General features: G+C 39.5%; 1 protein-coding gene and 2 long non-coding RNA genes across 3 annotated transcripts; all 3 read right to left on the bottom strand.

The window, feature by feature from the left end:
- Positions 1-30,100: 30,100 nt before the first annotated feature.
- Positions 30,101-32,357, bottom strand: DMAC1 (distal membrane arm assembly component 1). The gene is given in 3 exon segments (XM_078152502.1): positions 30,101-30,436; positions 31,926-32,090; positions 32,093-32,357. Coding segments are annotated over 3 exon segments (309 nt in total). The 5' UTR covers positions 32,160-32,357; the 3' UTR covers positions 30,101-30,359.
- LOC144456800 (uncharacterized) lies at positions 31,071-31,880 on the bottom strand. The gene is made up of 2 exons (XR_013485898.1): positions 31,243-31,880; positions 31,071-31,156 (listed from the first exon to the last, which is right to left on the bottom strand). It is a non-coding gene; the product is annotated as an uncharacterized LOC144456800 (long non-coding RNA).
- Positions 32,358-67,231: 34,874 nt separating the features above from the next.
- LOC144456638 (uncharacterized) lies at positions 67,232-115,858 on the bottom strand. Its single transcript, XR_013485650.1, has 3 exons — positions 115,765-115,858; positions 83,133-83,213; positions 67,232-67,673 (listed from the first exon to the last, which is right to left on the bottom strand). It is a non-coding gene; the product is annotated as an uncharacterized LOC144456638 (long non-coding RNA).
- Positions 115,859-144,179: the final 28,321 nt, after the last annotated feature.

The raw sequence follows: 144,179 nt of genomic DNA, 5'->3' as shown, positions 1-144,179 counted from the left end.
TCTTAGGCCTCTGGCTGGGGCTCTGAATGCAATTACCGGGGGAAAAAACCCCAAATATCAAAATAAACATTTGCTGTCTAGCACTTGGCCAAAATGGACTCCTATTACAATCCATAATTAAATCTGAGGGTAAGAATGATTGTCCTCTACATTATTCATGGGTAAACTGAGATAGGAAAGGGATAACATATCCTTCCCCAGATCACATGAAGAATGAGCTTACAAAATTTCAAAATGATCCTGAGACTTTAATCTCTTCTACAAAATAATAATGATAGTTAACATTTATATAGCATTTTAAGATTGCAAAATACTTTATGTTTGTATCACATTAATCTACCCAACAACCCTGGGAGGTAGGTGCTATTATTATTCACAATTTTCAGATGAGGAAACTGAGGTTTAGAGAGGTTAAATCACTTGCCTGCAACTAGTAAGTGTCCAAGGCAAGATCTGAACTCAGGTCTTCCTGACTTCAAGTCCAGTACTTTATGTACTTACTGCCTCCTAAGCAATCCTCTTGTTCTTTCCTGGATGAAGATGGACAGCATGTTGCTGGCCTCTATCTTGTGTAAAATAACTCTCTTTCTAACTGGAGAGTAGGTTTCAGATTTTTCCTTAATTTCTTTTGTAGACAAAATAATAATCCAAATTCTTTTAATCTTTCCCTAGGGTGCAGATTTTCTGAGCCCTTAATTACATTGTGGCTCTCCCCTTGAATTCTTTCAAGTTCTTCCATGACCTTCTTAACACTGGAGCGCTCAGAGGAGAAAGAAAATGCTACTTCCAAAATATTCGTTCTCTCCCTACCCATGTGTCTGCTTACATTCTCAAAGCACAGCTAGCCCCAGTTCTTTAGAAGGCACTTTTAAGGCATCTGAACTCTGCCTGAGCTTGCCACTATGAGCAGTAGTGCCCTTGCCCCTTCCTCCTGTTTGCCCTCCGTCATGCTGGGTGAATTCTGATCTCAGCCTTCTGTTTCATGAAGCTCACACAGCTCTGTACTCAGCCAGCAGGATTCTGCTTTCAACGCACTGCAGATAAGCATGATGCAGGCATAATCTTATTAGAGAGAGAGGGAAAAAATGATGAGTTATTACGGCAGAGTTGACTGCAGTTCCTTGGAAATGCAGGTGCATGGAACGAGTAAGATTTGAAAGCTGCATGCCCACACACTCACAAACACACTCTGTTTGCAGCATAAAATGGTGGTGGTGGGGGGTTCTTTTTCTGTAGGATCCATTGGGGTGTGGACAATGACATCTAGAAGAGTGAGAATAGCTAAAAGACATGAGCTGGCTAAATGAGGGATGGATAGCTTCCATACAAACTACTGGTCTTGTGAAGACAAAGGCTTTAGAAAGGAGAGAAGAAAACAGAATATTCAGTAAAGGACTATAACATGAAAGGTGCGGGCCAGCACAGGGTAAAGGACACCAGGCAAGGTAATGGCATGAACTAGATATGCATTTGTTGTTCAGTTGTTTCAGTTGTGTCTGACTCTTTGTGACCCCTTATGGGGTTTTCTTGGCAAAGATGCTGAAGTGGTTTGCCATTTCCTTCTCCAAGATATGCATAGCAGTAGATTTTTTTCTTTCTCACAGTTTCTCTTATCTTTTCTCTCTTTTTCTTCTCTTGGAATATAATAGCTCTACAGAGTTCTTCCCACCATTTCCACTTCAGATTTACATTCATTTCTATATTTATTTCTTTCATCTCAAAGCATTATGAAGACGCTAGAAGATTTCAATGATTTTTGTGTTAGGTTGGACTTAACCCAAAAGGACACTGAGCATTTGCTTAGATGTTTTATTCTTTTCTTTTCTTTCTTTCTTTCTTTCTTTCTTTCTTTCTTTCTTTCTTTCTTTCTTTCTTTCTTTCTTTCTTTCTTTCTTTCTTTCTTTCTTTCTTTCTTTCTTTCTTTCTTTCTTCCTTCCTTCCTTCCTTCCTTCCTTCCTTCCTTCCTTCCTTCCTTCCTTCCTCCCTCCCTTCCTTTCTTAGGGTTAGGAAGGCAACTTTTATTGACCAGTTTCTTTTTTTTCTTTTTTAAGAAGAACCTTTACATATAACAAGATTAAAAAACAAAAACAAAAACTAGTTGACAACCCATTCCTTATGGGGCATTGGAAAGAAAGAATTAGGAAAGGCATCATAAAATAAATATAGCAAATGCTCATTAAATATGCACTTTTATGCTGTAGTAATAGGTCATGGTTATTACGGAAGTAATCTGCAAATGGAATTTTCAAACAAATTTGTTATATCTTAGGGTCATTGAATGTCAAAGCCTCAGAGGTCATCTAGTCCAATCCCATTATTTTACAAGTAAAGAAAATGACGCCCAAAGAAAGAAAGTGACTCCTCAAGGTCACAGTGTTATTTTGTGATAGAATGCCTTGCTATTCAGATCTCCTGACACCAGGTCACTGGTCACCACTCTTCCCATTCCAGCATTTAGGACTTCTGTTTTATACAACTTTAAGTAACATAGTTTGATTTTGTGTCTTGTAGTAAACCCATTCTATGACATCCATAGATGAAAAAGCAAATTTTCCTCTGGTTAGTGAACTGAAGTCCTTATTAGCTGTAAGAAGAAAATTCAGCACTCATTATCAGAAAGATATGCCACATAGGGTAGAGATTCTTAACCTGTGATCCATGGAGAGATTTTAGGGGGTCCAAGAACTTGGATGGAAGAAAAAAATTCCATCTTTATTTGCATTACCTTCTAACTAAAATTTAACATTTTTTTCAATTACTAATGTAAACAACAACCCCAGAAGTATTAAGCTTCACCAGGCCACCAAAGGGGTCCACAACACAAGGTTAAGAACCCCTGGCACAGAATTTCTATATGGGACAACCTAAGTGATTAAATTTGCCCTTCAATCCTACTGTAATGCTCCATGGTGACATAATGGTGACCCTGGATTCATGAAAGCTGGGGCAGCAAAGCACAAATTCTTAGAGATTCCAAAAAAAGTTTTGAGTGTGGGCCTAGCAATGAGCATTGCATCTGGAATCTAAGGAACATCCTAACCAAATTCAGAAAAACTCATATGACTAGAAAGATGGCCAGCAGATGATTTTTTCATTCACACAAACCCATGAAGAATATCTACTAAAGTAGAGGAAATATAATCTATGTTATAGTAGAGGGACAAACCCTTCCACATATTTAAGTAGAAGGAAGAAACTAATGCACTGGAGAGCCATTTTTGGAATTTGTCTTGCATAATATAAGAGAGGCAGCCTCAGAGTCTGGAAGACCTGGGTTCAAGTCTTACCTTTGACACATACTGACTATCTCACTCTGGGCAAGTCATTTAACTCTCAGTGAATGCTGGAAAAGAAAAGACTATAAATCACAGAACAATGGTAGGTCTTTATTGAAGAAGAAGAAAGGAAGGAAGGAAGGAAGGAAGGAAGGAAGAAGGAAGGAAGGAAGGAAGGAAGGAAGGAAGGAAGGAAGGAAGGAAGGAAGGAAGGAAGGAAGGAAAACCATTTAAGGGGCACCTGCTATACGCCAGGCATTGTGCTAGACACTTTACAAATATTATCTCATTTGATCCTCACAAAACACCTGGGAAGCAGGTTTTATCACTATCTTCATTTTATAGTTGAGGAAACTAAGGTAGACATGTTAATTGAATTGCCCAGAAACAGACAGCCAGTCCACGTGAAAGGAAATACTTGAACCCAGGTTTTATTGACTCCAAGCCCAGTGATCTATCCACTATGCCATCTAGTTGCTAATGAAACGACAGTATAGAATCCCCTAACCCCCATTAAATAAATTGTGCATATCTACTTTGGGCAACTATAGGATACTCTATAGATATAATTACAGGGTATAGTTAACCATAGGGTATAGGATAGCTATAGGATATAAAACTGTTTCTGATAATTTGAGTTGTGGATAGGACCTTTCGTTCCTAGGATTTGGAGACATTTGATAGATTGACAAATCTACATAGCTCAGGTCACATTATAAATTATTTCCCCTGTCACATATTATGGTTAAGCTAAACTGCCCATTTCTCTGGGCCCTCACACAAAGTACTCTATGTCCCATTTCTGTCTCTTTGTACATGCCTGGAATGTACTCCTTCTCTATGCTATGTAAATACCTCACTTCCTTCAAGAAACACCTATAGCATCACTTTATACATAAAGCTTTATCTGACCCCCCAACTGCTAGTGCCCTCCTTCCTCCGTCCCCCATCTTGTATTTAACTATTTTGTATATATTTTGTGCATATATGTTCTATATATTCTCCCGTAAGAAGAGCCAGAACAATTGGAGCTCCATCCTCAGTGAATACACAGCATGCCCTGCCTGCTACCAGCCCATGTGGAAGAGGGTGGGGGGCCTTATTCTGAAAAGAAATCATATCATGTAATGGAAGGGCCTTGTTCTCTGATTTGGAGCCTGCACAGAACATTCATTTTCTATCAGATCCCTTTTCAGATCATTCCAACCTCACAAAGTTGTAGCTATTTCTAATATGTCTTCACCTAAGGCAGGAAAAAATAGATTCAATTGAAAGAAGAAACAGGAGGACCATGTACTTATAGGTGTGCATGGGGAGATGAAGACCCAAGGCATTTCTCCCTACTGGGTTTACCAGGTAGTAAATGTCATGTCTAGGGTACAAACTCAGATCTCCTGGCTCTAATCTAGTATTTTTTACACTATACCCACTATACCATACTGCCAATATTTGTTTCTTGAGGCTACATTTGGATTTTGAAAAATACTCACATTTTGTGATGTTGGTTTTTTCCCCCAATTTCCCTCCTAAAGCCTCCTCATAGTAAAAAACCTTTTGCCACTGTTTTGGAAGATTAACATGCATACCAGAGTAAAGTCCTGGAGGGCAGGGGGATGGTTGGTGGGTTTTTTTGTTGTTGTGTTGTTGTTTTGTTTTTTGTCTGAATCTCCAAGTCTTTACCTAATGCTTTGCAAATAGGAGTTACTCCTAACTGATTATTGAACTGTATTGGGTTAATTATAATGAGATGACTGAAATTCAAAAGAGACTTTTAGGTTAACTGTCTTTTGGGTTTGCAAACTTTTTGAATTCTGCAAAACTGGAGCTCTCATACCTTTCACAAATAGCTTGTGCCTAAGTTAGTGACAATAACGTGCAGCAACCCTCAATTCAAGTGCAAACCACCAGAGAAAGATCTCTAACACAATTCTAGAGGGAGGGAGTGGAAAACAACAAAATCTCTTTCCCATCTCTCAACAGAACAACTATGAGCACTCATTAAAGTTAATTAGAACAAACTGTCAGAAACAAAACTTGAGAAAATTCCTGGGTGTTTCCTCTTAAATTCACTTTCCTTGAAGTCTCCATGTGCTTCTCTAATAGGTTTTTATTTCTAGGGCTTTTGCTCACAGCAGCAGATGTGGAAGCCAAAATGAAATCAGAAGGACTTCAGTATTCTGGAGTAAATTGCTCTCCACTGCATTAGTGATAGGGAACAGATTGTAGCTGAGATAAGAGCAGTGTAAATAATTTTAAGTGTGCAATAGCACACAGCATCGATTTAAATGACCTGGTAACTCGGCATCATCCCAGACAATTATTCCCTAAGCAGGATTTATGTCATGTGTTGTCAAAAAGCAGCCAAAACCTTGGATACAGCTATATGTTTGGAAGCTATCTCTTCTGAATTGAAAAACACCATCAGATTGCTCTGTTATATAAAGCAGAAATACTAATTTCAGTTAAAAAAAATTGCTAACCCTTAAGGGTCTTGGGCAATAATTCACTTTTTTTTTTCAGGCATTTAGATCTTTAAGATTGCATATGCTGGCTTATTTGAAAGGTACCTAAAAAAATATGATATATAATCAACAAAGCAAAGTTACCTGAAATTTATTTCTAAATTCTTCCTTTCAGTAGAGTGAATATGTATGGATGTGTGTATATATTTGTGTGTGTCTATATATGTATATATGTATATATATATATGTATGTATGTATGTATGTATGTACACCCCCCCCATATCTCTGTGTAACTCCCCCAAAGTCCTCTGCCTGGACTTCTTCAGGTCATGCAGGTAACCTTGGCTATTAAGAGGCTATATCAGTGAAGTACAGATTGTGGGAAGTTGTACCATTCTGGAAAGGCTTTGAATATGGCCTCAAGAGTATCTCTTTTCCAAGGACCAGCCTTGCTAAATACGTAGGAATACAGCAGCAGGCAATACAACTTTTCTGACTATGATAATCCATGAAACAGGGAAAACCACAAAATCACCCTCTATCCCATAGAGCACATTTTTATCTCTGTACTAATAATGGCAGAATGGGAGAAAAAAATGAGTAGACAGTACTAAAGATCACCCAATAATTTGACCATCAAGAAGCTTTAATTTGACTGTTGATCTCTAAATGTGAGATTCTTATTCTCTGACCAATGAGTGGACCTATTGCAAGACGTGATGTGATGGTTCATTTGAATCTGACACCTTCCCTATAAACAGAACAAGAATAAAGGTAGAAATTGCAGTTAGCTGGAAGGATTGGTCATACACACTCCTTGGAGAGGGAAAGAGAGAAGTTATCAGAGTGAAGGGGTACAGGCTCTGGAAACCCCCTCCTTGAACTCTCCTTGAATTTTCCCACTTGATAAGTAAGTCTCTAGCATTCGCCTGAGGCATCATCCCATTAATCCCCTCAACTGGTCTTTCATTGTGGGTGCCCACCTAGCCCTTCATTGTCTGTTACCTTCCCACCCTTGATACCATAGACCCAATTCACCCTTGTCTAGCAGTATAGGTCCCTGTCTGTTGTTACCCAGGTCCTTCTCTGTTACCTCACAGTCACCCCAGCTTACTGGCCACTCCCATCCAGATCCTCCCTAGAGCTCTCCTCACAGTTACCCCAAACTACTTGGCCACTCCTAGATCCCTCCCACATTCTTTCTGTATATAAGGTCCATCTTGTCTCCATTAAGGTGTTCAGATTCGATCTAGCCCGATTGTCAATACGAGCATCACAAATGTTAAGGTTCTTTAAGAGTCTGGCCAATAAACCTTTTAATGAACCTTGTCTTTGGCTGAAAGAAAGCTTGGGTTGAATTCATTCAGGCAAGACTCATGTGTCACTATTTCAGGGTCCCAGCACCCCTAAACCTCTAAACCTCAACAAGAGTGGTGTTTTTGGCACCCAAAAGATACAAGAAACTGGACATAAAATTCAATAACTGAGTACCATAGTACTAATAAAAAGAGGAAGATGGAGAGAAATATAAGGGAAATATGATTCAGAAGAAACAAATGAGAGAGCTCAAAGATATAGATTATTCAGAAGTCTCATACTTCCATATCAATTCAACTCAATATATATTTATTAAGCACCTGATATGTCCTAGGCACTGTGCTAAGCACTGGAGAATTAAATTAGAAAAAAGAGCCAGTTAGCGCCCTCAAGGAGCAGACAAAGGGGAAGACAATACACAAAAGGAATGTGAAGAGTGGGGGTGGGGAGGTGGGCACCAGGTATGGTGTTAAAAGAAGATGACAGGCACCAGGTATGATGGTATTGGGAGATATGGTATGCACCAGGAGTATGGTCTTCTGTGGAATAGAAGCAAAGGAAAGCTGCTGAGGCAAAATGGAGTTAGCTGCAATGTTATGAGCCCTTGATAATGGAAGGCTTTGGGAACAGTTTAATGCTCTACCCTCCAATCAGAGGGGAGAGGCACCTGAGGGGGAGTTGAGAAGGTGTTGACTATCCAAACTTGAGTATGCACCCTGATGAGATTTCATGGAGTCCACTTATCTTGGGGAAGGGGAGGGACTGAGGATGTTCTGGGTGGTTGCTGATGGAGAACACAGAGTTTCCTGGAAGGTTGTATGCCCTCACAAAACTTTCTTCAAAATCAAAACTGGTAGGTGCTGAACATGGCAAACACCAAAAACATCACAAAGAATAAAACTGACTATATTTAACAAACAGGAAAAGACTTATTATGGACTTTGGAGTTATCCCTGCCAGTAAAGGCAGCTAGGTAGCATCGTGGTAGGGCTCCAGGTTTGGAATTAGAAAGTTTAGTCCTGGTCACAGGACTGCTAACTGTGTGACCCTACACAAGTTACTTAATCCTGTTTGCCTTAGTTTCCTCATCTGTAGAATGAGCTGGAGAAGGAAATGGCAAACCACTCCAGTATTTTTACTAAGAAAACCTCAAATAGGGTTATGAAGAGTCAGACATGACTGAAAACAGTTGAACAATAACAACTTCTCTGTTGGTGGACAGTCAGACCTTTGATTTCTGAGATCAATGATCAGAATTTATATTAAGAAAGACAAATAGTAATGAAAAATATGGCATACAATTAAGAAGATTTAACCATGAATTTTTAAAATTTTCAATAGATTTTAAAAATGTATTTTAAAATAGTTTTTTTATTTACAATGCCTACATTTCTTCTTTGGTCCTTTATCCTTCCCCCTCCCAGAAAGCCATCCTTTCTAACAAAAAAAAATTAAGAGATAGAAGAGGGGAAAAAAATCAGCAAACTAATCAACGCATATTAAAAAAAACCACTGCTGTTATATTCAGTGCTCTATCCATGAACCCTCTCCCCCACCTCTGCAAAGGAACATTAACCCTGGGTTAATTAAGTTATAGAAAATTAGAAATTAGAAATGGACAACAAGATGACATCAACACTAATTATGATAATTTTATACAGAAATTAAACCAATGTAAGTTAATTGCTATGACAAAGGAACCAAAGGAGCCCAGAAAGTACCTTAGTCGGAAATTATTTGACAAGAGAGAGACAGAGAGGCAGAGACAGAGACCCAGAGAAAGAGAGAGAAGACTAGAGTACAAACTCATCTGTAAAGTCTTATGAAAAAGGATGATGGATGATTATGAGCACTGTCATCTCATAAAGAAGAGAGAAGCAGTAGAGGGTAAAAACAAGTCTAAAGAAAGCCTGGCAAGATATCCGACTAAGCAAAGTCATATCAAGGGTATTCAAGAATGAAAATGGAAAGGGGACTGCAAGTAGAAGAAAAATGGAAAATGTTTGCAAAAAATATTATAAGGAACTCTTCTCCCTCAAGAATAATGGAAACACCACCCCTGGACCCTGACATCATAGTCCCAGAGTTGCTTACAGGGAAAGAGAACAGAAATGGGAAAAGCAGCTGGACTGAATAAAGTATACATTACAGTAGGAGGAAATTTGTGCTGGAGACAGCATGATTTTGAGGGTGTTGAGGGACTGACTTACAAGGTATCTAAAGGAGAGGGAAGATATCAAAAGCATTGGAAAATCTCAAATCTTTTTGATTCCCAAAAAAGTGACCAAAAATATACCAACAACTACTGACCTATATGGTTAATCTATACAAATTATGGTGGTCATCTATGCATAAATTGAGGGTATCCTTGAGGAGAACTTTATTAAGGAGCCAGGAAGCTTTTGCAAATGATATTCAATAATGGACCCCTTCTTGACTATTTCACAATTTAACTTAAATAGGTAGAAAATATAAACTCCCATTGCACATACTACTTGTTGGTTATGAAAAAGCATTGGACTCAGTAGAACAATGCCCTATCTTAAAAGCTCTTTTACATTAAAGGGTCCCTATCCACAGATCAATATCGTCCAAGATTCCTTGGAAGACATAATAACACAGAAATAACACTGTTCAATGACCCTCTAATAATAAACATCAGGCAAGAGATAATCTTTTTTTTTTTTAAAGGAAGATATCTGCTTGCCAAAAGTATTCACTGTGATGGAGGAAATCCAGCCCAAAGTCCAGGTTAAGGAGGGATTCCCTGTGGATGCTCCTGTTTGCAAGTAACATTGTTTTGACATTACAAATACTTCTGGAAAAGATCTGTGATCACTCAAAGGAGTATGGTCCGTCCGCCCACACAAAAAAGAACAAATGGATGAAGAATGTCCGTTGCCTAGGTTTCAACATGCATCTGAATGGACACAATATGGAGCCTATCCAATAGTATATCTATCTATCTATCTATCTATCTATCTATCTATCTATCTATCTATCTATCTATCTGGGACAGACATTATAGATGTACAATGAGTTGGCTCCAGATTTTATAAGATGGAAGAGAGTAGGTTAGGTTGCTTTTGGTAAATTGCAAAACACTTTTACCAATGCTGAGCTTCTGATAACAGTAAAGGCTCTTCTTTTCAAAAGAAACATTTTATTGGCATTGATGTATAGCAGTGAGACTTCATGCTTTTTGAGGAACCAAGGATGATCATCACACAGAAGGCAATGGAGCCCCCCCGGCTCATGTGTGTCATCTTGAACTCTTCACTATCTCTCCCCCTTTTCCCTCCTTCACATCCAATCTGTTGCCAAGGCCTGTTAATATCCTCTTTCAGCCTTTCTCAAATATGCCTCCTTCTCTCTGATACTGTCACTGGTGCAAGCCCTCATCCCCTTACACCTAGACTATTACAAGAGCCTGGTGGTGTGTCTGTCTGCCTCAAGTCTCTCCCCTCTGCAATCCATCCTTCATTCAGCCACCATAGTCATATTCCTAAAGCCTAAAGTGCAAGTCTGACCCTCTCACCCTTTACTCCATCAATTCCAGTGGCTCCCTATTGCCTCTGAAATCAAATACAAAATGCTCTCTTTGGCATGCAAAGCCCTTCATAACCCAGCCTCTTCCTATCTTTCCTGTCTTCTTACACCTTACTCTCTACTATATACTGTTTGATCCAGTAATACTGGCCTCCTGGCTATTCTGTGAATAAGACCCTCCATCTCTTGGTTCCAGATATTTGCTCTGGCCGTGTCTGGAATGCTCTCCCTCTTCAACTCTATCTACTGGCTTCTTTTAAGTTCCAACTAAAATTTCATCTTTTACAGGAAGTCTTTCTTACCCCCTCTACATTCTAATACCTTCCCTGGGTTAATTTCTTCCTATTTCTCCTGTATATAACTTGTTTATCCACATTTGTTTGCATGTTGTCCTCCATTAAATTGTGAGTCCTCAAGGGCAGGAACTGTCTTTTGCCTCTTTTTGTATCCCAGCCCTTAGCACAGTGCCTGGAACATAGCAGGTGCTTAATAAATGCTTTATTGACCGACTGACTGAAAAGGCATATGGTGGCTGTGGGTAGGCTGCAATATAAAACAAATGAGGAATTCTAAAGAACAGGAATAAAAGATGATACTGGAGAATCATGTGACAGAAAGATAAGATGGGCTGGTTACGTGGGAGGGTAAAGGATGACAGGGTATTCTACTTAAAATTCTGGGAGAAAGCACAGAGGACTTTTGTTGGAGTACATGGATGGGAGTCATACAGAATAGACAGGATGGGTATCACTGGAAGAAACTCTCAAATTGATGAGATCACAGATCTATTTGGGTACTTGAAGAAAGACACATGAATGCGTGTATATATGCATATATGACATATATATCCTCATGTAAGATATTGATAAATCCACATGGGTTACCTAAATGTATAGATAGATATGACTCATATGGGGACACATATAGGTATCTCTGGAATCTTGCCACCCTGCTCCAAGAGAGGATGTAATTTCTGCCCTGAAGGGAACAGGAAAAAGGGATGTTGTTAGGCACTTACTCCTTCCTTCACCTATCTCCAAGAGACATATCAATTATCTCTCTGCACCCTCAATTATTGATACTCTAGGGGTACAAATCTGGTGCAGAAGGAAATCTGCTTCCCTGGCTACTCTTTAGGGGGAGGGTAGCCCTTAGCATACATTCACCAGCTTAATGCCTTCCACCAAATGTTGGTTGCACAAAAGACCATCACAAATAGTGCCTAGGGAATAAATCCATTTATTTAAGTAAATATCAAACAGAAATTAAAGTTAGACAGATTACACCAAAGAATATGCAAATATGTATGAGTTCCTTTTCTAGAAGCAAGACACGATTTCAGATCCCCCTAAGACAGGATCCAGTCTCACCCAAGGAGGTCCATTCTAGCAGTCTCTATGGAGGGAAGCTAGAAATCAGGGACATACTGAAAAGCTGTCTCATCTCATGTGCTTGCAGATTTTCTTTCTATATGGGTGTCTCCTGAACAGTCACTGGAGCCACATGTCTCTGTATCCTAGAAGCTCTGGACCCTATTCCATTAATCCCATAAGCATGAAGCATTCTCTCCAACAATCTAGAGTTACATCTCCTTCCACACACATAGCCATATGCAAAGCACTCTAGTTGAAAGTGCAGTGACATACATTTACTTCAAGTATCTATGATTTTATTAGTGTGGGTACTCCCTCCAGTGACACAGATCAAAACCCCTTCATGACAAAGTAAACATTTTCACAAATTGCAATGGCTGAAAAAATGATCCCCCTGGTGATGAGCTTCCCCAGACTTAGTTAACATGTTCTCAGGCAGCAGATATATGACCATCCTTGAAACCCTTCCCACTGCCAAAGCTTGTGATCGGCTGGTAGAGAAGCACCTTCAGAAGACCATGGTCATGTCTCTTTGTGGTGATGAGACATTGGAATAGTACTAAGGCACTGTCACTATGATGGGGAGAACACCGGAGTCAAGGTCTGAGTTCAAATCCTACCTCTGAAACTATTTGTCTGACCTTAGGCAAGTCACTTAACTTCCCTGGTTCTCAACTTCCTTATTTGCAAAATAAGGGGACTGGACTAACTGATCTCTGAGGTCCCTTCTAGGTTTAAATCCATGCTCCAGTGAAATTTGTTTGTTTGTTAAGTTGGCTCATTCATAGGCATGGGGAATTCTCAGTGAGGAAACCCACTTTATTGGTGTAGATCAGCAACTGTTCTGCCGCTCACAGTCTTACAGCAGGAGTTCTTAACTTTTTTTGTGTGTCATGGACCCCTTTGGCAAAGCCTATAGACCTCTTCTCATTTTTTTATGCATAAAATAAAATACATGGGATTACAAAAGAAGCCAATTATATTGAAATATAGGCATCAAAATATTTTTTAAAAAATTAGTTTATGAACCCCAGGCTGAGAAACCATGACTTAAAGGAACAGGACTATGGGAGATATCGTGAAATTCTTGATACTTAAATTAATCTGTGAGTTTATTAATTTGGGAATTCCTTCCAATGATGCAGATCACCATCCATCCATCCATGCCTTTCTACCTTATGAGACTCTCATCCATGTTCTCCCAAAAGTTTGCCACAGAGGACTCACATATATACACATGTATATATGCATACATAGTTACATGTGCACATTTGTATGTATGTACTTATAAGTACATTTATAACCACAATCCTGTATATATATGTTTGTATAATACATACACATAATGCATCTTGTATACACACATACATTCAATTGTTCTTTTCTTAATGGACTGCATTAGAAATTAGAACATTTTAGTTTTGTTGTTGCTTTTTCCTCCCCTTTTTTCCAGTAAAGTAGCCAGGCTCAGATTCACATAAAGAACCACATGTTAATGTCATAGCCTCAGACTGTCTGGGTAAATGCCAACTAGCACATCAGAGTTAGTAATGAAGCCTCCGTTGACAACTCAGTCAGCCTTTTGACTTCACATTTTATGGCTCCCCACTCAGGTTGACATTATATTTCAGAACTCTCACTGGAGAGCTGGATGCAACGGCTTACACATTCTAATAATCAGGTGCTTAGAAGAGTTGGTTGATGGGTCTATTTTTTTTTTCCTCTGAGGTTGTGGCATGCAGCTCATGTGTGTTCTGGGATTATGGGTCTGGAGAGGACTACGTACAAGTGACTCTGCAGATGTTGCTGAGTGTGCGTCCTCTCCTCAAGAAGGGGACAGAGGGCAGGTATGGAGGTGGCTGCACTAAGAGCTTGTGGCCACTTGCCAGGCAGTAGGTAGAAGCAGACATAGCTGGTTCAGGGGAAAGTAATGATATTCACAGGAAAAGACAAAGGCAAGGCTGACATCCAGGAAGAGTCAGGTATACTGGAAAAGTCACAATGCCAATGGGAGCAGATCAGTGAGTGGTGAGACTGCATGAAATGCCTGTTGATTGATTTGTGATTGATCAGCCTAGGTATTGCATGCTTTAAAGACTGACGGCAGGCCAGGAGAGTTAATACTTAAGAATTTCTGTCCATGGACAAAGTTCATGGAATCTTTATTCTTTTCATTCTTATTGGATCCCAAAATTGAGCTTTGGGAGTAGGAGTAACAGGTCTCCCTACTAATCATTCCCCTAAAGTTTCCGAGAAATCAGCATACTGGTGAAGCATCACCAACATCAATCAGAGATGGGACTGTTTCTGTATATAAAGGAGAAGCTAGGAAGGCATTTTGCTACTTCCATCCTATGAACCAGGCCTCCATGTTCTGCTTTATAGAGGCTGGTGTAACACGCACAGGACTTGAAATCTCTACCATCCTAGGAACCATCCTCTTTCACAAAGGAAAGCACTTAGGAAACTAGGAGCCATGATTTTAGTCTTACCACCCATCATTATTGTTTACTTCAAATACCTTGCAATAGATTCTGTTAGGGATGCATAAGTTTTATGTGTGGGACCTTTCATTTCTCTGAATCATGGCTGCTGGTTTTACCACAGAATCAATGTAGGGAGCATTTGGTGCTTAATGTTAGGGAAAGCAGACAGGAAAATCTTATCACCTCTTCTGCCTTCAACAAGTTCAGTTCATATGAACCTCCAAATAAATCACCTGGGTATGACTTTTAATAGGATTTTCAGAGAAAAAGGACGTTAGGTAGCAATGAGTTTGATCATATCATCTTCCTGATGAGGAAGTTAAGGCACAGAAGTGAAATGAGTTGTGCAAAGGTAGTAGTAGCAGTCTCAGGATTTGAATACAAGTCTTCTGGCTACAAATTCACTGTTCTCTTCACTATTTCATACTCATCTCTACAGTGACTCAGTTATAAGTACAAAAGGAAAGACAAAATATACTTGCAATAAAATTTGAGCATCCCCAAAATCTGTAACACATTACAACTCTTCACGTCAGGAATTTTCAAAATTTGCCCAAATAGACTCACAGAGAGATTATTATTTAACCTATCTTATTGTCTTCTATACTGTTTTCCTAAAAATTTTGCCCAACATAGTTCTAAAGCATTGAAAGGTAGTGAATCAGATAAAAGAAGTTAAAGATGTTTTTTTGGGAACAAAGAGGCAGACAACAGCAGATGATTGGTTATTATTTCAATTAACTAAAATATGCATTGATGGGTTTCTGTTCAAAACAAAATGACTCTTGAATGGAAGATGAAAAACTCAACTAATATAAGGGGAAAACCTGATTATGAAGGCAAATCTTGTAACGATTTGTGAAGATCAGCAGACTTTGATGAATTATAAAGAAATGTTGCTCTGGTAAAAATGATGCTCCTCCTAGAGTCCAATTTTGGGGGATCGTAACTGGAAGGCTTTAGGAGACCTTAATCCTGCAAGAGTATTCAGATAAAGACATGTCAACTCTAACCTGGCCCACAAATGCATATAGATTGGTAGATTAAAACTTCATTGTGGTGCACCTGGAACATTGGGGTATGTTTGCAGAGTTCAGGACGATGTTTTATTTACCCACATTGTTAAGGGAAGGAGTAGATAGGGTTTCCAAGTGGAGTGTGGTATCCTATTTTAAGATGGAGGTCAAAGAGAAAGCTAAAAGAGGTTAATGGGTCATCGGCTTAGAACTGCAAAGAACCTGAAAGAGCATCTAATCTAAAGCCTTCATTTTGCAAATGTGGCCCAGAGAAAGGGAGTGATGTGTTCATAATCTAAAAACTAGTAACCATCAGAATCAGGATTAATATCCCAAGCTCTTGGCTCCACATCTGGTACTCATTTCCACTACACTCTGTTGATGGGACTGAATTTAATTTAACTCAATGAAACAAACATTTACTTAGGGCCCAGCATGGGCAAGGCATTGTGCTCTCTGTGGGAAGATCTAGGGCAGTATTGAGCTCTGGTTTTGGCCTTCTGCAGACAAAGGAGAATTTTGAATCTAAATGTCTAAACTGAATTTCTTTGGACCCTTAAGGTTTTGTCTGGCCTATAGAACAAAAGCAGGCTTTGGGAATAAGTTGTCTGGGAAGAACCTGCAGGTGAAGAACTCCCAATAACTGTTTATTAAATTTGGATCTATTCGTCCTATTCTTTCACTGTTATGATTAAAGAACTGTATGTCATGTTCTAGCCATGCTTTTCTGGGTAAACTCCACTAAAACATAACAGCAATAGGAAGAAGAATAGAGGTTTTCCATTGGGTGAGGGCATGGAGCCAGGAGTCTGATTGGATAAAAATACACACCTGAAATTCGGTCTGAGTAAACAGGCATTGACAAATGAAAAAGGGGAGGAGGTAATGGAGAGAGGTAGCTACCTCTCTGAGAGCCACAGAGAGCTTGATATTATATCCTGTGTTCTCTGGTCTTGAGTGGAGAGTATAACCCCTAAGATGACAATGTGGTTGACAGTATCGTGTCCTTATTAATGAATAGCTTTAGATAACTAGCCACCATCATCAAGTGGTTAATGCATATTAAAGAATCACAGAAACCAGGAAGTGGAAACTGATTTCTACCTGACCAAGAATCCCCTCTATTACATGTGCGAATGTATGTGTATGGACATCCTGTCTTCTCATGCAGACCTCCAGTTAAAAGCAGTCCTTGCCTTCCTGAGGTGGCCCATTCCACTTTCAGATAGTTCCAATTATTAGGAAGTTTTTCTTAAATCAAACATAAATCCATCTCTGTAATTTCCCCTTATCATTCCTAGTTCTGTTCTTCAGCATCAAAAAGAACAATTCTAATCATTCTTCCACATGCTAGCCAGTCCAGCAAATAATTGAAGACAACCATCACATCTTCTCTAGGGTAAACATCCCTAGCCTCCTGCAATTCATTTTCATGTGACATGAAATTCCGGCCTCTCATCAACATAAATACCTTCTTCTGTACATGCTTCCATTCATCAATTTTCCCCCCTAAAGTGTGGCACTCAGAACTCCAGGACTGAACACAGTTCTCTCAGTGTGGTCTGGTTGGGGCACATTAAAGTGCTAATGGTCAGAAGGGCTCAGAGTTCTGGACACTGGACCTCTCCTAATGCAGCCTGAGATCTTATTTATTTTATTGGCTGGCATATCACACTGTTGACTCATGGTGAGCTTGCTCTCCACCCCAAACTCCAGATCTTTCTCACTTGACCAACTGGTATGAGACCCCATCACCCATCTCGTCCTTCCAGAAATGATTTAAATCCAAATACAGGCCATTATACTTGACCCTTTTACATTTTATCTCATTAGTTTTCCCATCATTTCAGCCTGTTAAAAACTTTTTTTGAATCTTGTCTCTGTCCCCTAACGTATTAGCTTCCCCTTCCAGGTTCTAGTCATCTTCCAGTTTGATCAATATGCCATCTTACCCAAGGAAATGGGAGCAAGGCCTCTTCTTTTCCTAATCAGGTAAAACACATTTGAATCATAGCCAAGATAACAATCTATCATATTTACATAAATCTTGAATCAGGGTTAACCTGAGGTCCACAAACTTATTTCCTTTAAAAAATTTTTTTTATAACTGTTTCAATATAATTGGTTTCCTTTGTAATCCTATATATTTTATTTTATTCATTTAAAAACATTATTCTGAAAAGGGATCTGTAAGTTTCACCAACCTGCCAAAGAAGTTCATGACACCGAACCCCGACTTCAGATGCTAAAAACTGACATTTTAACAGCACTTTTAGCAAAGAACTTTACATCCATGATCTCATTTGAGCCTTACAACCAATTGTCTAGCCTGGGAACTAAAGGCATTATCACTATCATTTTTACACATGAATCATCTAAGGCCCAGAGAGTTAAGTGACTTTCATAATGTCACTCAGGTTGTAAGTGGAAAAGCTGGGATTGGAACAGAGCTTCTCTATCTCCAAATAGAGCATTCTTTACAGCATGTGTTAGACATGCAGGTAAGTAAAAAACACATACAAAGTAATTGAAAGGTATTTCCAGTCTGAGGGAGAGTCCCTAGCATTGGGGAACAGGGTGGGGATGGGGGGGTAGGGGATGCAGTGTCTTGAATCAGAAAAGACCTTTAGTGGGAAGCTAAAGAAAGCTATTTGTTTAAGGGGCCTAGAGTCATATAGTCAGAAAGTATTAGAGGAACACTGGAACCCAGGTCTCCCTCATGACATGTCTATGAGGTTTCACTGCTTTTCTCTTTGACCTTGTGAGGTTCTATTGCCCCATTTTATAATGCTCTTACAACTCTCCCAGTTTGTTTGTTTTTAGATCAAAAAAACTGAGGATGAAAGACAGTGATTTGTCCAGGGTATCAGAACCAGTAATTGGTAGATTTGGGACTCGAACTCAGGTCTTCTGATCTGATATCCAGGCTCTCTCTTTCAATTAATGATCATGACAGGATTTCTAACAGAGTTATAGTTGGAAGAGACCTCAAAGTCCACTTGTTAATCCCTTCATTTACAGAGGAGAAGACAAAAGCTCATCAAAATTAAATGACCTGCCAAAGGTCACACAAGTAGTAAGTTGTAGGAGGGAGAATTCAATCCTGGGTCCTCTAATATCTAATCTATAGTTCTCTCCACTGCCCCATCCTGCCTCTAAAATAAGCACTCTAGGGGCAGCTAGGTGGTGCAGTGGATAGAGCACTGCTCTGGAGTCAGGAGGACCTGAGTTCAAATCCAGCTTCAGGTACGTACCAGCTGTGTGATTCTGGGCAAGTCACTTAACCCCAACTGCCTGGAAAAAAATAAAATAAAATAAGCATTGTAAACAGCAAATGGCTGTCACTTGTCCTTCTACTCACTCCTCCATCTATATATTTAAACCCACTGAAAACAAAACATACTGACAGCTGGCACTTTAGAAATGCCAGTTCTAGTGCCCCCACAGCAGAAAACTTTTTCCTCCGGGGATATTTTGCTTTTCTTTTTTCCTTCTTGGTTTCTGTTTACTCGTTAGTTACATTTCCCACTAAGTGAACCATTTAAAAGTGAAACACTTGCCCTGAACTGAGCTGAACAGCAAACAAAAACATGCCTGGGGCAACACACAGGTTTTTAATTTTTCTAACTGCATCTCTCCCTGCTGCCTCGCCAGTGATGGAGGATGCAACAAAATCCCCACCAGTAAACGACCACACAACACTCCTGCAGTGAATTTCCAAACCCTTGAGTTCTAAAGCAGTTGGTAATGGCGGCGATGTTCCTCTTCTGTTACGGTGATACTTTAGTCTCCATTGTCGTTCTTAGTTGATGACTCTCTATCATCCATCCCACAATGCAAATCATAATGTATTCACATATGCTCTTCATGTGCATGCCCTTGATCAGGTCCTCCCATAATTTCACCACCAGAAGTCCACCCTACATGTTGGAAGCTTTCTTTGGGTTCTTTTAGTATCACAAAGATATCAAAGGAGCACATGACCTGTTCTTTGCTCATCCTGGACTCTTGCCATATGACTAGCTCATCTTCCTTTCATTCATACATTTCTTTGATGTCATCTTTTGCTCTACTTTGACTTTATAATTGCTTATTTATAATGTTTCAGCCTGCTGATGCCCACCATGAGCCTCTATCTGTTGATATTTGAGTGGTTTTTAACATTTTAATCGTTCCATCACATTTCTGTAGTGTCTTAGGAATTATTTATGAAGCATTTTCTTTGCAACAATTCTGTGAGGTAGATATCGTAAGTACTATCATCATTTACTAAAGAAAAACCTGAAATGTAGAGAGGTGTATTGACTTCTCTAGCTAGGATTCAACCCCAGATCTAGGCCATGCTGCCTTTCCAGCACAGCTGGTATACACTCAAGAAAGAGATAGCTTACAGTTTAGGAAGGGGACCAATACTGCCTCCCCTTCAGACAACTTCAATTTTCTTAGATTGCATGCCCCTTCCGATTTCTCTTAAGCTCTGCACAATATCCCTTCTCAATTCCCAGCCACAAGAGAATACTGCTAAAAGACTAAAGGAGCCAGTCATTTCCAGAAATGGTCTTTTCTCTTCTGATCTCTTCTTCCTGCACCTTGATAGCTTTCCAGCAATGAAAATGGAAATGTGCTCATGACAGCCAAAGTCACAGATAGAGGATCACATTTTCACTTATCTCCCAAGGTGTGTGATTTGGCGGGTGCTGTGAACATGTGCCAAATACTTCTAGCAGCCCACTTCACCGCTAACAGGTGTTGCCAGGCTAGTGAGGCTGTAAAGTGGGCCTTTTCCCCCCAAGTCTGCCTGTCTTTCACTTGTCACAGTTTTGACAGTCTTTTCACAGTTCTCAGTCACACAGTTTTAAACATTACTGCACAGCACAACGTTAAAACAACTCTAAGTGAAGGAACTCTGAGAATTCTCTTTTTAACATTTCTGTTTGATAACAATAACATATATGTTTGTATGCCTTCAACTGGCAATGTGTCTGTTTGACTTACGGTTTTGGTATTCACTAGACTATAAACTCTTTAGAGCAAGAACTGTGTTATACTCAATTTTTTTTTTCCTGATAGCACTAGACCAGAGTAGATGCTCACTAAATATTTGTTGAATCGAATTGAAGTCCATGTAGAAATTTGTCTTGGTTTCATTCTGTTAATAGTCTGGGCCTTGATCTTTGCAGGAGGCCTGCTGTAATTGCTAGGCCTTGATAAAACATCTTAGTACTGCATATCTCAGCTACCTGTAAATATTAATTCCTCTGCAGAAATAGAGGCCAGTTTCCTTTTAGCTATTAAAGCCTTCCGATAATTACACTACCAAGGTCCTGGGTTTCAGCCAATACAAAACTCCCTGTCATTATCTTAGCGATCTATTCTCTATAGTAAGACTGTTGCTCTGATGAACCACACTTTTTTTTTAACCACATATATGGTATCAGCACTTGCATATGTGGACACCATATGTTCCAAAGATATTCCAGATTTTCCTACTTATGGGAGATTTTGTCATTTTAATTCTCACACTTTGCCCATTGATCCCCAACATACACACATGTGTGCACACACATACACTCATACCTTTGAGGTTTGTTGTTCTAGATATAGCTTATTTAAAACAAAATGTTGAGTTTAATTCAGATGAATAAACCAGTGATGTGCCAGATGAAATGGAAGAAAGGTTCTTCCCATTAGTGTTCTCTGGAAATTGGAAGGTGGAGCTTACACACACACACACACACACACACACACACCCTCTACCTTTCCATTAACTTCCCATTTTTCTTTTGAATGCCTCAGTAGTAGCGCAGGCCGACTGAGATAGGATAATCGTATTTCATCCTTCAAGGCATGGTCTGATCTCTACAGCGGTCAGGAAGGAGCCCCTCCCTCCATGAACAGGATTGGTTGGGTGGCCAGGTGTACTAACTGGGGGGCAAAGGTTACTGAAACCCTGTGAAGCATCAGGCATTGGCAGCTGCTCTGTGCTGGGGAGTGAACTTGATGGAGCAGTGGTCTGATCTTGGGTGGCAGCTCCAAGCTATGATTGCAGATAATGCTATTTTAAAAGTTTTTTCCCCTTACAGTTCTACATTGCCACCTCCATCATTTTGAAGCAAAGTGAGCAAAACCTCCCATTTTATCAAACATTGTGGATAATGGCTTTTCTGTATAGATCTCGGTGCAGCTTGAAACAGTTTTATAAATAAGTAGCTCAAATGCGCTAGCTCACTTTTTCAACATAGAGGAACATTATTAGTAAAATCAGTGGAATCAGGATTTCTTTGTAACCAGACTTTAAAACTTATGACAGATGCTAGGCGGGTAGACAAATTGCTATTTTCTAGGGTGCCTTAAGGATTTTGCATCCTTTAAGCCCCACTCAGGGTGATAAATTATATGACTCTACTTAAAAGAGGAAACTGAGAGGTAAATGTTACAGGCAAGAACATGGGGCCAGTTCAAGGGCAAAGTGCAGACTGGAGCTCAAATTTCCTTACTCTGAGCCTGAAAGTTGTAGAACTACATTGCTATGATAATTACTGTCAGTATTAATTCCCATTTATGATTTTAGCCATAGGACATTCAGGCAGGGAGGCAGAAAATTAGAGAAAACCTCTTTTAAAAATGCTTTGATAATTAGTCAAATCAGAAACTTATCAAACGCACCAGAGGTAGGGCGGGTGAAATGATATAGTAACTGTAAAGGTTAATATCAATCTTTATTGGGACAGGCTGGCTGCTGCTGCCCCAGTCACGTCCTCTTCTTCTGTCTGACATCTCTTCTGTTTTCTCGAATATGTAGGGGAAACTCCCACGCAAGCAGCTTCCATCTCCCAAACCACTTTTCATATTGGTGCCTGCCTATCTACCTGGGATGAAGTCAGGATGAAGACAGGAGCACATTCATCAAACTATTGGGATGTATGAAAAGTCGGAGAGATGTAGTTTCTGGGTAATTAATATCAATTTATTAATTATAGCTAGCAAATAATAAAATGATGGTCATTGGCTTTCTCTTGTAAACCAAAGACAAACTTTGGGGGCCCACTGAGAGTTTAAATATCCCTGGAAGAGTAGAAGTTCCTGACAGGCAGAAATCAACTCTAATTGGTTAATAATGAGACCACTCAAGCCACTTATATCCCAGTTGGGTAGGTCTCACCCAAGACTGAGGAGAATGTTAACCCAATCTCATTATCAGCCCTGTGCTTTAGAGGCCAATTTGACCTAGTAGAGAATGAGGAAACAGAAAAAGGAAAAGTCCTGGATTTTCTGATATTAATTGGCTATTAATATAAGAGAAAAACAATAATTTCCCTTACTATCCAGAGCTTGGTGCAAATCTGTGGTTACTCTGGGCTCAGTTTCCTCATCTCTGTGCCCTGAGGCACTGGACTGAGTTTTCTATACCCAGTCCAACCCAGACTTACCAGGCTGCTCCCCATGACATGTGTTATCTCCTACGCCAGTACCCTGCATTCTTACTGAACTAGATTCCAAAGTCATCATTCCCGTTATGATTCAAGCTTTGTACTCTCTTATTCATTATCTGACAGTCTCCATGCCCAAGGTCTTGGAAATTTCTCTTCTTAACACTGTGTCTCATCTCCAGTCTACCTTCAAATTATATCAGGAAGACCTCAGCTGGCTCATACTTTGATAATTAAAATCCTTCTATTACCCATTCCCTTCATAGGCTATAAGTCCCATGGTCCAACCACCAAGGCTCTTTGTATCCAAGATCCAGTGGGATGTTCATAGCATGGCACTTCTTCCCCTGACTGTCCTCTCTCATACCCTTATTAACCTATGTGTTTGATGAAGTCCAGAAGAATGTAGGCAAACTTGGGTATTCTCCTTAAATGGAGGATCTGGGAGGAACTTTCTATTGTCCTCTTTCTCCTCTCCAATCAGAAGGAAGAAGGGGTCCTAAGGGCAGCAGGTACTGATAGGTGTTTTTGAGATTATCCATTATTTTGTATTTTTTCTATTCTCTCCATTAGACTCAACTATCAAAAAGCCTCCATGTAGTCACATTTTTATGTGCCAAAGGGTTATTTAATTCTTGCCAATTATGATTAATTTTGTGCCCTAACATGGTTCAGTAAGCCTACTCCCCTCTCCGTGAAGAGCAACTAAGGGTTATTAACTTTGTGTATGGGCTTGTCTGATGACCAGTTAACCCTGAAAATCCCTCTATGAGGAGCACACACATCTCTAAAATAAATTTATTAACCCAGAGCTGACTTCTACATAAATATGTCAGAAAATTTTCTACAATTTTGCTTACTGTAGGGGTCAATCAACCTTAGTAATTTTTGAAGAGTCTATAAAAGACAGATTTTGAGGCTGAGGTAACAATCACAAGTTTTGATTTTTGTAAGTAATGTGTGCAAAATTGTCTCAAATACAAACTCTCACTAGTCTTTACAGCTTGTAGACATGGTAAAATGATGCTTTTTTAATGTTCTTATGGATTTTCACAAGTCAGGTGGGGCTAGAAACACTTGAGAGACTCTTCTCATAAGCAAGAAAGTTTATTTACAAAGAACTGACATTGGCTAGTATGATGATTGTTATATTACACTATTATTATTTAGTGTGGCTCCAGAAATTAGACCTAGGTCTAATGAGTAAAAAAATTACAGAATACAGAGATCTGCTTAAGAATTTTCTAACTAGAATTGTTCCAAGATGGAAAAGGCTTTTAGAGTGTGTACCCAGGCACCACATAGTCTTCAAGCAGGAGATATATAGGTAACCATCTTTAAGTTCTTTTTGGTTAGATTGGGTGGGTTAACTAGATTACCTTTAAATTCCCTTCCAACTTAAGAATTCAGTTTTTTTTTACATTACTGAATTGAATAATGCATGTGTGTAATAATATATTTCCACTTTATTAGTAGTAGTGGTTCACATTTACATAGCACTCTCTAGTTATAATACACTTTACATTTATATCCATCATTTCATTTGTGCCAAGGAGAACCCCAGTGGGGCAGATAGTAAGAGTATTGTTAGCCCCAAATTGCAGAAAACATAAGGCTGAAAGAAAAGTTGAATTGCTTGTGTAAGGCCACATAGTAATGAGTAAAAAGCAAGACTCAAGCTCAAGTCCAGGCCTCATTCTGTAATTTTATTGGGTCATTTAAAATCTGTTAAGAGGATCTTGCTTATCAGTGGAAAGGTCATCAGATTACCCTTTACAAAGATCCTCATTTACTCAATTTAAGGGACTACATGCTGCTTTTAAGGGTACATTTGGGTAGTTAGTACCTGAATACCAAATCCTTCAAGGATTGTTTGCTAATACTGTCATACACAAACTTGGACCTATGACTTTTAGCAGTCTTTGTTTTAAGTATACTTGTGTTACCTTACAAAAACATTTGCTCTACTTCCCCTCTCAATCCAAACCAGTCCAGAAAGAAAGTCCTTTCTGACACCACTCTTGCCTCCAACAACATCTACTCAGAATTGGGGGTGTCTTGGGCAGAGCCCACCTGGCTAGGAGTAAGTACCATAAGTCTGGCCCCAGGGCTCCACTGATCCAGTGCCTTGATAGTTAGGCAGGACCAAAGACTAGATATTCATTTTCTGCCCTGCTTCCTGAGTCACTCTTGGGCCACATATACTTACCATCTTTCTGGGAGATCAAATAAACATTAACTTCCCTACTTCAAAAGGGTCTGATAGAGTTGGAGCTAAGATGGTGGAGTTAAGGCAGGGATTCACCTAAGCTCTCCCCCAAACCCATCCAAATATCTTTAAATAATGACTTTAAATAAATTCTAGAGTGGCAGAACCCACAAAAAGACAGAGTGAAAAAATTTTCCAGCTCAAGACAACTTAGCAGGTCAGCAGGAAATGTCTGTTGCACCAAGGTGAGAAAGGAGTTGCAGTCCAACACAAGCTGTGCTAGCCCAGACTGGGCCCCAGCAAACCAAGAGCAGGCTTCAGGGTAAGTGAATCACCAGCTGCAGTGGCTACTTCTGGAGGTCTCAGCCCACAGATGGTAAAGGGATCAAACAACAGCTGGTCAGAAGGAGATTACAGGGATCTCTTTGCTAGCACTGGGGGCAGGGCTCTATTGCTCTGCCCATACTCTGATCCAGGTTGCAGTCCTGGGTGGCAGTCCCAGGACAAGGAGGAGCACTAGCGCAGCACAGCTTGTGGCTACAGTGAAGTGAGGATCCTCCTCACAGCTCAAAGGGCAGAAAAGAGTGCTTGAGGTCACTCACAGACCCGAGCACAAGCCAGGAGAGGAGTAAACACCTCATCTTAGACCACACACCACTTTGGAAGAACTGAAACTTACAGGTCCCTAGAAGTATCTCTGAGAACAGCTGGATAAAACCCTGAAGCTTGGAACAGCGCACCCTCCATTGTAGAAGCAGAACCTTCCTTTAAGAAACAGTTACAAGTCAAGTAATAGGCTGGGAAAATGAGCAAACAACAGAAAAAAATTCTGACCATAAAAAAGTTACTATGGTGACAAGGAAGATCAAAAGACACATTCAGAAGCAGATAACAAAATCAAAGCTTCTACATCCAAAGCTTCCAAGAAAAATATGAATTGGTCTCTGGCCATGAAAGAGCCCAAAAAGGACTTTGAAAATCAAGTAAGGGAGGTAGAGGAAAAATTGGGAAGAGAAATGAGAGTGATGCAAGAAAATCATGAAAAAAAAAACATCAACAGCTTGGCAAAGGAGATGCAAAAAAATACTGAAGAAAACAACACCTTAAAACGGACTAGGTCAAATGGTAAGAGGTACAAAAAGCCAATGAGGAGAAGAATGCTTTAACAAACAGAACTGGACAAATGGAAAAAGAGGCACAACAATTTATTGAAGAAAAAACTCCTTAAAAAGTAGAATTGGCCAAACGGAAAAGGAGGTACAAAAGCTTATTGAAGAAAATAATCCTTTAAAAATTAGAATTGAGCAAGTGGAAGCTAATGACTGTGAAAAATCAAGAAACAATAAAACAAAAACAAAAGAATGAAAAAATAGAAGACAATTTTGAAATATATTATTGGAAAATAACTGACCTGGAAAACAGATCCAGGAGAGATAATTTAAAAATTATTGCACTACCTGAAAGCCATGACCAAAAAAAGAGCCTAGATATCACTTTTCAAGAAATTATCAAGGAAAACTGCCTGGACATTCTAGAACCAGAGGGTAAAACAGAAATGGAAAGAATCCACTGGTCACCTCTTGAAAGAGATCCCAAAATGAAAACTCCCAGCAATATTATCGCCAAATACCAGAGCTTCCAGGTCAAGGAAAGAATATTGTAAGCAGCCAGAAAGAAACAATTCAAGTATGATGGAGCCATAGTAAGGATAACACAAGATTTAGCAGCTTCTACATTAAAGGACTGGAGGGCTTGGGATATGATATTCCAGAGGGCAAAAGAGCTATGATTACAACCAAGAATCACCTACCCAGCAAAATTGAGTATAACCCTTCAGAGGGAAAAATAGATAATTCAATGAAATAGAAGACTTTCAAGCATTTTTGATGAAAAGACCACAGTTGAAGAATTAAAAAGGTAAACAGGAAAGGGAAATTATAAGTGAGTTCATAAGGTGAAACTGTTTACATTCCTACATGGGAAGATGATACTTGTAACTCATAAGAACTTTCTCATTAGGGTGGATAGAAGGAGTATATATAGTCAGAGGGCACAGGTGTGAGTTCACTATGAAGGGATGGTATCTAAAAAAATAAAATTAAGGGGTAAGAGAGGAATGTACTGGGAGAAAGGGAAAGGGAGAGATAGAATAGGGTAAATTATCTCACATAAAAGAAGCAAGAAAAAGCTTTTACAGTGAATGGGAAGTAGGGAGGTGACAGGGAGTGAGTGAATCTTATTTTTATCATAATTGGCTCAGAGAGGGAATAACATACACACTCAACTAAGGTATAGAAATCTATCTTACCCTACAGGAAAAAAGGAGGGGAAGGGGATGGGGGTGGTAGTGATTGAAGGGAGGGCAGTCTTGGGGAGAGGGTAGTCAGAAGCAAAACACTTTTGAGGATGTATAGGATAAAAGGAGAGAGAAAATAGAGTAAATGGGGAGGGGGTAGAAATAGGATGGAGGGAAATACAGTTAGCAACAGCAACCATGCAAAAAATTTTTGAAGCAAGTTTCTCTGATAAAGGCCTCAGTTCTCAAATATGTAGAGAACTGAGTCAAATTTATAAAAATAAGAGCCATTCCCTAATTGATAAATGATCAAAAGATATGAACAGTTTTCAGATGAAGTAATCAAAGCTATCTATACCCACGTAATTTACTGTTCTAGTTTACTGTTGATTGGAGAAATGCAAATTAAAACAATTCTGAGGTACTACCTCATATCTATTAGATTAGCTAATAGGACAGAAAAGGAAAATGACAAATAGTGGAGGGGATGTGGGAAAAACGAGACATTAATGTGAACTGATCCAACCCTTCTGTAGAGCAATTTGGAACTATGCCCAAAGGACTATAAAACCATGCATACCCTTTGACCAAACAATGCCACTACTAGGTCTGTATCCCAGAAAAGATAACAAACAAAAAGGAAAGGACCTATATGTACAAAAATATTTATAGCAGCTCTCTTCTGTTGGCAAAGAATTGGAAATTGAGGGATGCCTATCAATTGGGGAATGGCTGAACAAACTATAGTATGTGATTGTGAAGGAATACTGATATGCTATAAGAAATGATGAGCAGGGGGCAGCTAGGTGGAGCTGCCACATAACATTCACTAGCTGTGTGACACTGGGCACGTCACTTAACCCCAATTGCCCTCACTCCCCGCCCCAAAAAAATGATAAGCAGGATGTTCTCAGAAAAACCTGGACTTATATGAGCTAATGAAAAGTGAAATGTACTGTGTACAAAGTAACAGCAATATTGTAAGATGATCAGCTGTGAATCTGCAGCAATACAATGATCCAAGACAACTCTGAAGGGTTTATGATAAAAACTGTTATCCATCCCCAGAGAACTGATGGTGTCTGCATACAGATTGAAGCATACTTTTTTTTTACTTTCTTTTTCTTGAGGTCTTTTCTTTTGCCTATGTTTTCTTTCACAACATTACTATTATGGAAATATTTTGCATGACTACACATGGATAACCCTACATAAATTTGCTTGTCTTCTCAATGAGGTGGGGTGAGGAGGCAAGGAGGGATAGAATTTGGAACTCAAAAGTTTTAAGAACAAATGTTAAAAACTGTTTTTGCATGTAACTGGGGAAAACTACTATTATACTAAATAAGCTAAATAAATAAGCTTTCCATTTAGCTGCCAAAAAAAGAAAAAAAGAAGAGTCTGACAATGTATTGTCCTGTGGCTCTACTCAGAATTCTTGCTTCTTTATAGGCTGCCTGGGCCAAAATTCTGCCTCCTGCTTCCTGTTCCCTTATATTTATCCATAGTGAGCTCCATACCTCAGGCTACCCTCCCATTCTTCCCCATATTTCTATTGTGCCCTTTGTGACTCCTGTTCTAACGTGTATTTAATTCTATGTATACATGTTGTTCTCCCCAATAGAACACAAGCTTCTTGAACACAAGGGTGGTTTTACTTCATCTCTGTACCCCCAACACCCAGCATAGATTCTTAATGATCATTGAATTATATTGAACTATCCTGAAACACAATCTTTCAAGTGGCTTCCAACTGAAAATATATTTTCACTTTCATAGGACCAAAGCTCTAGAGTTGGAAGAAACCTCAGAGAATATTTGTGGCAAGTCCTTCATTTTACCAATAAGGAAACTGAGGCCCAGGGAAGTGAGTTGTCCAAGGTCACATAGGCAGTTATCAGAACAGTATTTGAATCCAGGTCCTGACTCCATAGTCAGTGTGGCATCTCTCCCACGTTGTTTCCCTTGGGTTCTTTCTTGAAATTCATCTCATTTCCCCACACAAGGACATTTCTAGTGTTTCCTACTAGAGGCAGAATGAAAAGATCATTTCTCTTACTGCACTTTGGCAAGCCTACCTGTAAACTTTCTGACAGCAAAGTAGTATGTCATCACTGGCCCAATTCACGAGGTTCTGCCACAGTTGGTGAAGATAAAGTAGAGACAGAATATTAGCATTGGAAGGGATCTTAGAGATAACCCAATTCAGCTTCTTCATTTTGCAGGAAAGGAAAATGAGCAAACTCTTAAAGAGGCCAGTCTGATAGAGGTATCACTAGGATTCAAACCTAGACCAGAGGAGTACCTTTCAGTTGACTTCTCTGAAGAGCCTCAGTCTCCTTTCTAAAATGAGGACAATACCTGAATTAGCAGCCCCCTGATTTTGTTGTGAGGAGCTGACATGTGTTGAACTATTCTGGAAGGAATACTAAACAAATATAAGGAGTCTGATATCCTCCACAGATTCCAACACAGTGTCAGGTACTTTGTAGGGATGGGATTAGCATAGTTGTAAAATGGCTGAATTCAGAGTCAACAATGTGTTATGAGCTTGACCAAAAAAAAGCAGTTAATGGTCATTTTCTCATTTTGCCTAATAGTGTTTTTCTGACTCTCCCCAGTTCATACAGTCAGTTTAAATACAGCCTTTAAATACCCATTCTTCTACAGATAAGACTCACACACCTTCTTCTGTTCTCAGAGAAATTTATTGACAGTTGTGAAGGGCAGCCTTGGATAACAAGAAATAGGAAACCATGCTTCGTCCATTTCCCCTGCAGGCATCTACAGAGCTGAGGCAGGATCACTGGGTCCTGGAACCTGGAACATCTGTGGTTCTCTCGCTTCTATCCTCCTGTTCTGGGTAGTCCATCGTCATGGCTGAGTGGTAGAAGCTGCCAACTTCATCATCATCATCATCATCATCATCATCACCATCATCACCATCATTGCTTCTTTGATTCTATGGGATGGGCTTTTCCTACAGGGTCCACCAATATGACCAACCCCCAGCACGCAATGCCTGAGGACAACAACAACAGCAATTCATATTTCTTGAGCACTTTGAGAGCACATTTCTCAACAACTCTGTGAGAAAGATAGGTAGGCAGGTAGGGTGAAGTCTTATAATCCCCATTTAAGGATGAGACAACTGAGGCTAAGAAAGGGTGAAGTGATTTATCTAAGCTCAAAAAACCTGGTTAATGGCAGAGACCAGACTCCAACAAAGGCCTTCTAAGACCAGCACCTTAACTACATCAAATTTCACATTCTAGGAGACTCTGAGTTCAGCTACTTTTACATTCAATCATTCAACAAAAAAAAATTATTAATTACCTGTTCTTTGTAGAGCTAATTATCCCTCTCCCCCTTCCTCTCCTTAATTCTACTGTGCCCCCTGTTGGTTATTTCAAATTCTTCTGGTACTGCATATAGGTTGTTTGTACATGGTTGTTCTGACTGTAAGCTCCTTTAGGGCAGGGACTATCATTTGCTTATTTTTTTTTTAAATCAACATGTAGCACAGTACCTGGCACACAGTAAGAGCTTAATAAATATTTACTGACTGATTGGCTGACTTTCCTTCTGCTTAGAGAGTTGTTGTAAGGATCAAATAAGATGGTATCTGTAAAATACTTAGCATGATGCCTGGCACATAGGAGGTGCTCAATAAGTGCTGGTTCCCTTCTCTTCCCCTTTGGAGGTTCAAGAGGTTCACTGACTCACTTTTTGATTCTATAATCTGAAAGGTGTAGTGGAATAAACATGGTGAGAGGCCTGGATTTGGAGCCAGAAAATAATGGTTCAAATGAAGCTTCCCTTGCTTACTTCCTATGTGACTTTGGACATGTTACTCCCTGGGTCTGCAATCTCCTTCCTGGGGTACTCCAGAGGTGTTGAACTCCTAGCCCCAAGAGGCCTGCCAAACTCCTGAGTGGGCCAGAGCCAGATTCAAATGTAACTGGGAAATGTGTAACAAAATAAACAAAAATACAACACAGGTCACGTTAATTTGTGGTTTTCAAAGTCAACATGAACAGCCAGTTTGACACCAATGGACTAAACGAACTTTACAATTCTAAACCTTGATCTGTGACATGAAGCCTGGGAGATCCGGCTTTAACAAGACTTCCCAGTTGGATGGCCTCGGACAAGTCACTTCTGCCTCAGTTTCTTCACTTGTAAAATGGGGTGGGAATTCTTGCCCCAGCTCCCTGACCTGGCTGCTATGAGGCAAGGTGCTTTGTAAACCTCACCACACGACTGAAATGGGAGCTATTATTATTGTTGTTATTATTGCGGTGTATGTGGGATCTCTTTACCCCCCTCCTCACCCCCACCCCTACCCCTACCCCTACCCTGGGGTGAGCTTTCACGACCTCCAGAAGCCAGCAAACCCCTCTCCCACCCTCCTGAGCACTGAGCACGTGACTCCTCTACCCAGCTCGTGCAGCGCACCCCCTCCCCCCATCACCTGCCCCTCCCGGCCACCGTCCCCGCCTCGCGCTCACTGATGCCAACGACCATCTGGAAAATGGTACCCGGGGTGGGGGCACAGCCAAGCTTCAGAGGCCGCCGCGCTGTCCAGTACACGTAGCCGCCCGCCCCCAGAAGCCCCACTCCCGATAAGAGCCGGCAGCTCAGGCAGCCCCCCATTAACGGGTTCTTGCCGGGGCTGCGGCTGGGGCCGGGGCCGGGGCCGGGGCTAGCGATGCGGGGGGCGACGAAGACGGGCTGGCAGCCATTACTAGGCGGTGGGGGCAGAGACAACGACCCTAGCAGCGGCGGTTACTACGCGGAACCCACGACGCGACGACTCCGGAAGCCGAGCTGCGATGGGAGATGCACAGGAAGTGGGCGCAGTGGCTCAATGGGAAATCTAGTTTGTCCTCGCTGCGCCGGCGCTCTATTGAAGGAGACCGGACAGGAAATGCGGCTGGAAGGGGCGGTACCTTCCTCTTGTGTTTAAAATTCATCAACCGCGCCTGTTTTGCTTTTTGTCCTATCTATCAAAGCTAGTCTTTCTCACTCCGCCACTAACCATGGAAAAAGGGAACCAAACGCTCAGTTTATGGTTCCACAGAAAGACAGATAGAGGGAAACCATTCCTTCCTTTTGTCAAAGAGTAAACTCTAAAAAAGAAGATGGCTTTTTCAAGGTCACATCTAAGAGGTGACATTGTTTCAGGATTAAAACTCCAAACCCTTAATTTCTTGTCCTTTGTATCATGGCTCCACTGCCTCGTATTTCCTTTCTCTTATGCATGTTTCTTATTACTATCCTTTCTCTGATCCCTATCTCTTATTCTTCATGTAAAATGAAACGGAGCAGGGAATTGTTATTTAGATAATCCTCCCACTTTTGCTAAACATACTAGGCTAAATATGGTGACCAAGTTTTTTATATTTAAACTTCTAAAAATTTAGCACAAATTATCAAGATAAGTGCCTCTGTTTTCAATTTAGCTTCTTTGCTATTGAAAGCTAGCCTATAGGCTGTTCCTCGTGTCTGTGATAAGAGCCAGTGTGGTAAATTGCAAAGAATACTGGGTTCACTCCACACGGCATCCAGCCTGGTTTCAGCCCCAAGGAGAACAAGATGCCCTTCTCTGCTTAAGTTCATCACTTCTAATCTCATCACTGGCCAGCTAACTCAACAGTTGACTGACCCCATTCCCCTCAGCCTCCTCTTCCCTCTAATTGGAAGGCTGGAAGACAGGGTACCAAATTCCTCCCAATGCCTTCCTTTATGGCGGGCAGAAACCGAACTTTGGCCAACTCCACTCAATGTCTGCAGCTCTTCCTGGTTTCAGCTCCGCAGAGCAAGGCCAGGTACCCACTGGTCTCTGTCCTCCCTACCTTTCCTGCTTCCTTTTGTGTATTGTCTCTCCCATTATAGTGTAAGTTCCTTTAGGGCAGAGATTGGCATTCTTTTTATTAATTGTATCCCCAGCTCTTTACACAGTGGCAGGCACACAGTAGGCACTTAATAAATGTTCAGTGGTACAGTAAGAAAATTAGATTTCAAGTCAGAGGACATCTCGTTGGAATCAAAGCTCTCCCAGTTACTACTTATCTGGCCTTGGGCAAATCATTTCTCCTTCCTGGGCTTTGGTTTCCTCATCTGTAAAAGGAGATTGGACTAGATGATCTCCAAGGTCCTAGTTTTAAGTCTGTGATCCTATGGCCCAGCTTCTAGTTCTGTGCTGGATGATGGAGATATAAAATGGAATTAAGCAAGATTCTTCCCCTCTCTTCAAGTTTACAGATTAGTGTAAGGATTGGATATAACCATACCATATATTACCTATATTTTGTTTGTATGTAGTTGTTTGCATGTTGTCCACTCCATTGGAATATAAGCACCTAGAATGCAGGGACCAGATTTTTTGCCTTTCTGTCTATTTTGCCTTTCTTTATATGGCCAGTGCTTAGCTCAGTGACTCATATAGTGAATGCTAAATAAATGCTGGCTTAAATTTGTTTATTTCTCATACTAATTCTGTCTCTGATTCCATATCTAACCCTAATAAGCACAGCCATTTTTGTTCAATACTTTGTGAGTTTAAGGTCCAACATGTTTTGAGGTCAGTGTATATGGTAATAGGCAGGTTTTATTATGTGAATATTGCACTTATACTATAGATGCTGGGACAATAAAATTAATAGTAAATAAAATTATTTAGGAAATTTAATGAAATAGCATACCATCCAAAATTTCACAGCACATCTGATAAAAACTCAGCATGCTAGTGTGGCATACCCTTTGAGAACCACTGCTCATTGGAAAAATATTTATGAAAAATAATGATCAGTTTTTAAAGGTTCATTTTGTTCTACTAAATCAATTCCTGTAAAAAAAATCAACCCAAAAAACACATGGGATTTTATTTTCTCTAAACCTTTCGTTCAGTTCCATGAGTTAAAAGACAGTCTGCTATAAAATATCGTTTGTGAAATCCTGCCTCTTTCTTGTACTTTCATCAAGGAGACTATCAATATGGCTGTGTATCACACTCACTAAGATTATAAGGAGACAAGAATGTTGATATGTGGATTGGTATTCATTTTTATTGTAATTCTTAGGGAAAGGGTGAGGGGGAAGGTTATGTATGTATGGGGGAGTGAGGAATGTGCAGTGTGAAGATGAAGATGCATGGTTCCAGGAAATGCGGAGCCCAGTGACTTAGCTCCTCTAATGCACCGTCTCTTTAGGAAATGGTGATGGTCTTTTCCAATGTCAGTTCTACTTCTCATCTTTCATTGTCATTAGTTCATTTGATTAGGTCATATTGGAATTATTGTGATTGCTTATTGTGTCTTCTATATTCTATAACATCATATATTTTTATACTGCTGTATTGTTTAACTTTTCATGTGTTTATGTCTTATCTGCCTAACTAGATTGTAAGCTTATTCCTTCAGCAGCACTTAGAACAGTGAAAATACATTTATTCTGAATATCTGCTCAGTTGTTGTTGGCATCCAGAACCTACATATCTAAAACTGAATGCACAGCTTTTATCCAAAGCTTGGTGTTCTCACTTCACTCTTTCTTTTGAAGACCTCATCTGCCTAGTCACCAAGGCTCATCATTTTAGAGTCATCTTTGACCTCTCTCTCTTCCTCACTTCACAGTCCAATTGGTTGTGTCATCCTGTCTCTTCTTCCTTAGTAGTCTCTCTCACATTCATTTCTTCCACTCCTTACCCCCTCTCAACCTCCACTTGAGTTACCCTGTTCATATTCTTATCTCTTCTTGTCTAGACTATTGTAATAGCTTTCTGCCTTGTCTTCTTGCCTCTAATCTATCTTTCTTCACATCATATCTTTCACATAACTGCCAAAGTCATCTTAGTTGTACTACTCTGATCATATCATTCCTCCACTTAAAAACCTGAAGTCATTCCCATTGTGTGTGAAAGTATAAAGTATGAAAGTATAAATTCATGATGGCAGAATTCAGGGCCCCCATGTTTTCCCAAACTTCTTGTTATTTCCCTTTACATTCCATCCAATTGGACTATTCTCCCTATTCTTTTCCTTTCCTCTCCTATAAATCAATCCACAAGTATTTATTAAGTGACATCTGCCAGGTACTATACAAATGCTGGGAATACAAAAATAAAAATGCCAAGTCTGCCTTCCAGGAGCTCTCATCGACATCTTCCTCTTACCTAGAATGGATTCTCTTCCCTTCTCCATCCAATCTTTGTCTATTCAAATCCCTCTCTTCTCTCAAAGCCCAGCCCAGAGAGTTCCTTCATGAAACTATAGTGATCTTTCCCAGTTTAAAGGCATCATTTCTGTCTCAAATATCTCATATCATTTGCAAGACCCTTTCTCTGAACTTACCACATTCTACCTTGTATCATTGTTATTTCTGTACATGTATTTCCCCCAACTAGATTGTAAGCACCTTGAGAACAAGGTCTATATTTTATATGTGTGTGTGTGTGTGTGTGTGTGTGTGTACATATATACATATATATATATGTATGTATGTATATATATGTGTATATATATGTGTGTGTATATATATATATATATATATATATATATATATATACATATATATATATGTATATTTTCCTTCTGCATTCCTAGCACCAGCACAGTGCCTTGCACACAATATGGGCTTAATGAATGTTTGCTGAATGAATAAATGCATTATTAATTGAATGCCTTACATTCAAGGTGTCCCCAAAGTCTTAGTGCAGTACAGCTTAAACTGTACTGCACTAAGACTTTGAAGATGCTTGTATTTTAGACATTCAATAAATATTTGTAAAATTGAGTTTATTGGACCAGCTTTTTTGTATAAATCTTTAAATCTCCTACTTAACTTAAAAAACACCAATTCAGTACCGATAGTCTGGCACCCATCTTAGTCCATAAGCAGTTAATAACATGAGGAATTTGAGGGTTCCCTCTTTTTTTTACATTGTGGACTGATAAATGTTTCAAGAAATAAACAATTGAAAAAGATATTCACTAAAGGTGTCTATCAACAGAAATAAAGCTCAAGTAAAATGACATTGCTTTCATAGCAAAATGTGTCCTGGCAACTCTTACAAAGGGAAGACCCTACTTAGCAAATGGCTGCAGACATCATGGAAGGAAAGTTATACCCTAAGAATGCAGGAGGGCATGTCACAGGGAGCAGAAAGGATGAATGTGTTAAAGAATTTCATGCCTCTGTGAAAAAGGACCCCCCCACCCCCACCCCCATGAAAATACACACACCTGGTTTTACTGGGTTCAGTAGGAGGAGTTAACCACATATAAAGGAAGGACACATGAGTGTTTTGCTTAAAAGGTCAGGAGAAAAGTAGCACCATATATAAAATTTAATTTAAGATTTGTTCATAATCAGTGAAAGTGTAAATACCAGCGACTTCCTGGTCTTTGTGCAGTTTAAGAAGATGTTCACATCATACACCTAGACTATTAGTATTACTAGACAGGCCCTTAACTTGAAGGCTAGAGTTAAAGGATTCTGTTAAATAAAAATGAAATGTGCTAAAATAGTTATTACTGATAGTTCCTCCTTTGATTCCTAGGCTTTTAAAATGTTCATTCAAATAGAAATTTTTAGAATGGTCCTGTGTAACACTGGGCCTTTGAAATCCCCCTGAAAACTCAGTCTCTGGAGCTTCTTGCAGCTTTTTTCAGGGTTCAGTTAGTATGTTATTTGGGGGAAATCAGTTTTGCAAAGACCACATTATTATAACTCTTTGCAGATCACACAAGCCTAAATCCAATAGCAAAAGCGTATAAGACGAACACAGTGTAGACAACAAAGAGAAATGAGTAGGAGATCCTTTTTCTGCTCCCATAAGCAAATAGATAGTGCCTATTTAAAGGCTCCAGGACATTTATAACTTAATCCTTATGATTCCCCATAACACAACATTTTTCCTTGTGCCTTTCAGAAGAAGGCACATTAGGGGCCCCCTCTTGGGGGCCATCTCCAGTCTTGATCTAGATCTTGCTACTGGACCCAGCTGGCTCCAGAGGGAAAAGTGAGGCTGGTGACTTTGCACTTCAGTCCTCACTTAAATCCATTTCTCCATCACCTTCCTGATGTCATGGCCCTCTTCCAGAACGAAGGGCAAACAACAACAGCAGGAGAACTCAGTCATATTGAAACTCAGAGTCCAGAACTTAGAATTCAGAGAACTGTGCCTCATGCTGCTCTGTTGAAGCTCAGCAATCCATTGTAGCCTTTCCTCTCAGCACTGTGTTCATTAAATTCTTCTGGAACTAGAGAATTTTGGTATGCTATGGCCATACTGCTGGCAATTTTCTCCCCATTCCCTCCACAGACAATAGCTTGGCTCCCTGGCCTCTGGACCTCTAGCTACTCTACTCCGAAAATCCTGCCTTCTAGAATATTCTCCATTAATAGAGCCCTAGCCCAGTAGAGCCACTAATCCATAGTCAGATGCATAGCTTTCTTCTGGGAAAGGCTGTCTATGTAATTTTACCCAGTAAGTAGTGCTCACTGGGTCCTAGTGTCATGGAAAAATGATATCCCAGGGGTTTCCCCTTCAGGTGTATATGCTCCTGTCAACAATACCATTTGGGCCATACCACTGATTTTGGAATGGAGGATTTTAGCTTCTCTGTAAGAGCCCACAGAATGCTAGACATCCAAATTGATCCACTGACATTCTTAGAGCCAACATTCTGATTCTTATTGTGACTGGCTCCTCTGCATTTGGATTTTTTTTGACCTGGACTCCTATTCTTGCACCTCAGAACTCTCTTATTCTTCATCCTACCTAGGTTCTCTATATAAGCCTTCTCTGGACAAATTTCCAGGTACAATGCTACTTCCAAAAAAGAACCTGTCTGCTTGATTGGTTGATGGCGTGGTAGTTTGCACCATGGTAGTTTGGCCATGTTTCCATTCACTATTGTTCATAAGAGACAGCCTCACCTGTGTGGCCTTCTTCAACATCTCCTTGCAGGCCAAAAGAGAAAAAACAGACTGTGAAATACACTGTGTTTAAGTAAATGCTGTCATTTTCAGGTGTGAGCCACTCTACACAGCCTAGTGCTGTGTAAGCCAAAGTGATGCAATACGAAGTTTGATGTTTATTGAATACAAAGCATTACACTGTGAGCAGCCAAGTAGCATGTTTTCTATTGGTTCGGGTCCTGGTATTGATTACAAGAGAAACTGCCTGGCTTTTCTTCAAGGAATGGTACTTCATAACTCTTTGAGAGTCCTCTGCTTAGAGAAATATCATGCACACATGCAGTTAAGCCTGGGGAAGGGCTGCTGAAATACGCTAATGCGTAAGCCCAGGCCTCCAGTCCTGTGAACAAAGAAATGGTCTAATTATTTTGGTTTTCCCCATAACACTCATTCACTTAAATAGAATGCCTCCCCAGCAGCTTGCCTCTTAATGTTGTAACAAAGAAGGAATTCTTATTGATCCTTACCATAATATGTTTAGGCCTGGTGGGTATTGCAAGGGTGAACATCTGGGACTGATATTTTCTGCTGACCAGTGAATCAGCAGGAAAGGAAAGAGGAGATGATGAGACCCAGATGTTCAGCAGTTTCCTACTTTTAATGGATTGCTGAAATTAATCCATATTGCATCTCACTGTCAGAAGTGAGACGGTATCAGGATTGCAGCTGCTTATAAGGCAGAGTTCAGAGGAGGAAGGCATCCTTCTTGTGACAAAATGAACAATTTCCGCAAAGTTGTAATTCTCCTCAAAGCTTTCTTAATGTGTCTAACTCTATCTTCAGCCTTCTTGGAGAGGATAACCATTTGCTGTTGGCATGTAGTGTGAGGTGTCAGAAAAGAAGAGTGAGGAAAATGGGGCTGTATTCATTGATGATGAATCACGACAGAGGCATAACTATTATAGAAGCAAATGGAGCAGGGGCCATACTTCTTCCTGTGTGTATGTGTGTTTGTATGAGTGTGCGTGGGGGAGTGGGTGTCATGCTCATGGTGGGGGTTTGGAGGAAGGTGCATTGCCTTCATGGATGGTCACAATTTATTTTCCTTCACTTGGTGATTACTGTCCTGGTGGAACTCCCTGGGGACATGGTCTGATTCTTCCTGGTGGGACTGTCCCCATTGCCATCCTCACCCCCATTGTCATCTAGAAGCTGTTCACCCAGCCCTTTGCTCTAGAAGTTTCCAGCTAGTTATGGCTCTGAATAGCAATATTGTGTTTGCATACTATTTCTATTATAGAGCTCTGCAAAGATTCTTACAATTATTGTATGGTATAATGGAAAAGTACACTGGCCCCAATGTGCAATTTCTATGCAGGTATTTTTCTCATTAAAACCAGCATACAAGCCATATATTTTTCAGGTAATCTTTTTTTTTTCATTAGCCAAGTGGCCCACGTTCTAATCGAGCTTGGCTACTGACTTGTTTGCATGACTTTAGGCAAGTAATTCAAAGCTATTGGATTTCACTTTCCCAGTCACTGAGAGATAAGGTCTCCATATCTCACAGAGTTTTTCTGCAGAACAAATGAGCTGATGTAGGTGGCCTGACTTTTAAATGATGAGGCTGGTTTTTGTGGGCTAGGTTATGGAAAGCAGTCTTATTATTTCATAGCCACCCCATGCATGTGAAAGGACTTTGAAAAGGACAGAGTGCTATCCAAATGAAAGGTGTTATTATGATTAATCCCTGCAATATCCCTGAGCTAGGCAAGGGAAAGAACATTGGTCTCCATTTTACACTTAGGAAACATGAGGCTCTAAGAGAGGAAGTGACTTTTCAAAGTTCTTAAAGTGATTCAGTGGTAGACTAGATAGGTAACAGCTGCAAAAGGGAGTTCTCCCTCTGTATTCTACTCTCCTCTTTTCTCCCTCCCCATTTTTCTGATTAAAAATAGCTTGTGAGAAATATCTTTATCAGAATATATGCATTGTGCATTAATTATGAGCCACCAGAATTAGTATAGGCAAATGCAGTGAATGTTGTAATAATAAATCATGTTTCTAAGAGAGCTCTGAGATCACAGAGCACTTTCCTCAGGACCATTCTGCTAAGGATGTTATGTCATTTTATATATGAAAACTCTGAGACTTAGGAGCATAGCTAATAAATTTCAAAGCCAGCATTTAAACTGAGGGTTCCAGACTCCCAGTCTGATCCTCTTGCCATCACACCATGCTGAAATACGTACAAAAAAAGAAGTTTGGGTTTCATATTTAAACTCTACATTCAGCCATGCTTGTAATTTAACAAGCATTAGAGTCTACTATATGCACTGCCCAGGTCTGGGTACTAGGGAGAATACAGAAGAGCATCAGACATGATACTTTCTCTCTAGGAGCATATAATCTAGTTGAAGAGAGAATACAGAGATGCAACTAAAATATAAAGCTATTTATAAGTGTATATAAGTTTTAAGAAAAGTTCAGAGGAGGAACAGATTTTATTTCTGTTTTGTATGAGGTGATTCTGAAAAACCTCATGGAGTAGGTGAGCTATGAGTTTAAGTACAGAATGAATGGTGAGAGATAAGATAACACGTTTTCAGTCCTTGTTTTGGATACCATGAAATAATTAAGCACAAATTGGGAGGCAGTTCTCTAACAGAAAACTATTAATATTGATACTTCAAAAATTTTATTAATGCTTTTTGTTTTTTAGATAACAGCCATTTATTAATATCCCCAACCCCAATAGAACCATACTTTGTAATAAAAAAAGAAGTTAAGGAAAACTGAAAATGCATCTTTCAACAACTGTAGTCCCCCTACCTCTGTGAAGATGAAGGAGGTGCTAGTTCTTCATCTGTCCTGCGGAATTACGATTGTTCATTGCATCTAGTCTGAGTTCAACTATCTTTTAATGTCATTCCTATTTATAATATCATTTTTCAAAGACCATATCATTTAGACATTTCTTCATTGTTTAGTCCTAATATAAAAAAATGTAGTGAATAATAACATGTTCAACTGTTTCAGAACCAGGAACTGTCAGAAGGCAGGAGCCCAGTCCTCAAATCCCAGTGTTGCTTAACTGTCCTTGAGAAGTCACTTACCTTATCTGAACCTCTACTATTTCATCTTAAAATGGACATAATAACCTGTATTATCATCTTTACCTGTAATTTCATCAATGAGGAAACATAATAACCTGTATTATCTTCCTTACCTGTAATTTCATCAGTGAGGAAACCCTACTGATGCAGAATAGATTTAGCTGGAAGGAACCTCAGAAACTAACTTGTCCAACCCCCTCATTTTGCAGGGGAGGAAACTGAGGCCCAAGGTGCTTTATGTGACTGCAAAAGATCATGTAGGGTGCCTGGTGGACCGTGGTCACTTTTTCCTCTGAAGCCTGTCCCTTTGGGGACCACACGCTGGAGAGGTGCAGGAGGCAGCGTGGCCTGAGCGGTTCCCTTACCCTAACAATTTGGTGTCTCCCCTTGGCCCGATGTGAACCCCCAGAAGCATCACATATGAGGGGGCTTATTCGTTTTTGTTTACTCAGAAATATTTCTTTAAATGTCTTCCATTTAGGATTACTGATATCTTCCAGAAGAGAAGTGGGGGAACTGCAAGGATAAGTTTCCTGCACCCCATTCCCTGGAAGTCGGTGTTCCCCAGCTTCTTCCTCCCTTACCTCCCCCCTCTCCAATTTCCATATACCTCCTAGAACACGGAATCCTTGGGTCTGCAAAGACTGGGGACAAAGTTGATGGCTTTCTTGGAGGGCAGCATAGGACTTCTAAGCACCAATGCTGTGTGTAGCATGTGACATAGAGGTCGTGCCCTTTCATTTGAGGGAGATTTGGGGGCCTTCTATTTCCTCCACCTCATTTATCTGGGATTCCATTTTGCTTCTGGTTTCTGGCATTTTTGAGATCATGAGGAATAAACTGCAGGCCAAATATGAGTGGTCTAGCTGCCACTTTAAAAAATTTCACAACTAGAGCACTAGATTGAGTGGTTTCTCTTCTGGGAACCCCCTATGCAAAGTTCAACAGGAATCCATACTGGAGATGCTCTCCTCCTCACCTCTTGAAACTGGCAACCTCAGGAGGCCCAGGAGATCAAGAGGGTGGGGTCAATCTCCTTAGCTCAAAAGACGGCCAAGAGAAATTCACAGAAGGAAGCTCCCTTATCTCTAGCATCCTGACTCAGAATCCAGAAAGTAAGTTGGGCAGATCTGATCAGGACTTACATTAGTGAGAGGCCCTGAAAATTTTGAGGTGTCCTTTCCAGAGTCCCTCTTTTAGATCCCTACTTATCACCTGTTGTGTGACTATCTTGGACATCCTGAGGTACCCCTGTTCTCATCATCCTTCAGCATTTTTTAGATGAGACTCCTCTTGGTGTGGGGAGGGAGCAGGAAGTAAATTTTAAATGAAAGTTGGGTCAGGATTTTAATACTGTTGATCAAAAGTCATTACAATGAAAGACATTTCTGTTCTTTGCACCTGCAAAAAAAAAAAAAGATCATATAGGTGATAAGCATCAGATATGAACCCAGATTCTCTCACTCCAAAGCCAGTGTTCTTTCCACTTGACAACACTGCCTTCTAGTCTTAGATAAATGCATGGGATACTGAAAAGTCAATTGGCTTTTCTACAGCCATGTAACTAGCTATCATTCAGTCAATACACAAACATTTATTAAGCCTTTGCTGTGTGCCAAGGAGTAGAGATATAAAACCAACAATGAAATAGCCCATATCCTTATCAGAGGAGTCAACATGTACATATGTAAATATATACATGGAATAAACACAAGGTATGTTCTGGGAGGAAGGACAATTAGCAACAGAATCTGGCAACAACAGAAAATATTTCACATGGAAAGTGATACTTGAACTGTTGTGAAAGAAACCAGTGATTCTAGGAGGTAGAGATGTAGAGGAAAGAGTACGTTCTAGCCACTAGGAACAACCAGAGCAAAGACCCTTTGTGAGGAATAGCAGAAGGACCAGTTTGACAGTGGGGAAGGAAGTAATACGTTGAGGGGCCAGTTTGTGTAAGGCTTTAAAAGCCAAACAGAGGAGTTAGTATTTGGTCCTAGAGGCAACATCTTAGTATATGTCAGAGACAGAGCTTGAACCCAGACCTTCTGGCCTCTGATGCTGGGCCTTATATCCACCCTTCTGCACTTCCTCTTATCACAGGTCTACTCTAGACCATCTACCTCATACAGTCATGGGAACCAACTGAAATGATGCTAACAAATGGATACATGCACACTTGCATGCATGCACACATATACATGTACATATGTATACGTATGTGTGTATATGTATGTTCATATATATACACACACATACATACATGCACACATAATTACTCAGGGTGCTTAGCACAGTATCTGGCATATAGTAGGTGCATAATAAATGTTTGTTGTTGAGTGATAGATGTTAATAATTGAGGCAGTAGGGGATGCAGTGGATAGAGCACTGGGCTTTGAGTCAGGAAGACCTGAAATCAAACCTCAGATACTATGTGACCTTGGGCAAGTCACTTAACCTCTGTTTGCCTCAGTTTTCTCAACTGTAAAACAGGAATGATAACAACATTTAACTCAGAGGGTTATTGTGAGGATCAAATAAGATGGTATTTTAAAGCACCCAGTACAAAGGCTGGCACAGAGTAGGCAATATATAGTAGGGTCTTTCTCTGTCTATACACACATGTATTATAGAGGTGAGAATATATTTGTTCTTTGTTGTTCTAGATTAAGCAACTAGGATCTAGGGAAGTTATAGAGAAGAAAATTAATTTCAACATAAAGAAAACCTTCTTACAATTATAGCTGCCTAATATTGAAAGGGCAGCTAGGTGGTACAGTGGATAGAGTGCCAGGCCTGGAGTCAGGAAGACTCATTTTCCTGAGTTCAAATCTGGCCTCAGACACTTAACCCTGTTGGCCTCAGTTTCCTCATCTGTAAAATGAGCTGGTCGCTTCAGGAGTGACAAAGAGTTATACACAACTGAAATGACTGAACAACAGCAATAATATTGAAATGGTTGTCTCATTAGGTAGTGATATATGTGTATGTGTATGTGTATATATGTGTATGTATGTTGTCTGTATATGCACGTATATATGTATATATATATATATATATATATATATATATATATATATATATATATATATATACATGTATACTTATTCCCCTCCTTTCCCAAAAAGTGCTGTAGAAATGCCAGTCCTAATTATCATTAGAAAGTCTTCCCTTTTGTATAGATTTAAAATGTCTAAGCATTTTGTAGTGCTTATCCAAATGTAGCAAATCATCTCGACCTTTTAAGAAGGTCTGTTATTACATGGCTTGTAAACTCAGCCAGAGAAAGTCTAGGCCACAAGTCTCCAGTTTGGTCAGAAGCCTTACCTTATCCCATTTTATTTTAAATTCTTTTACCACTTGGATCATAAAAGCAAGTGTTATATATAACTTAGATGTGACCATATCCTGTTCGATCCCAAGTCTGGATTTCACTTGAGTCTTTGCATCGATCATTCTGTTTCATTCATTTTTCACAGGAAATCACTTGCAGTACTGTGTGACTTTCAGAGCTGGGGCTTTTATGCCGACAATAAAAGAAAGCATTATTTACCATGATGCGGCTTTCTATTTGATGGACAATAGTTCATGGTGTTTTTTCCTTACCTCAGAGTACAACAGCAGTGTTCCTACCTGATATTTAAGTTATATTTGATGTTTTTTCAGATTGTACTTGGTTTAGAATCAATACCAGAATAAAAATGGTTTTACAGTGTTATTAAGCTTTGAATTTGAGACATTCATTTTCTTTTTTTTTAAAGAGATTCATTTTCATTGCAGTGATTAATAGAAAACAAATTTAGAATGTTGATCAAAGCTTTCAAAAACTCGGCTACTTACCTTTAGAAATAATCTTGTTAATAATATGTTAACAAAATCAGTAATGATGATAGTGTTCCTGACCAAAATTAGTCAAGGGTAGTTACTCATCAAATTGGATAATCAGTTCACTGTAAATCACTGGACATATCAGATATGTAAAACCAAGATGTAAATTTCTCATGTAAAAACTCATAAAAAACAAAATGTTTGCCATGGTGAGGTACAAGATGGAAAATAATCTCATAAGATTTCAGTGTCATTTTTAAAACTTTGGAATGTAAAGATATTTTGGAACCAGGCTGTACAGTTGAAAAGGCTAGCTCATGAGGCATTTGGAAGGCTGAGAAGGGGGTATGTTTTCATCCCATATGTTTTATTAATTCTTATATTTTATGCTTTATAATGTTTATAATCAATATTCTTAGCATTTTTAAAGCAAGGGAAAGACACATCAAACACATTCTGAAATATACTGTAGATTTGAGGAAAGCATGTTTCATTAAATTTAGAGAAAAGATAGACATGATGCTCAGTCAAAAGACTTTAAAAAGAAAATATAACTAATGATGTATAGAAGATATTTTAAAATAAAATTCTGGCTATCCAATTTTGAACAATCCCAATAAAAAAGTAGCCGTACAGAGTGCTCTCTTGATGAGTCCTTATTTTAAAAGAATAGTATAAAATCCAGAAGTAAGAACAGATTAATAAATATAAGGAGTGACACAAAGGAACAATAGTTCCCAGAAGGCTAGGGGCCAGAGTTCAGGCTTCCCAAATCTGCTGTCTCCAGTTCTGGGTGCATCTTGGAACCTCTATGTCTCTGTGTCTTGGTGTGTGTGTCTAGGTTTGCCTCCTGGCTAGGGATGAAGATGTAGGGGTGTAGGAGGTATCTGCCTCCTGGGTAAATTCCTTTCTTCTTTTACTAGCCCAAGGGCATAACTCAAATATATAAACCTTGTCATTAATGTGATGTCAACTTAGTTATCCTCACTCCTGTCACCAAAAGTCCAAGTGAGGCTGTGAGAACTCACTGACAAAGAGAATTTATATTAGTTTAGGGATTTCAACCTTGTACAAATAATTAACAGCTTGTTCAGAAGTTGGTAGAGAAGAAAGCAGTTGAGTCCTTTACTCTATCACTGAATCACAAAACTTCATAATTTGAGAATTGGAAGGGACCTCAACATACCTCTAGTCTAGCCCATATATTAAACAAACAAACAAACAGTTTAGTCTATATTCTGGGCACAGGCTTAAGAATGTCTAGTTTACACTAGCTATGTGACTCTGGGCAAGTCACTTAAGCCCAATTGTCCCCCCCTACTCCGAATGTCTAGTTCATTGGCTAACCACCAGCTCAATATGAGCCAATGCTATGATGAGTCTACTTTAAAAAGTGAAACAAAAGGATTGTTTTCCATAGTACTCAGTGTAGACCAGACATATTTCATCCAGTTCTGGCTATTACATTTTAAGAAGGATATTCTAGGCCCCAAGGAAGGCAACCATGATGATGAAGGATGTGGAATTCATGTGTATGAAACCTTGAAGAAACTGGGTATATTTAACTTTGAGGAGAAGCCTAAATATTGAAATTGCCTTTAAGTATTTGGAGAACTATTATGGAGGCGAGAATAAATTTGTTCTCAGTTGTTCCAAATGGAGAAACTAGGATCTTAGGGAAGTTATAGAGAGGAAAATTTTGATTCAATACAAAGAGAACCTCCTAACAATTATAGCTGCCTAATATTGAAAGACAGCTAGGTGATACAATGGATAGAATGCCAGGCCTGAAGTCAGAAAGACTCATCTTCCTGAGTTCAAATCTGGCCTCAGGCACTTACTAATTGTGTGACCCTGGGCAAGTCACTTAATCCTGTTTGCCACAGTTTCCTCATCTGTAAAATGACCTGTAGAAGGAAAGGCCAATCACTTCAGTATCTTTGCCAGGAAAACCCCAAATGAGGTCACAAAGAGTTGGACACAACTGAAACAACTGAACAACTGAACAACAACAATATTGAAATGGGTTGTCTCATTAGGTAGTGAGCTTTCCATCAGTGGAAGAATAAAAAGGCTCTATGACAAGCTATCCTATCAGATTTTCCATTGAGTAGAATTAGGGTAGTTGTCTCTTTGAATTCTGATTATATGATTCTGTCATTTCTGCATGACATTATTGTGGTAATAATCAAGTTCATCCTTGTAATACCAATTCCTGAATGTGAACCACACACATAGACTGATCTCTCTGCTTCTATTCCCAACTAACAGAATGCCATTAGAAAAAAGACAGAAAACTGTTCAGACTTGACTCACACTATAAAGTCATGCTCTCCAGCTTCAAATTGGGCCCTCACTTTTGCTTGACAATCCTTTTATCCATCCCTTGTCAATTTCCTAGCTCAGGCCCCAAGGCAATTTTCAAAACATTTTTCACCCTCTTTAAGACTCCAAAATTTCCTCACCTCCACTCTCTTCAGATGACCTCTTTGCCTTCTACTTTACTGAGAAAATTGAGGCCATTTTTGTAAGCTATATTACCCACACCTATCAAACTCTCTCTACTCATCCTTTTGTTTTTTGTGTTTTTTTTCCCCCCACCAGTCTCAGTGGAAAAAATGCCCTTCTTTTGCAAAGCTAATCCTTCTCCCTATGTTTATAAGTCCCATGCTTAATTGCCCCTCTTTCTCTCTACATCTTCAGTCTTCCTCTTTATACTGGCTCCTTCCCCTTTCATTTCAACCACATAACTCTTCCAATTTTATGAACATCTTCGCTCTACAATCCATTCAAACTATCATACAATTTCTCTTCACTGGCAAATTTTGCAGATCTGTAGTCTGTGCCCACTGCCTATATTTCCTTATTTCTCATTACCTTCTTAATGTAGTCTGGCTTTACCCCTAGACATTTATTGAAATTGCCTGCCTGATGGCTAAAAAAGGCCTTCTAATAGTTGAATCAAGTCATCTTTTGTCAATTGCCATTCTTTTTAACTTCTCCATAGTTATTTGGTACTATTGATCAACTTCTGCTGGCAACTTTTTAATCCCTTAATTTTTATAACATTGTGATATCCTAATTCTTCTGCCTCCTGATGGGTCACTCTCTGTCTCTTCTGATTGCTCTTCCTTCTCTAACATTGCCCCCAAACACAGAGGTTCTGCAAAGTTCTGTGTTCAGCCATTTTTTCTCCTTCCACACTTTCTTTCTTGGCAACTTTATCCACTTCTAAGGCATTAGAGATCACCTCTGTGAATTGCCAATCCCCACTTCTACATTTTTATTTCTGTTCTTTCTCCAGAGTTTCAGTTCTTCATTTAAAACTATCATTATGATATCTCCCTCTGGATGGCCAATCAGCAACTGAAGTTCAGTATTTCCAAAACAGAATTCAGCATTTCCCCTCAAATCCCTTCCTCTTTTTTGACTTCTCTACTTCTGTTAATTGCACTATATTCCTCCTATTAATGACTTAAAACCTCAGTCACCTTTGACTCCTCTCTCCTTTCTTACCTATCTTAAATCTAGTTAGTCACCAAATCTTGTTACATCTGTCTCAACGATATTATCCTCCCCACATGTACAAAAATATTCGTAGCAGCTCTGTTTGTGGTGGCAGAGAATTGGAAATTGAGAGGCTGCCCATCAATTGGGGAATGGCTGAGCAAATTGTGGTATATGAATGTAATGGAATGCTCTTGTGCTATAAGAAATGATGAACAGGCTGACTGCAGAAAAACCTGGAAAGACTTGTATGGTCTGATGCTGAGTGAAGTGAACAGAACCAAGAGAACTTTGTACACGATAACAGCCGCATTGTACGATGACTAATATTGATAAACTTAACTCTTCTCAGCATTACAAGGATCTAAGACATCTCCAGAGTCCTCGTGATGTAAAATGCTATCCACATCCAAAGAAAGAACTATGGAAGTTGAATCGCTATCATTTTTTTTCTCTTCTGTTGAGTTTTGTTTCTTCTTTCTGATGGTTCCTCCTATTGGTTTTAATTTTTACTTACAACTTCACTAATGTGAAAATATATTTAATAGAAATATAAATGTATAGCCTATATCAGATTGTGTGCCGTCTTGGGAAGGGTGGTGGGGAGGAAGCGGGAGAAAAATTTTAAACTCAAAAGCATATGGAAGTGATTGTTGATAAATCAAAATAAATTAATAAAATTTAAAAAATCAATATTATCCTCAATTTTATTTCTTCCTTTTTGTTCCCACTGTTATCATCTTAATTCATATCTAGTTCATGCCTGACCTATTGAAATAACCAAATAATGATGATGATGATAATAATAATGATAAACTAGCATTTCTATATTGCTTTTAAAAAATGTTTTTTGATATATTTTGATTTTTTACATCATCATAATTGCATTCCATATTCTTCCCTTTACTACTCAAAAACAATTATCCTATATAACAAATAATATTTTTAAGACAAAAAAGAGCAAAGAGGAACAAAAATCAGCATATATCAGTTATCAACAGTAACTGATCCATATTTCCCAAAATCTGAAAACATGTCCAATGTACAATACTTGTGGACCTCCTATTTCTGCAGAGGGATAGGGTAAGGATGTCTTTTCATATGTCTTCTTCTGAGCTATGCTTGTTCTTTGTAATTTTATAGTATTCATTTTTTATTTTTATTTTTTGTGGTTGTTACTTTCATTTACATTGTTGTAGTCATTGTGTATTTTGTTTTATTGTCTCTGTTTGCTTTAATCTGCTTCAGTTCATATAAATATTTCCACGCTACTCTGTATTCATCACATTTGTCATTACTTAAAGCACAGTAATATTCCATTACATTAATATGCAACCATTTGTTTAGTATTCCCTAATCCATGGGAACCTACTTTGTTTCTAATTCTTTGCTATTACAGAAAGTGCTGCTATAAACATGTTGGTGTATGTTTGTTTGTTTTTCTTTATCAGTGGCTTCCTTGGGGTATATGCATAGTAATGGAATCTCTGGACAGAGTATGGACAGTTTAGTCGCTTCGTTTGTATATTTTCAAACTTTTTTCCATCAACAGTTCGCTAGGTGCCTCTTTCTCACAAATCCTCTGACATTGGCTATTTTCATCTTTTGTCATCCCTGAAAATTTGCAAAGTTGTTTTAATGTGTATTTCCTTTATTATTAATTATTTGGAGCATTCTTTCATATGGTTGTTAATATTTTACAATTCTTCTTTTGACAACCATTTGTTAATATCATTTGACCACTTACTATTAATCAATGTTTTTGGATCATATATGTGACTGTTAATTGTTTACGTATTTTGGATACCAAATCCTTATCAGAGAAATTTGATGCAAAGATCTTTTCCCCTTTGATCACTTCACTTTGTATCCTGGACACATTAATTTTATTTATGGAAAAGTTTTTTCAGTTTCATATAATTAAAGTTGTCTACTTTTCCTTCTGTAATTTCCTCTATCCTTTGGTTAAGAAAACATCTTTTATCCATGGCTATAAAGGGTCAAAAATCTCCTAATTTTTGTAATGGTATGATCTTTAATAATAAGTTTCCATAGCTACATTTAGAATGTACTGTGGAATATGTTATAAGGTTTTGCTTTAATCTTAATTTCTGCTAGACTGTTCTCCAGTTTTCCAAACCCTTGTCCCTCCTCTTTTTTTTCCAAATATGGATTTTCCCCCTAAATCATTTATATTTATATTTATTTATATTATATTATATATTTATTGAACACTGGGTTATTGGTTCCATTGTTTCTAATTTTGTCTAGTCAGTCCATTGATCTGCCTCTTCATTTTAAACCAATACAAGATAGTTTTAATGATTACTGTTTTATAACATCATTTGAAGTCTGAAATGCTATTTTCTTTTCATACCTACGTCTTTTCATCTTTTCCCTTGATGGTCTAGACTTTTTATTTTTCTGAAACAATTTTGTTATTTTATCAAGTTCTGTAAAGTATTCCTTTGGTAATGACATTGGTATAGCATCAAAACTGCAAATTAACTTTGGTGGTATTGTCATTATTATTATATTGACATTGGCTCCACCAACAACACTGAATATTCCTCCAGCTATTTAAATTGTTTATTTCTTGAAGAAGCACAAGTGTTGGAGAATTGATCCATACTCTGTTGCATCTTAGCCTCAGAGTCTGCATGGAGTGCACAGTCATGTGGAAACAGAAAGTTGTGTACCAATTCTCCCTTCACTTTAGTCTTGACTTGCAGCCTTTTTGAGTTGAATTGTTTGCCATCAATGTCATATTTGACCTTGACACAGTTTTCATCCTCACTGAAGACATCTGACAATATAGCTAAAACAACATGCTGAAAAACATGAGACAAAGCATAGAGCCCCACTCCACTCCATTGGTGATTGGGAAAACATGGGAGCATCATCCATTATCCAGAACCCATGCGGGAACGCCATCGTGAAACTGGTGTCCAATATTGATGAACTGCTCTGGGCAACCAAATTTCCCCATGATCTTCCTCAAGACCTCAGGTTGATGAATGTTGTGTATATACAAATATTTTATATGCTTTGGTAGATTGATCTCTATGTTTTTAAAATGTATTTTGTAGTTACTTGAAATGGGTCTTCCCTTCCTATGATTGCTTCTTGGCTTTTGTTATTATATAGAAATGTTGTTGATTTTTGAGCATTTAACTTTCCTAAAGCTATTATCTCAAATAGTATCTTTGCTGATTGCCTAGGATGTTCTGAATACCATCGTGTTGTCAGAAAATACAGATAGATTTATCTTCTCTTTACCTATCTAAAGGCCTTTAATTTCTCTTTCCTCTTGTTGTTATTGCTAGCATTTCCAGAACTATATTAAATAATAATGATAAGGGCTGGCATCTTTGCATTCCTCCTATATTTATTGGGAAAGGTTCTTGTTCTCCCCATTGCATATGATGTTTGCTTTTGGTCTTAGGTAGATACTTTGATGATGTTTTTAAAAAAGGTCCGTCTGTACCTACATATTGTAGGTCGTTTTAGCATAAGTGAGTATTATATTTTGTGAAAGGTTTTTTCCACATCTGTTGTGATAATTATGTGGTTTGGAATGTTTTTCTTTTTAATATGATGAAGTATATTTATTTTTTTAATATTGAACCATGCTTGTAGTACTAGCATAAATCCAACTTTGTCATGAAAAATGATTTCTTGGATGAATTGCTGAAGTCTGTCAGGATTTTATTTGAAACTGTTTGCATCTATAGTCATTAATGATATTCATCTACGATTCTCCTTCTGTATTGTGACTTGATTAGGATTTGTCACATATCCTCCTCTATCATCTTTCTATCTTATTCCCTTTTATTCACTCATTACAGGGACAAGAATTCTTGACTTGTTATGTTCTTCTGAGAGAACTATAATCTTTAAGTTAGTTCTTTGCATTCTGTCTTTGAGCTCAATATGTTTTGCTTCTATGGAGATCATGTTTTCTTTTGACATGGTTTCTTTTTTGATTCTCTTCTTTCAGATTGTCCTTCCTTTTGTCTATCTGCATTCCAACTCATTTATTCCCTCTTTTGTTTCTTTCGTGAAGTTTGCCACTGTGGATTCAAGTTTTTTTCTCTTCTGCCAATTATTTCTTCTGTGCAGACCATAAATTATGGTTTTACAAGTCTTTCTCTTTTCAACTAGTCAGCAACATCCTGCTGTGGTTCCATGTTCTCTTGGGAATCCATGGGGTCCTCTGTCTCGTCAGGTGTTCATTCATTCTCTTTTGTCTTGCAATATTTATTCATACCTATCTGGACTTATTTACTTGATCTAAAGGCCATATTTCTTCTAGTTATTAATATTTTTTCTCGTTGGTTTATCTGCTTAGTTTTCTTCTTCTTGAGATTTTGGGTTATTTAAGGTTCCCTCTCCCACAATTTCCCCCAGTTCTCTTTTTCTGACTTCTCCTTTGATTTTGGTTTCCCTGGGAATTGTCACTCAATGCTGCCCTTACCTCATCACACGCAGCTTCCTTTAAGTCCCAACTAAAATCCTATCTCTTATAGAATACCTTTCACAATCCCTCTTAATTCTACTGCCTTCCCTCTATTACTTCCTATCTTTCCTTCCTATAGCTTGCTTTTATATATTTGTTTGTTGTCTTCTCCTGCACTACCCCTCCCCCTCATTAGATTGTGAACTCCTTGAGGGCAGTTGCTATCATTTGCATTTTTTGTATGTCTAGTACTTAGCATAGTGCTTGGAACATAGCAAATAATAAATATTGATTGATTGATTGATTGATTGATTGATTGATTGATTTGCATTGTGAATTCATCTCTGCCTCAGATGACTTCTAGGGGGACAACTGGCTTCAGATAGATGCCAATTCCTTTTTTCTCAGGCACCCTATGCAGGTCCTTCTCCAATTTTCTTTGTTCACTTCTCAGCTGAGCTCTGTTTCAGCACTACCATATCTTAGTCCCAACCAGAGCAAGCTTCTGCCTTTTGGTTTTCCACAGCACTAGGTGTATGGGGGCAAGTGAGGCTGAGGAGGGGATGGGGGTTATTGAGTTCTGTTGCAAGCCAAAAGATGGGTTTGTGCAGCCCTGCCAGAGTCTGCTGGGCAGTGAGGGATGGAGTGCTGAGGGAGCAGTTCTACAGTTGGGGATTAGCCTTCTTTGCTGTTAATTCTTTGCGTTTTTAATCTTATTAGGTTTCTTGGTATCTTAGATCATGGAGACTGCTGGAATTGCTTTATCTCTTGCTCCTAATTCCTATGTGGGAGAAGTCTAACATTGTAACAAGCAGAGAAAATATCTAGTTCTCCATTTTGTTGGTTATGTGACCCAGAAGCTAAATTGTGCTGTAAGGCTTGCAAAACATTTTGTAAATGTTATCTCATTTGATCCTAAGAACAACCTTGTGAGGTAGATGCTATTGTTATTATCCCATTTTACAGATGAGGAAACTGAGGCAGAGAAGTTAAGTGACTTGCCTTTTAAGGGGTCATGCATTAATAAGTGCCAGAAGTAGGATTTGAAGACAAGACTTCCTAACTTAAGTCCAGCATTGTCTCCACTGTGTAACTTGGTTGTCTAACTTAACTGATCTTTCTCCCTCTCTAGTCTCTACACCTTTCCAACCATTCTATATGTTCCTGCCCAAGTAATCTTCCTAGAACATGGCCCTGACCACCTTCCTCCTCAGTCTGAAATCTTTTCAGTCCTCTTTTTGCCTTGTAAAAACTCCCAATCATGGTGCTGAATGTCTTCTACAATATGCTCGCAATATATCTTTCCATCTTTGCCGCCCTTTAAACAGGCCATGTGGCATGGTAGAACCAACTTGGAGTAAAAGATCTAGGATTGGCCCCATGTAAGCTGTTTACTAGCTATGTGATTTCATACAAGCAGTCTAATCTTTTTTGTGCCTCAGTTTCCTTCTCTGCAATGTGTAGAAGTTAGAACAGATAAAATGACCTCTAAATTTCTTCTAGCATTAATATTTTTTTTCTGCTGTTTTAAAAATATTTTCTGTTAATTTTGACCCTCCATATGGCTGTCTCATTAATTCCAAATTAGGATTCAGTTATGCTTAGTCACTTAAAGAAACTCATTGTAGAAAGTATTGTGGAGGCTCTGAGCAGTAGCTGGAGGTCTACTTGATGGTAGTTCTATATTTCTCATAGTATATACTTCTGGTCATGAGCCTGAACAAGATTAATGTACATTTTTAAGCTTTCCACCACAGACTGTTTTTAAGTAATACCTGAAATGACTAAAAAACAAAACCAAACAAAACCAAAAAACGATAGGCCCTGATGAACCTTCTTGTGACTGAAATACAAAGATATGTATATGCTTCTCTACTTAGAGCAACAGAAAGGCTGCAGAATCAAAGATCCCAGGTAAGCTTCTGGGTCAACCAGGACAGTCCCCCTCATTTGGACTCATTGGTTCATACCTGAGGTAATGTCCTAGACCTAGTCAGGACCAATTTTGCCTGATTCTTCTCCTCTCCCTCTCCCTTTCTTCCTTCCTCCTTCTCTCCCTCTCTCCCACTCTCCCGCTCTCCTTATCTTTTTCAAATCTTGCCATCAGGAGTATCAACTCTACATACTTAACCAACTGTCTCTTCTATTCAGTTATTGTCAGCATGTTCTCATATATCCTTGCCATACACTAACTCCTTCCTCACTTTTTGTTCTGACAACATCCATCTTTTCCATAATCCCTAGACCTGTGATATCTAGCCACTGAAGAAACACAAAGTCAGAGGTCTTCTCTCCCTCATGTTGAAAGTTATTAGTAGACTATTATTAGTAGATCTTGCACCACAAAGTTGTCCATTTCTTATCCTGAAACACCCCAATGCTGAAACTGGAATATGGCATTTATAGGAAGTATTTGAGGCCTAATGTGGTTTCCCCTGGAGTTTTCCATTAGCTTTCTATATTTCTTCACACCTGTTTCTTGCTGCTGCTGTTTTCTTCAGTAATACATTCTAGCTATGACTTGGAGGGTTCCTTATTGTTTGGGCATGGGTATCCCCATGAAAAGAGCTATAGTTCCCATCTTGGTCCTATATAGTAAGGTTGCTAGATTGACAGACTGTCCTTCATCAGCAACTATTGACACTGGATCCCAGGTTCTCAAGGATGTAGGCACCATGTTACAAGGGGTTAGGAATGGTATTAGCCTCTGCATTCTGGGCTGTTTGACAGTGATTTCTCCTCGGTTATGATCAGCTAAGAAAGATACTGCTTCTGAATCATGAGCTGATGGGAATGGTGCTGTTTTTACCTGCAGGCCTCTCTCATTTCCTTAAATCCAGCATTCAGCATAGTGCTTTGCACATTACAAATGCTAAATAAATACTTTTTAATTGATACATTCATTCATTCATTCATTTTCACCAAAATATCTTTAAACTTTCTCACCATCTCTATCCATGCACAAGATCATTAGGGTAGCCTAGGGATTTTGTTAGCTGTAAGGCCCAAGGGAACATTGTTGGCTTTGGTATAGGTTTGGGCAAAGAACTGGCTCAATTCCTAGGATGGAAAGTCTGGTAACACACCTATCTTGTATTGTGAAGACTTATTGCATTCCCTTTCCGATCTTGCTCAGTAGGAAATGTAACATTCTAAGGATTAATTACTAGTTTTATGTATGAGGGCATGCAGATTTGATGAGCAAAAGAGAGAAGATTTGGAAGGAGAGATGGTAGTAAGAAGAATTACCACTATTGCTAAGACATAAAAGGGAGTTGAAATGAATCATCTATGGTATGTTGATATCATTAAGCCCAGAAACCCTGACTACGACTGGTGTGAAGGAATAGCCTGTGGATAGCCTTTAGTTGTTTTTCTCCCCTGAAATTTGCTGCGTGCTTCATGGTATACTTATGTAATAAAGCTAATGAGCATGGGCTCTGTGGGAATGGACCTGTGGTTCTTTCTAGTTTAGTCGCCTCAGTCATCTTTGGTTTAGCACCCAGTCACAGGGACTAGGAGTCATACCAAAAGGCAAGTCCTTTAACATTGCACTGAGCACATGCCCATCCTGGAGCCTTATGGAGCCACTGCCTACCTACCTAGCTCCATAACCTCTGTTATATATGCTCAGCAATCATTAAAAACCAGAGCTTCAAATCTCCATACTTTTGCGGCTGGGGCCCATCCCACATAGATAACAAGAGGTGGTCATCACCTTTTCTCCACTTCCCCTGCAGTCTGTCTTTCTCTTTTAAAGTTCCCCATGCTCAAAAAGAGAGCCATCCTTCCACTAGGTACCTTCAGTCACTATACTCTGGTAGGTTACTTTCTGTATTTTCTTCTAGGGAATGAAGTTCTCTGGGCCTCAAAATGCTTCGAAGAATATAGTCCAGAGAAAACATGGCACCTGGGCCTAGAAGGACACATTCTGCAAAGAGGCAACCAATAAACGACTCAACTTACTACCAAAGTCACATAGCCTATATGAGTTTCCATGGCTGGGACCATCTCATTTACATTGTTGGTCAGTTGCATTGTACCAATGATAAAATAGATACCTTTGAGGAAATATATAGCAGATTACCACTCTGGGTATCAAGTGGGTGTAAGGCTTGCTAACACAAATAATGCAGGAAAAATGGCCAGGGAGTCAAAGCAACCCAACCACACTGGCTCCTGTGGCAGGGTCCTACCTGACCCCTTCTTTCTCTTGCTCAGTCTCACACAAAGAATAATTTTAGGGCTAGAAGGAGCCTTAGGGATGATCTGAGAGCCCACTTTGAAAGGTCCCCCCAGGTTCAGAACAGATTTAGGATTAGCAGCCACTCAAAACTATAGTTTTGATTTTACAAATGAGAAAATGGAGACCTAGAAGGTTGAAGTGACTTGCCTAACACTGCATGGCAAGTCAGAATTTGAACAAGACTCTGAGACCCAAATCCAGCATTCTTTTCACTTCACTGTTTCAGCAATGCCCCCCCCCCCCTTTTCTTCTCTTCAGCTGCAGGATTTTAATAGACTAGTTTCATTGTAAGGGGGGGTTGATCAGGGAAGTCTGTGGGCAATTTACTCAGTCCTTCATCTCCCTGTCCCATCATCAACTTAATGAGATTATGATGTGTAGACCTTTGTCAGAAAGGGAACTCCAACAAGTGGGCATGCCCCCTTACATGTTGCTGAGAGGAACTCCATGGATTCCCAATGACTATGGCTTGCTGCAAAAATGATTGGTGAGTAAGAATCAGGGGTTATGAATTCTTGTCAAAAGACCTATCCTTCCCTACAGCTTCAAAAAGAAGCCAAAACACCAGTTCTATTTACTCCTTTCCTCCTCTCACTTGGAATCCAGATTGGAGTGGTCAGGATGGGAAGTGCTCCCAATAGCAGAATCACATGGTGAGCTGCATATGATTGTGCAAGGTGGTCTGTAGTTTCTGAAGCTCAGATTCCCATCTACTCTCTCTCTCTCTCTTTTTTTTAAAATCTTTTTGAACTCAATTCAGAGATTAGAGTTCCTGACAATGGATTTGCTCTACTCAAGGCATGGCAGTGGCTGCAGTATTGATACAGCTCATGCGGAGGCCCATGGTTATGGCAGACATGTGTTTTCATTTGACTGGGGAGCGATATCCCCACTATACTTGCTTAGACTTGGGCATAAGTTTGTGGCATCCAGTTCAGGAGTTCTAGAGTTTGAGTATGTGTTTTATTTAAACATCTACCCTTAGAAAGAGAGGAAGATTTCCAGATGGATTGTACTCCTTGAAGAAACAGGATAGTCCATACAGTTCCTGAGCATATTAAAGAGCCATCAGTGAATGTTTTGACAATACAGGGAAATGCTTGTTCAGGTAGTCTCTAGTTTTAACATCCAGGTGAAATCTAGTAGAGTTTTTTAAAGAACTTTGTTTCTATATCTCTTTATATTCACATAGATCTTAAGTGTAAGAGATAGGATTTAAATCCAGTTTTTCCTTGTTTCAACTCCAGCACACAATCTGTTATGCCATGAGGCAGCTGGGTAGCACAGTGGATAGAGCATTAGGCCTGGAGTTAGCAAGATCTGAGCTCAAATCTGGTCTTAGACCCTTACTAGCTGTGACTGAGTAAGTCACTTAACCTTTGTCTGCCTCAGTTCCTCATTTAGAAAACGTGGGGAATAATAGAACCTACCTCCCACGGTTGTTATAAGGATCAGATGAGATATTTGTAAAGCAATTAGTACAGTGCCTGGCACACAGTAGGCAACTGATATGTTTGCTTCTATCTTTACTGCCCTTATAGGCTGCTATAATGTCTCAGCATCTTATGCATTTTTGGGGGGGTTAGAATAATGGCCATTCCATACTCAATACTGATTTTGTAAATTGAGTGTTTATGCAGGAGGTGGGGACCCTATTACCCACATTTAGGGAAACAGACATGAATTACATTATATTTAAGCTTTTTTTCTCCCTGGTGATTTTTCTGAGATTTACTGCAGGTGCCCACAAAAAGCCAGAGAGCAATTGACCCTTAGGGGTCGGCCCCTAGAGTCAAAATCTGCCTGAATAAGCCCAGAGGGGTGCTGGGGTTACAATTTATATCAGTGTAACAGCAATGTTTTCATTCACCCTCTCTGCCTAAATACCCTGGCAGTGTGCATTGTGGGCAAGGCTGCCAATATCCGCTCCCAATGCAAATGCATACACCTGTCCTCTTCTCTCCCCAGGTTCTATCATTGAATTTCCTTTATTGCTATGCTAATATCCTGACCCAGTGCACTCGGCTGTTTCTTTGCTCTTTTTGGATCTTTGGAGATCTTTCTGCAGACCCTAGATGACTCTAATTTGAGTCACAACTCAATTATGCTACTTTTTGCTTATGCTTCTCCCCCCCTTCTTTGAAAGCCAAAAAAAATTAGGTCTAACTTCTAAGTTTTGGAGGATGAATCCAAGATTCAAAGCAATTCTCTCTAGTTCTAACTTCAAGAATCTTGACCATCTGGAGACTCAAGCAAGGTGAGGAGGAAGAATGTATCTTAAGAATATTATTTCCTCAACTGTTTCACCTGTCCTGAAGGAGAGCTAAGATTTCAAGGAAAGGCATTAGAACAAAAAGGCAGAAAAGCACACCTTTCCTTGGACTGAATATTGTGTTTGAAATTAAAAAATGAGGCCATTTGGAGGACACCAAGTTGAAACAGGGGACTACAGCGTCTATCCATCTACTACTATGGGTGTCCATGTATGTATGTGCCTGTATTATATTATTGAGGCTAGAAAGTTGGGGTGGGTGGGTTGTTTCATGCAAAATGTCCTCCAACTACATCCCTGTATTTTTCCCTTTTGTTTATTTTGGGTTTTCAAATGAAAAATGGCCAGGTGTCAAGCTTTCTGTCACTTATCTGCCAATAGCAGCCCTCCCTCCTCAATGAGATGATGAGGCTGCTCCTGCTGCTGTTTCACTGATACATGATTTTGTCAGCCATGGGCAGGTGATATGATGGTACAGTGAGCCCAAGCTAATCACCTCTACTGGTCTGGAATGCTGGCTGCCTAGCATATGTCATTCTCAGGTAAGAAAGAGATCAACTAATTTTTTTTAACTTGCTCTCATATTGTGAATGCACTCTCATCATCAGGAATGGGGGGAAAGAGAGAGCTAAAATCAATTTTACCAAAGAAAATGAACGGTTCTCCATCTCAGTTCATTAATAGTTGTCTTGAGAGTCTCTTTACACATTGTTCTTCTTGCATTTTCCTTTCTAGTCTACTATTTTCTCTTGTCCCTTGCCTTCATCTCCTCATCCTCTCTTTTTATTTCTAATCAAGCAGATGTGCAGTGAATTATTCAGCTCTTCCCCTCCCTTCCCCTCTACCCTTTTCATGGTCTTCCTTTCCTCCCCACCCCCTTCTAATCAGGCAGCTGTTCCATGACTTATTCTGGCAGAGTAGCCAACTGTGGGTGCCCTGACCCTTTGGGAATGCAGAACTGTTGTGTCTGCTAGACATCCCAAGTGGCATGCATCCCAAGATTTCTCCCTCCATCTCCCCCCACCCTTTTCAAACAACCCAGCACCTACCTATCTGACATAATTCATGATAGCAGGCCTTCGAAATATGGCAAATAAAAAATGCTGTAGAAGTCAAATTGCACTTGTGAAACAAAATGACAACAAAAACAAGTCCCTAATCTTCCAGACGTGATGCAGCTCAACTACAGTTTTCAACTTTGTTTTCTTGGCAAGCTTTGCCCTGACTCCATTTCCTCCAGGTGTACTGGTCTACACTGGCCAAACTAATTATAATAATGTTCTTGCATTTATGTTTTCCTTAAAACTCTCTCTCTCTCTCTCTCTCTCTCTCTCTCTCTCTCTCTCTCTCTCTCTCTCTCTCTCTCTCTGTCTTGTCTCTCTGTGTCTGTGTCTGTCTCTCTCTGTCTCTCTCTCTGTCTGTCTTGTCTCTCTGTCTGTGTCTGTGTCTCTCTCTCTCTCTCTCTCTGTGTCTCTCTCTGTCTCTCTCTCATTTGCAGTAGGCAAGATGTAGTAATCTTAGAAATCTAAAACCTGATGTCTGGAAGGTGAGGCAGAACTTTACCCTTCTTGGCCTCTGGCTCAATCCCTAGCTTGTTCAGACTCACACGATGGAAATTTCCAGGGCTGGAAAACAATCCTGAGCCTTATTTTTACAGGTTCTCTGCTATTATATGCAGTTGGTTATCCTAAGCTTTAGAACTGTGACTAGGACCCGGCAACCTGGGAAGGACACTGATTTCAGAGAACCCTGAAAGCTCTAGTAATCCATTGGCGGCAGAGAGGACATAAAAACTAAAACAAAAATGGAGCTTAGCACCTAGTTTGTTCGGTTGTGTCCAATTCTTAGTGACCTCATTTGAGGTTTTCTTGGCAGAGATATTGGAGTGGTTTGCCATTTCCTTCTCCAGTTCATTTTATAGATGAGGAACTGAGGCAAACGTGGTTAAGCGACTTGCCCAGGGTCACACAGTTAGTAAGAAGAGTTAATTAAAATAGGAAGCTACCAAATAGCCAGCTTCCACAAGCACAAGGTAAGTTCCTTCCCCCTTTCCCCTATGGAATCCAATGTCCTTGTTTAAAAAAATTGATTTGAAGGCACATTCCAGGCTATTTGTGTCAGCTTTGTGCTGCCCCAGGTGAAAAAATTGCTTATGTCTCTTTTTAAATTTGATCGGTCGCATCCCAACTTATTTAAACAATTGAGCAGATTGTAATAATTAAAAAAAATCTATGTAACAAAAATGCTATTGAAATGCTAATAATATAAATGTACCTCTGTTGGTAATTTATAATCCTCTACCACATGTAGTCATTTAGTCTCAAACTAGGACAGTGGTAATCCCAAATAGAAGAAAATGAGGAGTTACAACCTGCCAGTTTAGTTGTTGTTCATCCTTTGTTTTTTGAAAAGGACCAATGACATCATGGGGTGACGTCTTCACTTTTGTGTGAATTAGATTTAAGTGTGGCAGAGTTGTGCAAAGTAGTCAGCCTCATTCTTCCTGAGTCATTGAAATCTAGTGACAGGACAAAAGTCAAGATGACTGGCAGTGGCCTGGGATGCAGTGGATGACCTTGGTGCCTTCGATGTCTGACTAAACTCTAAACACTCCACAATTCCTGCTTCAGCTGCCTTTATGGCCATTGGAACAAACTGTTCTCATTTTCCCATTCACGTGCTTTGGGTAGACACCCCCTCTAACTCACTGATGGGTTTGAGGCCTGTTGTTTAGCTTCAACTTGGTTTAACCAAGCTGCTGAGATGGTTTACCAGGGTGTGGCTGCTGGGCATGCTGTAGATTCTTGGAGCCACAAGTGAAAGTTGGTTGAAGTTTAGTAGGTATGTTCTGGAGATATAAGGCTGGAAGGTCAGAAGGGAACATATGGACAAATGTGGCATACAGTGGAAAGGGCACAGAATTTGAAGACAAGAATAACTAGGTTTGAATCCTGGCTCTGCTACATACCACTTATGCGACCTTGGACAAGTCATAACCTCAATTCCTTCATCTTTTAAAGGATGGGATCAACTGGATGGCCTCCAAAGTCCCTGCTGATATTAGTCACAAAACTGATTAGCTGATTCTAGGCACAGCATGGTAAATCTCCCAAAGATGCCCCCTCCTGTTGCAGAGAATAGCTAAAATGATGACCAGATGCCTGTACTGCTATTTCTACTAGTCTATTTAAGGATGCCAGAAAGTAGGAAGAGGAACTGGTATGTGGTGGTTTGGGGCTATGTGGAAACCAGCTCTGTGTGGTGGGAGAGTATGCTGTCAAGGAGAAAGCTGAGAGGTAGTAGATTGCGTGCAATGGAGATGCTGGTTGAGCTTGTCTGTGTGTGTGTGTGTGTGTGTGTGTGTGTGTGTGTGTGTGTGTAGCAGAGCATGGAGTATATTCCTAATATACTTTGAAAAATCCAAGTTGTCTTTATCAAATTATAGTAAACCCATTGTAAAGTCAAGTATTTGTGTTCAGGACACAATGGATATATCACTTGTGTGTGGGAGGTCTCCAAAATGTTTGTCCTGGGTCTCTTTCTCTGGATCCTCTTTGTTATGTTTGCTGCTCAAAAGCCAACACACTCTGGACACAATTGAGGAAAGTTATAGTTACATCCAACCTAAGCCTGCCTTTCTGAATTGCACTATCTAGACTTAACTTCCAGTTTCCCGTCCCCTAGACAAAGGGGATATCAGGCAAATGTAACACTTTGGTGCTACCTTTATTACTAAACATAGCAGCCACTTTTCCTCATAACAATAATAATGATAGTTATGATGATATATCTATATGATATATAGATATAATGATAGTGATTTCTCTCATTTGATCCTAACAACTCCTCTGTCAGATAGGAAACACAGGTATTATTCTCCCATTTAATTCTTTGGAGAATGATAATCCATGATTTCCAGTGATAGAGTATCATCAAAAAATGTTAATGCTATAAAAGATGGATTGTCCTCAGAGAGAGAAGCTTAGTTCATTAAAAGAATTGTAACCCTTCCCAAAGGCCAGCTAGCATATTGCTCTCCTCTTCAATTGTGGACCCAGTTCAATGTCAGTTCACAGGGTTTATGCAAGATGTAGATAACTCTGCATATCATCACCAGCACTCTAGGCATTCATAGGAATACACATCTAGAGCTGGAAAGGACCTCATAGGTCACCTAGTCAATTCCTCTTGTTATAAATATGAGGAAATTGAGGCCCATAATGGATAAATGACTTGGCCAAAGTCATGTACATAGTGAAGAACAGAGTCAGGATTTGAACTTGGGTCCCATGACTCCAACTTTATCATTCTTTTCACTGTTTAACCTGCCTTCATTCTCTGATTCACCTTTTCTGTATAGAGTTGTGCCAAAGTCTTTTGGGTGATTATGAAATGAATTTAGGAGGTTCCTTAATTAGGTGTTAATCTCTGGACCAAATTACTTTCTTATCGTCAAGATTAACATAGATGAGGCCTTTCTCTTGTTATTGATTAGATCTCCTTGAAAAGATGTGAACTGAACTTAGGCACTCATTCACCCCTTAATACCACATTTAAGACCAACAGATTGATTCATGGCCAGTTCATACATCTTGACCATTAAAAAGGAGTCCTAGATGGCTAGAGACAGTCAAAAGGAAAACAAAAATTGAGACTGACCCAAAGAGAGCTGTCAGACATCCATAGGTTCTGGTTCCTTAGGAAACCTATGTGGTCCTGAGGCACTGAAGCCCTTGAAAAGGATCGTCAGTATCAAGAAGCCATGTCGCCCCAGAGATGGCAGCTGATAGGGCCTAGCTGATAGAGTAACAAAGGAACTCCTGAACTGTGCCAAGTTTTTGTACCAAGTGGGGACTGAAACCCAGAATCACTGAGGAACAGAATTAAAGTAGAGAGATATAAACCTATACTTTTCACTGATACTGTGACTTATGACTGTCATCCATGAGGAACCCAACCAGAGCCATCTTATAAATCTGTAGGTAACTATATAGGTCATTGGGAAGGTGGGACTAACTGAAGGGAGAGGAATTGAGTTTTTATGATGCTAGGCGGTTTTTTTTCCCTCATGAAACAACCTCTATCCTGCAGTAGTATTATTAGAAGATTGTATGGGACCCTAAAGAAGATGGAGGCCTACCAGAAAGAAAGATACAAAGCATTTATATAGTGATTTAAGATTTGCAAGGCACTTTACAAATATCATCTCATTTTATCCTCACGACAACCCTGAGAGGTGCTACCACAATACCTATTTTACAGATGAGGAAACTGACTGAGAATACACTGAGGTTAAATGAGTTGCCCAGTTAGTGTCTGAGGCTGCATTTGAATTCGGGACTTCCTTACTCCAGGGTTTTATTGGCAGAACCCCACCTGCCTCTAAGGAAAGAGAGCAACTTTGATCCACATTGTTTTTTGCTTGCTCTTTCTTTTTTCTTTTTTTTTTTTTTGCATTTTCTATTGCTTAAATTACTCTCACATTACTATGTGATGGTAGACTGAGTGTTTATGTGGAAGCTAAGAGTCTTTTCCCTTTCTAAATGCTAGCCAGACTCTATTGTTGGGAGAGGAATTCAATCCTAAAAGAATTTTGTGAAGACCCTCCAAGATTGAACCCAACCGGTGTAAAGAAAGAGCTTTGGTTTAAAGTTATAGACTACAGGTTATAAACCTCTTCCCTCATTAGACTAGAAACCTTAGTGCAGGGTCTGTGTTATGTCCTAGGTACCAAACACAGTGCCTTCTACATTGTAGGTACACTTGACAAATGTCTGATTAACAACTGTGTCTTCTAGACAAAACTTGTGGGCAATTAACTGTTTTTTGTTTTAAAATTTTCAACAATTGTTGAAACATAAGTCAATGTAGAGTCATGGCTAATGTGTAGACTTTTAAGGACTAAAGCTGTATACATCACCATGTCACAGTTTACTTATGCAAAGCAGCAAGTTTTTCCATCCCTTTGCTCTATGATTACATAATTCTTTTCCCCTTTTGGGACAAAAATGATTCTGTTCTAATTCCATAAACTTCAAAGTCCTACTGCTCATTTTAAAAAATTTGCCTCTGACCTTCATCAATTCCCCATGTCAATAACAGCTTGTTTGGAGAACAGAATTCATTTTTACATTTCAGTTTAATGAGTGTGAGGTTGAGTTTGGCAATAGTGATATGCCAGCCAAAGTCTGGCTTGATTTCTTCTTCTCTCAGACTTGACAGAAACCTGAAAAGCAACTTGGAAATTCCTTCCCTTTTGTGCTGTATTGCTTATATTCTGGGTAACAATGCCAGAGGTTTGACTAGAAGAAATTAAGCAGGTAGTAAAAAATCCCAGACAAAGTTGCAACGAATTTAGAAATAATCGCTCATAATTTAGAGTTCATCATCCTGGAGCATTGTTTCATGAGATAGGGTTAGGTCAGTATTAAGAATGTGCTTCTTCTTGCGTTAGAAACTAGATGAAAAGGGACAGTAGTTTATGACTGCTGTATACTTGATGAGATATTACAATTTCACACTGCAGCACGAGCTGAGGGGGAAGAAATATCTGAGAGGAGATTGTCTTTCCTCGATGCTTCTGTGTTCCAGATTGTGGTCTCTGTGATAAGTAGGCACGAAACTGTTACGGTTTTTATAGCCACGTTCAGGGCAATATGTGCTCTGTATATAATTAACATGGACATTCTCACGGGAGCTGCAGTTAATTGATTTTTAAACTTCAAATCAAATAGACCATGTATAACCCAACATCAAGGAAACCAGTTGACTTTTGTGTCTCTCCCCTCTTTCCCCCCCTCCCCCTCGCTCCTCCCTCTCTCCCCCTGTCTCTTCTCTCTCCCCTCTCTCCCTCTTCTCCCCCTCCCCTCCCTTTCCCCTCTCCCTTTACCCCCTCTCTCTTTCCCCCTCTCTCTCTTTCCCCCTCTCTCTTCCCCCCTTTCCCCCCTCTCTTTCCCCCCTCTCTTTCCCCCTCTCTTTCCCCCCTCTCTTTACCCCCCCTCTCTTTACCCCCCTCTCTCTTTACCCCCCCACCTTCCCTCCCCTTCTCTTCCACCCTCTGTCCCCCACCCTGCCTTTCTCCTTCCCTCTCTCCCTCTTACACCTCCCCCTCTGTCTCTCTCCCCACCTGCAAATACCATCCAAGCTTTTGTCTTTAGAAGCTGACTTCATGAGCCATTTGAAAACAAAGATAAAAGCCTGGGACAGTCAAAAGAGAGAGCCTCTCTTTGTTCCCCACCTTCATGTTAACATGGCTCCCCTTCACTTTACTTGGTGGTTTTGTGAAAATCAGTTAAAAATTAAAAACAAAACAACAACAACAAAAAAATACTCAGCAAGCTTCCCATCCCCCTTTTATTCTTTGTTCTAATTATGAAGGTGTCTTGGGTCTCTTTCAGCAGTCACATGTTTTAAATATTGCAGGCTAATAAAGCAAAACAAACTCTATTGGCCCAGTAGGGAGCAAGCTTTTCAGCTAATCATTTATTGAGAATGTCACTCAGGTGCTTCCATTAATGCATAACTGCCAAGCCGTGCTGATTTTGTCAATATTACATGGAGTATAAAACCAGCATAGATTAGCAGGGAGCATATGCCACTCTGGATTTCTTCTTTTCTGAAAGGGGTGTGTATTTCCCCCCTATTTTTTCTTTTTACCTTTATTTGGCTCTCAGGTAAATTGTCGTATATGAAATTGAATGAATTCTCAGGACTGGAAAATAATGAATTCCTCTGTTTACAGTAATTGTTCCGCAGACAGCACTGTTCACGTAGGTCATTCCCCATCATTCTTTCCTTTTTCCCTCAGCCACAGGCCAGAGGATCATCAGTAGTCACGTGAACCATTGTAAACATCTCCATTTAAAAAATGGGATCTCCCAACAAAATTTCTGAAGATTCAGTATTCTGGAAGAGATAATAGGAATGATTGTTATTATAACTCAACAATGAAACCGTTTTTCTCCAATTCTTTGTCCTGTAAAAGTGAAAAGAAACTAAGAAGCATTAATAATAATAACTAGCATTTATATAGTACTTCAAGGTTTGCTTTCCCTAAATGATGTCATTTGATCCTCACAACAACACTGTGAGGGGAAGTGCTCTTATTATCCCCCATTTTACACATGAAGAAACTGAGGCTGGGATTACTTGCCCAGGGTGGCACAGCTAGTAAGTGTTGGGATTTAGCTTGGGTCTTTCTGACTCCAAGACCAGCATTCTATTTTACTCATTACCCAGCTGCCTCCTTGTCTACAATTACCTGAGAGGTAATATGGTATATAGTGAAAGAAGAGCTGATTTCAAAACCAGGTTCAAGTTCCCTCTCTGACACATACTGGCTATGTTGAAGGAAAGCAGGGACACGAAAAGAGAGGGCAGAGCATATAAGACATGGGGGAGAGCCAGTACTATCCAATACACACACACACAAAGTTGTCTGAACCCCTCTTGTTGTGAGTGAATTAGTAGAGAGGAGTCCTAAGCCTTTAATACTCAGCTCAAACCCCACCTTCTGCTGGAGGCCTTTCCCTATCCTCCAGCTGCTAATGCCTTCCGTTTCAGATTGCCTTCTGTCTACATTGAATATATCTTGTGTCTACCTAGTTATTTACATGTCTCCCCCCATTTGACTGGGGAGCGGGAGGTAGGGAAGGGGGAAGCGGAGAGAGGGGAGAGAGGAGGGGAGAGAGAGAGGGAAGAGAGAGGAAAGAGAGGCTAAAGTCAACCTTCAAGGTTGAGACTTTTTTTTTAGTTGTATCTCTAGTGCTTAGCACAATGCCTGGTGCATTGTAAGCATCTAATACATGCTAGTTGTCTGAAAGACTAGCAGTCAGGAAGATCTGAGTTCAAATTCTGCCTCTGACATTTACATGCTGTGTGACCCTGGACAAATGCTCAAGACAGGGTTCATAGTGTTTCTGGGAGATGAAACTTCATTCCTGCTCCCTTTCCACCACTCTCCCTTTCTTCAGCCATGACCTTGAGGTAGCTTTGCATACATATGTACCCATACATTCTGACAGGTACTTTTTGTTACTCTCAGATTCATACTGGTCTCCTTGCCCTGGAGGTCTTTCATTCTATCTTGTAGCCGTGCCTATTTTTAAATCTCTCGTTACTCTTTCTTCAGAGCTGTTCCATTTCCCTCCCTTTGAAATGGCTCTGTACCAGCATCCAACTTTTTTATAGAAACAATACATCTGATGTCTTTTGGCCCATACGTTCCCTCACATAGCATGTGATAACCCAACTTCAGGGTGCTATTTGTTGGTGATATGGCCCGTACCTGCAGCATCTTCTTCCCTTTTCATTCCTACTCAGCCCTCAAAGGCTAACTTGGAAACCACCCCCTTCATGAAACTTTCTCTGAACCTACATGCCTAGGGACCTTCTCCCTCAGGCCTCACACAGTACTTTGTTTTGCATCTGTACAAATCATTTATTATTGTGTTGTACATTACTGACATGTGCTGGCTGTGAGACCCTGGGCAAATCACTTAAACTGAAGTCACAGGAGATTCTCTGAGACTATAATTTGAAGAATAGGTGCTGATCTGCATTGTGAAGGGAGTTTCTTCACTGGGAATTTCCTATATCAAAGAAATTATAGATCCAATCACCCTGCAAAAATATTTTTCATTATCTGTGTCTGTTGCCTATTCCTCCTACTAGACTTTAAGCCCTTTCAGGTCAGGAAGCACGCCTTGCCTAAACTTCATTTTATCTTATCTAAATTTTGCTCTCTGTGCTCTGGACATGGTTTGTTTTTAATAAATGCTTATTGATTGGTCAATTTGACATAACCTCTATACAGTAATTCAATCTGACATGGTTAAATCCTATTCTTTTCTCTAGGTTTAATTCCTATTCCTTTAAGAGTTGCCCTTTTTCAGTGAAGCAACAGGCTTTGGTGTCTTGATAGCAGTTGCTGATAGACTAATCCTTCAAAGAGCTAGAGAGAGCTTGGATGGTATATGTGTGCCTGATGTCGAAAGGAAACCACCCTGGAGAAATTCCCTATGGGCAGCAAACTGTCACCTGGAGACTCTCCATGGTTCCGGCAGATGGACTATTTCAGGGCTGTCAATCCCAGCTTATCTCTGTGTCTTTGTGACCTCTTGGCCTCTATCTTGACTGCCTACTCCATTGTTTAACCTGGCTTCTGACATTTCTTGACACCCTTATTCTCACTTTTCCCAAGGGGTTCATGATCGCAATTTTGATTGCAGCTTGATGGTCCTGACCAAGGTTGAATTCTCTTCCTTTTCTGGCATAATGAGTGCTTTGCCTACAGCTTGCCCAGAATCCTAAGAGAAAATCCCTTCCTCATCATGGGCTTTACTGTGACTTGGCCATTAACAGCTAACTTTCCAACACTATGCTATTTATGATCACTATGTGTAAGCTCTCTAAACTTCGACGGGAATCCTTTTAGTCATTGCAATGACTCTGTCACATTCTCTCCAGTTGCTATTCTAAACTTTCCCATCTCTCCTCAGGTCCCCCCAATTCCACTCCCTTCCTCTTTATTCTCAGCAGATATCCTTAACTTCTACTTTACTGAGAAGATTGTGACTATCTAACAAACTCCCTCAAATCTCCTCCTTCATTCCTCGTAGCCACATCTTTCCTTTCTGCTTTCCCTTTAATCCAGATGACCCAATCTCCTTTCTCATCACAAAGCTAACCCCTCCCACTATACCCTTGATCTTGATACTCTTCTTTCCCCTTTGACATTGATCCATCAACCATCCTTTGTCATTTATCTTTAATCTTTTTCTCTCTACTGATATTTCCCCCTTGACCTATAAGCATCAGATATGAATGGCTGGTTAGGAGATTGTGTCTTAGGTCTGATTTTTGGATTTCTAGATCAAGCCTTAAGATACTTAAGATACTTATTTCTCAGCTAGGAATGTAGTAAAACTAAAAGGTCTTAAAAAATGGATTTTGTTTAGAATCTTACAAACCCAATCAAAAAGGACTTGGAAAAAGAAAAATGGCAGTTTCTATACTCACCAAACTAGACATCATAGAAAAGGAATCATCACCATCAAGATGGCCAGAAATTCACAGGACACAAAATCCAAGAAAGTAACCAGCAATAAAACTCATGTACTTATGTTCAAACTATGGATAACAAGCAAGATCAACTAGAGATGTTAATGCAATGAGGCCAATTGGACCTATAAGCATCATTGAGACTTGGTATATTGAGACAGACTTGTGATTGGAGTATGCTGATGGAAAGATATACTTCATAAGAAATAGGATGGTTAAAGGGAAGTGGGATGGGAGACAAGGGATAAGGAACATTACAGGATAAGAATATATATTCATTGAGAAAGTCCAGGAGCCAGAGTGAAGAGGCACATGGTAGAAAACATTCTGGGATAAAGAAACAGAAACAATATTATCATCAGATAATATTGGGGAAACAGGTAACGAGCCTGGCACAGAGGCATGTTACATTGGTAATGGGGGACTTCAATTATCTAGACATCTAGTAGAACTCTCTCTGTGTGTCAAAAACAAAGAAGCTAATAATTTTTGGCTTGTCTTACTGACAATTTGTCCTTCAAAATATAGAGGAGGCAGAGGGAGGGAGCCTTCTTTTCAAGACCTAATTCTCACTTATAAAGAAGAACTTGTTTTTGGAGTAGAAATGATGGGAATCTTTGGGGAAAGTGGTGATTCCAGGAGAGAATAAAAGTCAACATAGTCTGACAAGCTGCATAAATTTCTGGAGACAGAAATTGAAGAGTTCAGAAGAAAAACATGCATAGGGTGCCATGCACCAATATTCTACAGGGAACCTGAGCCCAGGAGACATGGGAAACTCTCAGTATTGAAATTTTGAAGGTACATACAGAAACAATTTGTTTAAGGAAGAAAATAAAGTTGTGAGACCGACGTGATTATGTAGGAAAGGTACTGGGGCATAGCGGATAAAATACCAGACCTGTAATCAGAAAGTCCTGGGATCAAGAGTCCTCATTGTCACTGACTGTGTGATCTTGGATGAAGAACATAGCCTTTCAGAGCTTCAGTAACTATAAGTTGCTGAACGGTTTTAAATCAGCATTGGTAGAGGAAGTTGCTTTGATAGGAGTTCCACACTGCAATGAAATCACAGGCCCTGGACAAGAAAGGAAGGAAGGCAAAATTCGCCCAAGATGGAAGGAAATGAAGGTAATGCTGAAGATAAATACAAAAACAAGAAGCAGTCCTGTAAGAACAGTGTCAGACATGCTAAAAGCTCGGGATGAGCTGAGGTCACCAAAAAGATTTCTTTAAATTTTGTTTTTCCTTTTTAGTTGTTGGGGAAATGAGGAAAATCAAAGGACAGGAACGTTGCTCTAGGGGAATAGAAGCATGGTGACTGATGACAGAAAGAAGGAAGAATGCAATTCTAATTTTTTCCCCTGTTCTCTGTGTAAAAGGAAAATGACCTTAGGACTAGAAAGGAGATAACAAAAATAGGCAATAGGGAGTTGAAACCCAACATAAGAAGGGAGATATTGCAGAGAGCATTTAAACTGTTCTTGATGAGTTTAAGTCAACTGGCCTAGTTCCTAGCATCCCGAAAACAAGAAGGCAAAGGAAATAGTGTTGAATCTGGACTGAGAGGACCTGATTCTAATTCTTTGCTCTTTAATTAAAGGTGACTTTAGTTAACCTCTGTGACGCTAGTGTCCTTGACAATAAAATGAGGGGGTTAGAATAAGATGACCTCTGATGTCCCTTCTAGCGCTAATTCTGGGCTCTTGACCCTGTGCTATTTAATATTTTTATTAATGGCTTGAATAAAGGTACAGAATGTGACCTGCGAATGATCCAAAGCAAGAAGGGTTAGTTAAGTACTAGCCCTTCAGGGGTCAATGCCCTAAAAGTTGTATCTTTATCTTATCACCTCTCCTAGATTATAAATTCCTTATGGACTAGAGCCTTATATTATTCAACTTGGTCTCCTTAACACCTGCCTTTGGAGTCAAAAGACCTGGATTTTGTTCTTGGTGTGACTATTAACAGGTCACATAACTTCTCTGAATTGGGTTTCTTATCTATAAAAATTATAATACTTATGCTGCCTGCCTGTCATGGTTTGCTGTAACACAAATACTTTGTAAATGTTATAGTAAGTATTATAGAATGGGCTATTATTTTTACTGCACAGAATAGGCATCTAATATATGTTTAACAGCATTTTCCTACTTTATAGCTATCTTGGAATCCAATTCTTTCCTAAAATTATAGATTTAGAGCTGAAAGAGACTTGGGAGGTTATCTAGTTTAATACCCTCATTTTATGGATGAGGAAACTGAGGCCCAAAGAGCAATTTGCCCAAGATTGCACTAGTGGTCAGTGACAGAACCTGAATTCAAATACAGATCTTTTACATGTATATAAATCCAGTGCTTTTCCCTTGCACTGAATTCGCATCACATTTGATTGACAGTTTTCTCATGGTTACTCTCTCCAGGTTTTCATAGTACTGATCTTGCCTAGTTCTCTCATGTTTCTTATCATTCCTTCTTAGTCGCTAGTGCTGATTCTTCACCCATGTCATACCCCTAACTGTTGGTGTCCCCCAAGAGTCTGTCCTGAGCCCTTTTCTCAATATTATCTCATTTGCTGATCTTATACATAAACTCCCATGGATTCAATTAGCATCTCTATGCAGATAATTACTTTTTTTTTTTAATATAAATTTATTTATTTTTAGTTTTCAACATTCACTCCTACAAGTTTTTGGATTCCAAATTTTCACCCCATCTCCCTCCTCCCCCCACCCCAAGATGGCATGCATTCTGAATATCCCTTCCCCTATGCTGTCCTCTCTTCTATCTCTCTCCCCTTCTCTTATCCCCTTCCCCTTCTATTTTCCTGTAGGGCAGGATAGACTTCTGTACCTCATTTCCTGTATTTCTTATTTCCCAGTAGCATGTGAAAACATTTTTTTTAAACATATGTTTTTAAAACTTTAGGTTTCAAATTTTCTCTCTTCCTCCCTCCCCGCACCCTCATTGAAAAGGCAAGCAACTCAATATAGGTTGTACATGTGCAGTTATGCAAAACACTTCCATAGTAGACATGTTGTGAAAAAACTAACTCTATTTCCCTTAATCTATCCTGCCCTCCCACATTTATTCTTTCTTTCTTTTGACCCTGTCCCTCCTCAGAAGTATTTACTTCTGATTACCTTTCCCAATCTGCCCTCCTCTCTATCATCCCCCTGCTCTCTTGTCCCCTTCTCCCCTATTTTCCTGTAGGGTAAGACAGATTTCCATACCCAATTGAATGTGTATGTTATTCCCTCCTTAAGCCAAATCCTATGAGAATAAGATTCACTCATTCCCTCTCACCTTCCCCTTTCCCCTCCACTGTAAGAGACTTTTTTGTTTTTTTTTTGTGAGATAATTTACCCCATTCTACCTCTCCCTTTCTTCTTCCGAGTATAATCCTCTCTCATCCCTTAATTTTATTCTCCAGATATGACCCCTTAATCTTCAACTCACCCTGTGCCCTCTATCTATCTACATATACATACATATAATTTTTTTCCTCCAACTACCCTAATACTGACAAAGGTCTCATGAGTTATAAATATATCTTTCCATGCAGGAATGTAAACAGTTCAATCTTAATAAGTCTCTTATGATTTCTCTTTCCTGTTTACCTCTTCATGTTCCACTTGAGTCTTATTTGAAAGTCAAATTTTCTATTCAGCTCTGGTCTTTTCATCAAGAATGCTTGAAAGTCCTCTATTTCACTGAATGACCATTTTTTCCCCTGAAGGATTATACTCAGTTTTGCGGTAGGTGATTCTTGGTTGTAATCCTATCTCCTTTGCCCTCGGAATATTATATTCCATGCCCTGGTCCTTTAATGTAGAAGCTGCTAAATCTTGTGTTATCCTGATTGTGTTTCCACAGTACTTGAACTGTTTCCTTCTGGCAGCTTGTAATATTTTCTCCTTGACCTGTGAACTCTGGAATTTGGCTATAATATTCCTAGGAGTTTTCCTTTGGGGATCTCTTTCAGGAGGAGATCTGTGGATTCTTTCAATTTCTATTTTGCCCTCTGGTTCTAATACATCAGGGCAGTTTTCCTTGATAATTTCTTGAAAGATGATGTCTAGGCTCTGTTTTTGATCATGGCTTTCAGATAGTCGAATAATTTTAAAATTGTCTCTCCTGGATCTATTTTCCAGGTCAGTTGTTTTTCCAATGAGATATTTCACATTGTTTTCTAATTTTTCATTCTTTTGGATATGTTCTACTGTGTCGTGTTTTCTCATGAAGTCACTATCTTCCAATTGCTCTGTTCTAATTTTTAAGGAAGTATTTTCTTCAATAATATTTTGGACTTCCTTTTCCATTTTTAGGGCATTTTTCTCCTCATTGGCTCTTTGGACCTCTTTTGCCATTTGGGTTAGGCTATTTTTTAAGGTGTTAATTTCTTCAGTATTTTTTTGGGTCTCCTTTAGCAAGCTGTTGACTTGTTTTTCATGATTTTCTTGCATCACTCTTCAGTTTTTCCTCTACTTCCCTTACTTGCTTCTCAAAATCCCTTTTGAGCTCTTCCAAGGCCTGGGACTGATTCATATTTTTCTTGGAGGCTTTGGATGTAGGAGCTTTGACTTTGTTGTCTTCTTCTGGTTGTATATTTTGATCTTCTTTTTCACCAAAGTAAGATTCTATGGTCTGACTCTTTTTGCGCTGCTTGCTCATGATCCCAGCCAATTACTTGAGTTTTAAACTCTTTGTTAAGGTAAGAGTCTGCTTCCAATGTGGAGAATGTATTGTCCCAAGCTTCAGGGGTTTGTATAGCTGTTTTCAGAGATACTTGTAGGGACCTATAAATTTTCAGTTCTTCCAAGGTGATATGATAAGGGGCGAGGTGTTTACTCCTTTCCTGGCCTGTGACCACAAGTATTCCTTTCTGTCCTGTAACTATGAGGAAAGGGTTCCTCTCTACAGCCACTACAAGCTCCGCTACCCCTGTGCTCCTTCTCACCCCAGCACTGCTGCCCAGAACTGTAACCGAGATCCAAGCATGGACAAAGCAAGAGATTCCTGCCTCAGCACTGGCAAAGAGATCCCTGTAATCCCTCTCTGATCAGCCACTGAATTCCCCCTCAGTCTGTGGGCTGGAAGCTGGGGAAGCAGCTGCCCCCCCCCCAGGCCACGCTCTTGGGGAATGGAGCTGAAACCCCGCCTTCCTCTCTGACCACTGATAGAAACAGACTTTTCCCACTGACCTTCTAAGTTGTCTTTGGCATTCGTGGATTGAGGAGTCTGGAAACCTCCACAGCTCCCCACCATTCAGTTCTCTGAGGCCTGCTCCAGGTTCACTGCAGCCTGCATCCCCACGCCATGCTGTGCTCCCAGCCCGGCACGATACACCTTTCTGATCAATCATCCAGGTTGTCTTGGGCTGGAAATTTGTTTCATTCTGTCTTTTTGTGGGTTCTGCTGCTTCAGAATTTGTTTAGAGCCATTTTTTATGAGTATTTGGAGGGGTTTGGAGGACAGCTCAAGCAAGTCACTGCTTTCATTCCACCATCTTGGCTCCGCCCCCTCTATCCAGATAATTTCTAAGACCTACATATCTACCTATTGCCTCTTTGCTGAGCTATAGTTCCATATCACCAACTGCCTTTCGGTCATTTTCAACTGGGTATCCTGTAGGCATCTGAAACTCAACGTATCCAAAAAAGAACTCATCTTTTCCCTGAAACCATCCTCTCTTCCAAACTTCCTTCGCTGTCAAGGGAACCACTATCTTCTCAGGCACCAAGGTGTAACGCCTTACTGTCATCCTCGAGTTTTCTCATTCATCCCACAAGCATTGTGCAGTCGAATCTCATCATTGCTGCCTTCACAGTGTTCCCCTTCTCTTGCCTCCTACAGCCACCATGCTAATGCTGCGCTACTGCACTCATTACCTCACACCTGGCTCTTACAATAGCGTTTTAACTGGTCTCCCTTTCTAGAGTTTCTCCTCACCAAGATAATTTTTCTAAAGGGTAGGTCTAACTATGTCACTTCTCGCCCAATGAGCTCCAGTGTCTCCTTATCTCTAGAATCAATTGTAAAGTCCTCTGGCATTTGAAGTTCTTCATAAACTGGCCAGTTGTTTTCTTTTTTTTAATACATTACTCTCTTCCTCCCCACTCCAAATTAGCTAGACTGGCTTTGTTGCTGTTTCTTGAACACAATACTCATTCTCCCCTTTCTGTGACTTTGCACTGGCTTTCCTCCATCCTCGAAATGCATTTCTTCCTCACCTTTGCCTCTTGGTTTCCATGGCTTATTTAAAGACTTGCTTCCAATCCCATCTTCTGCAGGAGCCCTTTCTTGTCCCCCTCCTCCCCCACTTTTAGTACAGCTAATTTGTGACCTTCAGTCCCACTTACCTTCTATCCTCGCCCACAAATGCACCCTCTGAGGTTGTGCTAAATTGAGACAAAGCATGTTGGCAATCTTTTTCACTCTATCATGTATGCTGATCAACATTTCATTCTTTTGTTCTCTTCCTTAAAAAGATCATTCCTCACCAATATAATTTTTTAGTTTTTTTCATGGTTAAGAAAATTAGAAACATATTTTGTCCAATCCATTGGTGGCTGGCAAGTGTTTAACCACTGACTCTTCAAAAAAAAATGCATGTGACACTTAGATTTAATATGCATTATTAACATTTTCTCCATCACTTCCTTAAGTCTAGAGTGTATGTTATCAGTGTCAAACTCAAACAGAAACAGGGGCATTGTTTCATGCATGAGGATCTATACAGTTGCATATTGACTTATTTTTAAAATATAATATTACTTGTGCTTTATTATATTTTTATTAATTTTTGTTAATTATTTCCCAATTACATTTTAATCTGATTCACAGGCACTTACAACATGGGACTACAGGCCAGGTGTTTGACACTTCTGGTCCAGACAATAAACAAAATAATTAATCAAGCCTTGATTTGTTCTGCAGCATAAATATTCACCTGAAAATCTTATAATTGGCTATGGCGAACTACTTTGACCTGGGTCCAGTATATTCCTGGTCCAGTCCCTTTGAAATTGCATTCCACCTACTCTGTATATATCTTGTATGTATCTGGTTATTTATATGTTCTCTCCCTCATTAAAATGTAAGTTACTTGGTGACATGGACTTTTTTCCTCTTTCTTGGTATTCCCAGAACTTAGTATAATGCTTGGCACATAGTAAGGGCTTAATAAATGCCTACTGATTGACTTACTAATAGAAAGTAGGTGATGTAGAGCAGGGATTCTTAAGCTAGGGTCCACTGATCTCCAAAGAGTCTGTGGATAAATTTAAGGGGGTCCATTAAATTGGATGAGAAAAAAAAATACATCTTTGTTTCAATATATTTGGCTTTCTTTGTAATCCTAGACATTTTATTTTATGCATTTAAAAATGTGATTCTGAGAAAGGGTCCATAGGTTTCACTAGACAGCCCAGTGGGGCCATGGTACCCAAAAGGTTAAAACGTGCCATTACAGAGGAAAGAATGATTGATTCAGAGTTAGGAACCTGGATTCATCTTATGGTTCTATTAGGTACTGTCTGCAGGACTTAAGTAAATTATATAACTTCTTTGGCCCTCCAAAGATCTCTAAGGCCTATTTTAGCTCTAAAATCTCTGATACTATGGAACATAGTACATTAAACCTAGACCTCCATGAAAGACATTCCTTGAAGAGAAATGGCCTAGATTCTCCCAAGGTATAATCAATAAGCTATCTAATGTTTGAGCACTTGTAGCATCCAAGACACTAGCAATATAAAAAAGTGTAAGGCATGGTCTCAGCCCTCAAGGAGCTTACAATCTAGTTTCAGCCTATTTGCCACTGGGTAGCTACTTAGTGACAAATTCTGTCATTTTGGAAATGTGGTGGATTTTTTTTTGGTAGCTGGGTAAGATTAGGTAGAGTGAAGCAGCCACCTGCCACACAGGATTCCCAGGGACCTGGAAAGGATTCCTGACTTTCCCAACTTAGAAGCAAGAAGGAGCTTCTGACCTGATCATTGTGACCTGTTCACATATATATTCACTGAATGTGAGCTGGCCTCGTAATCAGAGCCCCCTTGGCAATGGACAGACTTTTGGCCAAGCTGAAAGCAATATTGACCGGCTTCTATAGCACTAGGCTTTATGTAAGCAGACTAAGAAGAACATGATTTAAAGTATCTCTCTTTTTTTTTTTTAATTTGCATTTTATTTTTAAATAATAGATTGAGAAAGAAGGCAATGCAGGAAGTGTTGTAACATCTTTGTATTCCTTAATGTTCGGCAAATTTATATGTCTTCTGAGACGCCAAATACTCTCAACAGCAATAAGGATAAATCATGGTAATAAACACAATATACAGTGATCTAATAGGAAGAATGAGAATCTCTTAAAATGTCATACACAGGCATTTAATTTACACTTAAAAGGCAGTTACTGTGAGTAATTATAAGTTAATTAAATATTGATTATTATAAGAGCCCTATTGTGATTTAGGATGTATGTGGTATAAAGTAAATCTGGCTGATTTGAAATAAACTCAAAATGACGTTGGTAACAACTGTATAATTACATTTTATGGTTGTTAAAGGAGACTAAACAAGCTAAATATTTGAGGTAAAGAAGTCAGATATTATGGCAAAATGTCAATGTAGCTTTTCAATATCCACATCATCGCATATTTATTTTGCTCACCAGACACTAAAACTTATTATGTTTTCAAGGTTTTTTTTTAACTACTATTTTTTTTTCCATTCTAAGTAATTCTGAACTACTTACAATAGAAACTAGATCTGTCCTAGTACACCTATTGAATTTTAGCCCTAGGTGTTCCCAAGTGCAATCAACAGTAAATTATTATGCAGTTAAGTACCCTCTACCTTAATCCAAATGAAACGTTTCTTTGAAACACTTCTATTTTACAGCAATGTTTGTGTTTATGAACTGGGAGAGTGAATTGACCTATGTTAGACTTACTTTCCCCAAACCAGCCAAAGGATAGCATTGAGGGAATTCAAGTCAAATCCAAAATAAAACTCTGCTTTTCAGTTCCTTAGAGCAATGTTTTTTCATGTTGAAGTGGGGTAACTGTGAGGTCTTAAGAGTAGTCACAGCTTACACTTCTCTGTCTCCAAGATGGTCCCTAAACTGGAGCCAGTCCATTGTGTAGAGTTTTAGGGGACCAGAGAGAAAACAATCTTAAACATTTGAAAGTGGTTATCAAGATTGTTAGTTTTTTTGTTTGTTTTTTCATTGAGGTGAAAGAATAGTAGAAACGATAGGGAACTCCTACAGGACAGAGGACACATCCACACTGGTGGAGGAGGGGAAACGTAAGTAAATGCTGGACAAATACATGGCATCTGAGGGGATCGAGTTGAATCAGACAAATGGTCAATTTCTTGATACTTTCTTCCCTATTTTGACTTCCCAATCACATATGATATATCATTGTTCTCGTTTTTGTCTAGCAACTGTCTTCCTGTTCATCTTGGTCCCTGAATCTTCATGTTCCACAGACCTTTATGAACTGAGCCTGGCCTTTTGTTCTAATCTGTGTCCTCCTTACTCATTCCCTATTTTCTTTACCCTCAGTGTATATTGCCTTTTAGACTTGCTTAATCCCCGGCAAGTTTGGCAGCTTCTTGGACATGGCATAACATGAAGGTGGAGGGGAACCCAGGAGGTGCCTTTCTCTGTGAGCAAGAGTTGCTTTTCCTTGAAGTAGCTCTGGCAAGGGGAATTCAAGAGAGCCAGAAACAGTGAGATAGCAGAGTGGATGGAGTTTTAGACCTGGAGTCAGAAAGACCTGTGTTTACATCCAGCCTTAAACATTTGACAGCTATATGATCTTGGGCAAATTATTATTATTTTTTTATTTTTTGGTGAGGAAATTGGGGTTAAGTGACTTGCCCACAGTCACACAGCTAGGAAATATTATATGTCTGAGGCTGGATTTGAACTCAGGTCCTCCTGACTCCAGGGCTAGTGCTCTATCCACTGCACCACCTAGCTGCCCCTTTGGGCAAATTATTTGACCTCAGTTTGGTCAACTGTAAAATGGGGATGATAATATCGCCTTCCTCCCAAAGTAGTTGTCAGGATCAAATAAGGTACTTATAAAGCTCTTTGCAGACCTTAAAGTGCTATGTAGATGTTAGTTATGACAACAATAATAATTATTTTATTATACCATTATAACACATTTATATATGTTAATATATAGTTATTTTATATAAAATAAAGTTTATAACATTATTATTATTATTGCTACTACAGATAAAGGTATTTCTCTTGAATTAAACCGGTCTTTCCTTTATGGTAAGAGAACTTTTATTCAGAATTCACAGAGCATGCACTAGGGAAAGACAAATTGAGACTAGGAGGTATTGTGCAGGCGCATTACTTGTGATGTTTGGTCCTTGGTTTCTTGCCCTTGTTTTACCAGTGTGGTACGTAGAAGATGCTGATAGATGACTGGGTCATCCAGGGTTATTGGTCATGCTATCCAAGAGCTTACATGCAGCATTCCACAGAACTGGGTGAGTGAGTAAGTAATGATGAGAGCCATGTTCATGAGCATCCTAACTTTTCTGTCTTTATCTACCAGCTGAATCATTTGCCCATCTCTTGAGAAGTGTACTCAGCGGGTACTGGGCACACATAACACAAAGGCCATGTTACGTTCATATCTCTTCACTGATAAGCTGTGGGGTTGGCTTACTGGCTCGCCTCTGTTGTTTTCTGCCAGGACCATCCCTTATCCAATCTTGTGTTCCTTAATGGCCAACCTGTGGAAGATGATGCAGATTTTTACTTCACTCCAGGTCTGTTCCCTGAAATCAGAATCCACACTCCCCATACCCCTCCAGCTTTGTAGGAGCCAGCCTTATCTTCTTGGAGAGAAGATGATAGCCATCTTCAAGTGTTTGAAGGACTATTATGTAGAAAAAGAATTGGCCTTGTTTTACACAGCCCAAAACTTAATGGATAGATGTGGCAGAGATGCAGACATGAATCCTAGCAATTAAAGCTCTCCAGAAATGGAGTGGGGAGCTTCCGAAAAGGGAAAGTTTTCCTTCCTTGTTGATCTTGAAGTGGAGGTTGGAGGTTGAGTTGTTGGGTAAAATTGTAGAGGAGACTGCACTAGAGAGCTTTTTAAGACTCTTCCAACTGTGAGACTGTACAGTTCTGTGCTTCAGCATCCTTTTCATAATTCCCATTGCACATTTGAAACTTCATTGCTTTATACCTAGATTACCACAATAGCCTCCCATCTGTTTTTACAGGTTTAGATTGGGCAGCACACAAATTAGCACTTAATTATATATTTTTAGATTAGAGTTTCTCAATTGTTTCATATTCGTTAGATTAGAAGTTCCCTGAGGGCAAGAACTATGTCTTATACTTCCTTCCTTCCTTCCATTTATACTGTGTATGTGTTGTATGTACATAGTTGTTGGCTTATTGACTCTCCCACTAGGATAGGAGTTCTTTTAGGGCAGGGACCATGTTTTTTGCCTTTCTTCTTAGAACTTAGCGAAGTTTCTGGTACATAAAAAGTCCTTAATAAATGCTTACTGACAGATTCTAACATGGAGCATGCAATAGGCTGTCGGTGAATTTGTTGATAGTTCTTTTTATTGCCTACTAAGTAAAATTCAAACCCCTTAACTTGGCATTTAAGGCTTACCAGAAGCTGATGCCATCCTACTTTTCCAGCCATATTTTATAACTAATCTTTTTCATATATATTCTATGCTTCTACCAAATTGAATTATAAACAGTTCTCACTTTATGTAAGTAGACCGTTACAGAGATTTCTACATAAACAGATATTCATGTAATGTAAATTTGTCCATGGACTTGGGGACAGGTGAGGGGTGTAGGAAGAGGCTGCATGTCTCTGGAGGGACGGTACTGGTCCACAGTTCAAGAAAACGGGGCAGGAAACAGAGAAGAAGCAGTAGGAGGAGGAACACCTGGTTGTATGTGGGGACCTGGTCAGAACTAAGAGGTGGAGGGGGGGACGTGGTGGTGGCTGTGATGAAGTAGCTTCAGTGGTGACAGTCTCTACTCCCATCAGTTCTTCTGCTTTCATTTGGAGGGTTTTTTAAAAGGTGGTTTTTGGTTTTGGTTTTTGTTCTTTTGTTTTGGTGGAGGGGTGGGAGACTGAGGGGCAGGAATGGAGAAAGAGAGAGCACAGTACTGTAAAGTTAACACAGGTGTTTTTTTTTTAAATATAGATTTCTTTCAGAATACTTTAGGCAAAGTTGAATTTTTCATAATGCGAATTTATGTAAAGCAAGAACTGTAATTACCTTCCTCTGTTCATGCTCTGACATGTTCTTGCTTCTCTGACTTTGATCTTGCTATGCCTGAATTATCTTCTGTCCTGTTACCTGTTAAAGGAAAACCCATCCGTTAAGGTCTAGCTCAGATATAACCCTTAAATAACCCCAATCCTCAATAGATCTTCCTCTTTGGATTTCACTTTTGTAACTTCAGATTGTCTTGAAAAGTCTGCGAACGGTTTTAAACAAATAAAACTTAAAATAGCACTCAGACTTTTGGGACACCTTGTATAACATATTACTTTGTATCATAGCTATTTGCATATGGGTCCTACCCCTATGCTCAGTAGTTAAGTTACATAAAGGCTGGGGAAGAAAATGATCACCTCAAAAAAGTTCTTAATGATGTTATTAAGAATAGGTCATGCTTAAGTAACCTCATTTACTTTTCTGACAGGCTTTCTAGACTGTTAGATCATGCAATGGACGAAGTCATATTTCATCTTTATTATTTTATTTATATTTTTATTTGCAAAAGCTTTTGAAAAAATCTCTTATTTATTCATTTGTTCATTTAGTACCCCATTTATTCTTCTGTATGCTGATCTGTATGTGTGTGACATTATATATATATATATATATATATATATACATAATATTATATATATCACATTCATCATATATATGTATATATGATAGAGAAAAAGAAACTAAACAGTAGTACAATTAGGTAAATTTAGCTCTGGTTGAATGGTCAGGTCCCCAAAGAACTCATTTAAAGCTGGTTTTTGACTTGGAAGGAGGGCTGTAGTAGAGTACCCCAAGGAGTTGTGCTATTTAAGACTTTTATCAATGACTTGGATAAAGGCACAGATGAAATGCTTATTAAAATCACAGAGGACCCAGAGCTAGACAGAATGGCAAACATATTGAATGACAGAGGAAGAATCAAAAAATAACTCGAAAGCAACTCAAGTCAAATAGAATTTAATAGGAATTATTACAGAGTATTATGCTTAGGTTAAAAAATAATTTTTAGGAATACAAGATGGAGAAGGCTTGGCTAGACAAAAGTTTTTCTGAAAAAAATATCTTGAGGTTTTAGTGGATGGCGAGCTGTTGAGTCATTAATGTGATAAGGCAGCTAAAAAAGATAATTTGATCTTAGATTGCATTAAGGGAGGTATAATGTTCAGGACTATGGAGGTGACAATCCTACACTTGAATGAGTACACATTTATTGAGTGTCTACTATATGCCAAGCACTGTGCTGAGCCTTGGAGATTCAAAAAGAGACAAAAGATGGTTCCTGCCCTAAATTATTTATTTAATTATTTAGAGTTCACAATCTAAATGGGAAGATAATATATAGGGAGGACTAATCAGGAACAACCAAATATATTCAAAGCTAGCTACATACAAGATAAATAGGAAATAATCAAGAGAAGGAAGGCACTAGAATTCAAAAGGGTTGAGAAATGCAAGCTATTGCAGTAATCCAGGCATGGGATGATGAGGGCCTGCACTAAAGTGGTGGCAGAGTCAGAGGAGAGAAAGAGGTATATGAAAGAAATAGAAATACTGGAGAGTGATAGGGAAGGCAGGAGTGGAGGAGAGCTTAGTAGGAAAAATAATGAGTTCTGTTTTGGACATGTTTAGTTTAAGATATCTAGCGGATACCCAGTTTGAGATGTCTGAAAGGCAGTTGGAGATGTGAGATCAGAGGTCAGCAGAGAGTTTGGGGTAGAATAGGTAGATTTGAGAATTATCATCAGCATAGAGATGGTAAATCCATGGAAGCTGATGAGATCACCAAGTGAAGCAGTGTTGATGGAGCAGAGAAGAGGGCCCAGGACAGAACTCTGAGGAATACCTATGGCTAAAAGGTATGTTATGGATGAGCTTCTAGCAAAGAAGACAGAAGGAACAATCAGATGGATAGGAGGAGAACAAAGAGAGAGAGGCATGCAGAAAACCCAGAAAGAAAAGAATATCAAGGAGGAGAGGATAAACAACAACGTCAAAGTCAGAGAGTTAATGGTCCATGAGGATTGAGTAAAGGCCATAGGATTTAGCAACTAAGAGATCCTGGTAACTTTGGAGAGAGCAGTTTTGGTGGAATGATAAGATCAGAAGCTCGATTGTAAGGGGTTAAGAAAAGAATAGTAGCACCTATTATAGATAAACTTTTTTATCTTGAAAATCAGCATTAGTTGATGGTAAACCATTATTTACCATTATTATGATAAAGGTCAGAAGAGATATAGAATGATAGCAGGGATGAAAGGATTGTGATATTGTTTTTTTCAGGATAGGAAAGATAAAGGCATGTTTGTAGGCAGTAGGGAAGAAGGCAGTAAGACACAGAGATTGAAAATAAAGTGTGGGGATGACACTTGGTGGGAGGAAACAGGATGGGATCACTTAAACAAGTAGAGGGGTTAGCCTTGGTAAGGGGTAAGGCTACTTCATTATGTGAGACAGAGCTGAAGGAGAGTGGCAAAAGGCGCCTGAGTGATAGGAAGTGAGGAAGAGGGGAGAAGAGGAGGCTTTTGGCAAATGGCCTCAAATTTTATTAACGTAAAATACAAAACAACGGTCTCCACTGAGAGGGGGCAGGGATGGAGATCCATGGTAGATCTGAGCTTCATTGCTCTGACCACCTCTGCAGCATCATATTTAGTTCTGGGCATCATAGTTTAGAAAGGTCATTAACTAACTGGAGAATGTCCAGAAGAAGGTGACCATGATAATGACAAAATGACCTTAGCATCATAGTGCATGAAAATTAGTTGAAAGAATCAAACACATATTGCACAGAGAGGAGAAGATTTGGGGGTGGTGAGATGGGAAAAGGGAGGAATGAGGGAGATGGGTGATGGCTATTTTCACTTATTGTGTTGTATGAAAGAGGGATTCAACTTTTTCTACTTGGCCCCAAGGGGCAGAACTGGAAGGAATGGTTAGAAATTGCAAAGGGATAGATTTAGCCTCCATGCAAAGAAAAACTTGAAGTAATTAGGGCTATTCACAAGTTGAACGGACTGCCCTGGAAGGTAGTGGGCTCCCTTATACTGCTGTAGGCTAGATCACTTCTTGGGTATGTGATAGAACAGAGGCTCTTAACCTGGGATCCATGAACTTGGGAGGAGAGCAAATCCGTGGATAGATTTCAGTAGGTCTTTGAGCTTGGGTGGGAAAAAAATTACATAGAAATAGCTAGTATTGCATAGCACTTTAAGGCTTAAAAAGCACTTTGCACATATCATTTGAACTTTACAACCACCATGTGAGATAGATGTTATTATTATCTTCATTTTACAAAAGAGGAAACTAAGGCAGTGACATACTCAGGATTGCACAGTTAAGTAAATGTCTGAGGTAGGATTTGCACTCAGGTCTGACTATACATACAGCACTCTATCCACCTCACTACCTACCTCACTACTTACTTTCACTAACCTCTAACTTAAATTTAGCATCTTTCAATTATTTAAAAGTATTATTCTGAGGGGCAGCTAGGTGGCACAGTGGATAGAGCACTGGCCCCGGAGTCAGGAGGACCTTAGTTCAAATATGGCCTGAGATACTTACCAGCTATGTGACCCTGGGCAAGTCACTTAACCCAATTGCTTCCCAAAAGAAAAAAAAAAGGTATTTTGGAAAAGGGACCATAGGCTTCACTGGACTGCCAAAGTGGTCCATAACTCAAAAAAAGATTAAGAAATCCAGTTGTAGAAGGACTTACTGTTTGGGTTGGATTTATATCTCTGAGACGTTTTAACTCTGGGGCTCTGGAAGAATAAAGGCCACATCTTAATCTAAACATTCTCTCTCCCGGGGGACCTAGCACTGTGTCCTGAATCCAGTGGGTACTTAGTAGATTCCCAAGGATGTGAGTGGTGTTAAGGAAGAGAAAGATTACTGGTTCTAAGTCATATAGATATGGAACCACCCTCCCCTATAGGCTTTGATCCGTCACTGGGCTTATTGAAAATGATTTTCTATCTCATACCAGGCACCAACAAAGCACCTTTCAAGTATAGGCTTTTCATCTTGGCATTTTAAATACTCCTTTTCAAAGCACATTAATCTCCATAAGCTTGTCTTTTATTAATATGCCGTAAGCTCCAAAGCCTTGTTTTCCCACAGCAGAGTCTCTGCACTAAGAAGGCACACTTGCCCCTGTCTAATCACATCTGCAAGTAAGCAAATATTGGCAAAAACTCATAAAACCTTATTATTCCCTCCGGGCAAATGATGTCAAATTCAGTGGCCACTGTTGCTGTTGATATGCGTGAGTCACAAATTTACATTGCTTCAGGAGCTCATAAATAGACTGCTACATAAAGTATGAGGGAGGCCTCTGCTGCTGTTCTTCAGTGAAGGATGGTCAGGGATCAGCCAAAGAGGACAAGAGGGAGGGCTAGGTTCAGAGGTCCAAATGCCTCATTTGACCAGTGAGGAAACTGAGGCCTAGAAAAGTGGCCCAAGATCAACCCAAAGCAAGCTTTTAAGAGTATTTTGCTATTAACAACTTGTCTATCAGGGGTAGACAGTGGGGCTGTAAGCTTTTTTTTGTGTCTGTATGTCTTTGAATTTATCTATACTCGTGTGTGTGTGTGTGTGTGTGTGTGTGTGTGTGTGTGTGTGTATGTATGTGTAAATGAGAGATAGCAGGGCACACTGGATAGACAGTCAAGTCTTGGAGTCAGAAATAACTGTGTCAAACCGTGTGATCATAGGCAAGTAATCTAACCTTTTAGTACTCTGAGCAACTCTCTGAGACTGTATGTTATGGGCAAATTGCTGATATGCCTCAGTGGTGGGAGTTCTGACATATAGAGGATTAGCAATCCTCTAGGCTAATGAAATCACAGGGCTGGGCCAAATATGTGCACACATACACACAGAATATGTGTGTGTATAAATGTGTATTGGTGTGCGGGAATGAGAGAAATAGCGTTTAATAAGCACTTACCATGTGCTAAACACTAGGGCTAGAAATGCAAAATTGAGGTAGCACCTGCCATCAAGGAGCCCTTATGATAATAAGGGAGACAACATGTACAGGGGATGGCTAGAGTAACTAGTCTATTGGCATGCTATTTCCAGAAACAATGATAGTGTTGATTTGATTGCAATTCTCAGAGCAGGTGGCAGAAGGGATGTCTAAATTATTCATTTAGTTATTTGTATGTCTTTTTCTGTTTCTCTTTCTCTGTTTCTTTTTTGTCTATCTCTTTCTCCATGTCTCTGTCTCACTCTTTGTCTCTGCCTCTCTCTGTGTGTCTCTCTGTGTGCTTCTGTGTGCCTCTGTCTCTCTGTGTACCTCTGTCTCTCTCTGTGTCTCTGTCTCTCTCTGTCTCTGTCTCTCTCTGTGCCTCTGTCTCTCTCTGTGTCTCTGTCTCCCTCTGTGTCTCTGTCTCCCTCTATGCTTCTCTGTGTCTCCCTTCCTCTCTCCCTCCCTCCCTCTCTCCCTCTGACTCTGTGTCACTTTCTGCCTCTTCAATTCTGTCTGATTGTCTCCCATCTGTGAGTTGCAGGGAATAGAGGAGTGGTTCTGAGTCAGGATGACCTGGGTTCAAATCCCACCTCATTCACTTAGTAGCCAAGTCCTGTGGACTAGACATTTTACAAGTCTCTAGAATTAATCTACTAAGTCTTAGTTGTTTGTCAACTATGTTGGTGGAAGGAGTTATCTATATTGAAGAAATCACAGATCCTTCTGGGATTTGTATGAATGTGTACATGAGTCACTTATTCATTGGGTATGTGTGTGTGTATCTACATACGCACATATACATGATATATGTGTATGCCTGTGTATGTGTATATATGTGTGTGTGTGTATATATGTGAGTACATATAGATATATATGTGTATATATATATACATATATACACATACATACTCACAAACATACACGCATATATAAATTACCAAGCATTTATTAAATGTCTACTATGTACCAGGTAGTTAGTTTGAAAGGAATCTTAGGGGGCCGCTAGGTGGCTAAGTGGATAGAGCCCTGAGGTCAAATTCGACCTCAGACCAAACACTTGACCCTTAATAGCTGGGCAAGTCGCTTAACCCCAATTGCCAAAAAAAAAAAAAAAGAAAGGAATCTTAGGCAAAAGTGGAAATAAACTCTGCCCTCAAAGAGGGCATTATATTCTATGAGAGAATATAATTTTTCTAGGATCATGTGTAGAGCCATATGTGTAGAGCCAGGGGAATATGTTTGTTGTTAAACCCTTTCAGCAGCGATGCATATACTGATTTGGTTATTTTCCCCTAAACAATCAATCAATCAACAGTCATTTATTAAGTACCTGCTGTATGTACTGGTGTTACAAATAGTGAAAAGAGGGAAGAACTATCAAGATGCTTAGCTGGAGTAGGCCCTAGTGCTCTGATGGATGATTAGATGGAATGAATTTTTTGTATACATACACTCACATGTATAAAAATGCATATATATATATATATATATATATATATGTGTGTGTGTGTATAGTTGATATATATGTGCATATATTATATAATATGACTAGGGGGGCTAGGCCTGTGATTTCATTGAAATAGGTAACTCTCAGATGACAATTCTCCAGACCAATGCACGTCAGCACCTTCTCTTCAATGCATATTCTTAAATAGTTGCCTAGAAGAATGGGGTCAAACTCAAACAGAAAGGGATTCTGACAGGTTGTATACTGAACCAAGAAACCACAAATTAGCATTATTTCTGTTGTATTTTTATTTATTTTGTTAAACATTTCCCAATTACATTTTAATCTCAATCAGGTCATGGGCCTTGGGTTTGATACCCCTGGCCTAGTATACTGATAGATTAAATGACTAGTTTAGAGTCAGCCAGCCAGTGTGTGTCAGAGGTCACATTTCAACTCAGATAAGTCTTCATTGCTCTGACTCCAGGTCTCTATCCATCATATCAGGATTGCTTATCCTGTACATATATAATGTAATACACATATGTACATGGGTACATATGGATGCAATGTGTTATATAGATACACATACACATATAGTACACATAAGATTGGCAGCCCTGGCATAGTGAATAGGGATCTGTCTTCAGAGCCACCTCTAACACTGCCTTGTATGAAACTTTTCTTTTTTTCAAAATGATCAATGATCTCTTAATTGCCAAATTTAATAGCTGTTTTTCAATCCTTTTTGACTTCCCTGTAGCCTTTAACACTATTGACCCCCTTCTTCTGTTTGATAATCTCTTCTCTCTAGGTTTTTGTGATACTCTTCTCTCCTGGTTCTTTTCCTCTACCCATCTGACCCCATTTCAGGCTTCTTTGCTGCATCTTCAACTTGTTGCCATGGATATTCTCCAAGGCTGTGTTCTGGGCCCTCTCCTCCCTCTTCTAGTTCACTTGGTGATCTCATTAGTTCCAATGGATTCAATTAAAATAAGTTCTGCTATAATGCAACATTATGTGTTTTCCCCAAACTGCTGTGCTATGCAAACCCATGCAACAAAAATCATAGAGCTTATGGGAAAAATGGGGTCAGCTTATGGGGAAAAAAATGCTCAAAAATTTTAATCAATGATGCATTAAAAAAATGGAACTTAATAAAAATGGTAGCACAATTTTATACATGTTAAATGTTCAGTTATTTTTCAGTCTTGTCTGACTCTTCATGATCCCATTTGAGGTTTTCTTGGCAAAGATACTAGAGGGGTTTGCTGTTTCCTTCTCCAGCTCATTTTATAGATGAGGAAACTGAGGCAAACAGGGTTAAGAGACTTGCCCAGGGTCACATAACTAGTGTGTGTCTGAGGCTAGATTTGAACTCAAGTCTTCCTGACTCTAGGCCAGTGCTCTCTCTATCTACTGTGCCACCTACGAAATATGTAAATATTACAGTAAGTAGAGACTGTCTCCATTCTCAGGCTGTTGCTCAGCCTCTACCCTAGTCCTGGAAAAGTCTTGAAGAAGTTGGACAGACTTCAGTTCCAGGCCATTTCTGCCAAGAAATGGCAGAAAGTGACCAACCTTCCTCTGCCCACAGCAATTACTGACCCAGAAGAGATATACAACAAATATGGCACTTTGCCTTGAAAAAGACTTGAACATTCCTTGTGAGAGTAGATGTGGGAAGGGTTGCAACTTTTGAGTTATTGTGAGGTGGTATGGTTTCTACATTCTCAATGTTTCTTGCAGAACAAATTTAGATATCAGTAAACTCAAAATTCACGTTTTGTTCAAAATGTTCCCTAATGTATCAATCATATTAGAACAAATTTGTGCTTTCAAAACAAGCATTATAGCTGAACCGAATATATCATCTCTAAGATGATAATTCTCAGATCAGTTTATCTGATACTAAACTTTATCTAACCTCCAGTCTCACTTTTCCAACTGCCTCCTAGATGTCGCAAACTGGATACCTCTTAGACCTCTTAAACTGATCTCATAATCTTTTCCCCTTAGCTCTTCCTTCTTCCTAACTTTCCAATTACTCTAAAAGATACTGCCCACCTTCCCTAGTCACTCAGGCCCAGAACCTAGGTGTCATCTTCAACTCATCACTCTCTCACCCCCAATGTGTTGCCATGTCCTATCATTTCTTTTGTAACATCTCTTGTGTATATGCCTTTCTCTCTTTTGACTCTGCCGCCATCCTGGTACGGGCCCACATCGATCACCTCATCCATTGACCATTGCAATAGCCTCATGTTGCTCTCCCTGCTCTTCCCACTCAAACTCCATCCTTCACTCAACTGTTAAGCTCGTCATCCTAAAGTACAAATCTGACTCTGCCACCTCCCTATTCAAAACCCCCAATGGTTCCATAATACTTCCAGGACCAAATACTAAATCCTCTGGCATTCAAAACCCTTCATAACTTGGCCTCTTCCTACCTTTCCAGTCTTTCTTGACCTTACTCCTCCATGTACTCTGACCCAGTGACACTGAGTTCCTTGCTGTTCCTTATACAAGACAATCCATATCCTTACTTTGAGCATTTTCACTGGCCTGTTCTCCATGCCTGGTATTCTCCCTTAATGCAAGGTCCTTTCCTCTGTTGGTTAATCCTATATTTATTCTCTAATTTATCCTGCATACATCTTGTTTACAAATAGTTGTTTGCGTTTGACTATGAGCTCCTTGAGAGCAGGGACAGTTTTTTACCTTTCTTTGTATCCTCAGCCCTTGTCATCATGCCTGGAACTTAGTGTTTAATTCTGACTACTTGACTCTAGCCAAGTCATTTAACCTCTCACTGTTCTAGGCAATTGTCCGAGAATAAATATTGAAGAGAACGTGCTGACTTGCATAGTTAGAGTAAATTTCTGTATCTGAGTTCCCTATTTCAATATATAGCACCCTAACCCCCACTCCAATTCATAGTACTGGAGGTACTGATGAGTTAAGTGACTTTCCTGTAGTCACACTTCTAGTACATGTTAGATTCAGAACTTAAACTATGCTTCCTCTTTTATATGAAGGCACATGTGCAGACATGCACAAAAGTTCCTGTTAACTATAAAATTGTACGGAACCTCATGGCTCTTCTGAAGAGCAGGTGCTAGAGAATAGGGAGTAGGGAGAGGGGATAGAGGAAGGTGTCAATGGAGCTAGCTTTTCTTCAAATTTTTTGTGTTAGGAAAATAATAGATGGTGTTGGAACTGTTTGGGTAAAATTTTGGTGGAGTCAGAGATGAACTAATCATTTTTAAGTCAGAACCCTGTAGCCAATAAGGTGAGTTTCTTTTAAAGACAGGAGCTGGTGTCTAGACTATGTATGAGGGTAATTCTGTGGCAAATAAAACATAGCAGGATGACTGAAAATAAAAACGAAAGATTTCAAAAAAAGCATTTAGCACTCTGGGAGGTTGAGCCAGGATGGAAGATTTTTTTCTTTTCTTTTTTTTTTTTAAAGTGGGGGAGGGAAAATGGCATACTTTTGCAGAGTTATTGTAAATGTCATAGAGAATTCAACAATTTTCTTTGCAGAATTTAGAAAATGAGTGCGCATAATTTCAACTGGGTGATATCACAGTGAATTTGAAAAGTACCCTGAGGCAATTTCGAGCTGCTTTTACATTCAAGCCAAATGAAAGAAAACATCCATTTTTCAAGTACCCAAGGAAAAAAAAAAGCTGCACACTAACACAAACCTCACAGAATAGAATCAAAGAACGCTGTTGTCAAGTTGAAGTTCCACCTGCTAGGCAGGCTTTCTGGGTGCCTTCAATGTACCAACACAGGGCCAGGAAGCCAGGATTGGAGCATTGAACTTAAAGGGTCAGTGAGCTGCAATTCAACTTCAGCTTTTCTATGATGTTTTTGGGAGTTGGGTGGATGGAGGACAGTGAACATTCCTTGCTGAAAATCCTTGGTTAAAATCACTAGATTCACATCTACCTGGATTGCTGTGGGCTCTTGTTATTTGTAGAGGTACGACTAATCCCAACCTATAATTTCCAACAGCATGCTGAGCAACATGCTAGATATGTGAACTCTTTTGAACCAGCCTTTCTAGGTCTCTTCCTCTCTTCATCTGCTAAGCACATGTCAGAAAGCCAAGGTGGGGGTGGAGATGGAGGTGGGAATGGGGAGGGAGAGATGCTCTGAAATGGCTGTGGAGGGCTTCAGTTCAGTAAGCCACTGATAAAAGCAAACTGTCCATCACTAGAGAAAGATTATAGCAAATTACCATGGAAAGGGGGGAAATGCAGCTTAAAGTTCAGAGAATAAACTGCATTTTTTCCCCACAGCTGCAATGCCCAAGAGACTGAGAAGCAATAGGAACCAATAAGAATGATCTGCACTTGGTGCAAGTAAAGAGGAAAAAGACCAGAGTTATCATCTTGCCCTCTCCTACTTTTCCAAGTAATGAAAGCATGCAGGAGACAAAAGAGAATTGTGCAGTGACAAAGTAAGTAACAGCACTGACATTCAAATGCAAGTCCTGTATATAGAGGGATAAGGGGCCTTAGGTTAACTGATTTGACCAAAGGCACACAGCTAGTATGTTCCTGACTCAAAATCTGAACTGAGGTTTTAATAATTCCCACTCTAAGCCCTGGGCTCTTTTTATTCCACCTTGTTGAACATTCTCTTTAGATAGGTGATCTTTTGGCATTTGGGCTTATGTAGGATGTCCCAAAAGTCTTAAAATGGCCCTAAGACTTTGGGACACACTATATCTTATGAGAAAATGAGGAAAAACCTTTAAAATACAACTGAGAAGGTAGACAGGCAACAGCAGAGATTTCCAGGAAGATTTCCTAATAGGAATAGTAGGAGTTTGGTTTATATATTGCTTTATCATATTAATGGATCTATAATCTTAATTCACTGTAAGAATTTCCTTCAGTATAGCAGATCCTAACCCTTTTACACTTCATCCTAAGCAACTCTTTTCCCTATCTTCTTGGAAATCCTTCATGAGAAGTCAAGTCTCTTTATGTACATTACGTAGCTCTCTATTGCCTTTTGGGAGACCTACAGTTATCTTTTCTTAAAGATAATAGAAGCATTTATGTATTCTCATTTAAATATCTTTTGTGTGGTGGTGCTGAAATAGACTGGAGCCAAGAACTCTGGAGTTGAAATAGACAAAAACATGGCACTATCATAGTCCTTGACTTTTAACACCTCAGGATGAAGAGAGAAAGAGAAATTGTGGGTCAACCGTAGTAACAATAATATTAGAACATTTGAATGTTCTTTACCTTTGTTAAGTATTTTAAACATATTATGTCACTTGAGCCTTACCACAATCCATTAATATTGGTACCACAAATAGTCTTGTCACCCCCACTTTATAGATGAGGAAACTGAGGTTTATTGAGATGAAGTGATTTGCCCAAGGTCATAAATATAGCAAGGGTCAGAGGTGGGACTCTGCACCAGTTCTCCCCTGACTTTGTGCCTAGCATTCTTTCCATTAGAATATAGTGCTTCTCAAGCTCTGTGTTTTTAGGAAGTGGGTAATTTTGTCTCATTAGAATCAATGCATATTTTCCCATCTTTCAGTAGGATGACTTTTGCAATTTTAAATTTCTCCAAAAATTGGTTGATCCATAAAATGTTTAGTTTTTCACCTTTCTGACATTTTTACCTATGGAATCAGATTCAGTGGGGAAGTAGGCAACTAGACAAATTCTGTGCTGCTACATGACTATATAACTCTTTGAAAGCAAATTTAGTGAATACAGCAAATATGAAATAAAGAGAAAACTAGAAATGTGTGATTTAGATCACTTACCTTTGTACTCATAAAATAGGATTGAAGTGGTGTTGTTACCCTGTGTTCCACCAAATATCTCCAACACTAACCTGCCTAAGAAGCTAAAATTCCTACCATTTTAGGCAAAACTGTAAGTTAAAGAAATAATGACTTCCAACCATTTGGAGGAAAAAACATTCTGAATTATGCAGCGAAAAGACCATTAAACAGAGATCTGAGAAAAGAGCTCTAGCTTTAGCTCTGCCAGTTACTACCTATGTGACCTTGGACAAGTGACTTCCTCTCTCTGGACCCATTTCCTCATCTATGAAATGAGGAGATTGGATTAAATGACTCCTTAGGCCCCTTCCAACTCTGTAGTTCTGTGTTTCTATCAGAATTTCAAAATGTCCTTTGCAGCTCTAAAATTCTATCTGAATAAAAACCCATGAGTTTCAATTTTACTAAAATAATTAGAGTATATACAATGACAAATAGCTTGTCTTGGCTTTGTTTTTTACTTTTCCTATTTTTGTCTTCTCATGACTGTGGGCCTAACTTTTATTGAATTTGGTCGCAATTGTAACATGTGTCTACTTGATCAAAAGTAATGAGGTAATAGTAGAGTAGAGATACGGCAAGGTCAGCTAGGTGGCTAGTGGATAGAGTGCAGGACCTGGAACTCATCTTCCTGAGTTCAGATCTGGCCTCAGACACTTATTATTTGTATGACCCTGGGCAAGTCACTTAATCCTGTTTGCCTCAGTTTCTTCATCTGTAAAATGAGCTGGAGGAGGAAATGGCAAACTATTTCAGTATCATTGTCAAGAAAACCCCAAATGTGGTCACAAAGAGTCACAACTGACTAAACAATAATAACAGAGATGGCAAGGTTTTATATTGGTCAGAATATGGCACAAAAGACAGGGTTGGTTTGTTATTGTGTTTTACTGGAAGATACATACAACAAAGGCAGCATTGTGGGTCAAAAGAATGGATGACCAAAGCTTTGCCTTCATCACATAACTTTTCTTTTTATGTAAGTTCATTCACTGGTATTGGGAACAAAGTGTACTTCATATGCTCAGCTGCCTCATGTCTTCTGTATTCTTTGACAGACTCCTCCTCCCCACAAAGTGGTTTAGGTTTCTTTTTTGGGTATCTGGGACCTCCATATGGAGTGAAATTGGTGTTACAAGGAATTTCTAGCTCTAAGTTAGATAGTTGTCTGGAACAATGGCCTTTGGATGTGCAGATACAGATAGCTGAAAGAAGAGACTTAATTTTATCATGGAATATTCTAGCTGGCTCTTGACTTGCTGCCCCTTATCTAGTTGTGATGTATTATTGTCTTGGCATCTATACAGAAACAAACAAACAAACAACCAAACAAACTAGAAGCTTGCTCTTTTCAAGGAGTGGTTTTCTAGTTCTTGCTTCTTAGTTGACCGGTGCCAAGATGACCAGTCACTATCCTGGAAGAGATGAAGCCCCAAAGCAAAGGTATCAGGCAGAAGCAGCAAAAATAATAAGATCAATAGAGAGATGCACAGAACAGATGAAATGTCTGGCAGAGAGCAGAGAAGAACTGTTTAGCTTCTCAGCAATTTGGAGAAGTGCTCAGCAATTTAAAACTCTCAGTGAAAAAATAGAAGGAAATGGTGATCTAACTTGAGGATATAAGCAACCCTACTACATCTGGCAGTTGGGTTGCCCTGGCCATTAATCTCCCTTAGGTGTACATCTTTCACATGTGCTCTTTCACATATTTTCTGGCCATCTGTATTTCATATTTGAGTATTGCTAGCGTATATTCCTTGGCCATGCATCTTCTATGGTTTCATGTATTTTCTACACATGTGCTTTTCCTTATTGATTTTATAGTAACCTGTGAAAGAGTGTACTCCACATGTGAATGTGGGAACCTCTCTTGTAATTTTGTTTGCAATGCTGTTTGATTAAATATCATTTATTTTGAACAAATGTGTCTTCTGAATGGATAATAGGTGTTTGCCTAAGGAGGGACTTAAAGCTGAGGTAGCTTTTCTGCCATCCATACGTGATAGGGACTCCAAGTGCTACAATAATATTAATAGCTGGTGTATAGCCAACACCATAAGTCAAACCGTCATCACTTCTCACCTGGACTATTGCAGTAATCTCTTAATTGATCTATTTGCCTGAAGTCTCTCTCCTGCTACTCTATCCTTTTTCATACAGTTGCCAAAGGGCTTTTCCTAAAATGCAAGTGGCAATGTCAGTCTTCTCAGTAAGCTTCAGTGGCTTCCTGTTACCTCTAAGATCAAATATAAATTCCTCCATCTGGCATTCAAAACCCTTTATAACTTGACCCCAACCTACCTTTCTAGCTTTAGTACATAATTACTCCCCTTCATGCACCCTACATTTCAGCCAAACTTGCTTGTTTAGTCTTCTCCTACAACATTTCTCATCTCTGTGCCTTTTCGCTGGCCATCCCTTATGCCTGAAATGCATTCCCTTCACATCTTTTTTCTTATTCCTTCCTAGTTTCTGTTAGACAGCTGAAGCACCACATTTTGTATGAGCTCTGTCTTGATCTCTGTTGTGATTAGTGTCCTTCAACCAGTTAACCTTGGATTTATTTTGTATATACCCATATATGCACATATCTCCCCCAATAGAGTGTAAGCTCCCTGAGGGCAGAGACTTTCACTTTTGTCTTTTACCAATTTTAATGCAGTGGTTAGCATGCAATAGTTGCTTAATAAATGTTCTTTTCATTGCTTGTGTTAAAGTTTGCAAAGTCCTTTATGAACGTGACAACCCTCCAAAAGACCTTGGGAGTCATATTTCTTCCCAACTTGGGAAAAGAGGAACTTAATACAGGATCAGGACAGGGAGAAATGTTGAGGGTCTTTCTAGAGGGGACAACACAATCAGAGAGGTGAGGGTAGGTAAAATCGGTCCCTGTATACACGGAATGGGAAAGTTACCACTTATCTCTTTGTCTCTGAAGCTCTCCCTTCTCTATTCTCCTCTATATCTTTTTCACTCCTCTCTTCCCTCCTTTTACCACTGTTTCTCTCTTCCTTTAATACTTTGTTTTGTCCAGAGTAATTTTCCTGAAGTGATTTTGTGTAAAGCTGAAAAAAAAATCCAAACATTCTTCTTTTGAAAAGCCTAAGTAGCTTAAGTTAAAAAATGGCTACATTCTTTATTACCTGAATGAATTGACTTTTCTGATGATGAGATAGCAAAAGCTGTCTCCCATTTATATGTATGTGTATGTATATGTGTGTCTGTATATATGTGTATATATGTACATGTATATACATATGTATATGTGTGTATACATATGTATATATGTATATATGGAGAGAGAGAGACAGAGAGAGAGAGAGAGAGAGAGAGAGAGAGAGAGAGAGAGAGAGAGAGAGAGAGAGAGCACACACATGGGAGTGTGGTTGTGTGGCTCAGAGGGAGGGTGAATTGACATCACTATCCTCTTCTCTCCCTCACTCTTTTCTCCAAAGGAGACAATAATTCCAGCCAGAAGGGGAAGCAGGTGGTTGGGGCCAGAGGCTACTCTCCTCTCTTTGGAAAGAGAAGGTACCAGGCTAGAACCATATCTTTCTTCTCACTTAAATAGTTAGTCTAGGGCAGGCCTGCACAATCTGTGGCCTGCCGGCTGCTTATGGTCCATCAGCTGCTTGCTACATGCCAGAGGATTTCCTCTATATACAAAGGATGTTTTCCTCTACACTTTTTGTGGGCTGCAGGTTGTACAGGCCTGGTCTAGGGTAATGTGGTTTTCAGGTTCATTCTGATTTCTGATGGCTATTTCATTATTGGAGGAAGCAGGACCCCAATTTCTACATATGAGACTTGACCTCATTTCCCAGCAAATACCAGTTCCACAGTGAAGCAATTGGCAAAGAAAACTTATTTATCCAATTTGACAGTTGAACAGAAATTGGAGAAAATATATATAGAAGGTGTACTAGACAATACAGAGTGAAGGAGCTCTCCCATTAGGCTTGAGGTAACTCAGCTCATCCTAGATCTCTCCCAAGGGGAAGTTCCCAGAAGTCTCTAGTGTAGCAAGCTGGGGATAGGGACATGATAGAGACTGCCAATTCTTCTCATGTTAGCTTCTTCCCAGAGTCTTTTCCTTAAGCAACCTGGGGTTGTCATCATCCATCTTCTCTCCTTGAAGATGGAAGGTGGGAGTGCTTGAAGTACGAGGTGGTTTGGTGATCTGAAGAAAAACTGAACAGCTGTACTATCTGCTGTTCTTACCAGCTCTACCAGGTCCCTCATGCAGGCTCAGAGCATTGATCTCCACTAATAAGGAGAAAGTCCTAGAGCAATGGGCTTTGGGACTGGGATATTATATTCCTACGATGCATTAGCTAACCAGAGTAATGCAGATCACCTTATTTAAAGGCTGATCCTCCATCCCAACAGTAGTTCCAATCCCCTAGTTTTGGGTACATCATCTTCTACTATTCAAGGGTTGAATTTGTGGAATGTGTAAGCCTTTTTTTCTTTTCTTTTCCTGATTTCCCTGCCTTTACTTATCTTGCCTTACATTAACTTTTCATCCAAAGAAATAAAAGAAGGTGAACTCAGAAGTCTTTTTTTTTTAAGCAGCGACTGTAATAGTAACAATGCACATTTATACAGCGCTTTAAGGTTTGCAAAGCACTTGACACATAATCTGTAACTTGATATTCACAACAACCTTGTACGATAGGTGCTACTATTATCCTCATTTTATAGATGAGGAAACTGAGGCTGAGAGAGGTTAAGTGAATTGCCCAGGGTCACACAGCCAGCAAATATCTAAGACAATATTTAAACTCAAGTCTTTCTGACTCCAGGTCCAGTGTTGAATCTACTACCCCTCATTATCTTTTAATACTAAGGGAGGAGTGGAGAATAGCCAACTAGCATTTATTAATTTTGCATTACTTAGCACTTCAAAGTTAGAAGGGCCTATTCTATCTATTATCTCATGTGATCTACATACAACAACTCTGAAGTGGGTGGTATAAATGTTCCTATTCTCTGCCCCTAAATGAGGAAACTGAGGCTCAGAGCATCAGTGGCTTTGTCTAGATTTGCACAGCCATTAAGAAAATTTTTGGATTATTCATGGATGAAACTGGTCCTTTACTTAAACAAAGTAGGATCTACTCACCACAATATGATTTGATAGCTACTATCTGAGCCAGCTCCCTTCAAGCATCTCCCCCCAGTAACTTGCCTCAGAACATATTTTGTTAGGAGGGTGATGTCCTCACATTGGAACTCCCTCTACCTATTGGGATTTTAACCCATTTGTGACATACACAATAAATTCTAGTAGTCACTGTCTCCCTCTCTGTGTTTTGGTTTTCTCCTTTGTTAAATGACAAGGTGAAATTGATCAACTCTCAGCTCCTTTTCTGACTAAAATTCCTGTGAGAAAGTGCACAAAGCAGTCATTTCAAAAGGGTTTCTTGATTGGAAATCCAGGGGCACCTCCTTAGTGAAGCTTTAGAATGGGGACCTTGAGAGAAGGCAGCATCTTAGAGTCCTTTTTTTTTTTTCTCATGAAGATGAACTTTTGCATAGCATTGAATACAAATCTCTGGGAAAAAAATCATAATTTTGCAGCCTTGTATGCCCCCTATTAAATTTGTGTCTTGCATCTATTTTTTCATCGAATGTTGGAGAAGTGAGAGCACTTTGAATTTTTCTCTGGGACAATTGCCACCTCAGAGGTTATAGTCTGCAAGTTAAATGTAATACAGTTTACTGCTTTGTATAACCCACTAGGAAAGGCAAATCTGAGTGAGTTCTAAGAACTGGGCCCTCATTGGCCAGTCCCCCATTACCATAAGACTTGTAATAATGGCAGTTCAGTTTTCCACATTGCCTTTCCTTCCAAAGCAAGCCAGCTGACTTGTGAGCTTTAAAAAAATTCATATGTGCACAGAGAGTTTTGAGCTTTAAAAGATTCATATATGCACAGAGGTATATGTATTTGCCATAATGAAGACCCTTCATTTGAGTGCTAAATCCCATTCATACCAAGTAGTGTTCGTAATTGTTTTCATATTATTGAAAGAAAAATCTACTCTATTTGCCTTCATGTGAATAGAAATTAGTATAGAGGGGAAAAAAAGCAATTAAAATTTCTGAGGAAATTACATTGAAGAAAACTATGGTAAGTTAAAAATAACACAAAGGTTCATATCAGCTGATATCAAGCCAGATTTAAGGCCCCTAGGTTCAAGCACAGGGGAAAGACTTTATCTTTTATCCACTGTATTGAGAAGTATGATATTTTCATACATGTGGTATGATAATCTTTCACAGTTCTCTAACCACTGATGAAAAAAGTCATATATGCTGTAAGCCACAAGCACGATGAGATGAGATATGAGTTTCCTCGGGCTAGGAAGTTCTATACCTAGCCCATAACATTGTTATAATACATCTAATTAATTACAATGGCTGCTTAGAATATGACACCAATCTTTTTCATACAGCCAGAGTTTCATATGACTGATGGTCATTAGAGCCGTTTCCAAGACCACCATTGTAATCCATTTTGGGCTGGAAGTTAATCTCACGGAAAATCCAATCAGCTAATTGATTAGGCACTAAATTATATCCTTTCCTAGCTGTCTTTTTTTCTTTCCTCCAGCTCAGAGCTACTATTACTTCTCTTTTCCTCCTTTTTAGCCTCTCTCATTTGTATAGCTTGACTGAAAAATGAAAAAGAAAATCACTAGGTCATCATGGCAGGGGCCATTTCCTTTATGATTTAAATCAGACAAGAGGGTAGAAATGGGCAGATAGGGAACTATGTTTCTCTTTTCTCCAGTATAAGCAGGTGCCACCATCAGAGATACATGTTTTTGTCTTAAAACTTGGACCTCTTTCAAAATTCAAATGCCCTTTGGAAAGTGAGCTTCTCAATTTGGATTTCTATAATAAGAATTAACTCTTGAAGAAATAGCTCCTGTTCAGAAAGAAGGAATTGAAAATAATAATTTGAGGTTTTATTTATACTCCCCACAAATATTACAAGTAAGAAGGCTCCAAAATTCTCTGAATGCCTAAGAAAATTTGTTGAGATGGTAAATGTTTAAGCAAGATACTGATAAATGGGATCACAGAGGAACATAGCTCTAGAGTTAGAAGAGGCCTCATAGATCATTTGATCCAGCCTCATCATTTTACAGATGAAGAAACTGAGTCCCAAGGAGATTAAATGATTTGCCCATGGTCACTGATAAGTCAGACATGGGATTTGAACTCAGGTTCTCTGACTCTATGGGCTCTATAGCACAGCTCTTGACACATACGGTATACTTAATAAATGCTTTTTTTCCCTTTTATACTGTTCATTCTTTTTATTGTGCATTGCTGAATCTAACTTATAAATATGCTAGTTCTATAATATTGTTTTCAATAAAGGACAAATATAACAAATGGATTCTATTCCTGGCACAGTCACTAACTAACTGGGTGATAGGTAAGGCATTTAACCTCTATGTTCCTCATTTTCCTTACCTATAAAATGAACAGTCTGGATTAGATGATTTATCATCTTTTTTTCCAGCTCTAAACTTTTATGATTCTATGATCTGATATAGTTTTATTATCTCTTATTGAGTATATCCCAAAGACTTGTCATTTTGTGTGATAAGCACTGTTTATTGAACAAAATATTGTCTGAGCAGCTGGAATTTTAGTAGGTTGGTAGATTTCAGAAGGTCATTTGGAGATATGATGCTCTGAGCCTCTAAGGGCCATTCTCTAGGATTAGGAAACCCTGGAAGCAAGCTCAGAAGGTAAAATTCAGAAAGCCAGTGTTAGATTGAGTGGATCTGGAATGGCAGATTCTTCATTGCCTGCTTCCCCATATTGTATGCACACAAGTACTAGAACAGAACACAACAAGAAAATGGGACTGATGTATATATCCTTGAACATCCTCCCCTCACCTTATATCACAATAATGACACCAGAGAAGGAGGCCCAGGACTAAAAACATAGGGGCCATTGGACCACATCTTCTGGCCTTTGCTGATCTTTCTGTGTGCTCCTCCCTCATATCACTATATTCACTGTCCTGAAATGATGTACCACAACTATACTCTTGCACCACCAAGCCACAGTGTCTGTATTCACCAAATCACTTGTACATCAACCTCTCAAATACTCTTGTACACCTTAATACCCCAGGATCAATGCCGGTACAATGACCCCTCCCAGTGCTAGCTGGTCTTCCTTGGAGGTGAGGTGCAGAGGAAACTCGCTATCACATATGGTGACAATTGTGCCCACTTTCTACTCTGCAGCCTACTAAGCTTCTGAGAAAGGTTAATTCCTACCACCAGAGATTTCTGAGTCTCCTGACAAATTTAATTGGAAAAGAGGCCAACTCAGATATCAGTTGTTTCAATTTGCCCACACTGTCTTTACTTCAGGTTCAGACCCTCCTAATGAAAAAGGCAGGTTATAATAGGATATGAACTGTGAACGACAGTTGATCACAGGAGGGGGACCTCAGATACATGACAATGTAGATTTCATACTTCTTGTAGGGAGGTTCTTGTCTTACCTTCTTATGACCCTGTTTATTTCTCCATTGCCTTTTCCTCCTTGTTAAGAGGCATACAAGAGAAGAGCAGTGACTCAAAATTGAGGGCTCATAAAAGGGATAATTCTCAGTCTTCTTTTCTCATCTCAATAGATGCTTTACCTAGACTGAACTGTTATAGGAGTTGATCTCCCAAGTGCGAGTGATGGAGCCAATGATACTGGGATAGACTGAGTCTTGTATAGTATCTGATAGCAGTGTGTATTACTGTATCCTTGACAAAGTAGATGAGATAAGAGGAAAGAGATTTATATAGAAAATGAAAAAAAAGCTTTATAACAGAAGAACTTTAGCAGGGTATAGGCTTTTGGTATTAGCCTGTAGAAATTATCTAAAGGAAAGAACTGCTTGGAGATGGAATGGGAATTTATATTTAATGGAAAGGAAGGATGTCCTTAAAAGGAGACACCTTTTGAGTGTCTGAAGTGAATGAATGAAGTGAACAAGGCTAGTGTAGTGGAAAGAGTGAGAGTTATAACTGAGAATCACAAGACCTAATTCTAATCTCACCTTTGTCACTTACTACCTGTCTGGGCCTCAGTTTCCTAAGACATAAAATGAAGGTTAGATCAGATGACTGCTGTGATCCTTTCCAGCTCTAGACTATGATCTAAAGTTATGAGCTGCTAGAAATGAAAACCCAAGGAGTACTCAAAGAAGAAGGTAGAAGATTTATGTAGGTAGGCTGTATCAGCCAAATCCAGTCAACTGACATTCATTCAATTCATAGGCATGGAGCATGGAAGGAATCTTATAGGTCATCCATCTCTCTTAATCGTACCCTCCTCCTCAGTGAGTGAAATAAGGCTTAGAAGGGTTAAGCGATAAAGAAATTCCACATTCTTAAAACATTGATGCCATATAAAGAACTCATAAATCCGTTGCAATTCTTTCAGACATCATTATTGTCCTCAAAAATATTTGACAACCAACAAACTATAATGTTTTATAAGGTGTATTGTTTAACAAGCCTCTACCTTGTCAGAATTTAAAATCTAAAACCAATAAAAAATGACATGGACAAAGATAAAGAAAAAAAAAGAAAAGAAGGGTTAAGCAATTGACCCAAGGTCACACAGAAACTAAGAGATAAAACCGGGATTAGAACCCAGGTCTGCTAGCTTCAAATCCAGCCCTCTTTCCTAGGGACCATACTGCCTCCTAATTCAATTCAATTTAGCCCAATTTTAAAGGGTCTTCTATGGTTAAGAAGCAATACCAAAGAACTACATATATAATCTGTTTGTTTTCCTCGAGGAGCTTACAATATAGTTAGAGATAAGCCTGAAAAACTGTGGTACCATGACTGCAGGCCATGATAACATCATGCTATCCAGGCCAGAAATTTGACTAACACATTAGCATGCAAAAAAGATGCTGATCTGTGTCACATTTTTTGACCTGATAAGAAATCAGATGATTTCTGGCGATCACTGACTTTGAGCCTCTAAGACAATCCACTGCTATAATCACAGACTCACTGAACAAATCTGATAACACACCTTTGGCAAGCACTGTTATCAGTCACTTTAACAGTACTTTGGCAGGGGACAGATCATCTCTGTTTGCACAGCAGTATTGCCAGAGCAGGACTGTTGATCTGATAGGGAAGTTGGAACAAAGCAGGTGCTACAGGTTAAGTTGAGGCCAGAGTCAGAGGAGGGGAGTTCCTGGATCCCCCAGCTCCATCATTCAAGAGTGAAGAGAGACACCTTGTGATACTTGCTAATGGAAACTTAGGCTTAAATAACAAGGGCAACACCAACAACAAACTCTTTTGCTTGCCAGGATTTGCTCAAGAGGTAACCCCTGTTCTGATGGTTCAAGTCTCCTACTGCCATGCTTCTTTAAGCATGGGTTCCCACTAGATTCTCAAACCATGGTACAATGGTTTGTTCTTGACATCCACAAAACATGCCAAAGGTGGGAAAAAAGCATTAACCCATTCACGATAAACATGAGTAACAAGCCCCAGGAGAATGATTTGTTGTTGTTTTTTAAATACAACTATTAGTAGAGCTGCCCACTTTGTCATCAACATGGTCTTCAAGAGGAGGCTAAAATATAAGAGGTTAGGAAACCTTTTGCAGGGGAGCAATAAAGTCCATCCAGTTCAGGCTAGATTGGGATAAATCTTTTGCTTCATGTTAGCTCAGAAGTGTTTCCTTCAAAGCAGAGCTCAGCTGTCACATCCTTTACAAGGTCATTACCTATCTTCCCCAAACCCTACTGCCAGTTATTGGAATTCTCTCCCTATTGAAGTTACTTGGCATTACTCTATCTCTTATTTAGTCATGTATGGAAGATCATAGATAGAGTTGGAAGGGACCTCCAAGACCATCTAGTTTGATCCCCCTCCCTAATTTATAGATGAAGAAACTGAGGTCCAGGGAAGTTAAGTCAATTGTTTAAGATCATAAAGGTAATGTCAGAGGAGGGATTTGAATCCAGGTCTTCTGCCTCTAAAGATGATGCTCTTTACTTTGTATCCTATTGCCTGTGTTGTATCTCTCCGGTATCCTTGAAGGCTGAGGATGGGGCTTTTTTTTTTTTGTCTTTGTATTCCCCACCTTCTAGCACTATGCGCTAAACACAGCTAAGTGGTACAAGTGGACAGAGCACTAGACTTGGAGTCAGGAACACCAGAATTTGAATCCTGTCACAGACATTTATTAGCTAATTAACCTTGATCAAATCACTTAACCTCTCTCAGCCTCAGTTTCCTCATCTTGTAAATGGGGATAACACCTACCTCACAGGATTGTTATGAGGACCAAATGAGATAACATCTATAAAAGGATTGTAAACTTTTAGAACAGCTATAGAAATTACAGGGGCAGCTGGGTGGTGCAGTGGATAGAGCTCTGCCTTGGAGTCAGGAGGACCTGAGTTCAAATCCAGCTTGAGACACTTGACACATATTAGCTGTGTGACCCTGGGCAAGTCACTTAATCCTGATTGCCTCACCAAAAAGAAAAGAAAAATTATACATGGGTATATGTACACATACACCCACATATACATACATATGCACACATACATACAAACATTTGTTGACCTGAATGGAACAAGGCATGCATTAGTCAGTGTAATTCTCATGGCAAGAGTGTAAGATATGGAATCAGACAGGAGGAAGTCCCTGCTCAGATCACATCTGGAGTGTTGTGTTCAGTTCTGAGCACCATATTTTAAACAAAAACACTGGGATTTCATGAGTGAAGGGAGTTCCCAAAGAACGCAGTGAAAAATTGTGTTGGATTTGGGCAACATACCATCAGTGTGCCATTGGGAAAGTGATTCAACCTTTTTGAGTCTCAGTTTCTTCATCTGTAAAACTGAAGTGGATTCAGTAATATGTCCTCCAAGGTCCTTTTAAACTCTAAATCTGCAATCCTATAATCCAATGAACTATATCTACCAATGTAGGTATCCATACAACTGTTCTGTATTTGAGAGTTGACTAGGGACTGGTGTCCCTCACTGGTGCTGTACTGGTGTGTACGAGGTAGGACTTAAACCCAGGTCACTCTGACTTTCTATTCAACATGCTACATTATCTCTTTAAGGATATTGACAACCTCTCCTATACCCAGAAAAGGATTATTTGGATGTTAAAAGGCCACGCTATATGCAGCCCAATTGAAAGACCGGGAGATCATAGCATTATAGATGTAAAGCCTGAAGGAACATTAGAAGTCATCTCTTCCAACCCCCTCATTTTACAGAAGAGGAAACTGAAGGCCAGTAATTTTAAGATCACGTAGATAGTAAGTGACAGAGTTAGGATTTGATTCTAGGACATTTGATTCCAAGGTCATTGCTCTTTCCATTGTACCATGTTGCCTTTAGGATCTTAAGCCTGGAAAAGAGACAAGAGTGACTTGAATCTTCTCCTAGAAGAAAAGGAGTAGGGTGCGAATCAAGAGCCAAACCGTCATAAAACCAAAGGCTAGAAGTTCCAAGTGTTAAGTGTGGCAGCACCTATTAAATTATTTTTACTATCATTATTATTATTTTTCACCAACACAGTCATATCTGAAGGACTGTCATGTAGATAAGAAGTTGTTATGTTTGGCCCTAGTGGGCTGGATTAGGAGCTGTGGGTGAAAGATGCAGACAGGCAGATTTAGATATGTTGTAAGAATGAACTTCCTCACCTTTAGAATGGTCTGAAAATGGGTTGCGCTCCCTGAGAGGCTATTTTCCTACTTTTGGAAGTCTTCCAATGGAAGCTAGAAAAATGCTCACTTCTAGCAGAATGCTAGAAAATCTGTAGAGGAAATATCTTTTCTGGGGTTCTTTGGGGTCCCTTCCAACTTCCAAATTCTGTAATCTGATTTCCTGTGTCTTGTATCTATGGGTATGTTACAGACTTTTTTTTTTTTGCATTTCTTCGCATCCCTAGCATTTAGCAGAGTGCCTGACACATAGTAGGCACTTAACAAATATTTATTGACCAATTCTAGGGACCTAGGAGTGCTGGTTTCATTGATTATGTGTCCTTCAGGTGACTTGTATCACTGATCATGTAGATCTAGCTATACTATTCATGGTAATGAGTTAAGTATAGTTTTCGTCCCATGATTCATCCTTCCTAGAAGAGAAGGGAGTTATCATACAGGCAAACAGAACATGCTTGTATTCAAGTCTTCATTCTTCTATAGAAGTCCTTGGATAAGGTCAAGATTGAAAGCAGAGAGTCATTCTATTAACTAGATAGTCATTGATCTTTCTTCCCCTCCTTCTTCCTACTGTTCCATGCTGAAGCACACCTAAGTGTCCTAGATTAATTTTTAGAAGTGTTTATGTAGCTTCCTCTGATTTATGTAGGAGGGATGTGCCTAAATCTGAGACTAGCAGGAGCACTGAGGTATTACAGACTCATGCTCTGCATAGAAACAGTGTTGGGCTCCCATTGGGGCTACAATATTTTTCCCCGTGGGAATTAAGTAGATAACATTCCAGATATGATGTAAGGCATAGAGCCTCTAAAAATGTACACTCCACCCTCCTAGTGCTAAGGAATAAATAGACTTCCCCTCTGGCTTTAACATTCTTGCTTTGTTCCCTAATCAGCAAAAAAATCTTTCCCCCAAGTCAGTGTTTGTTCATGTATTTCAGAGGCTGAGGAGGGGAGTATATTATGCAGAGAACACACCCAAGCATATAGCTGGATAGATTAAAAGATCCAGATGGACACACAATGTACTCACATAAATACATAAAAAGCCAAACTAGAGCACTAAGTGGTGGCATTTATTGTAAAATGGCACTGAATACTGCCGTTTCTTCTATTTCTAAACCCATTTAGATTTCAGGGCTCATTTGCAGCACTGGTTCTATTGCCATCCATAACCCAGGGGACTTGTGTATTCTCGTCTTCACATGTATTAGGGGTGTGTGTGTGTGTGTGTGTGTGTGTGTGTTTAAAGTCATAAAACTTTTCAACAAACTTATTCCTAAATCTCTCCCAAACTGAGCAAGTTGCTGAGCCTTTTACTACCAAAGCAATGGATGAGCAAAGCAAACTCAAAGCAGCCAATCCCTCCTGCAGACCAAGCTCTAATAATGTTTTCATTAATGCCTGATGCTGCTTGGTGTCTGCTAAGCTCAGCAACAACTTGGGGAAACATGAACAGAACTGTGAAAGGGAAGATCTTGGTCATTTCCCAATTGTCCACCATCTGGAGGCCACAGATAACTCGAGACAGTGCTGTGACTACCCGTGGTGCTCTTCTGATGTTTGCTCTTTCCATAAAACCAGGACATTTGAAAATATCACAAATAATTATGTCGGGGATGAACAAAAGATAGTAACAAAATGACAGCTCTTATTATTGCCTTGGACAAAAGGTTTTGAGAATTCATCAGCGCCCACAGAGTCCTGATGGCTTTCTTGCCTGTCTTTCAGTCACAGTACATCCAATGAATAATCTAGAAGGGCTATTTTTAATAAGGTGCAAGAGGTAGAGAGGTACATTTGCTGGCAATCAGTGGCTTGTACATTGTTTAAGACTTGGTAGTGTGAGGGAAAAAACCCACACAGTATTTAAATCATTGTGCTGAAAAATAAGAGATTTCAAAGTCCCGGAAGAGAGGCACCGTTTAGTGAAAGCCTCAAATTCCTTCTTACCTTTTCCACTGATAATGGAGTGCAGCAGTAAGTTGGAGGACTAGAAACAGAAATGGGCAAGACTAGGATGTATATTGATCCACCTGTGACTTTGACAAAGTCATTCTCTTCTGTGTGAAAAGCAAAATCTTAGCCACTGTGAGATATATTTCAATATTCTGATGGATCTGTGATCTTAGTGTGGTTACTACCACCAGGGATGTGCATTACAACTCATCCATGCCTTTGCATACTGGGTTGCTCTTGTCTATGTTTTCCCATAAATCCTCCACAGGGGGACCCACTCAATATACTAGAGGCCTTTTTCTAGTTCTTTTGACACAGAGTTAGATACCAATACAGTATGCAGGCTATCCATCAGTTAACTCTCATTCTTTTTTTTTTAAATAAATTTTTTTTTTATTTTTAGTTTTCAGCATTCACTTCCACAAGATTTTGAGTTCCAAATTTTCTCCCCATCTCTCCCTTCCCTCCACCCCATGACAGCATGTAAGTTGATATAGGCTCAACATATACATTCATATTAAACCTACTTTCACATTAGTCATGTTGTAAAGAAGAATTAGAACCAATGGAAGAAACCACGAGAAAGAAGAAACAAAAAAAAGAGAGAGAGTGAGCAAATGATATGCTTCGATATGCATTCAGACTCCACAGTTCTTTTTCTGGATATGGACAGCATTTTCCATCATGAGTCTTTTGGAGCCGTCTTAGATCCTTGTATTGCTGAGAAAATGTAAGTCTATCAAGTTAGTCATCTCATGATGTGACTGTTACTGTGTACAATGGTCTCCTGGTTCTGCTCACTTCACTCAACATCAGTTCATATATGTCTTTCTAGGTTTTTCTGAAGTCTGCTGCTCATCATTTCTTATAGCACAATAGTATTCCATTACTTTCATATACCACAACTTGTTTAACTATTCCCCAACTGATGGCCATCCCCTCAGTTTCCAATTCTTTTCCATCACAAAATTGCAACTATAAATATTTTTGTACATGTGGGCCCTTTTCCTATTTGTATGATCTCTTTGGGATACAGACCTAGTAGTGGTATTGCTGGGTCAAAGGGTATGCACAATTTTATAGCCCTTTGTGTCTAGTTCCAAATTGCTCTCCAGAATGGATGGATCCATTTACAACTCCACCAACAATGCATGAGTGTTCCAGTTTTCTTACATCTTCTCCAGCATTTATCATTTTCCTGTTTTGTCATGTTAGCCCATCTGATAGGTATGATATGGTACCTCAGAGTTGTTTTGATGTGCATTTCTCTAATCAATAGTGATTTAGAGCATTTTTTCATATGACTATAGATAGCTTTAATTTCTTCATCTGAAAACTGCCTGTTCATATCCTTTAACCATTTATCAATTAGAGAATGACTTGTATTCTTATAAATTTGACCCAGTTCTCTATGTATTTTAGAAATGAGGCCTTTTTTGGAGACACTGGTTGCAAACATTCTTTCCCAGTTTTCTGCTTTCCTCCTGATCTTGGTTACATTGGCTTTGTTTGTGCAAAAACTTTTCAATTTATTGTAATCAAAATTGTTCATTTTTGCATTTCATAATGTTCTCCATCATTCTCCATTAATCAGACAGGTAAATTATTCCTTGCTTTTCCAGTTTTCTTATAGTATGAGTCTTTATATGTAAGTCATGTATCCATTTTGACTTTATTTTGGTATATGGAACTCTCACTCTTGCCACATGACTGGGCCATCATATTTTCTGGTCATATGTGTCTCTGATGACTCCCACTCGTCTGTATTGCTATAGCCTTCCGATTGGTCTCCTCGCCTCATGTCTCTTCCTAATCCAATTCATACACCACTCAGCTGATGAAGCAATCTTCGAAGTTCAATTCTGATCCCTTACTCTATAAATTCCAGTGGTTCCCTTCTGTCCAGGATCAAATATAAAATCTTTCATTTGACTTTTAAAACCCTTAACAATCTGGCCCCTTGCTACCTTTCCAGTTTGCTTTCTAAGAGAGCACTCCAAGTACTCTATGATTCAACAACAACCCTGACCTACTTGTGGTTCCTTATGCTACATTCAGTTTTCCAGTGCTGTGTTTTTGCTGTCTGTCCCCCACATCTGGAATGCCTCCCTCCTCTGGCCTCCTCGATTCAGTTCAAATCTCACCTTCTGGAAGAGGCCTTTCCCAATCTCCCCTTCCCCCAATGCCTGCCTTCTGAGATGACCTCTCCTTTACAAGGTATATCTTTCATATGTACATATGTGGTCTTCCTCATCAGAATATGTGCTCCTTGAGGACAGGGACAGTGTTGTGGTTGTTTTTTTTTTTAACTTTGTATCTCTTGCACTGAGCATAGTGTCTAGCACAGAGTAAGCACTTAATAAATGCATATTGATTTATCATATGAAGAGATAATAACACTAACAATAGTAATAAGTATTAATAGATGTCTATGTATTACATACCTATTACCTACATACCTAATATTCAGAAACCTCCAGCCTTTAGTTTCATTTCTTGACTTCTGTCCCAGACTTTACCCCTTTTTCTCCAGGACATTTCCTGTCCCCTCTGGTTCATATGATTTGCCTGAATCACTGGACCCTGTCAGTTGTCCTGTGGGGGACATGGTTACCAAAGAGTTTATGTGCTGGAGAAAGTGCACATTGTATAATCAATGAAAAGGTAGCAGCCTGGGTCAAGACTGAGGATGGCACTGATGTAGCATTAAGCTCCAACTCAAAATAAGGAGAGAATGAGACTTCAGCTCCAACACTTATTAAGTGCACTCCTTTGGATGAGACCTGAAAGTTCCCAGAGCTTCCATCATCTCATCCACTAAATGAAGATAATAATTCTTGTACTACAGTGACTGCCTTTATAAAGAAAACACTTTGTAGCTCTAAAACATTATAGAATTGTACTATTATTATTAATCTGGAATGTTCTTTTATTCTCTATGCAATCTGAAATCTGAAACTACCAAATGGCATTTTAATTTTAAAAAGCAACAACAAAACTGTATTTTTAAATACAGTTTCATCAGTGTCACTTATGAAACCCACAAGTCATCAAAATAGCAGGCCATAATCACCTTTGGAATATAACCTGCCTGCTAATGCTGAAACAAAGACAAACACAACACAACTACCCTGGTGGGACACTTGCAAAAATTAGGTGAGAACAGTCTATATACAGAACCTGGAGTGATAGTGACAAAAGTGGGTGGGTAGGGGACAACAAGGGCAAAGAAATCCAGAATCTCATGAAGGACAGCCACAGACAACAAATATTTATTAAATGCTTGGTCTATACCAGGGAGTCAGGTTGGCAGAGTGGGGATAGAGATCTATGTTTGTCCCACTTGTGACACATATCAGCTGTATGACCCTGGTCAAGTAATTTAACCTCTGGGTGCCTCAGGGAATTACATCTCAAAAAAAAAAAGTTCCAGGCATGATGTTCAGTGCCAGGTATGAAGAAATGAAAAACTAAACAATCTCTGTCTTCAAACAGCTTGCAGTCTAATGGGGGTATGTGTGGTGGTGGTGGATATGATATATGATATGTGACAGATAAATGTTATAAAGAGTAGACTCTGTAAGATCAAAGGAAAGCCTTATAAAATAGTGTGATAAATCTGAGAATTTGAGGAGAGAGAGGTCACTTTTAGTTGGGAGGAGCTAAGGAGAGCCTCATGGGGGAGGTGACATGCCTTGAAAGAAGGGAGCATTGTCAATTCCATAGCTGTGGACTTCCATGGTTATCTCCCAGTTACAAAGCTATCAGCTACTTTGCTGCTATGAAGGACAATGATATTGGGACAAAGCTTTGAGCCTATAGATAAGAGACCCTATTTCTATCAGGTTTACAGTACATATTCCTATCAACAATACTGCTAGATAGACAAAGATGATTATTCCCATTTTGTAGATGATCATACTGACATTGCAAGAGGTAAAGTAAGCTAGGATGGAAGGTGGAGAACAGGGTGTTTGCTAGATGGGGGATTTGAACTCAGGTTTCCTAACTCTTAAACGTAGATGTACTTAAGTACAAAGGCATGGCAAACAACAGCAGGCTTCTCAACATTTTGACAAAGCAGTTCAATGTGCTTTTGTTCAGCTATTTGCCAGGCAGTAGGCTCGATGCTAGGAATGGTTACAAAGATAAAAAGGAAGCAACTGTTGCCCCTCAAATATCGGTGGCACCAACTCTCTAGAGATTGCCTTTCCCAGGAGAAATATGTGAAAAATATTGTTGCCTCTGCCTTGATCTTTTCCATTGTCCTTGTACAAATATAATCACCCTCAGGGATGTCAACGGCACAATCGCAGAACATCTATGAGATAGCTCATTTTCTTTCCTGTCCCCTTGGTTCATGCTTTACAAATAAAGCTCTGTTTGGCATACAAAGCCCATCAGAACCTGCCTCCCCTCCTCCCTCCCCCCAACTTTCCAATCTTCTTAAACCTTAAACCTTACCCTGCCTACTTTTCAGTTCAGTGACATTGGCCTTCTGGCTGTTCCCAGAACAAGACACTCCGTCTTCTGACTCTGGTTTTTTTCACTGCCTTTCCCCCATGCCCAGAATGCCCTCCCTCCTCATTTCTGCTGCCTGGCTTCCTTCAAATCTCAGCTAAAATCCCACCTTCTTTAGGCTTCAACACAAAGCTTTTCCCAATCCCCCTTAATTCTACTTTAAGGGCCTTGGCTCAATCTACGATTTCCTATTCATCCTGTATATAGCTTTATTTGTACATATTCATTTGCATGGTTTCCCCCATTAGAATGTGAGCTCTTTGAGAGTAGGGACTGTTTCTTTTCTCTTTTCTTTCTTTTCCTTCCTTCCTTCCTTCCTTCCTTCCTTCCTTCCTTCCTTCCTTCCTTCCTTCCTTCCTTCCTTCCTTCCTTCCTTCCTTCCTTCCTTCCTTCCTTCCTTCCTCTTCCTCTTCTTTCTTTCTCTCTGTATCCTCAGTGAAGAGCATATGCCTGGCATATAGTAGGTGTTTAATAACGCTTATTGAAAAAAAAAAGAATGCTAAGTGATATTACTTTCACATAAAAGAAACATTTTTAAATTTCATTTCGCTTTGTTGGTTCTCTTTATCAATTCTAATATCATTAGTTGAACCTCATCTCACATATGTACATGAGCACATTCATTTGCTAAAAGACAAATGTCCTGGATCTGACTGTCTAATAGCTGGGATTTCCTTGTCCCTGACAGACTGCCCGAAGTCCTTTCCACTCAACTGACACCCTCCTATCCAAACAATTCTTCTCTTTTTAGAAATAATTAGGTCATCCACTATATGGAGGGCTGGGCCTATAGTTAGGAAGACCAGAGTAAAAATCCACTATCAGATACTTAGTGGCAGTGAGACCCTGGGCTAGTTATTTAACTTCTGTCTGCCTTGCTTTCCTTATCTATAAAATGGGTTTTATAATAATAATGCTTTGCAGGGTGGTTGTGAGGAAAAAATGAGGTGTTATTTGTATAGGATTTAGCACAGTGCCCAGCATAAAGAAGACATAGAATAAATCACTTCCTTTCTCCCTCCCTCCTTTCCTCCCTTCCTTTCTTCTTTCCTTCCTCCTTTCCCTCCTTTCTTCCTTCCCTTCTCCCTTCCACTCCTCTCTTTCTCCTTCCCTCCCTCCTCTCTTCCTTCCCTTACCTTTTTTCTCTCTTCCCTCCTCCTTTCTTCTCTCCTCCTTCCCTCCTTCCTTCCTCTCTTCTTCTTTCCTTATTGGAGGTTAGCTATTCATGATCCCAAGTCCTACCAGTCTCTAAAGTCCCTCCCTCCCCATTTCTCCCCTTTAAACCTCTCCTGACTATCTGCAATGATTTCAGAGCCAAACTGAGTAAACTTGGGCTTTTCATGGACATGTTGTCACTGCCACAGCCCATTCCCAAGTGGATTAATAGTCTTGGGGAAAGGAATTTAAAAACAAGTCTTCTTCCTTCCTTTTGACACCAAGTTCATTTTGTTCTCAAAACTCCAGGCAAAATGGGCCCTTTGAGATAAATGTTGCATTAGTTTATCTCTACAAATGAACACTGTGGAGCTCTGTATTTAATGTCACAGGGCTGGCTGCTACACAGGCGTTTGCAAGCAAATTTCCACCAAGTTGGTGTCAGGGTAGAAAATTAGTGGTGAATAAAATGAAGCAAGCAAAAGGAGAACTCTGAGTTATGGAAATGATAGGCATGATATATGAATATCATTAGCTTTTCCTTAAAGAACATTTATGTGATGATATGAATGTGAAAAGGCAATGCAATATTTTAGTCTTTCTCTAGTCACTGGAACGCTCTGAAGCAGATGGACTGTGTGACGGATGATTCAATAATTGCACTCATTAAAAATGTTCATGCTTTTAATTTTCCACTCCCCCCCCCAACATTCCGTAAAGAGCTGAGGAATGAAATGGTTTTGTCATTGTCAGCAGATAGATAATTGAGTTTGCTTTGATTTCCTGGGGTGCTGGTGCTCCACCCCCATGCTGTGGATTGACAACCCCACAAGTGGAGAACACTTGAATCAGCCCCAGCAGTCTTAAAGGAGAAAGAGCTCATCGGATGAGTACTGTCTCTCACTCTGCCTCAGACAGCTGCCTGACTCATAGGTGATCGGCACATGCTGGCTTTCCCAAAAGAATGGGCATCTCCCCACCCTTATCCTCCCTGTTCTACCACATACAACACAACTCGCAGGGTACTGGCTGATTCTTAACTCATTTATTGGAAGCCTTTCCATAACAGCCTCCTAATTGAGCTCCTGGCTTCCAGTTTCTCCCCTTTCCAATCAATCCTCCATGCAGCTGTCAAAATAATCCCATTAAAGTACAAGTCTGACCATGTCACATGCCTGCTAAAGAATGCAATGGCTCCCTATTGCTTCTAGAATTAATACAAATTCCTCAGCTTAGATTTAAAACCCTTCATGATTTGGATTCAATCTATCTTCCAAGGCTTAATGGTCATTACTATTCTTTATAAACTCCATGTTCCAACCAAATTGCCCGTTTTGCTTTTCCTCAAATACACATTCCATTTTTGCCATTGCACAGGCTGTTTTCTATATCTGAAACAAACTCTTTCCTAACCTCTGCCTCTTAGAATCCATAGCTTCCTTGAAGGCTCAGCTCAAGTGCCATCTTTTTGGATCAACCTAGTTGTTAGTTCAATGTTCCTGCTTAAGTCATCTTGATGAGGTTTAGGGGTGCTGGGACCCCGAGATCATTACATGCGGGTCCTGCCTGAAAGAATTTGACACAAGTCTTCTTTCAGCCAGAGAAAAAGTTTATTAGAGACAGATCATGTAGGCCAGACTCTTAAGGAATCTGAACACTAATGATATCCATAAGGATGAGCGGGCATGAGAATGTCTCGGTGTTTAAAAGGAGGCCAGGGTGGATCTTATATACACTCAAGTAATTTTGGGTAACCAGAGGAGGGGCTGAGAAGAGGATCTGGGTGACTTGGGAAGGAGTTTAGGGAGAATTCTGATTGGAATGTCTGTGACATTGAATAGATAATGGGAATAGATAATGAAGCTGGGATGGGAATGTCCCAGAGGTTGAATAGGAATAGATAATGAAGGGAACTGGATAGAAGAGGTTTGAATGGGGTCTGAATAAGATCAAAGGTGGAACTAGGGCTTTCAAAGAGAGATAAGGAGAGTCCATAAGGAAAAACCATAGAGTGGAATATAGCCTCAGGTAACTGTTTGAGACCAGAGTGAGGTAAAAAAAAATTTAAGGATTTTCTGGGGCCTGTAGACAAATGGGAGTCAAATTCATTTTGGGTCAAGGGGCAAAGTTCTTGTCTTGGGCCCATACCCCATCAATCTTGTTTGTAATTATCTCTTCGTATGTTGTATGCACCCAGGAGAATGTAAAGCTTCTCAAAGTCAGTGTTTTTTGGGGTTTTTTTTTTGTAACTCTGTATGCTTAGTGACGTACATACAATAGATGTATAATAAATACTTGTCAAGTTAGATTGGATTGGATTAAATGCTTCCAAGAATGAACCTTGATCTGAAAGTGAACCTCTTGCCTACAACCTTGGCTTCAGGAAAAGGGTCAGAGGAACAAAAAACCAAAAATTGAACTTCTTATTTGTAATTAGCAGCTTTGCTTTAGTAGAGGGAACAAGGAGTATAGATAAGGAAGAAAGAATTCCTACTAAGAGAAACTTAGCCCAAGCTGTTCCAAAGTGGTCAGGATGAGTCTTGCTTTGATTTTTCCTTCATTCACTCCTTTGTTCAAGAAATAGAAATGTGGTGTATTGAGTAGAGCGTTGGAGTATAATCAGGAGATCTGCACTTGAGACCCAGGTTGGACTAACTGTGTGTCTTTGGGGAAGTTCCTTAACTTCTTTGGTCCTCAGTTTTCCAACATAAAATGAAGGTGAGTTAAATGATCTCTAAGATGTCTTCCAAATCTATTGATCTATAAACCTATGAAATAGTTACACTATGTGGAGATTGCTATGCTTGGTATTTTCAGGAATATGCTGAGACAAGGTTGCTATTATCAGCTAGCTTACAATCTAGTTGAGCAGTCAAGACATATATTCAAGAAAAGAGTTAAGTAAGAGTTCAAAGTAGTTTATAATTGAGTGTCTGAGAGTGTTAGGTGGGGGATAAGGCTTCAAACAGAGAGACCAGTTAGACATCTATTTCAGCAACCCGAGTAGGAGGTGACAAGGCCTCAAATTAAAATGGTGGCGTGGGGAAAGGAAAGGGAGAGGGATTCAAGACTATAACGAAGGAAGAATCAACAGGGCTTGTTGAATCAAAGATGATACCGGGGTTCCTAGCTTTGGCATCGGGGAGAGGATGCTGTCACTGACAGAAATAGGCAAGTCGAGGGTGGGAGACAGCTTGAGAGAATGATGCTGTTACTTATTAGATGGGTTGAATGTGGGGTAATGCTGGACTATCCAAATGGAAAGGTTCGGTAGATGGTTAGTAGCTTCACGTGCTATATAGAGAAGTCCAACAGAATGAAGCCTGAGGAAACGTCATTATTGGATTAGGTTAGTTACCACGTTTTCTGTGACCTTTGAGAATACAGAGTCCAAACCTACTGCTTTATAAGCATAACTGGGACGGCAGAACTCATGGCTATGTCATCAAGTCAGCACATAATAAGTCAGAATATGACAATTCTGAAGTTTTAGGGACGCGTAGTGAATCTGCTGAGCTCTCACAGCTCCATGGTATTTCCTGTATTTTCTCTTCTATTCTGCTACTGAGCTCCCAGTCTGAATTTCCACTCCTACAACTGACTTCCCATTTCTGTCTCAACTCCCAGTATCTCAGACTTTAGAAGAAACCCTGATTTCTCAAACATGCGACTACCTTTTGGGCTGAATCTATTCAGATCCCAATTCAAAACCTATGCCTCTTCTTTCAGAGGGGATTGTTCTTTCCTAGGTCCTATGGCGACTCTATTCACTGGGCTATATCAGCCTGCTCCTACAGTTAAGGTCTGAATAAGGTCATTGAACAAGAGACTCAGAACTGGAAGGAATCCTAGGGGTCAGCTGATCCAACTGTTTTATTTTGCCTAGGAGGAAACTGAAGCCCAGAGAAGTTGTTGCTTATCCAAGGTCACACAGGTGACAAAGTGGCAAAGCTGGTTCCAAATGCAGCACTCTCTTCACTGCTCCGTGAAGTTAGTGATAGACCAATTATTGGAGAACTTTGCCAGTGAGAAGAAAGAATCATAGAATCATAGCTTTGGAAAAGATCTTAGAGGTTATCAAGTCCTACTTCTTGTCCCCCTACAAGAACTCTTGTGCCCAAGGCTGTGTTTGAACACTTCCGGAGAGGAAGGATTTATTATTTCAAAAGGAAGTCGATTGACAAAGCTATTCAGTCCTGTTTAATGTGTCACATCATTGTTATTTTGTTGCATGGTAATTTACATTCTTAGTTCTTTCCTGCATTCATTCAACAGTATTTATTGAGAATCGGAAGCTGTATTGGGTATGAATGATAAGTATCAATCAGTAGACAGTGTTTAGTATCTACTATATGCCACCATTGTGTTAGGCACTGGGGAACATAAGTACAAAGAATGAAAGGCTACCTACTCGAAATGAGCTTACATTCTAATGGGAAAGTCAACAAGTACTTTAAAAAGTTATACGGCACACATGTGTAAATATACAGTATACCTCTATGCATGCACATACATACATGTACACATACACACCCATCCCTGTCCCAAAGTCCATTGGTATGGGACTCTCTCTTTATTGGTGGAGATGAAGGCCCTGATCTGCATGAGGGGCAAGGAAGAGTTGCTGAGAAGCAAGAGCTTAAGTTGTCCACTAGTCCCCCTTTGGGACTTTCGAAGCAAGAGTTTTCTTTGACTGTAGAGTTGAGTTGGCTTTCAGCTTCAAGGCCAACTCCACTTCAGCTTGCTGAAGGAGATGATTCCAAGAAGACATGAGAGGAGTATCCCTAGCTTGCTACTCTAGAGACTTCGGGGAGTTTCCCCTTGGGTCAGATTCAGGACCCACTTGGTTAAGCTGAGTTATCTTGCTCCCAGAGGGAAAGCTTCTTCATTCTATATTGTCTGGTATTTATTCTCCTATGTGTACCTCCTCTGATTTCTGTTTTGCTGTAATTTAGATACATGAGCATCTTTGCTATTTATGTGTGTTCATTGTGGAACTGGTATTAGGTAGGAAAGGAGTTAAGCCTTGGACATAGAAGTTGGGGTCCTTATTCCCTCCAAAATGACAAAACACTCAGGGGCAGCTAGGTGGTGCAGTGGATAGAGCACTGGCCCTGAAGTCAGAAGGACCTGAGTTCAAATCCAGCCTCAGCCAAACACTTGACACTTACTAGCTGTGTGACCCTGGGCAAGTCACTTAACCCCAATTGCCTAAGGAAAAAAAAAAGAAAAGAAACAAAATGACAAAACACTCAAAAGTTAGCTCAAACCCAATTGCATCCCCTAGATGAACAATATTTAAAGGGACAGACAGATATACTTCTACCCCAGCACATCCTCTCTCTGAGGAGAGCAGAGCCATGACCTCTGGCCTCAACCTCCAGCTTCCCCTAGTAGCAGGAATGAAAGTCTTCCTTGGAAAAGGGTTGGGAGGATAAAAGGTTAGAGATGTCTATTCTGCTCCCTTTGAGCCACACATGGACAGACCCCTTCTCAACCTGTGGCCCTCACTATACATGTGGAGCCTACTCCCACCACTCATCATTACATACATATACATGCACATACAAAGTAGTTAAAAGCAAGATAGTTTAGGAGAGACGACACTATCAGTTGGGATCAGGAAAGACCATGCAGAACATGGTGTCTGAGCTGCATTTTCAAGAAAGAGAAAGACTCTGTATGTCAAAAGTATAAGCAGGGATTGCATTTCAGGCATGAAGGACCATCAGTCCCAAGGAATGGAAACAGGAGATGGAGTGTGGTGAGTGAGAAATGGAGAGAAGGCTGGCTTGGCTAGAATGAAGGTTCAGGAGGAGGAGTTAAACCCAATGATGCTGGAAAGGTAGGTTGGGGCCAGTTTAGGTAGGGCTTTAAAAGCTTAATAGAGAAGGTTACATTTTGTACTAAAGGCAATAGGATTGCCTGATTATTGCTTTCGTATGGACACAACACATTTTTAAGTGTCTCCTTTCACTTTTTTAGGTCTTCAGTATCTATAATCATCATCTCTGTTAACAGTTTTCCCTTACCACCAACAGACACACATGCACACACACCTAGATTTACATTTCTAGAGACAAATGTGCTACACCTGACTCTTTAAAAGTTCTTTTTGCAGAGAGGTAATGTGGTACATTGGAAAGAAGAAGGGATATAGAGTTTCAAGAGGTGGGTTTGAATCCTCGTCCCTCTACTTTTTTATCTTGTTGGGCAAGTCACCTCCCTTCTCCAACCTTCAGTTTCCTCATCTGTAAAATGAATAAACTGGACCAGATGGCTCCGAAATGACCCTCCTGCCTGAAACCCTAAGCTTCTAGGAGTGTTGTAGATTCACTATTGCAACTTCACCCATACACGCTCATCTTACTTGTCTCTACACTGTTCCCTTCATCCGATTTATTCTATTCTCTCTTTTGACCCTCTCTTTCTCAGAAGTGTTTGCTTCTGATTACCCCCTCCCCCAATCTGCCCTGCCTTCTATCATCTCCCCGTTTTCTTATAACCTTCCCCCCTATTTTCCTGTAGGGTAAGATAGATTTCCATACCCCATTGAGTGTGTTTGCTATTCCCTCCTTAACCCAAATCCAAGGAGAATAAGATTGATTCATTTCCTCTCACCTTCCCCCACTTCCCCTCCACTGTAAGTTTTTTCATGTCTGTTTTATGTGAGATAATTTACCCCATTCTACCTCTCCCTTTCTCCTTTCCCCAATATAATCCTCTTTCACCCCTTAATTTTATTTTTTAGATATCACCCCTTCATCTTCAACTCACCCTGTGCCCTGTATCTATATCTCTGTGTGTGTGTGTGTATATATATATATATACACACACACACACATACATATATACATATATATACATACATATATTTTTCCCTTCAACTACCCTAATGCTGAGAAAGGCCTCATGAGTTACAAATATCATCTTTCCATGCAGGAATATAAACAGTTCAACCTTAATAAGTCCCTTATGACTTCTCTTTCCTGTTTACCTTTTCATGCTTCTTTTGAGACTTGTATTTAAAAGTCAAATTTTCTATTCAGCTCTGGTCTTTTCATCAAAAATGTTTGAAAGTCCTCTATTTCACTGAATATCCAGTTTTTCCCTTGTAGGATTATACTCAGTTTTGCTGGATAGGTGATTCTTGGTTGTAATCCTATGTTCTTTGCCCTCCAGAATATCATATTCTCAGCCCTGTGGTCCCTTAATGTAGAAGCTGCTAAATCTTGTGTTATACTGATTGTGTTTCCACAATGCCTGAATTGTTTCTTTCTGGCTGCTTGCACCAGGGAACTCTTGAATTTGGCTATAATATTCCTAAGGGTTTTCCTTTGGGGATCTCTTTCAGGATGTGATCAGTGGATTCTTTCCATTTCTATTTTACCCTCTGGTTCTGGAATATCAGGGCAATTTTCCTTGATAATTTTCTTGAAAGATGATGTCTAGGCTCTTTTTTTTTTTTATCATGGCTTTCAGGTAGTCCAATAATTTTTAAATTCTCTCTCCTGGATCTATTTTCCAGGTCAGTTGTTCTTCCAATGAGATATTTCACATTGTCTTCTATTTTTTCCTCCTTTTGGTTTTGTTTCATAATGTCTTGATTTCTCATGAAGTCTTTGGCTTCCATTTGCTCCATTCTAATTTTTAAGGAAGTATTGTCTTCAGTGAGGTTTTGGACTTTCTTTTCTTTTTTTTGTTTGTTTTTTGTTTAGGCAATTAGGGTTAAGTGACTTGTCCAAGGTCACACAGCTAGTAAGTGTCAATTGTCTGAAGCTGGATTTGAACTCAGGTCCTCATGACTCCAAGGCCAGAGCTCTATCCACTGCACCACCTAGCTGCCCCCCTAAACTTCCTTTTCCATTTGGCTGATTCTGCTTTTGAAGGCATTCTTCTCCTCATTGACTTTTTGTATCTCTTTGCGATTTGGGTCAGGCTATTTTTTTAAGGTGTTATTTTCTTCAGTATTTTTTTGGATCTCATTTAGCAAGTTGACTTGTTTTTCATGATTTTCTTGCATCACTCTCATTTCTCTTCCCAGTTTTTCCTCTGCTTCTCTTACTTCTCAAAATTCTTTTTGAGCTCTTCCATGGCCTGAGACCGATTCATATTTTTCTTGGAGGCTTTGGATGTAGGTTTTTCCAACCGTTTCACTATGTAATCTCCCCAAACCTCAGTTTCTCCCTCTCCTGATGATTAATGATGTAAAATCTCTGAAATGTTATGAGGGCAAGTTTTAAATACCAGTAGCACTCCTCATGTTAAAAGGTCACTCTCTTTCACTTCCTGCTGTTTCTACTTAGTAATTATCAAGCAGGTTGGAAGAGTATCTTTTTTCTTCTCATACTCTAATTCCAATTTTTCCTTTAGTCTCTTCTATTTTGTGCTCTGTCCTCTTTTTCTCTCACATAACACATTTTATCATTTTACATATGTTCTTTTATTTTTAGTGCTTTCTTGCATTTTAGTTCAACAAATATTCATAAGTACCTACTATGTGGCAGGCAATGTCCTGGGTTTTGGATATACACAGAAGAAAAATGACATCATCCTTGCCCTCAAGGGGGTTATAGTCTAGCATACAAATTATGATTTCTTGAGATGTTGGGGTTCTAGTTCTACTTTCCTGAACCCCCTGATTTGGTTTCCTCTTTCAGTAAGAATCAGTGGAATTCCATTAGCATTTAGAAATAGGATTTATTTTGAAGAAAGACTTGGTTTTCAGGTGGAGGAGACCTCTGTTGGCTCTTCTGACCTTTTGAAATTCACAAGGTTGTAACCTGGTCAATTCTAGGCATTAAATATTCATGCACCAAAGATCAAAGTGGAATATAGAAGGAGAAGGAGAGACACCTTGTGCTCACAGATACAGGATGGCTGGATGGGGAAATGCAGCCTCATTCACCTCCAGCAAGTCAAAGAAACTAAGAGCCTGGAGCAGTCTGTTTCATACATGAATTCACTTAGAGTCATCACACCTTCTCAGCTCCTCATTCATGGTCAGGAACCAGCTCCCCAAAATGGGTTGGAATCAGGCAGGAATAGTTGCTTGAGCTCTCTATAACCCAAGGACAGATTTGCGTTAGATTCTAAGAATTGGGCAGTCACTCCCTTACGCTAATGATATGTAATAATTACACAAGTAAGTATGATATGAAGTATCCTGTGAGAGGAGTAAAGAAGAAATTGAAATAAAAATTGTGATAAAAAATCTAACGCGAAGAAGAGAGAACATTTTCAGCTAAAGAGGTCAGGTAAGGCTTCATAGAGGAAATGGTACCTACAATAAGAGGGCCTCTAAGGATGAGAAAGGTTTCAACAGAGATAAGGAAAAAGTGTATGACAGATGCAGAATGGCTTACAAGAATACGTGGAAGCAGAGTTGCACAGGATGAGGTTGGCCAGTGACACTGTTTGATGGAAACATAAGTGTGGGAATGGAAATAGAAGGAAATGAGGCTGGAAAGGTAGGACCTAGATTGCTAGTGGTTTTAAGTGCTAAAGAAAGGTATTTGTATCTTATCCTAGATAATGGGGGACTCCATATGTCCACCACATACTCCTCCATTGTCCTTTAAGTCACTCACAATCCTAATTATTTGGAGGTCATGATTTGCAACTGTATATCTCTGGGAGACTATTTAGGTTGAAAAGACAGGTTTTTATGCCTGGGAACAGGTTGGTTTATGAAGAACATTGCAACGTTTCCCAGAAGCAACCCAGCCCACTCTCTTCCTCCTCATCAATTCTGGATAGAATTCATATTTGTACAATGACCTATACACAAAAAGTGATATAAGGGATATTATCAAAGACATATATTATCAGAATAGGAGATGGGATACTTATTTAGAGGAAGCAATACATAGCACAGAGTCTGAGTGCTACCCTGGTATCCATGTAGTATAAAGGGAAGGCTCTTTTTTTTTTTTTGAGGCTATAAGTAAAGTAAATTTTAATAATGTGTTTCCATATTCAAAAGTGAACTTTTGTTTCTTTTTTAAAAATAATATTTCCCCCAACTACATGTAAAAACAATTTTTAACATTCTTTTATTAAAGTTTTGAGTTCCAAATTCTATTCTTCCCTGCCTCCCTCCTGCCTCCCTCCCCCCTCCCTCCCTAGTCTCTGAGTTGGGGTTGAAATTTCCTGGTCCAGGAAAATCCTGACCAGGCATATTATAATATACCTGACATTGTCATGTGGTTTTTGTTCAGTCATTTTTCAGTCATATCCAACTCTTCGTGACCCCATTTGGGTTTTTCTTGGCAAAGATACTAGAGTGGTTTGCTCTTTCCTTCTCCAGCTCATTTTACAGATGAGGAAACTTAGGCAAACAGGATTAAGTGACATGCCCAGGGTCACAAAGCTAGTAAGTGTCTGAGGCTGGATTTGAACTGAGAAAGATGAGTCTTCCTGACTCTAGGCCCATGCGTATTCACTGCTCTATCCACTATCACCTAGCTGCCTTGTCATGTGGCATGCTCAAAAATTTTCATTTCCAAGGATTTCTACAGAGGTGGATGAATATATGAACAGCCCAAATGCCCAAATTATTTTTAAAAATGTAAAAGACTTATGTTGGGTGTGTCCTTTGTGGAGGATTTATGGAAAGACAGAAAAAAAACTCACTTAGAATTGAGTATAGATAGGTTATAATCTTCACAGGTGAAGAAAGAGCCCACTTCAGCCACAAATCCAACAAAGCTACTGAAATATGGATTTCTTTTATTTTTTCTTTTTCTTTTTTAAATTTTTCTTTTAAAATTTTGGCTAGGCGATGGGGTTAAATGACTTGCCCAGGGTCACACAGCTAGTAAGTGTTATGTGTCTGAGGCCAGATTTGAACTCAGGTCCTCCTGAATCCAGGGCCAGTACTCTATCTGCTGTGCCACCTAGCTGCCCCTGAAATATAGATTTCACTGTGAAAAACAATTTGTAGTTACTACATCCCCACTTTCTTTTCCTTTTTAATATGTTTGATCAAAAGCTGTAGGTCAAGATCATAGGACAGTCATTTTATCTGGCCTGAAAAACCAGTTAAGAATGTAATTTTCTCTTTCTTTGTAACCTGTTGCTTCAGGGATACATACATTTTCAGTGGCCAAATTGTAAATTTGTGGAAGAAAAATCTCTTTGAGGCAATCTTACTCTAGTTACAGCCAGTAACAAAGAAATACCAGAAGGCTTTTGGGGTATATGCAATCCTTTGGAAGATGTAGGTGCTTGTTTATATAGAAGAATGACCTATTCAGCAGTCTACACTCAGGGAAGAGCAAAGAACTCTTTTGTCAAATAATGTGGACTTGGCTGAGTTGCCTATACTTTTTTTTTTTCCGTCATGCTTATTGAGAGGATCATGGGTTTAGAGCCAAAAGGGATCTGAGTGTTTCTGAGACTGAAAGATAACAATCTACAAGTAGTGATGGGTGCAGGCGTGTTTCTATTCACTACACTGAGTCTCATCTGTCATTGGAACTTTATTATAACAGACTTTGCCATTACCTACATGAGGTTAAAAAAAGTGCTGATCCTATCTCTGCTGACATTATATTATGACTTATAGTTGTGAATATCGAGTGCTGTCTGAGATGGATATCATATACTTACTTTTTTTCCTTTTGAGTCACGAATGTTGAAGCATGTACAAGTCAAGAGAGTAAATAAGGAAGGTGAATTTACACCTTAGCACTGCAAAATTCATTAGTTGCTTGGAGTGAATACTAATTTGACTTGTTTCTGACCCTCATGATTAGAAATTACTTGATGAAAGAAAGAAAAAAATCAGGCACTAATGGAATCTTAGAACTGAAAATTCAGTGTTCTATTAACCTTTGCTGTCTCCTCTATACTGTTCTCCTCACCTCAAACTCACCTCTACCCCCATTTGTATTTGGAGCTTAGTAGACTAAGAAACGAGTATAGTTTAACAGAGACCACTGGAACTCTGGATGCCTTGCACACTACCCAGCCATGTGATCTTTGGCAAGTCATTTCATTTTTCTGAAATCCAGGCTGTATTACAAAGCTAAAGACTTCAGAGAAGAAAAGCAGATGTTGGGAATAGTTATTTAATAAGATGGTTTCTGAGAATTGTTTTTGGATTTCTAGATATGGCTCTTGGCCAGGAGGGGAGGGCGCCTAAAAAAAAAGTTAGTAAGAATGTATCTTACAAATAGATTTACAAATACATTTTACAAATCTAATCAAAATGGCTTTAAATTGAAAAGGAAGGGAAAAAGGGAAATCTTCCTACATTTATCTACTGAGTTAGATATCTGAGAGAGTGGCTACAATGTAAAATTAAGAATATCAGTAGGAATTCTCTGAAGTTGACAGGAGACAAAATCCAATAACCTGTGAAGTCAAATTTGCCTCCTTCGATAAGAATCCCTACCTTGCTTATTACTTAAGGCCTCAAATATCTGTATAAAGCTATATTAAGCATGGGTAAAAAAACCAATGAGACCTCAGTAATGACAGGAAGGGTGTACCTTGTCCGAAAGGAAGAGCCTGGGGTGAGGGAAGAGGGTCAAGGTAGTAGTGTATATTCAGAAGATATACTCTAGTGAGTAAATGCAGGAACCTGGTTGTAGAAAGTCTGGTGATGATCTTTACTTTCTATAGTTATTTGTCTAAAGCGAGGTAGATTAGGATAGTCCTCGCTTGAAATTCTGTCTCTGACATTTAATAGTACTATCTCCTTGGGCAAGTCACTTAATTCCTCGTTGCTCTAGTCCACTCTCTAAAACTACATGTAAAGGGGGGAAGGAGGTAGTGCCAACTTTCATTTGTAGAGTGAGTTTCCTCATCTGGGAGTTCCCTATTCCATACAAAAGGAATCCTTATCTCTATCCTGTTCTAAACAATTTCAGTGTAAAGGAGTTTTTATAATTGAGTATAAACCTGATAACATCAGAAAGCTGAAGGCCTTAGCTGCTTTGTATTCCAAACAGGATATTGCAGAATCTTGTGGGCTCTCTTCTTTCTTTTCCAAGGAGCAAGGCACACCGGGAAATCTTTCTCCAGAAGATGCAGTGCCTAGAAATCTCCAACTCAGAAAGGAGACCCCAAGGTAGTTGATGCTCTAGAAATCCCCCTTCTCTTTAGGCAGCTATATTCTAGAATTGTGCTATCCGGGGAATTAAAATCTTCCCCCCTCCCACCAACCCCCCATTGGAGAATAGGGTTAAGAAAACTCCCTTCTCAGACAATATTCAAGCACTTCAGGCCTTGTGATTCTGCTGCAAGATAACATTGCTTATAGGGCCAGATGGGAATCTCTTCCTCCATCTTTTTAAACTCTCCAAGAGTTTCAAAAGAAAAGGCAAAGAGTGTGATTAAATAATTAATTTGTCTGTAAAAAGCTGAATCCCTTCTCCAGAAGGGACTATTTAGAGCTGATTCCTCAAACCTGATTCTTTCCTTAGAATCGACTGACTGAGTGGGGCCAGCATGTGTTTTAAAAAAGTCACCAGGGCAATGGCTGATCCTTGACTAGTCAATTCATTATCTTCATCAGAGGAACAAAATGTTATCATGTTGTTTACACGGTTACTTGTGATTAAGTGTGATTCTCTTCATGAAGGTGATTCTCTTTATGCTCTGTTATTTGGTTAGTTAGGAAAATTTCCTAATTTGATTAGGTACTTCCAAATTCAACTCTTTCATGCATATTGCAGTTTCTTCCTAACAGACTATAAACTCCTTGGGGGTGTGGTTGATTTTACCCTGCACTATATAGCTCATAGTTCCATTGAGTTAGGCAAGACAAACAACAAACTGTTATACAACAACACGGCAGTGATTGGGGGGGGGGGTGGCGGTGGCCTTAGTATGTAGCAGGCAATTAATACATGCTTGATGAATGAATGAAGTGTGGAAACAAATGACATTGAGTGAGAGTTCAGGAAGATCTGAGTTCAAATCCCACCACCTCAGACACTTACTAGCGATGTGACTCCGGTCAAGTCATTTAACCTGAGGCTGAGGCCTCAGTGTCCTCTTTTATAAAATGAGGGTAATAAAAACCTGCTTTACAGGGTTATTGCAAGGATCAAATGAGAGAGTGTATGCATGGCACTTTATAAACCTTAAAGCATTATATAAATGTTGGTTTGTTTATTATTATTGTTTTTTAATAGCATACTGTTGTTGGTTGTCCTTCATTTTCGAAGAGGACCAATGATATTGACAAGGTGATGTCTTGACTTGCAAGCGAATTGGATTAGAGTGAGGCAGGGCTATGCACTCACCAGCCTCACTCTCTTTTCTGGAGCCATCTGGGTCTAGCGGCGAGATATAGATCTGGATGACTGGGGTTGGCCCCAGACGCAGTGGGAGACCTTGGCCTTTTTAAGCTAAGGTCTTTCCCAGGTCTCAGTTTGTCTGAGGCCACTATACCCTAATCTACCTGGTAGGAGGAAAAACATTAGGATTTGGAGAGTAAGATCACATACCTGGCACAGGAAGCATAATATAGCATTGGTGGAGGACTTCAATTATCCTGACGTCTGCTATAGTTCTCTCTACCCAAAGGAGGATAGCTAATAATTTCTTGGTTTTCCTTAGTGGTGATTTCCTAAATGATTATCATAGTTTCATCATTCAAAAGGTAGAGGAAGCAACATGGGGAATTGATGCTAGACCTGATTCTCAATAACTAATTGTTGGAATAAAAACGATGAGAATCTAATGTTGTGTGGGGGATGGGAAAGAGAGATGAGGGTGGAGATAGATGATCTCTTTGGGATATAGCCAAGAGGTTTGCTTTATTAAATATATACACACACACACACACACACACACACATATATTGGACAAATTAGGAAGATCAAAGATGACATCAATCAATAAACATTTATTGAGCACCTGCTATGTACCAAGTACTGTACTAAGCACTAGGGATACAAAAAGAGGCAAAAGACAGTCCCTGACTTCAAGAAGCTTACAATCTAATTAAGGAGACAATATGCAAACAAATATATACAAAGCAAGCTATAAACAGGTTACATAGAGAAAGCACTGGAATTAAGAGGTACTGGAGAAGGCTTCCTGTAGAAGGTAGGATTTTAGTTGGCTCTTAGAGGAATCCAGCAAGGTCAGCAGTGGGAGTGGAGGAGGGAGAGCATTCCAGGCCTGGGGGCAGCCAGAAAAAATGCCAGGAGCCAAGAGGTAGAGTGTTTTGTTTGTGGAACAGCCCGAAAGGCCGCTAAATTGAATAGTATATGAGAGGGAGTAAGGTGTTAGAAGACTGGAAAGATGGGAGGGGACTGGGTTATAAAGAGCTTTGAATGCCAAACAGGATTTTGTATTTGCTCTTGGAGGCAATAGAAAGCCTTGAAGTTTACTGAATAGGGATGTGTGAGTGTGTGTGTGTTATGTGTGTGTGTGTGACATAATTAGACTTACATTTTAGGAAAATCAGTTCAGTGGGTAAATGGAGAATGGATTTGGAGTGGGGAGAGACATGAGGCAGTCAGGCCCACCAGCAGGATATTGCAGTAATCAATGTGTGAGGGGAAGACGGCATACACTGGAATGGGAGCAGTGTTAGAGGCCAGAAGGGAGTTTATGAGAGAGATGTTGAAAAGGTGAAATCAGCAAGTCTTGGCAACAACTTGCATATGGAGGTGAGAAATAATAAAGAATCCAGGATAAATCCTGGATTTCAAGACTGAGGGAGGGAGTAGCTAGGTGGTGCAGTAGATAGAGCACCAGTCTTGGAGTTAGAAGGACCTAAGTTCAAATCTGACCTCAGACACTTGACACTTACTAGCTGTGCCACTCTGGACAAGTCACTTAACCCCAATTGCCTCGAAAGAAAGAAAGAAAGAAAGAAAGAAAGAAAGAAAGAAGAAAGAAAGAAAGAAAGAAAGACTTGAGGGACTGGGAGGATGGTGTTGCCCTCTATAGCAATAGGAAAGTTAGGAATTACTGAAATGGTGATGGTGGGTGACAAAGATAGGCAAACTATTTAATGCATTTTGCTTCTCTGTGTATGTTTTGTATGAAAACAAAGAACAAACCCTCTGGATTATAAGGGAAAGAACAGTAATGAGTAATAGCGAGTCAATACCCAAGGTAAAGACTGATTTAGCAAGAGTTCACATAACTGCCCTTGATGAATTCAAATAGCCTTCCCTAGAAAACAACATTGTAGGATACTGAAAAAAATTGGTGAATAAGATTGTTGACCTACTGTTAGTGAACTTTGAAAGACTATGGAGAAGATGAGAGGTTGTACAGAATAGGAAAAAGAAAAAAGAGAAAATCCTAATTTTTCAAAACAAGGGAAGAAATGGGGCCATAAGAGTTATATCAGTTTCTACCAACATTTTAGATTATATCTTTAAAGTGATGTATCCAGAAAAGGAAGCAAAGATCACAAAGGGACAGCAGGGCATAAGAACAGATTGTGCTAGATTAGCCTCGTTTCCCTTTATATTTGGTTCTAGATTAGTTGATCTAGATTTTAGCATAGCATTTGACAAGATTGTCTATTCTTGTGCACAAGAAAGAGAGATGTGGGCTAGAAAATAGTACAATTGGGTTGAATATCTAGATACAAAGGAAGCCCCAGTGGTCTGTTGGCCCTGTGTCTATTTAACGTTTTCATAAGTGAGATGGACAAATTTGAAGATGACATAAAGCTGTGAGAGCTAGCTAATACACTAGATAACAAAGTCAGGATGTAATGGTGGGGCAAATATAATAAAATAAAATCTAATAGGGGTAGATATGGGTTTAAAAAAGTCTTTAAAAAAAGCTTAAAATGGATGTGGAGTGACTAGAAAAGTTTATCTGAAAAAGGTCTTAGTCTTAATGTATTGTAAGTTCAATAATAATAATAATAGTTAACATTTATATAGCTCTTACTGTGTGCCAAGCACTGTGCTAAGCACTTTACAATTATTATGTTACTTGATTCCCACAGCAACCTTGGTAGGTAGACACTACAATTATCTTTATTTTACAAATGAGGAGACTGAGGCATTCAGGGGTGGTGACTTTCCCAGGGTCACATAGTAAGTTTCTGAGGTCAAATTTGAACTCTGGTCTTCCTGATTCCAGAACCAGCACTCTATCCATTGTACCGCCTATCTGCCCACAACAGCAATATGAAGTTAAGAAACCTAATCCCAATTTATACTGCTTTGATAAGCATAGTGACTTAAGACTGGAGAAATGATAGTACCCCTATATTCTACCCTATTCAGACCATACCTAGAGCATTGTGTTCAGCTCTGGGCACTGCATTTTGGGAAGGAGATTGAACTACAGCCTGGGACATCTGAAGCGACAAGGGGGCTCATGCTCTTGTCATATGAAGATCAGTTGTAAGAACTAGGGATTTATGACCATATGTAGCCTGAAAAAAAAAAAGATTTGGCAGTAGAAGGATGGAGGAGAGGTATGCTAGCTCTTTGTGATGATTTGAAAGTTTAAGTGGAAAAGAGATTACACTTGTTCTGCTTAGCCATATACCTCAGAACTAGGAGTAAAAGGTAGAAATTAAAGCCAATTTAGGTTTAATGTCAGGAAAAAAATGATTGTCTTAATGATTAATTAATAATAATAATAATAATAATATATTATATATAATAATTAATAATGTCTTAATGATTAAAAACTATCCAAAAATGGAATGGACTACTACAGAGGGTTAGGGACAGAACTTGTGAAAGCCATTGTTAAATTTTCAGTGTGAGAATTGACAAGTCAGAAGTCAACAAACTGAGGCTGAAATTATTGTTGATTGTCTAGACTTAAGAAAGTTAATGATGCATATTAAACTTAAAAGCATATATGCATATATCCTTCTCCTCTCCTCCCCCACCTGCTCTTAAATATTTACCAGCACACCTCTGTATTGTTCTATAAACATTACTTAAACTCACCAGAAATGTAGACGGTGCCTCTGGGAATGAAATCATCACCGAACTGGAGGCCTGGTGGCATTCGTATAGTGCTTTAAGGTTTGTAAACTGAGTTGCATTCATTATCTTATTTGATCACCACAACACCCCAGGTTTCCGATTCATCCTCACTAGAGATGGCAAAGCAATGGTTTTTGTAACTACTTGTCAAGGATATTGCAGAGAGAATTCTTGTTCAGATATCGGTTGCCGTAAATGACCGCTGAGGTCTCTTCATATCTGAGATGAGATGATGATTCTGTGTATGTGTACACGGAGCAAGCAGAGTCTAATTGGAGCTGGCCTTCCTACTTAGGGTCATTGTCTTTTGTTTGGTAGCCAGGGCCATTTACCTTGTGTGCATGTGGGTTGTGGTTCATTGTTTGGTGGGGAGATGGCTGTGTGTATGGGGGTGATCCTGCTCACTGCAGTGTAGCTTGCCTTGACTGTGCATCAGGAGGACAGGCTTTCCTCGTGGAAAGTTTTTACTGAAGTGGGAATCTCCCCAAATTCCATATGCTTGCTAGGCTTCATTACATATCTCTTTTCCTCAAGAAAAAAATATTTGTTTATTCAGACAGGTTCAACCCTACAAGAGATAAATGTGGTTTGGTAGAAACTATGCTGGTTTTGGAGTCAGAGTACTTGAGTTTGAATTCTTTGTGACCTCAGATAAGTCACTTGACCACTCTGGGTCTCAGTTTCCTCATCAGTAAAATGGAGATTTTTGGTTTAGATGGCCTCCAAGGGCTCTTTTACCTCTAAATCCATGATCCTATGAACTTTGAACATTGTCCAGATAATCCCAAGTTATGGCCTGAGAAAAGGAAACGGCTTCACATAGAACTCAAAATTCCTCCTCAGATGAGAATGTTCTCATAACTGGCAAAGAAGGGCAGTAGGGTTTTACAGAATACTGCTTTTAGCTTCACGGGCAGACAAGATTCCAAAGGGAGGAACCTATCATACAATTGCAGGCTATATTAATAGAACCATGTTATCCAGAATGAGGAAAGTAATAGAACCATGATACTTTGCATTGATCAGTTGATATCTGGAGTATTGTGTTTAGTTATAGGGATCACATCTAGGATGATGAGAGAGCACCTATCTATGTTCTTCTAGGATTGAGCACTGAAGGAAATGGAATTATTTTGCTTACTGGAGAGGAAATGTAGGGGAGACATAATTATTGTCAAAGACAATAAGATCTTTTCAATCACCCAAGCTCTCAACCTCAATTTCATCCTCAACACCTTATTCTCCCTCACTGCACATATCGAACTTATTACTAAATCTTGTCGTTTCTATCTTCATTGCTTGACATTTCCTGTCACTTCTACCTCTTAAATAGGTCCCCTTCTCTCTACCTAAATAACCATCATCCTAATTCAGGCCCTTATCACCTGTCACCAGGACTACTACAGTAGTTTTATAATTCATCTTACTACCTTAAACTCACTAATCCAATCTGTCCTCCACACAGTTGCCTAAGAGATTTTCCTAAAGCTTAGGTCTTACGGTTTCAATAGAGGTCTCAGGTCATTCCTTCAGTTGAGTAGTATTCCTTTAAGTCATTGGTATGCTAATGACTTTGCCCTCTATGGAGTGAGCACTGTTGTGATCCTGGACAGTAAATGAGGTTGAAGAATTTTGTAAATAGCTTGCTTCTCAGCAAGAATGGGTTAGGGAAGGTTTGGTTGATTGATAAAGTTGCTATAAGATTTAGTTTACTAAATGGAAATGTCTCCCCTGTGCTAGTCCTGATTCAATCATCAGCAAAGGCCGTTTACAGAAACTGTTTAATTATACCTTCCACCCCTCCTTCCTACCCAGGTAAGCAGATTGATTTTTTTTTAACTTGGTAAAGAGACCATTCTCTGCCTCATTTCTTATTTAGCCTCAATCACTGAAGGGGCATTGCCTCAGTCAAACTGAGATCTGTTAAAAAAACCTTAGCTTAAAAAGGCCAGGGTCTCCCACTGCATCCAGGGCCATCTCTAGTCCTCTTGATCTATATCTTGCCATTGGACCCAGATGGCTCCAGAGGAGAAAGTGAGGCTGGTGACTTTGCACAGCTCTCTCTGACTTAAATCCAACTCATTTGCATGTCATGGCATCACTTCCCTGGTGTCATGGTCCTCTTTGAGAATGAAGGATGAACAGTGAGGCTGTTCACTAAGAGAAAGATAGGGTAGTTCTGCTTTGACCAGGGATTTATAGAAAGCCGGGAAGAGAGGATGATGTCCATACTCAATAAGGAGTAAAGAGTAGCTTACCAACAGTTTGCAACAGAGAGGCTGCCTTAGCTTTCTTGTTCTCCTAACTTGGGTCATCTCATTTGGTTTCACTGTTTCAGTGCAATAGTGAATTCAATGAATGATTAAATCATAGAATTTTAAAGGTGGAAGGGACTTTAGGGCACCTCTTATCCAACTGTCATTTTAAGAATGAGAAAATGGAAGCTTATAACCTGGAACGATGATGCATATTTAATAATCCTTGATACTGGGGAGGCTGAAGTTGGTGGGTCCTGTGAACTTGGGAGGTCTGAGATTCAATGAGCTAAGCTGCTTGGGTATTCTCACTAAGTCTGGCACCAATATGGGTCTGAGACCCCAAGAGTGAGGAGCCATCAAACTCTCCCAGGTTGGCAACAGAGAAAGTTCAAGCTCCCATGCCAATCAGTGGTGGAATCAGGCCAAAGTGGTTGCTGTACTTCCAGCCAAGGGGAGATGGGGAACCCCAGCCTCAAAAAGGGGAAAAAAAGAAAAAAAAAAGAAAATATCCAGTCTTAGAAAGATTAAGTGTCTTGATCAACTTTGCCCATCCAGCTAGTGGCAGTCTTGAAACCTTAGACATGTATTTAAAATGAGCATAAAAAAATTTGCATTCCAAACCAAATAAAAATGATTATAGGCCTGTCCGATATTTGGTTGACCGCACTGTACTTCTTTTCCTCCATTAGGAGAGAGTTGGCTCTTCTAAATCTAAACATTACATTCTGCTTATAAAATTTGATTTGTTTTCCTTTGGAGCATGCCTCCATTTGTCATTTCTAAGAAGGCCTCCGCAGATCTTCCCTGTTGCTGAGCAGTGGCCTTCAATGTACCCTGCTATTTATTTTGGATTAAAATATAATTGCAATGTAACCTTGCCTTAGGATACGCTGGTGTTCCAAGAAAAAAAAGTTTCTCTATCTGTTGCAGCTGTTGGGGTGGAATGGAGAGGGGGAGCCAAGCCCTCCACTCTTTCTTCAGGGCTTGTGTCTATACTGAAGAGATTTAAAAAAAAAATTTTAAGGCTTTGAAGGAATGGAAAATTTCTGTGGTAGCTGATAGCAAATACAGAGAGCCTCATTTGCATATAGATGTTGCAGCTTGCAACTCTATAATCCCTGGAGAGAGGTCTTGTTGTTTAAATGTGCGCAAAGTCTGGCACTGGGCTGCCCAGCTCCTAATGAAAAACTAAATTGAAACTTTGCAAACGCTTTGCCTTGGAGGTGGCAAGGCTTTTTAGAGCATCAATTCACATCTGAGAAATCGAAGGCAAGCTGGGGTTGAATTTACCCTCACTTTTTAAAAACTAGGAAAGGAGAAAGAGGGTTGCAAAAAGAAAATTTAGGACTAGGGAAATCCTCATTCAGCCAATGGTGGCTTTGTGGACAGAAACCCAGGCTGAGGCTCAGAGACAGAGCAGGTAGAAGAGGCAGGTTTGGAATTAGAGTAGAACCCCTCATCCATAAGGCTCTTTGGTTTACTAAGCACTTGCCTCACAACCCTGTGAGGTAAAGAGGGCATGTATCACTCACCCCATTTCACAGATGAGGAAATCAAGCCTCAGAAATCTAAAGCAACTTGTCCATTATCTCATATCAAATGTTGAAGCCAGGATTGGAATTTGGATTCCATTGACTTCAAAGCTAAAAATCCAGATACTTGTCGGCTTCTCCCCTGCCCCCAAAACCCATGCCATTGAAGAGCAGCAAGAAGCCATTCCGTGAACACCAGGCTTCTTTCCCTAAATTCTAATTATACAAAATGATGAAGGCAAAAGTATGGCGAGCTAGACAGTTGGGAATTCCAGCTATACTTGTTCAATGTCCAATGTCTGCAAGGCCTGTGCTTAATGGGGGTACAAAAATAAATTATCAGAATCCTGCCCTGAAGCAACTTATCATCTGGAGGGGGAGAGAGGCTACTGAGAGAGGGTTTTGTGATTCCAGCAGTATAGGAAATTTGTGGTATGGGAACTGCCAACAGCAATGTAGATCACAGCCCTTCTATGTTTTAATACAGGGATTGTTAACATGGGATCCACGGACTAGTCCATAGAGAGATTTTAAAGAGCCTATGAATTTGAATGGGAAAAAAAAACACATCTTCGTTTTCACTAATTTCTAATTAAAATTGGCATTTCCTCCTTACAAATTAAAAAAATTATATATAATATATACATATATTCTTTGAAGACTTTATCAGATTGCCAAAGGGACACACACACACACATACACCCCCCCCCCCAAACAAAACCAACCAAGCAAAAACCTATGGTTAAGAACTCACAAATCCTAGGGAATTGTCAGAGGCACCTGTGGGTTCTATGACTTGTCCAAGGTCACTCAGTAAGGGTAAGAGGACAGGTTTGAACCCTGGTATTTCTGACTCCAAACCCAGCACTATCCTTAACATCATGCCACTTCTTGAAGAGGAAGTAACTCGAGCATAGAAATAAATATAATACAAATTAGGGTCTGGTAAGTGCATAGGAAGAGTATCAGTTAAGTGCTGCGAAAGATTGGAAGCTGAGAGGGATTAGACTGAAAAGACAGAAGACATATTTTGCAGGCTCCATATTAGCCAAGCCCCTTTAGACGAACAGTAATCAATTTAGAGGCTAAAGACTTTTCAGATTGAACATTTCCCTGAACTTGACCATGGGCTAAGCAGATAAGGACAGCTTGGAAAACAAGATAATGTTGAAGAAAAAGAGATTACGAAAAGGTTAAAAGATTGGCTGGGGGATAAGAAGAAGAGGCAGAGGAAAATAGGGGGAAAGGTTAGAAACTGAAACTAGGCAAGGAAGATAAATCAAATGAGAAGTAAGAGAACAGGAGAGAGTCACAGGAGGAAAAGGAAGGCTTGCAAAAAGAAGTTGGGCAAGATAGGAGGAAAGGGGAATGCAGAGGGAATTTAAAGCTCATGTAAGGAAGAGGAAAGTAGAAAAAGATATGATAATAGGAATAAAGGAAGAAGAATGGGAAAAAAGGTGGCACCATCCAACCAAATAGCTGGTAAATTTCCAGACGTGCTTAGCAAATATGTCTGTATTTAGTAAAGGGGTGTGTGTGTGTGTGTGTGTGTGTGTGTGTGTGTGCGTGTGTGTGTGTGTGTGTTGGGAAGAGCAGTGGGGTTTAATGGAAGACTTGTAACTATTATGGTGGTGGAGCAACTAGGCTTTTCCCCAAGCAGTTGAATTGACAAGGTGCTTGACAGCATTTTCAGTCCCTTAGCAGCATAGAAAAAAATAGAGTTTAATGCCTAATTATTTGGAAGAATTAGTTAAAATGGGAAGCTGCCTAGTGGTGGGCTGGGGTGAGCTGTTCCCCAAACTGCTTTGCCCTTTCCCACAGGTGGCTGTCCCCCAAGGGTTAGTGCTCTTCCACTCTGACTGGACATGATTTATGGCACTTTACTCCAAATGCAAGACCAAATCCCAACCATGGCTTAGTACATTGGGGCATGAATTACAGTTTGAATCAGTCAGAAGCCTTGAGTTTGAGGCCTGGCACTAATACTTACTGGCTGGTGACGCAGAGCAAATGACTTCATCTTTCTGGGCTTCTTTTTCCTCATCTGCATGATGAGCAATGATACTTGTAGCACTTATCTCACAGGGTTGGGTAACATGCTTTATAAGCCTTTAAGTGCTAGAGAAAGTATTATAATGGGAATTATTATGATTAAAAGAGCACCAGATTTGGCATCAGAAGACCTGTATCTACATCCTTGGCTCTAAGACTAAACATCCTCAGAAAGTGGCTTTACACTCTTGAGTCTTAGTTTCTTTATCTGAAAATTGGGGATAACTTGTACTACCTATGTCACCAAGTTTTTTGGATTTTTTTAAGGAAAGGGTTTAAAATTCTATATTGATGCAGTTATTATTATTTGTAAAGACAACACTGGACTTGAAATCAGTAAACCTAGGTTTGAGCCCCTGTTCTGATTCTTAGACCCTGAGTAAGTCATATAGCTTCTCTGGGCCTTAGTTTATTCGTTTATAAAATGAGATAATAATACTTGCTACACAATCTACAATCTATATTCTCATATTTTTAAGTGGTTTTTAAAAGAGAGTACACTTAGATTTCAACAAAGTGTAGCACTTCCTCTGGGCTCACTCTCCTAACCTGAGCTAGCAGGTTGCATCCCCAGAGCGTGGTTGACTTACTCTTACTCCCCGTTGGGTTCTGAGGGGTAACCCTGAGGAATTGTTGGTTCTAATACTATCACTTATAAACCCCTCCCCGCCATCACACATGCTCCTTGATATTAACTAGTTAACATCTTCATATCAATCATCCAGTTGATGTGAGTTAGCTTTTACAAAAGGCTGTTTAGCTGAAAAGATGGAACAAGAAAGAAATTACTAGAACATCCCCTTCCTCCCACCCCCAACCCTTGGAGATACGTTCTTGCTGCTATACAAGGTCAATCCCTGGGGAGAGTGGACTAAATTTAAAGTATTTAAAGTGGTTGGTGTATGTGTGTGTGTGTGTGTGTGTGTGTGTGTGTGTGTGTGTGTGTGTGTATATATATAAAATTTTATATTTATATATACATATATATATAATATTTCATATATACACATACATACATATATATACTTCCCCTCTCTTAACTCAGAGGAGGTACTTCCTGGACATGGGAACTCTTCTCACTCTTCTCAGAGTCCCCATCAAATTCATATATGGGCATAGCCTGGCTGATAGATGAGTCATTCCCTTGCTCGGCTATCAGGGCTACTGGGTTGATTCACTACTCAGTCAAGCGGGTCATTCTCCAAGGCTGGTTCCTCACTGGACTCAACTACTGCCACCCCCCCCGCCCCCTGATCCAGGATTCTGGTTGTCATTGGGATCTTGGATGGCTTTGATTGATGTCCGCATCTCTTGTCACCCGGGTACTTCCATCTCAGGATGCTCCCTTCACCTAGAATCAGAAAAGAATAAACACAAAGGACAAAAGAAATAAAGGTTCCCAGCCTTAATGAACACATGGTAATTGGCTGGGTTGGTAGGGCCCACTATCCTCCCTAACCCAGTGGAGAGCAAGGCCACCTCATCTGAAACCTACCAGGATCAAGAGCAAGAAATCATCTGTTCATACCAATGTATGAACCTCTGTTTAGCTCAACAGCCGAATTAAAAGCCTTTCCTAACCACAAAGTAAACTGATAGGAAATAGTAGAGCGATGGCGTCAGACTTAAATAGGAATGGATCGCTGCAGGCTGCCTGCTGGACTGGAGTTTGATACCTCTGTTAGAGGATTCCTACGTGTGCTCTGATGGGAGTGGAAGGACCCTCCTAAATGCACCGCCAGAAGCAGGCTCACCCAGCTCCACATGGATTGGAATCAGGCTGGGCATATTGCTCATGCTTCAAGACTGGCCGGACCCCCCTTACAAAAGTATTTGGCAGAAGCAGATGTGGAATCAGCAGATGTGAGTGTGGGTTCTGGCTCAATGTTTTCTAGAATATAAGGTAGTATTCTGTCCTGTTCTGACTATATTTGGAGAATAGGGTTTGGTTCTGAGTACCATATTTTAAAAACAACACTGACAGGTTTAAGCATGTTCAGATGATAACCTGAACTGGAGACCTTGCCACTAGAATGAGCTGAAGAAACGTGGGGTGAAAAGAAAGCTTAGGGACCTCAGAACTCTGGTTCAACCTGTATTTTTCCAGCTGGAGGAGGTGGGTGATCCAATATAGACTTTAAGCACAAGCTGGATCTTACAGAGGAGATTTTCAGCTAGGTACAAGTTAGAATAAATGGTCTCTCGTAGGCCTTTCCAAAACTCTGATTCTGAGATTATGTGAATGATCAGGTCTAGTAAAAATGTATCTGCCAAAAAAGACCCTGGAATTTTTTCTCCCTCTAGGATTAGTTCCTTTAGCCTGAGGAGCCAATACTGGTATTTTCTCTGATTATGCTCCAGATTGCAATCTTTCAGATTTGCTATCTGTACTTTGGTAGGAAGTAGAAACATATCAGCTAACACATCACAAGAATGAATGAAAGAGGTGAATTTTGACAAGTGAACATGCTGAATAACTGTGAGAAATGGAATAGTAACTACCTGTGAATCATTCAACTGGGCACAGAGCATTTCCTTTTTTTTTTCTTTTCCCTCCAATTACATGTGAAAACAATTTCTAGCATTTGTGTTTTTTTTGTTTTGAGTTCCAAATTCTATTTCTCCTTCCCTCCCCTAATCCCTCCCCGAGACTATAATATGACATAGATTATACATGTGCAATCATATTAAATATTTCCATATTGGCAATTTTTGTGCAAGAAGATGAACAAAGAAAGAAGGCAGGAAGGAAAGAAAGAAAGTTAAAAATAGTAAGCTTCAGTCTGTATTCAAGCAATATCAGTTCTTTCTGTGGGGATACATAGTATTTTTCATCATGAGTCCTTTGGGAATTGTCTTTGATCATTATATATTGCTGAGAATAGCTGAATTATTCACTGTTCTTCATTGTACAATATTGCTGTTACGATAATGAATGTCCTCCGGCTCACTTTACTTTGCATCGGTTCATGTAAGTCTATCCAGGTTTTTCTGAAACCATCCTGCTTGTCATTTCTTATAGCACAATAGTATTCTGTCACAATCGTATACCTCAGCTTGTTTAGCTATTCCCCAATTGATGGGCATCCCTTCAATTTCCAATTCTTTGCCATCACAAAAAGATCTGTTATAAATATTTTTGTACAAATAGGCCCTTTATCCCTCCTCCCCCCTTTAAAAAACCTCTTTGGGATACACACCTAGCAGTGATATTGCTGGATCAAAGAGTATGCACAATTTTATAGCCCTTTGGGCATAGTTTCAAATTGCTCTCCAGAATGGTTACATCAATTTACAACCCCACTAACAGTGCATTAGTGTCCCAGTTTTCCCACATCCCATCCAACATTAATAATTTTCCTCTTTTGTCGTATTAGCCAATCTTATATATATGAGGTGGTACCTCAGAGTGGGTACAATAACAAAAGAACATTCTATTTTTTAATGATTTCTTTAAAACTGAATATAGATCATCAATCCAATTAATTGTTTGCTTAGTAAAAATCCATACTTTAAAATTAAAGTACTCAAAATATCATCTCAACTGAATGCAACCTCTGTGAAGCAGGGACTTTTCCCTTTTTATCTTTGTGTCCTTAATACTTAGGATAGCGTCTGGTACATAGTAGGTATTTAATAAATGCTTGTTAAATAAATGAATCATAATATCTTTTCAATCACTCCCTCTGAGTTTCCATCAGAATTCATTATTTGTCCACTTATTCTCACTGTCTTTTCCTCTTCAGTGATCAGATTTAGTGTGTGAGCCATTCTTCTGGTTCTGTTTCCTCCTCCTCTCCTATTGCATTATTTCATAAAGGTCTTCCCAGATTTCTTTGTATTCCTCATACTTGTCAGGCTTAATGGCATCATATTGTTTCATTACCTTAATGTACCATGATGTATTAAACCATTCCCCTATTTGGGGGCATTTAGTGCTTCCAGTAACAAAGCACCTTTTAGTATGAAAATAAATTATTTCTCCTACAGTTGCAAGTGGCAACAACAAAAAAAAGATGGCAGTTCAGGGTCACTGGCTATTTTCAATTGAAATAAACACAAATCCAAGTAGAAAAGTTTGAGATCTGCAGTTTGTCCTATCATTCATGTGAGCATGGCTTTTAAAAGAACACTAGAAAAGACAGCAGAGACAGAATGTAAACTAAGCAATCATTCTTCAGAATTTAATAATTTATGACTTCTAGGACAGATTCATCACTGTCATTAGCCCATCTATCTCTGTTTAGCACACAATGTGGGCAGGGGCCCTATTTCAACTTAGGAACATTTATGTGCCTACCATGTGCCAGGCACTGTGTTGGGTACCAGGGAGACAAAGCACAAAGACAAAACAATCCCTAGTCTCAAGGAGCTTAAATCTTTCTGGAAGGGGGGATATATGCTACTCTCAGACACTAGTGAGAATTATTGAATTTTAGAAAGGCAGGAAATGTCTGGATATAGTTAATAGCTATACATGGGACTGATACAGCCTGTGTCTAGGTAACAATAGATCCGTAGTGACCTAGGGGACTGGGGAGCCCTTTTCCACTAAAGGCATCTGAACACTAGATTCTGCATTCAAACTAGGTTTAGTTCAGGGTGAGCCTGT

Source organism: Phascolarctos cinereus, unplaced genomic scaffold (assembly GCF_003287225.1).
Source record: "Phascolarctos cinereus isolate Bilbo 61053 unplaced genomic scaffold, phaCin_HiC Scaffold_4;HRSCAF=312, whole genome shotgun sequence".
In the NCBI taxonomy this organism is placed as follows: domain Eukaryota; kingdom Metazoa; phylum Chordata; class Mammalia; order Diprotodontia; family Phascolarctidae; genus Phascolarctos; species Phascolarctos cinereus.
This window is presented reverse-complemented; position numbering and strand designations above follow the sequence as displayed.